The sequence below is a fragment of the Geotrypetes seraphini genome, chromosome 2 (genome assembly GCF_902459505.1).
Source record: "Geotrypetes seraphini chromosome 2, aGeoSer1.1, whole genome shotgun sequence".
NCBI lineage: Eukaryota > Metazoa > Chordata > Amphibia > Gymnophiona > Dermophiidae > Geotrypetes > Geotrypetes seraphini.
In genome coordinates, this window is record NC_047085.1 from 160,585,742 (window position 1) to 160,729,920 (window position 144,179).

The 144,179-nt window shown below is 41.5% G+C and overlaps 1 long non-coding RNA gene across 2 annotated transcripts; it reads right to left on the reverse strand.

The window, feature by feature from the left end:
* Positions 1–48,534: 48,534 nt before the first annotated feature.
* LOC117353711 lies at positions 48,535–112,940 on the reverse strand. 2 transcript variants are annotated; one of them, XR_004538002.1, is made up of 4 exons: positions 112,686–112,940; positions 96,301–96,357; positions 49,942–50,082; positions 48,535–49,759 (listed from the first exon to the last, which is right to left on the reverse strand). It is a non-coding gene; the product is annotated as an uncharacterized LOC117353711 (long non-coding RNA). The 2 variants fall into 2 exon arrangements; XR_004538003.1 differs by lacking the exon at positions 112,686–112,940 and adding an exon at positions 112,340–112,676.
* Positions 112,941–144,179: the final 31,239 nt, after the last annotated feature.

A 144,179-nucleotide genomic window follows, 5' to 3' on the forward strand; every position in this document is an offset into this window, starting at 1 on the left:
GACGTTCGATGACTGCCCTTGTAAAGAAAGCCTATCATCTGTATTTTGGCTGCAAAATAGGTGATCAAGACAAGCAATGGGCGCCTCACATTTGCTGTGCGACATGTGCTGTTAGTCTGAGAGCCTGGCTCAGAGGTACTCGAAAGACGATGCCATTTGCTGTTCCGATGATATGGCGAGAACAGAAAGACCATGTGACGGACTGTTATTTCTGTTTGACTAATGTGTCTGGTTTCTCTGCCAAAAACAAGAAGTCAATTGAATATCCTAATCTGCCTTCAGCAATGAGACCCATGCCACATGATGACAGTCTTCCAGTTCCGAAACCACCAGAGGATTGGACCTTAGACGAACCAGATGAAGAAACTGCAGTGCAGGGTTCTAACAGTGACATTGACCCGGATTTTGAACCATCCTCATCAGGCGATCCACATCTGATAACACAGTCCGAATTGAACGATTTGGTCAGAGATTTGGGTCTGTCAAAAGCAAAAGCTGAGCTGCTAGGTTCGAGACTGCAGGAATGGTGTTTGCTATCACCAGGTACGAAAATTTCTGTGTTTCGAGACCGGCATCATGATATAACCAAATTTTTTGCACAAGTCGACAGTCTCTGTTTCTGTTGTGACATTGAAGGATTGTTCTCGGTCTTTGGTTGTGATCACAACCCGGAAGAGTGGCGTCTTTTCATTGATTCGTCAATGTTAAGCCTGAAAGCTGTTCTGTTGCACAATGGCAACGTTTATCCTTCAGTACCTGTTGGCTATGCAGCACATATGAAAGAAACATATGAGAATATGGAAATGTTACTAAAGTATGTCCAGTATACCAGGTATAACTGGAATATCTGTGGAGACCTCAAAGTCGTTGCTCTGTTACTAGGACTGCAGCTTGGCTATACAAAGTACTGCTGTTTCATCTGCGAATGGGACAGCCGAGACAGAGAGTCGCACTATTCTAGAAAGAACTGGCCACTCCGTAAAAAGTTAGTTCCAGGACAGAAAAATGTAGCACATGAATCGCTTGTTGACCCGACAAAGATATTTTTGCCTCCTCTTCACATTAAACTGGGACTCATGAAGAATTTTGTGAAAGCAATGAACAAGGAAGGGGAAGGTTTTCGTTATTTAAGACAGATGTTCCCAAGAATAACTGATGCCAAGATCAAAGAGGGTATTTTTGTTGGCCCCCAGATCAGACATGTTATGAGTGACAAGCGATTTGAAGATCTGTTAGTTGGGCCGGAAAAAATTGGCTGGAAAGCCTTGAAAGACGTTGTTGACAATTTTCTGGGCAATTACAGAGCCCCAAACTACATTCAGCTGGTAGACAAACTTCTCAAAGCATACAAGAGAATGAAGTGCAATATGTCACTCAAGATTCATTTCCTCCATTCACACTTGGACTTCTTCCCCGCAAATCTCGGTGCTGTGAGTGACGAGCACGGTGAAAGGTTTCATCAAGACATAGCTACGATGGAGAAACGATACCAGGGCAATTGGAATCCGTCAATGCTTGCCGACTATTGTTGGATGCTACAACGTGATGCACCAGACACTGAATATAAAAGAAACTCGGGAGCAAAACACTTTTAATTCTGTTTCATTTAGTCGCTTGTGCGAAACGTAAACTTGACTATATATTTTATTGTCAGTAAACATAAAAATGTCTATTTCTCATAGTTCTTACGTGATGCAGTAAAACCAAAACCATATTTGAGCATACCAAGTTGGTACCTGTCATAATCACCAAAAACTTTTCAGGAATCAAGACTTAACCAAAAAATTGTTGTGCAGTGTTACTGCAATCTACTTCTAACTGGTCTCCCGCAGTGTTGCCTCTTCCCCTTGCAATCTGCAAATCTCTGCTGCATGACTCATCTTCTACTAACATCGCTACACTCATGCCACCGTTCTCCTTAAATTACTTCAGTGTCTCCCTATCTGCCTTCACATACAGTTCAAGCTCCTATTGCTGACCTACAAGTGTGTTCATTCTGCTGCCCCTCAGTCTCTCTCCTCTCTCCTTATACACCTCCCAGAGAACTCCGTTCCTTAGATAAATTGCTCTTAGCTGTACCCTTCTTCTTCATTGCCAATTCTAGATTTTATTCCTTTCATCTAGCTGCCCCTTATGCCTAGAATAAATTACCTGCCAAGCCTCTTCCCTTACCTCATTTAAAAGCAGATTGAAAACCCACCTTTTTGATATAGCCTTCAATCCACAACCCTACTCCCCACTGTCCACCAACCTAGTCAGTGGATTAACCATTCCCCTTAACTGCATCCAAGACACTCTGTTTGTCTGTCTTGTCTGTTTAGATTGTAAGCTCTTTAGAGAAGGGACTGTCTTTGTGATTCTGTATAGCGCTGCATATGTCTGGTAGCGCTATAGAAATAATTAGTAGTAGTGATGATGTCAGAGGATCTCAAAGTGACAAGGTGATGGTTGTAGTCAAAAGAATGCTAATCTGCACAGAGAGAGGCATAAACAGAAGAAGAAAGGAAGAGTAGATGTTCCTGTATAAGACATTGGTGAGACCCCTGTATAAGTCATTGGAGTTTTCTCCAATGAAATAAAAAGACGAGATAATCTAGAGGAAGATGTCAAAAATGGTATGAGGTTTGCACCATAAGACATATGAGAAGAGACCAGAAGGCCTGAATAGGTAAACACTAGTGGAAAGAAGAGAGAGAAGATATATGATAGAGACATTTGGTGAGGAGGAATTCATCAATGTGTGCTACAGTTAAGATGGATAATTTTACCACACGGTCTCTTTAGATAAAATGAGACCCTATGCTAAAATAGCATGACTTGTGGGGGGCAGTCCGGCAGGGAGTGGGGGTGATGTCCGGCAGGAGTAATTGGGCATTTCTCCTGCCGGTGAAGATCATGCAGGTTCGGAGGTTCCAGCAGGAGAGATTGGGCCTGCCACAATCGTTGCGGGGGTGGGGGTGGTGGTGAGGTGGTTCCACGATTCTCTAACTGACATTTTTTATGAAGACGCCAGTTAGAAAATCAGGCTTTTAGGCAAAGGACTGGCCCCTCCTTCGCCTAAAAGGTCTTGTTTTGGGCGTTTGGGACTTGGGCAATTTTTTGGTCGGGAATGTGTTCTAAACATACATGTAGTGGCGGTCTGGGCAATTAAACTGATGAAAGTACAGGTAGGCCATTTGGGGCTTTTTTTTTTTTAGAATGGACATTTCCCTGCTGCCTACTTTGTGCGCCTAGGGCCTTAGGCCATAAGGGGAGTTAGACGTTATTTTTTGATTTTGCCCCTCCACATATATTGGTATTAGATGTATGTGTCGAATTATGATAAAACTTGTATATAAAAAAACTTATACTATAACTATGGCAAGTTGCAATCTGTTAACTATATATTATGTATTTCAACCTATAGCCCATTCTGAGCTCTTTGGTGAGAACGGGATGGAAAATGAATTAAATAAATATGATTGGAGATTGCAGGGAAGTAGACTTTAGGGTAAATTATATCTACAGCACAGCTCAGTACGCACAGCTTCTGCAAACTTAATACAAGAATGTTCCTGAAATGATACAATCAGCTTTAAAGGTAATTATTTCTTCCACTAGAACTAGCAGCCTTAAGCTGTATCTAATTTTGAACAACATCTCTCTGTTTTACTTAAAATCTGTTCTACAATCTCAGACACTTTTTTTTAAAAAAATTTACTTTATACCTCAATTTAATTTTCTAGTCACAACAGAAGCTTCTCAGGATTTTTCCTGTCCAACCTTTCCTAGGCTACTTAAATCTCTGCTCTCCATTTTCAAACCCTTCCTAAACTTTTTTACTCTCTGAAAATCTTCTGTATATTAGAAGTTTATGTCTCTTCCAGTTTCCAGATCCCAGCATGTTCTGGTTTTGAAGTCCAACATCCATTGCCCTGTGGAGCTCAGCATCTGACTGACAGGGTTTTGTGTATTTGTCAAGCATTTCAGATGAATAGCCCCACAGTGCCCTGAAAGTCTGGATTTCTTTTTTCTTATATATAATATTTTAAATGTTTATCTAGTTTAGCCCTGGAATACCTGCATTTCACTCAACTCATTACTGGCAGATGCCACAATTACTTCCAAATGAATTTAATTTTCCCCCCTTATAAGGTTTTCTTACCCACCCTTTATGTTTGTAAGAGTCCTGAGGAAAATGGTAATTGGAAGAAATGTGGAGACAGAGGTCCAGCATCTCCAAACACAATGCTGTGATTCCTGGATATTCTAATTGCTATAGGGGTGGGATATACTGAGAAAGGCTAGCTCAACTCAGAAGATAATGGTACAGGTTCAGATATATGTATATTTGGGCAGCAGCCAAGCTCCTAGGATTAATGCAGAACGTAAGAACATAAGAATTGCCATACAGGAACAGACTGAAGGTCCATCAAGTCCAGTATCCTGTTTTGAAAAGTGGCCAACCCAGGTCCTAAGTATCTAGCTAGATCCTCAGTAATAAAACAGATTTTACACTGCTTTTCCTAGAAATAAACAGTGGATTTCCCCAAGACTGTGGACTTCTCTTTTAAGAAATTAACCAAATCTTTTTTAAACCCCGCTAAGTTAACTGATTTTACCACATTCTGTGGCAAAGAATTCCAGAGTTTAATGACACATGTGAAAAATATTTTCTCCAGTTTGTTTAAAATCTACTACTTAGTAGCTTCATTGCATGCCCCCTAGTCCTAGTATTTTGGGAAAGAGTGAACAAGCAATTCACATTTACCCTTTCCACTCCACTCATTATGTTATAGACCTCTATCATATCACCCATGAGCCATCTCTTCTCTAAGCTGAAGAGCCCTAGCCGCTTTAGCCTTTCCTCTTAGGGAAGTCGTCCCATCCCTTTTATCACCCTTCTCTGTACCTTTTCTAATTCTGCTATATTTTTGTTGAGATACAGCAACCAGAACTGCATACAATATTAAAGTTGTGGCCATACCATAGAGCAGTGTTTTTCAACCGCTGTTCCGCGGCACACTAGTGTGCCGCGAGATGTTGCCTGGTGTGCCGTACGGTCAGGGCCGCCATCAGGGCAGTACCACCAGTCTAGGGAGAGGGGCGGTCCGCCCCACGTGGACAGGAGAGAGCTGGACGGGGGACCCACGGAGTTCAATACATCTCGAGCCGCGAGGCTCGTCTTCTGTTCTTGCCTGCCCTGCAGCTAACATATAGCCGATCGCAAGCGTTCCCCGATGTCAGTGCTGACGTCGGAGGGAGGGCTTAAGCAAAGCCTGCCCTCCGACGTCAGCGCTGACGTCGGAGAATACTTCCGTTCGGCTATTTGTGCGCGGCAGGGCAGGCAGGAAGCAGAAGACAAGCCTCGCGGCTTGAGCTTCGTTTTGCTGAGAAAGTTGCAAAGATGGGCTGGGAGGCAAACACGGAACACAAAAGGGGGGAGGGAGTGCGTTTTGGACACAAGGCATGAACTTGGGAGAGAGGAAGGGAGGGAAAGAGATGCTGAAGTGGGGGAGGGAATGCGTTTTTGGACACAGAAGAAATGGACTTGGGAGAGAGGAAGGGAGGGAAAGAGATGCTGAGGTGGGGGAGGGAATGGGTTTTTGGACACAGAAGGCATGGACTTGGGAAAGAGGAAGGGAGGGAAAGAGATGCTGAGGTGGGGGAGGGAATGCGTTTTTGGACACAGAAGAAATGGACTTGGGAGAGAGGAAGGGAGGGAAAGAGATGCTGAGGTGGGGGAGGGAATGAGTGTTTGGACACAGAAGGCATGGACTTTGGGGAGAGGAAGGGAGGGAAAGAGATGGTTGTGTACATGGGGAATAGAAGAAAGGAGAATTTTTGGTCATAGGGAGGGAGTGAGGTACAGATAGTGGCATACCAGGGTGGGGGGGGGGGGGCGGTCTGTCCCACCCCGGGTTTACGTCCCAAGGGGGTACACAGCTGGCCACCCTCCAGTGTTGTCCCTAGGCCGGCAAACTGCGGCTCTTTAGCCACTTGAGTGCCACCGCCGCCATCGGGAACAGGCCGGCGCCAAGTTCTCCCTGCTTTTCCCTGTGGGGCCGGCCAACTCTCGCCACTTGCGTCAATTCTGACGTCGGAGAGGACGTTCTGGGCCAGCCAATCGCTGCCTGGCTGGCCTAGAACGTCCTCTCTGACGTTAGAATTGACGACGGGTGGCGAGAGTTGGTCGGCCCTGCGGGGAAGAGAAGCAGGGAGAACTCGGTGCCGGCCTGTTCCCGATGGCGGCAGTGGCAGCCTATTCCCCAGTGGCGGTGGCAGCATTATAAAATACTTTTTTTGTGTTTATTTGATTCCTATATATTTATATATAGTCAATATAGGCACAGTTAAATTTTTTAACTTTTTCTAATGGTGGTGTGCCTCGTGATTTTTTTCATGAAACAAGTGTGCCTTTGCCCAAAAAAGGTTGAAAAACACTGCCATAGAGCAATACAAGGACATTATAACATTTTCTTCTTTGCTTTCCATTCTTTTCCTGATAATTCCTAACATTTTATTTCTTAGCCACCGCCCATGTAATACTCCTAACCAGTTAATCTACAGCTAGAAGCCAGGAAGAGAAAAAAAACAGTACTAAGCATGGAGGAGCCTGTTTTCCAGGAAGTTGTGTCATGGCAGGTTATTTTTTTTTTTTTTTTTTTTTTTAGAACTCCAGACCAGTATAACAGTGTCATTTGTGCCCAAGGTAATTCATAGGTCCAGAGCCTAAAGGACCTAGAAGAAAGTTTTCTCCATTACTGAATGAGCCCTGGCATTCCATGGAGTATCAGATTGCATCACAACTAGCTGCTCCTAGGGAAAATTAGAACAAAGGTTCACAAAGACAAATATTGTATATTAATGTGTTTAAAAAAGGATTTAAAAAAACATCTGATAAATTATCTCGTGTTTTTCATTTTTATGTGCACTTTTATTGTCCCTTTTATGACTCTGTTCAAGTTTAGGGCTGGATTTACTAATGTGTTAAAATGTTAATGCACATTAATATGCATTAATGCAATTTAGCACATGATATTTAGCACTAGACCTATTATTGTCAATGAGATCTATCTACTAATGTCATAATTTGCATTAGCATGTTAATGTGTATTAATGCATATCACATTAAAGCAGATTAGTAAATCTGACCCTTTGTTTATGTCACAAGTCATCTTCAGCCTTTTATCTTTTCTTGCTATTTCTGTGTTATTTTGTCGTCATTGAATCTTCTACTTATTGCCTTATTCTCTTTATTAACTATGCCCTGGTTCTCTTCCTTTCATCGAACACCATTTTTGTGCTTACTTAACCTCCATTCTTATCTTTGCATTTATTTTCACTATTCCTTGTCATATCCACCTAATACAAGCACGATTGTCAGTTCTTGCTTTTAGGATACCTCAATCTAGTTCTTTCTCTCTGGAATCATATAGTACTGACCTGTGACCAGTAAGGGGGCGGACATCGCCAGGCACCATCTTGGAGGGAGACACTAGCATCTCTCTGCCCCCATACGCCGCACTCACGCCCGCCCTTCCTCTCCCCATACCTCTTTAAATCTTCACCAGCATGAACAACTTCTCTGGCCTGCTGCTTGCGCCGGCCTGGCTCCCCTCTTAAATCACTTCCAGTCACGGGGCCAGGAAGTGACATCAGAGGGAAAGTCAACACCGGCACGAGTAGGAGGCTTTGAGAACCTGCTTGTGCTGGTGAAGATTTAAAGAGGTATGGGGGAAGGGAGATTGCGAGTATGACATGGGGAAGGAGCGGGAAGGGGTGGGGGGCACAGAAGGAGTTGGGGAAGGAACGGGAAGGGGTGGGGGGTACAGAAGGAGTAGGGGAGTAGAGAAGAGGGTGCATGGGAATGCTACCGCCCAGGATGCCTCCTACCCTCAATATGTCACTGCCTGTCACCAACCCTTCTGCCAGAGTAAAATGATGCCTATTTTCTTCCCTCTTATGGCAATAAGCCATCCCGTTACAGTTACAGTTATGCCTTTTATATTCCGCTAATTCCTAAGTGGATTGCAAATCAGAAGACCAGATTATATATCTACACAAAGATGTACACTTTGCTCGAGTCATGAATACTTGCTGTAAATACCATCTTTCAAAGACATCAAATGCAAAAGTATCAGGAAAAGAATGTTCTCAGTGGTGGTTCTAATGTGGCGGAACTCCCTACCAAAGGAATTAAAACTAGAGAAAGAGACCAAAAATTTCAAGAAAGGAATGAAGAACTTCCTTGTCTCAGACTACTTTTAATTAATATAAGAATCATCCGGTGTGGGGTGGGGGTAATTAATATGGTGGAATTAGCTCACTACTTCACAGTTCATACATGAAAGAATGAAGCAAGATATACAAAGGAAGTTTAAAATATGATACATTTAAATGGCAGCTCAAAGTTTGAATATGTATATTTATAGAGGCTAATTATATAAATAAGTATAATGAAGGGATATAGGGTTATAGTATTCTTTATTGTTGAGTCAATCAAAAGATAGCAATCTAATTCTGTATGTAACACCATTACTAGGCTATTTTAGCATAACTCCAGCAGGGTTGTGTTACTCTTTGACTAGAGTCCATATATTGTAGCTTGTGTACGAGGGCTGTTCAAAAAGTATCAGACCTTAATTTTTCTTGCGTAAACAAATAAAGCTAGGGAGGCATGGTTTGGTGCACATATGTAGGCGACCCTAATGCACATGCTTGAATTTTTTCCTGCCTACAGAAGCTGTCAGTTGCCAGCAGAACGCCAATGAGTGAGGAAGTGTAAGTGAGTGCCGTCCGATTTTTCATTTTTGACAAAATGACAGAGAAAGTTGAAAAATGCTACTGCATTAAATTTTGTGTAAAGCTTGGCAATTCCCAAGTGGAAACGATTCACAAGATTTAACAGGTCTTTGGGGATGAAGCAATGGGCACCACATAGATAAAGGAGTGGTACAACCGCTTCAGAGATGGCTGCACATCAGTGGAGAGTGAAGCATGTTCTGGTACGCCCTCAACATCCAGAAATGATGGTGATGCAGGATTATCAAATCACCAAGGGATACTACCAAAAAGTTCTGCATCACCTTTGTAATGCTGTGAGAAGCAAATGGCTGGACCTGTGGGCAGCGGGTAATTGACAGCTCCATCACGATAATACACCTACCCATTCTTCACAATTGATGAGGAGTTTCCTGGTCAAACACAACACACCTGTGATTTCTCAGGCTCCCAACTCTCCCGACATGTCTCTGTGTGACTTCTGGCTTTTCTCCAAGCTGAAAATGCCCCTGAAAAGGACCAGATTTGGATGATTCAAGATGGCTGCTGACTAGATACTTTTGGTAACATGCATCTGGATCGTGCTGTGATCCGCTATTTTCTTACCTTCTCTAGGTGGCTTGTGGTGCCGGGGAGAAAAATTTTCCTTTTTGCTGCAATGCCGAAAAGGAGAGGCAGGAACGCTGCTGATGCCTCGTCGCGCTCTGGAGTACCGATTTTTGACAACATTGAGGAGCTGGTTCGGCAGATGCAGGGAGCTTCAGCGATACCATTGGAGACATGCCCACTGAGGATGCCAGATATTGGCGAGACCGAAGGGATTCCTCTTGGGCCTGACATCACCTTGAGTCCCTAGGTTAGATCGCCACCTCCACAGCCCCAGACTGCCAGTTCTCCCAGGGGTGAGAAAACCCAGGAGGACGGGGCGGCCCTCTCTCCATAAGCAAGCAGTGTAACATTAGAGAGTCTGATAGGCGAGTTTCCTGTACAGGGAAACTCTGAAGAGAAGTCTGGGGCAATTCCAGCTTTAGGAGGTGGTTCAATTCAGAGGGAACAAGGCCAAGAAACTTCAACAGATGGTTAGCACCTCTGTCCTCAAATATAAGCTTCCTTTTGGGAAAGGCCTCCTGATGTGACTTTAGAGTCCCCATGGGACTTGGTAGCTAATTTTGGCAAGGCAATTAGTCCTTAATTTCCAGTGAATAGAAAAAAAAATTATCCCAGCATTCAGAAGAGTTGGAAATAATAAAATCCAATATGACTGTCTCTAAAATCTCAGTTCAAAAAATTGAACAAGACATGAAGTCCGCTAAACAATTACAGGAGTCTTTAATTAAGGACAATTTGAATCTTAGAAGGAAAGTAGAGAAACTTGAAAAATATTCTCGTAATAATAATCCGAGACAAATAAATTTTCCAAGAGTAAAAATGGTGACCCCTAAAGAAATGCTTCGGAGATATTTGATGGAAATTTTGGAAGTCTCAGAGGAAAATTTGCCTCCATTTTCTCAGGTGTACTACTTACCTACTAAATCTTTACCTCAACAACAAGTAAAATCCACTGAACAACAAGTATTGAATATCTCAGAGATTTTGGAGACATCAGATGCAGAAGTAGCAACTCCTGCAACATTGATCCTAACACTAGCTCTTCCTATAGACAAAGCGTGGATATTGAGACATTTCTTTAAAAATAAACATAAAGAATTTCTTGCTTGTAAAATTCAAATGTTTCCTGATCTTTCAAGAGAAACACAAAAACTCTGACGTGAGTTTCTTCTTTTAAGACCAGGGGTCATCTCATTAGGGGCTACATTTTACTTAAGGCACCTTTGTAAATGTATAATTTGCTACCATTCTATTAAGTGTGTTTTCTTTGAGCCTCAGCAATTAACTACTTTCTTGGCTTATCTCATTTGGATGGAAATAACTCTTGAGCTCTATAGCATGAAAGTGCAACTCCAGTTCCAGCTGTATAGTCTATAGCATATCCTATGTTGTATAGAATTATACTTTTCCTTTTGACTCGCTTGTAAGAACCTCTTGGATCTAAATGGAGGACATGAGCTAATTTGACCGTTATGGTATCTCTTTTGTTTTCTTTCTAAGTTTTGTTAAAGTGTGGCTATTCCACACCTTAATACTGTAAAAGTTATTGGTTAAATATGCTTTCTGTACAAGTTATACTTGGTATTAAATTTGAAAAATCAATCAAGAAATTTTTTTAAAAAGGGACCAGATTTCAGTCAAGAGAAGACATCATTCAGAATGCGATGGACCAGTTGCGAGCAATCTCAAAAGGGGCGTTCCAGCGCTGCTTTCGACAATGGCAGAACCGTTGGAAGAAGTGTATGGCAGCCCAAGGGACTACTTTGAAGGAGATTAGTATAAGATTGTTGTATCTGAATATAAATATTTTTTATAAATAAAGGTCTGATACTTTTTGAACAGCCCTCGTATTTGTGGGGGCTCCTTTGTGAAAGGGCTCCTTTCACAAAGCCGCGTTAGCAGTTTAACGTGCATAATAACATGCGCTAAATTGCTGGCCGCACTAGACACTAACGCCAGCATTGAGCTGGCGTTAGTTCTAGCCGTGTAGTGTGGGTTTAGCGCGCCAAAAAGCTGCGTGAGCTAAAACCGCTAACGCGGCTTCATAAAAGGAGCCCTAAGTTGAAGCATTTACTTTAGCACCATGCCGTAAAGGATCTAAATATCAGACAGTAAAGATTATAAAGAACTGAGTTCAAAGGGGAGCCAATGCAGTAAAACAAAATAGGGGTTATCTTATCATATTTTTTAAGAGAAAAGATTAATGGGCTCTTTATGAAAACAGAAAAATGTCCAAAATGTGGCACAAAGCAGCAGATAGACTTTTATTTTTTACTCAAAACATCCAAATTGCTATTTTCAAAGCCCATTTTTAAATGGTTTTCTATACAGTTTCTATACAATATGTATGAGATTGCATTTGTATATTGTACTTTGTTTTAATATTGTAACTTGCTTCAGTTTTTTTTTTTTTGGGGGGGGGAAAGAGAAATCATATTTAGGTACATAAATAAAAAAAATAATATACAAATCTTTTGTATCTACCTTTAATAATATAGGGATCCTTTTAATAAGGCGTGCTAGCCATTTTAGCACGCCTTAGTAAAAGGACCCCATAATCAGTGCTGTAGGAATTGAATAAACATCAGAGTATTTACTTCACTGGCCCGTGGGAAAAAGCTCTACCACAGTTTGATAAAAGGGGCCCTAAATCTTATTATTATTATTTTTTTCTGTAATAGATTCTCCATTAGAAAGAAATATCATCTTATGAGGGGTCGTTGAAAAGTTTTCAGCCCAACCAAGAGCATGAAATTTACAAGTTATTTCACACTTTTCTTGATACTTTTCATTTCATTAGATATCACTGAAATGGTAAGTGTCAAGAAAAGTGTGGAATAATTTGTAAGTTTCATGGCTTCACATCATTCTCTTCTTGGTTGGGCTGAGAACTTTTCAGCGGCCCCTTGTAGATTAGCTCACTATAAATGAAAGTAAGAAAGTAGGCTGAAAATTAGAAGAAGAGTTGATTTCACTCCATGTTTATGTTAATAGGGTATTTGACTTTTGAATGCTTCATAAACCTTGTTATGTTCAGTGCTATTTGAGGTAGTAAAACAGCTGGAATGCTGCCAGAAGCCTTAATTGGAATCAGCTTAGCAGGAGCTGACAAGGTTTCCTAGTGTTTAGTTTCAGACATTTTATAAAAATGCAAAATGATGTGCTATTTATTTTCCATTTTCTTTTTTGTTCGGGATCATAAAGGTGAGGTATGGTGGTGTTAGACATCAAAATTACTGACATTGAGTGTACCTCTGGCCATTATATTCAATGAGGTATCCGGAGAAGTGCCTCTTATAATTAGACATCTTTCCACTTTATATGTTGTAAAGAGTGTTCTGAATTCATTTTAAAGGCTGAGTCTTCATTGTTGACCATGTTGCCGGGTCAGATGCGCATATTTCAGCTGTAGAAAATGGGTCATTCTGAATCCTAATCAAACTGCTATCATATGACAAAAATACAGTACTGTACAAAATGTGAATGTAGCAGAATCAGAATTTATATGAATATAAGGTAAAGGACAAAATAAAAATGTTATATATTCCACAGTATAAATATTTAGTTGAGGAACATAATGGAATTTTCTAGAAGCAAACTACACTTCATCTGTACTCAAACTAAAATATTCAGTCAACTGTCAATACTTTAAATCATTGCTTGTTGCTATTATTATTAGTATAGCCCCATTTATCAAGCCACGTTAGGGTTTTTATTTTTTATCACCAGCTGCCGCAGTAAAAGCTCCGACATTCATAGAATTCCTATGAGTGTCAGAGCTTTTCCACAGTGACCGGTGATAAAAGAAAAAAACAACCCTAAAGCGTCTTGATAAAACGGGGGCCTATGTCCTTGTGTGTGATACAGCTAATGTTGGCTGATTTTAGCTCCATTAATTCAGGTCCCACGCAAAGACCTGGGAATCATAGAGACAGGCCCAGATTTTATAAACAGCGCCTGAAGTTAGGCCCTAGATTGACAAACCTAGAAGTTCTAGCTGCCTAACATTTTTTTTAATTGGCTTAATTGGTGCTGTTAACTTAGTAACATAGTAAATGACGGCAGATAAAGACCTGAATGGCCTATCCAGTCTGCCCATTAGTTATACCCATTACAAATACATGAATAAAAAAAAATTGTCTCTTCTTTGATATTTTAGGGTCATAGACTGTAAAGTCCACCTGCTATTTTCCTAGGTTCCAAATGCTGAAGTTGCCATCCAAGATCACTCCAGCCTATTCAACCATCCTGTTTGCAGGATATCTACCATAAAGTCTGGCTAGTAACTGTAAGCCTAGCTATCGCTACCATTCAGCATTTTTAGTTGGCATTACTTATGTCAGCGAAGGCCTATGGGAAATTATATCAATCTGACTCTGGCATGGGAATGCAGATAGACCCTGAGGGCAGGGAAACTGATTTAAGTATCCCTGATATGTTTTAAGTAGCCCTGATTGAATCATGACTAGCTAAAAGGTGTTAATGTCTGATTAAGAGGGTGCTTAGGACAATGGGTCCAGGTGCACAGATCAAGCAGATAGGCTGCATGAATGGGACAAAGAAGCCAGAGACTAATCCCATCTTCCATGCTTGCAAGTATCACACCCTCCTTTATCAATTAAATTAACCATTGTTTCAAACAGTTTACAAATTCTAAACAGAAAGATACTGGGACATACAATAGTTTCTATATTCAGCCAAGTTATAAAAGCCTGCTCTCTGCAAAACACATCTATCTATCAATCTATCTTTCTATCTCTGGAGGAGAGGGGTCTTGACTCTCTTTCTCTCTCTGGCTCTTCCTAGAACTTCTGACTCTCTGTCTCTTTGTTTCTGGACTCTGTAAGGCAGGGAAACTGCTTTGCTCTCTGCTTAATTGTAATGCTTAATTTTAATGCTTATAAATATTGCTTTTCTATAAGCCTATTTCTAGAATATATTCTTTATGCAACCACCTCTGGCTGTGCCTATTATTTGATTCTACTTCCTGGTGAAACTTCAGTGAGGGAACTGAACCTGGGACTGGCGTTTCAGAGCGCGTCTCACTTAACCCCTACCACCTAATTTTGGGGGGGCCACTAGCAAACCTGACAGTAACATCCTCATTTTCCAAGTTACTGGAGTTCCCATTGATGCCCTCCCCAGCCCATTCTATACCAAATCACCACATATGGGACAGAAACCGTGCAAATCTGTCCACTATTGACTTTAGTTTTTTAATTTACATCTTTTGTTTTTTAATTAGAGATCCTCTATATTTATCCCAAGCTTTTTTGTAAATTGAAAGCACCATTAAAAATAAATTAAAATGATTAACAAAAATAATTAGTCTGTAGGCGCCTAACCTAATAGGTGTCTATTACTTTGAGGTAAGTGTAATTAAGGTAGGTGTGGTTAAGGGCAGATTCTGGGTAGATTTCAGTTGTCCTAATCCTGTGAAAACATAAATGTTGCAATAAGAGTTGGGTAGATGTAAAATTTTTTCAATGTATTTATGTAAGACTTCTCCAGCAGACATAATAGGATGGTTTGGAAATTTTTTAAAAATGCACATTTAAATAAGAACATAAGAATAGCCTTACTAAATCAGACCAGTGGTCCATCCAGCCCTGTATCCCATCTTCACGGAGGCCAATCCAAGTTACAAGTGCCTGGCAAAAACCCAAATAGTAGTAGCATTCCATGCCACCAATCCAGGGCAAACAGTGGCTTCTCTCATGTCTGTCTGAACAGCAGTTTATGGACTTTTCCTCCAGGAACTTGTCCAAACCCTTTTTAAAACCATCTACATTGACTGATAGCTTGCTCCTTACTAACACAACCCTCTGAAAATTGATCAGGGACTATTAATCCTCTATCCTTAGTCACATTTGTCTTCTGTGGTCCCGCTCCCAGCGCTTCAGCCGTGAACGCAGAACAGAAATATCTGTTAAGCAATTCGGTCTTTTCTTTATCAGCTTCTACATATTCCTCCCCTTCACCTTTGAGTCTCACAATGCCACTTTTACACTTCTTCCTATCACTAATATATCTAAAAAATGTCTTGTCTCCCCATTTTACTGTGTCAGCTATTTTTTCTTCCATTAGCATCTTTGCTTTCCTTACTACAAGAGCAGCCTCTCTTAACTTTTCCAGATATTTTTGCCTTTCTTCTTCTTTCTGCGATCTTTTGTAGTTTATGAAAGCTAACCTCGTATTCCTCACCTTCTTAGCTACTACTTTTGAGAAACAAAGTAGCCTTCTTTTGCTCTTACTTTTACTTACTTGCCTCACAAAAAGGTTTGTCACCCTTACAATCACTCCTTTCAGTTTTGCACACTGCATTTCCACTCCTTCTAGATGTTCCCATCCAGACAATAATTTCTTGACATAAACCCCCATCCGAACAAAGTTAGTTTTTTAAAAGTCTAGAATCTTTGCTTTTGAATGAGACCTCTCTATACTCATCTTAATATTAAACTGTACCATGCAGTGATCACTGGATGCCAGATGATCACCCACTGTAACAGAAACATTTTCCTCGTTTGTAAGCACTAAGTCCAGTATGACCCCATCCAGTGTGGGTTCCATTATCAACTGCTGGAACAGTTCTCCTTATTAAGAATCCAGAATCTCCCTGCTTCTAGAAGACCCAGCAATAGGGATACCCCAATCAACATCTGGCATGTTAAAATCACCTATTAGCAAGCTTTCCCCTTTATTAGATATATTCTGAATGTCCACTATTAAATCTCTATTTACTTCTTCCATCTGTGAAGGAGGCCCGTATAACATACCAATGTAAATATCTTCACCATTTAATCTTTTGCACAAATGGCCTAAGGAAAAAAAAATCTACAAATTTAAACAAGGGTTCAAGAATTGACCCATTACCAGTGAATATTGGTATGCCTGGGGGATCAATAATGTGTATTTTGCATTAAGGGTGGGGATAGTGGGTACCTTGACAGTGAGAAAATATCTTTCTGTTGAAATAATAGCGCCAGCATTGGATGCAAATGTACCAGTTCTTGGATTTCAGTCTGCAGGGATGGTATAGGATCTTCATCTAGCACTACATAATATATAGGATCAAAAATGCATCTTTTAATCTCAACACTCATTTGCAAACAATTATTTCTACTGTAGTGAAAGATAATTTAAACATACATAAGCATATAGAACATATATGAAGAACACACAATGTTAAGGTAAGGAAGAGGCACTGTGGTGAATCTGGAAAGAGGGAATTGAAAATGTATTTACATTGATGTGATGTATAGGCCTCCTTCACAGATAGAAGATATGGACAGAGATTTAATTGAAGAGAGTGGTTGACACCTGGAATGCTATCCCAGAGGAGGTTATTGCGGAATCGACCGTCCTAGGATTCAAAAGCAAACTAGATACACATCTCCAAATGAGAGGCATAGAAGGATATGGGTGACTAAAATTTACGCCAGGTGTACACCTGGCAGGGCCTCCGCGTGTGCAAATCGCCAGACTTGATGGACCGAAGGTCTGATCCGGAGATAGCGCTTCTTATGTTCTTATGTAAGACATTTAAAATATAGTTGTAAAAGGGAAATAATTACTAATAAGTGATTTTAATATGACAGATATTGATTGGGGTGTCCCTATTGCAGGGTCTCTTGGAAGTAGGGAGATCCTAGATCCTCTCTAGGTAGAACTGTTCCAGCAGTTGGTAATAGAACTCTTGTGGGATAGTGCCATATAGGACTTATCCCCTTTTACAAAACTGTGAAAGTGGTTTATAGTGCAGACCGGTGCGCTGTATTGTCTGTGCTGCTCCCGACGTTCATAGGAACTTTATGAGTATTGGGAGCAGCGCAGAGAATTGAGTGCGCTGGCCTGCGCTAAAAACCACTTTCACGGTTTTGTAAAAGGGGGAGCGGGGCTAGTGCAGAATCATTTGTGCCAATATGGATACTAATTATTGATGTCAAGCAGAACATAAAATAAGAGCACATCCAAAATTGTGCTCTGTGTAAAATTATATGGATGTATATGCATTGCTCATGGCATCAAGAGCACATGTAGTTATACATAGACCATATGTAAGAATTTTGAATGTGAAACTGATAGAGCCTTGTGAGATACACCTGTACTTTATCCAAAAATGTGCAATTTGCACTAAGTATACCAAGAAAATTTAAACCAAATTTAATTTTGTGCGAGAGCATTTGTGAACCTGTTTTACAAAGGAATACATATGTACACATTTGTTGCCTTATATGAAGTATTCAATCAAAGCATTTGAAAAATAATTAAAATATTTTTCTTAGCCCTTTTTCTTATGATAGGGTTTTTTTTAATTAAAAATTTTTTTATAGATGTCTTTTTATAAAAATTGTCCTAAAGTCATATTTTTTTAAATTTACTTTTTTTTTTTTCAATAAATGCCTTTGATCCTATTTGTCAGACATAAAAAGTCATTTGTTTTCTAACCTTGTTTTAATTTATGCAACAGATTTTCCCTTGAACAAATACTAGCTCTTGTAAAAACACTCCAATGCTGTGAAAAGTCACACCTTGTACTTTATTAACTGGTACAACAAAAGCTGTAATAAGCAGCAATTATCATCTTTTCAAGGCAAATTTGCATTGTTTGGTGCCAGATCTATTTGAGGAATGAAAACTTGTATCTCTTTGTTATTGTATGTTAAAAGTTGAGCATTCATTAACCCCACCCCCAAAAAAAAAACCAAAAAAAACACTACCCTGAATAATTCCTTCATATTAATTTTTACTTAAAAGCATTAAGTCCTTAATGTGGTTTAAACGCAGCAAAACAGGCTACCATAAAATGCATTATTTTCTGGTATTTTGTACTAAGCGAGCATTATTAAATAATAAAAAAATTAGTGGTAGCATGACATGGGTAGAGAGTAGTATTCCTGTCTTATCCAAACTGATGTGTTAGGATTTCCAGGTGCTAACTGAACAACACAGGGTTAATGTCAGAGCATTTAGCACTTCCTATATAGGAGGCGGTAAGTGCTCTCACATTATTTTATTTGCAGGTGCCATGCTTTAACGGGAACATTCATACATGACCTGCTAAATATAAATAAAGAAAAAAGAAAATGCCTAATGCTATGATAAATCTGGGATTAGTGCTCATGAAAATTCTGTTTTAGAATGCACTAAGCACAGATTTCACTGCACCTTAATAAAGGGTCCCTTGGGGTCTCTTTTACATAGCCACAGTAGAAATGCTGCTGTGGTAAATGCACCAAAGCACATTCAATTCCTATGGGCTTTGGTGCATTTACCACAGCAGCTCAATTCCTATGGGCTTCGGTGCATTTACCGCAGCAGCTCAATTCCTATGAGCTTTGGTGCATTTACCGCAGCAGCTCAATTCCTAATCTAATCTAATCTAATCCTTAGGTTTGTATACCGCATCATCTCCACGTTCGTAGAGCTCGACGCGGTTTACAGTAGGAGAAATAGGAAGGAACTACAACAGAGGGTTAGAGAAGAAGTTTGAAGAAAATTTAGAGGACTTGGGATGCCAAAATAAGAGTTTCCTTGATTCCTAAGTTGGAGGGAGACTTACATTTTTGAGAAAAGCCAGGTTTTCAGATGTTTGCGGAAAACTTGGAGAGAGCTCAAGTTCCGAAGAGGGAAGGTAAGGTTGTTCCAGAGCTCAGTGATTTTGAAGTGGAGGGAGGTCCCTAGCTTTCCTGTGTGGGAAATGCCTTTTAGCGAGGGGAAGGATAGTTTTAATTTGTGGGAGGATCTGGTGGTATTAGGGTTTGAGGAATTCCAAGAAAGAGGGATAAAGGGAGGGAGAATACCATATAGGATTTTGAAAGCTAAACAGGCGCATTTATAGTGGACCCTGGCGATTATTGGAAGCATTTACCGCAGCAGCATTGCTACCTCAACTTTGTAAAATGTTTTATTGCATTGGCCTAGAGCTGTATTTAGATTTCTGATCAAGATCACTACCAAAGCAATGTTTCATTTTAGTATACAGTAAAGCATTAAAGAGTGTGTCTAGATATTAGGAAATTCAAATGTAAAGTCAAGTAAATTTTTGAGATGGTCACTATGCAACCTTTACTTTTAAATATTGAATTTGACTTTTTCAGCCTCTTTTACAAAGCCGGACTAGTGGCTGGCGTGCGGCAACAGCCCCGAAGCCCTTTAAATCTCTGTGGGCTTCGGGGCCGTTTGCGCAGCGCAGCTGCTAGTGCGGCTTTGTAAAAGAGGCTGTTTGTTTTTGGAGAAAATGGTGGAGACAATGCATTCTGTGACCTGAAATGCAACATATCACTAAAAATTTGTTTTCTCCACTCGCATCTGGATTTTTTTTCTTCGATAATCTTGATAGTGTTAGTGATGAGCATGGGAAATGGTTTCACCAGGACATTGCTACAATGGAAAAATTATATCAGGGCAGATGGAATTCATCAATGCTGACTAACTATTGTTAGACATTAATTAGAGATGCTCCTAATCTCATTTATAAAATCCACTTCAACAGCAAAACGATTCTAGAAAATAATATTTATAGGAACTCTTAAAATTGAAACATTATGACTTCTCTTGCTATAAATATTTGCGATTTGCTCAAAAAACTATGGGCTCCTTTTACAAAGGTGTGTTAAGGCCTTAATGCACGGAATAGCGCAAGTTAAATTGCCGCGCGCATTAGATCTTAAGGCCAGCATTGAGCTGACGCTAGTTCTAGAAGCGTAGCGTGGGTTTAGCATGCGCTAAAATGCTGTGTGCGCTAAAAACGCTAGCGTACCTTAGTAAAAGGAGCCCCATATGTGATAGGAGAAAACTGAGGCTATTTTCATACAGAGGAGGTCAAATTCTATAAAGTAAACCTCATTTTCTTCTTGCCCCAGAAAATGTTAAAATCTGTTGCGCAGTGTAATACATACTATAAATTACACTGGTCAACACTCACCTTGGTGCCTCAAATGTTAAACCTGTTTCTGGGTATATTTGACCTGCTGATTCCAAAAATGGCATCAGCTTTCTTGTATCAGCTCTAGTCTTTGAGACATATGTGCCATATACCACTCTTCTCTCAGCTCGCCCATTAACAAATCAGGATATTTTAGTGCAGTGTTTAAATTAATATCTTTTAAGCATGAAGGAAACGTACAACTTGAAAAATCTATGTATTTCATACCGCTAATCATACAAAAGTGGTGCTGAATGATATGTATTAGAGCAGGGCTGCCCAAGTCCGATCCTTGAGATCTACTGACAGGCCAGGTTTTCAAGATATCCACAATGAATATGCGTGAGAGAGATTTGCATACCAAGAAGGCAGTGCAGGCAAATCTTTCTCATGCATATTCATTGTGGATATCCTGAAAACCTGGCCTGCAAATAGGACTTGGGCAGCCCTGTATTAGAGTAACTCCTGGTACCAGCACTTAACTTAAAACAGTGACTGCACTGACTAAACCAGGGGTGTCCAATGTCGGTTCTCGAGGGCCGCAGTCCAGTCGGGTTTTCAGGATTTCCCCAATGAATATGCATGAGATCTATTAGCATACAATGAAAGCAGTGCATGCAAATAGATCTCATGAATATTCATTGGGGAAATCTTGAAAACCCGACTGGACTGCGGCCCTCGAGGACCGACATTGGACACCCCTGGACTAAACATTTACCCCAGAATGAATTTACATACACAAATTGTTGTTGTGTTTTTTTAAAAAATATTTGAATTGTATCATCAAAATATTGCTTCATACTTTATGTTCATAACCATCAGTTTTCATATTTAGTTTTTGTCTTGGCTCAGTATAAATGGATTGAGAGTGATTTAACTGGCCAGAAATGGCTACTGGCTGGTTAAATCACTTGTTCAGGGTTAATAGCTAATTTTCAGCTACACTTAACCAGTTGATACCACTGAAAATAACCGGTTAGCACTAAATTCAAAACCAGCTGTTTGTGGGCTTTCCGAGGGCAGAGCAGGCACTTGGCTGTTTAAATGCTGATATTGAGTATTTAACAGGCTACATTAACTGCATCAAGTCAGTCCTATTTGTGGTGTGGCATAATGATTAGAGCAGCTGCTCTAGCACCCTAGGGCTGTGAGTTTGATTCCCATTGTATCTCCTTGTGACTCTGGGCAAGTCATTCGACATTTTATTGCCCCAGGTACAAAACAAGTACCTGTCTAAAATATGAAAACAAAGAGTTACCAGACCTCTGGGAAAACCCAAACATGTCCTTGTTTCCTGGATGGACTTTCCTAAAACCTGGCAGTTTGTCTGGGTTTTGGAAAGCCCCAAACTCTGGAAGGCCTTCAACAAGCATGCACAGATGACATCGTACGCATCCGCGCATGCTAGAAGCCTCATGAATATCGGACCAATGTTCATGACTTAACATAAGGTGAATTCATTATGTTTATTAAAAACTTTATATACCGTATATATAGCCAAAAAGGATCCCAGCGGTTTACAGTATAATACAAAACAAATTTGAAAAGAACTCTATTCAAAATAGAAAAGGAAAGAATAAAAGAAAAATATTTTTTTAAAATACATAATATTCTATACAATAAAATTATCAATAATAAAAACTAACTACTTAATATAAACTTAAATTAAAAAAAAAAAAAAATAACTGAAGAAATACAGATTGCAGTCCCAAGCTTGTTTCTTCAATTTAAAAAAGCCAATTGAAAAATAAAAAAAGTGCTTTTAGATGTCTTTTAAAATTTATACACAATTCTTCTTTTCTCAGTTCTATAGGCAAATTGTTCCATAACTGTGGAACCAAATAAAAAAAATGCACAATCTCTAGTTGAGGCAAGATGGACCTTCGAAATATGGGGAACGGCTACCCTATTGTCATTCAAAGGTTGTAGTAAATGTCTCGGTGCATAAAATAACACCAAGTTAGAAAGATATAATGGTTGTAACTCATCCATGACACAATCTTTGGGCTCCTTTTACAAAGACGCGCTAGAGCCTTAATGCGCCGAATAGCACGCGCTAAATTGCCATGCGCGCTAGCCGCTACTGCCTCCTTTTGAGCAGGCAGTAGATTTTCAGCTAACCTGGTGCGTGTGCTAAAACGCTTAGCGCACCTTCGTAAAAGGAGCCCTATGTGTTATCCAAGTTGTTAAGGTTTTTTTTTTACATTTTGAGAATAATAAACATTTGGACCAGAAGCTACCTGAGCTTCCAGGAACTTTTGTTCCACCTTTGTGTTTTTGGATTCATCCCTATGTAAACAACTTTGATTGTGTAAACCACACAGAAAAAGCAGTATACGAGTCCCATCCCCCTTATGCAGTAACCCTTAGCCCGGGGGTCGGCAACCTGCGGCTCCAGAGCCGCATGCGGCTCTTTTCCACCTTTGCTGCGGCTCCGGTAGTGTGTCACGCAGGCATGCAGTTACAAGTCCGGCGTCGCGGCGGGAAATAGCCATGCTGAGCAGTGAGCTCAGCACATACACAGATGAAAGCCTTGCTTGTTGATTGGTCCGACGGCCCCGCCCCGCCGTGCCGCCGGACCAATCAGCAAGCAAGGCTTTCATCTGTGTAGTGCTGAGCTCCATGCTCAGCATGGCTATTTCCCGCCGCGACGCCGGACTTGTAAGGTGCACGTCTGAAAAAGAAATCATCCTGGCCGGGGTCGGTGTCATGCTCCGGAGATCTACAGCCTTCCTATCTCCCTCTCCCTTCTACCTGCGGCTCTCTTCGGCAACTCAGCAGCAACGATCGACACAAGCTTCTGACGTCGGGGCCTACCCTCTGCGAGTCCCGCTTGTTTCAACTTCCTTTTTCCACAAAGGCGGGACTCGTAGAGGGAAGGCCCCGACGTCAGAAGCTTGTGTCGATCACCGCTGCTGACAAGTTGCTGAAGAGAGCCGCGGAGCAGGGGGGTGTTGCCAGGTGCAGGTAGAAGGGAGAGGGCCAGATGCAGGACTCGTGGGTGAGGGAGCAGAAGAGAGAGAGAAAGAGAGAGGGGAGGGAAACAAAAGGAAATATTTCATACTGGGCTGGGCCGGAGTGGAGGGAGGGTGGAAAGATTCTAGCTACAGGGTGCAGTAACAAAGGAAAAGGGGGGAAAGCTGAAAATGGAGATAGTGACACAAAGAAGAGAAAGGGTAAGCAGGACCTACTGAATAAGGATAGAGATACAGAGGGGACATGAAGAGGAGGTGAAATAGAGACATAGAAGTAATGCTGAAAAAGTGTGTGGAGGGAGATAAAGACATTGAAAGGGCAAATGGTGAACATGGCGTAAAGATAAGGACAGAGACAAATGAAGATTCTGAAAAAGTGGTGAGATAGGGATATAGGTGAGATGGACACAAAGAAGGGTGATGCTGGAAAATAGGTGAAATGGTAATTCTGACAGACACAGAAGGGAAATGCTGGATCAAGGAGAGATGGGGCTCAGGCTGGATGGAATGAGGAGAAATGCCTTGTTGGCCCGGAACTTCCTCTCCTACGTCAGAATTGACGTCAGGGAGCGGAATGCTGGTCAGCGCAACACTTCTGCAGGGAAAGCTTGGGACGGTGGTGGCTTGGGGGCTGTTCCCCGATTGCGGTGGCAGCAAACCGAGTGGCTTGGGGGACGGCACGGAGACAGAAAGAAGGGGGAACAGGGAGACAGAAAAAAAAAGTTGGGGGAGAGAATGAGGTCTGGAGGAGAGGAAACATACAGGAGGCTGAAAGAAAGGAAGAAAGATTGGATGCACAGTCAGAAGAAGAAAGTGCAACCAGAGACTCATGAAATCACCAAATAGCAAAGGTAGGAAAAATGATTTTATTTTCAATTTAGTGATCCTGTATATAGCATTAAGATAAGAAACAATATATGCAGTGTTAGATTTGTTTTATAATGGTTTTGCGGCTCCAAGTTTTTTTTTTCTTTTCGAAAACGGGTCCAAGTGGCTCTTTATGTCTTAAAGGTTGCAGACCCCTGCCTTAGCCAGTTAAAAGCTCAATATTGCACTTAATGGGCTCCAGAAGTTCAATGCTCGTGCCCAGACGTGGCTCAGCATTGAATTTCAGAGTTTTTGATTGGCAACTGGTGACAGTCAGCAAAATGCTGACCATAGCCTAGTAAATATTAATAATAATAATAATTTATTTCTTATATACCGCTATACCGTGAAGTTTGAAGCGGTTTACAATAAAGATACATTTGACAGTACATGGGATAGAAACAGTTACAATAAAGATACGTTTAGTCAGTACATGGGATGCAAGTGGGTTACAGTAAAGATATATTTTGTCAGTACATGGGATGCAAGTGGTTTACAATACAAGTGGTTTACTATCAAGGTGCATTTTGTCAGTGTAAGGGATACAGGTGGGTTACCATAAAGATACATTTAGTCAGTACATGGGTTACAATAAAGATACGTTTTGTCAGTACATGGGGTGCAGGTGGGTTACAATAAAGATACGTTATGTCAGTACATGAGATTCAAGGTGGAAAGTATAATTAGTTTCGGGCCTTGGAATTAGGGGACGAGGTGGAAGGGTCATGGCGAGGAAGAGTTGGGTATGGGAATTTAGAATTAGGCCCAAAGATAAAAGATTATGTAAATCATTGAATCCAAGTTTAGAGTCAAACTAAGGGCTCCTTTTACGAAGGTGCACTAGCGTTTTTAGCGCGCGCTACAATGCCACGCGCGCTAACCCTGCGCTACACGGAAAATACTAACGCCAGCTCTATGGAGGCGTTAGCGTCTAGCACGTGTGGCATTGTAGCATGCGGTAAGTGTGCACTAAATCCGCTAGCGCACCTTCATAAAAGGAGCCCTAAGATCCAGGTGTTCAGCACTGAGTGAGTATATTCCTATATTTCTCAGAATATATGACTCTCCATCATAATTTCTAAGTCATTGTAAGTTTATTCTCTTAAATTAATAATAAAGTCCCTGGTCAGAATTTCTGTCACGTCTAAAAGACATATTTACATTTGGAATAGGATGATTTTCATTAACGTTTTTCAGTTCTTCATGTTCTACTTTGCCTGATGTTTTATATCCTCTGGTAAACAATTCATCAAAATAATATACTAGTACGAGAATTGGTTTTTATTATCATCAGTGTTGGATTGTCTGTGCTATATTTATTCATTAGTTTTAAAGCAATATAGACCATGGCATGGAATATCTGTCATTTTGGCACCAGTGATACAAAAGATAAGTCACTGTTATATCATTTGTAACTTTTAAATTGCTGCTATGCTCATGGGCCCGGATTCTCAAAATGGTGCCATTCAGAAGGCACCAGTAGGCACCCGAACAGCACCTAAGTTGTGTTTTAATTGGTCATTAATGGTGCAGTAATTGACTGTGGCATTTAATAAAATGAAAAACTAATTAAGAAAAAAAAGTAGGTGTTGCAAGGCACCTACAAAAAAAAAGGCACCTGAATTGTGTCTACGCCAGGGGTGTCAAACTCATTCACATAAGGGGCCGAAATCTAAAACAAAGCCGCGTTAATGGCCCCAAAGCCCATAGAGATTTAAAGGGCTTCGGGGCTGTTGCTGCATGGCAGGTGCTAGCGCGGCTTTGTAAAAGAGGAAGATAGTCTAAGTCAGTGTTCTTCAACCACCGGTCCATGGACCAGTGCCGGTCCACAGAAATTTCCTGCCGGTACACAGGGCCAGCACGTGTATCAGGCCCAAAACAGTGTTCTTCAACTGCCAGTTCACGGTGTGATCGATGCGGCGTTATCTTCGAGCCAGCTCCCTCCTCCTAACTGATTCAGTACACAAAGTCCTGGGCAGTGGCTCCTATGGGCATCCTGCGCCTGAACCGGAAGCCTTAGAAACATAGAATATGACGGCAGAAAAGGGCCTACGGCCCAACAAGTCTGCCCACTCAAATAACCCTCCCCTCTAAGTTCCTCTTTGAAGTGAGCCCACGTGTTGATCCCATTTGATCTTAAAATCAGTCACGTTACTGGCCTCAACTACCTGAAGTGGAAGATTATTCCAACGGTCGACCACTCTTTCGGTGAAGAAGTACTTCCTAGTGTCACCATGGAATCTCCCTCCCCTGATTTTCAGCGGATGCCCCCTTATCGCCGTAGGGCCTGTTAGGAAGAAGATATCTTCTTCCACCTCAATGCGGCCAGTAACGTATTTGAACGTCTCTATCATGTCACCCCTCTCTCTGCGTTCCTCGAGAGAGTAAAGGTGCAACCTAACTAGTCGTTCTTCATAAGGGACATCCTTGAGCCCTGAGACCATCTTGGTGGCCAATCGTTGAACCGATTCCATTCTTAGCACATCCTTCCGATAGTGTGGCCTCCAAAACTGTACACAGTACTCCAGGTGTGGTCTCACCATGGACCTGTACAGCGGCATCACCACCTCGGGCCTTCGGCTGACAAAGCTTCTCCGGATGCAACCCAGCATTTGTCTAGCTTTAGATGAGGCTTTCTCCACCTGATTGGCTGCCTTCATATCTTCACTAATGATTACTCCCAGGTCTCGTTCTGCCACAGTTCTGGTTAAGGTCTCACCATTCAGAGGGAAGGCTTCCAGATGAGGCACGGGACGTGCAAGATGCAAATAGTACTATTATGGGGGCGGGGTCTGGGGTGGAGATTGGGTAGAGATGGGCGGGGTCTGGCCCACAACTTAGCCCAGTGTTCTTCAACCACCGGTCCACGGACCGATACCGGTCCATATTATAATTCTTTTATTTCTGCCGGTCCATAGGTGTAAAAACACCTGGTCTAAGTCACGGGCCAAATTTTTTATTAAGATACTTAGGGGTCCTTTTATTAGGGTACGCTAACTGATTTAGCGCTCCCTAAATGCACACCTTAATAAAAGCACCCCTTAGTCTTAGTAGAAGTATAGGGTCACAACCTCTCCAATCCCACGCCGGCTCTGTGATAGGCCAGAATTAAAATCCAGGCTTCAGCATTTACACCACCTCATGGCTCCACAACATTGCCCATATATAATTAGATTCTCACAATCACAAAGCCACAAAAAGGTGGTATACAAGTCCCCATTCCCCTTCCCTTTTGAATGTAGCCACAGAAATGCACTTTATTACAACTTCATTTACCGTGGGAGTTAGCAACTTGCAGTATCTCAATACCAGCAAGACAACCTGTGTTAGAGCCTTTTAAGTCACATTAAGGAGCTAATAATGCAGATTGATACCCTAGCACAGCTTGAAAACTCCCCCCCCCCAATTAAATTACAATTTTACCAAGTACATCTGAAATGCAAATACATGCATATGGAAAGGGGACACGATCTGGGTGTGTTTTAGTAGGATGGTGGAAGGGGATGTACATCAATATCAAACAGATCGATGTCCTGATTTACACCTACTACCTGTTAAGAAGTCGTTTCAGAAAGGTGCTCATATAATCCTCCAGTGGTTTATGTCTCCCCACACCCCCAAAAGCCAAACTGAAAGGGATACTGAGTTCTGGTACAGCTTCCAGAAAAATACAGTCATGTGTTAGATAAAAAGAACACAATGTCACCAGTTAAATAAATACCTGGGATATCAGCTTATCAACGCAATTCAGAAGAGGCAGCCAGATTTACACCATAGACAAGTTCAACAAGTATGGTCCAACAGAGCGTAGGTGGGAGCACAGCATCAGAAAGCGTGGCTGCCGCGAGGCGCACAAATCTACAGCTGATGCCTTCTGGTGGGCCAGCTTTATTGCAAATTGTGAATTGTGTGGCAGGCCAAATTCTATTACACCACGGGCCAGATTTGGCCCATGGGCCAGAGTTTGACACGTCTGGTCTACGCGGATGCTTACCGGCACCAAACGTCAAGAGACATGGTCAGAGATTTTACAGCAGCGGCCAGCAATAATAAAAAAAACTCTAGCACATCTCGATAAAAGCTGATCTAAATGTTGACCACTGCTGGACTGCCCCAAAAATAACTGATTTGAGCTGTGGCAGTAACCAAGCATTTTCAGTGGCATTATCCAGTTAGCCCCAGACAATTTAAATGGCCAGAAGCCTCTCCTTGCCATTTAAATCATTTTGAATTTTATGCTCTTTGAGTAAAAATGTTTGCCCTCAGCCTTAGTAAATTTTCAAAGACCCCAATTCATAACTTACAACTCAAAAATCCCTTGAATATCAGGCCCCATATTTCTGTTGCTTCAGTATTTTCTAGTGATCTTTTCTTTTCCTCTCTAATTCCAGCTCTGCATTTATAGTCCTCTCTGCTTAGCAGCTCTTTGTAGTCTTTTATTTACATTTCTCTTCTTGTTATTCTATAATCTGATTTATCCTTGCTATAAAGCTTCTTGTCCTCTTTTTTGCTTGCTGTTTATGGAAACAGATACCTAGGTCAAGGTTTAATTCAAATCTTTCTTCTTACTGTCCCCCTGTTATTGTAACTATCACTTGGGTTTTATGGACCTTAACTTCTAACTAGAGGGTAATCATTGGTTATAGTTTCACAATGCCATGATAGCAGTTTTATGGTTCTGACCTGTTATGGATCTATCTCCGACATGCTACAGCTTCTGTTATTTAGGGCACTTGAAATCAATATAAACCCTGAAGAAAACAGCCCCTGCATTCTGTAACTCAAATGCTTCCCCTATATTATTCTAATGTCTTTGCATTATGCAGCAAAGACATTAGAATAATATAGGAGAAGCATGTGAGTTACAGAATACAGAGGCTGTTTTCTTCATGGATTATATTGATTTCAAGTGCCCTAAATAACAGAAGCTGTAGCATGTCGGAGATAGAATTTTAAAAAAAGTCAGGCTAAAAAAAAACCCCCACATTTTCCATTCGGTCTTGTGCTTTCGTACCTTCTTTGTTTCCTATTTTGTTCCCCTTTTTCCTTTGCAGCACGTTTGAATTAGAGAATGACACGGTGAAAAAATTGGTCCCCGTCACCGCCCCGTCCCCGTCTCACCATCCCCGTCACCGCCCCGTCCCCGTCTCACCATCCCCGTCACCGCCCCGTCTCACCATCCTCTTCACCGCCCCGTCACCGCCACTGCCATCCCATTCACCGCCCCGTCACCGCCACTGCAATCCCATTCACTTTTCTTTATTTACGTATAAAGGAAACATTCTTTAAAACTTTAAAACTTTAAAACTTAGTTAAATATTAGTTAATAACTATACAAAAACAAAACACGCAGAGAAAAAATTAATTAATATAAATTCTCAAAACTGACACATTTTGATCACTAAATTTAAAATAGTTATTTTTCATACAGTTTTTCAATCACTAATCTTCCACCACCCCTGGGGCTAGCAATGCAAAAACAAACACGACATGTACTTTAAATGTACCTAATCGCGGCAAAGATCTCCCTGCCGTGATTAGCATAGTGACCGCGGCTACGGCTGCAAGTCTCCCCTCCCCCCAGCGATCACGGCAGGAGGGCACCCAACCCCTCCTGTAGACCCCCCCCACGGCCCTCCCGACAATCGCAGCAGAAGGGTACCCAACCCCTCCTGCCGGTCCTCCCAATGGCCTCCCCTAAGATCGCCGGCAGGAGGGTACCCAACCCCTCCTGCTGGACCCCCCCCCAACGAACCCTCCCACCCCGGAACCCCCTTAGTCTTACTTTCCAAGTTGGACCGGACGGCTCCTCACACGTATGGCCAGCAGGCTTGCCTCCGTCCAAATGAGGCGGGCCCGCCCCTACCCTGCCCAACCCACAGGATCCTAGGGCCTGATTGGTCTAGGCACCTAAAGCCACTCCCGCTATAGGAGGGGCCTTAGGTGCTTGGGCCAATCAGGCCCTAGGATCCTGTGGGTTAGGCAGGGGAGGGGAGGGGCGGGCCCGCCTCATTTGGACGGAGGCAGGCCTGCTGGCCAGACGAGCGAGGAGCTGTCCGGTCCAACTTGGAAAGTAAGACTAAGGGGGTTCCGGGGTGGGAGGGTTCGTTGGGGGGGGGGTCCAGCAGGAGGGGTTGGGTACCCTCCTGCCGGCGATCTTAGGGGAGGCCATTGGGAGGCAGGGGAGGGGAGGGGCGGGCCCGCCTCATTTGGACGGAGGCAGGCCTGCTGGCCAGACGAGCGAGGAGCTGTCCGGTCCAACTTGGAAAGTAAGACTAAGGGGGTTCCGGGGTGGGAGGGTTCGTTGGGGGGGGGTCCAGCAGGAGGGGTTGGGTACCCTCCTGCCGGCGATCTTAGGGGAGGCCATTGGGAGGACCGGCAGGAGGGGTTGGGTACCCTTCTGCTGCGATTGGCAGGAAGGGTTGATCTGACAAATGAGGAGCACGGTGAAACACAGGTAAATAGCGGTTCCTAGAAGGGGGTACATTGGCCCGCGGGGACAAACCTGTTCACCGTTTCCGCGGTCGGTGAATGGCCTTGTCCCCGTCACCGCAGCGACTGCTAGTTTTCTTCCCCGTTTTCGGCGGTGACCCGCGGCTTAAATGCGGTGGCCGCGGGTAAACCGTCACCGTGTCATTCTCTAGTTTGAATCTTAACCCCCCCCCTCCCCAAGCACTGGAACTCATTGCCAGAGCATATGATAACAGCACCTATTTCAAATCTTCAGGCAAAGGCAACGAGTGTGCTTGATGCCGTCAGCTTGCTCTAGAAGTCTTCATTCTGCAGCATCCAGTTGCTGTAGAATGAAGACTTTCAGGGAAGGACAACAGCAGCAGGCTCACTCGTTACCACTGCTGGAAGATTTAAAATGAGTGTGGCCAGGGAGGAGGTAGATGGGGGAGTTGGGAGAGGGAGAGAGAGGTCTAGGGCGGAGCTTTTAGGCTCCTCCCCCAAACTAAAAGTGTTCTGCTGCTTATGCCTCATATAAAAATAGTGGCGAAGGCCAGAGCCTTTGCCAACTGTACTTCTACTTCACAGCAACAGAATATTGAAAGATTTACTTAGTGCCACAATCCCTGCCTTTGAATTTGGAGTTTGAGAGCCCACAAATATCTCAGGAGGAAGTGTGATTGAAGTTATGGGCTTTGATGTCTTTCTATCTCCTCTGGTTTGTACAACACCCCCCACCCTCACCCCCCATCCAGCAGAATTGAAGGGAGCTGCTGTGGTGATGTCAACTATGTCAGATAAAACTCCTCTTCTTGCTTCCAGCTTTGCCATGAACCCACTCATTTGAGGTGTTGGAACGTCTTCCCCCTCTTTTACAAAGGCATGTTAGCTGTTTTAGCACGTACTAAACGCTAACGCATCCATAGACTTATAATGAGCACATTAGCATTTAGCGCGCATGTATATTTGGCGTGCGCTAAAACGCATAGCGCACCTTAGTAAAAGGAGCCTAAGTTTCTGAGTAGAGTAACCCTTGAAGGGATTTGGAGGATGTTGATAAGAATGGAGGCTTCAAGGACCATAACTACAGCTGATGTGTCATTGCTTGTAAATAAAATTAACTTATTAACAAAGAATGCAGAGACTAAAAAAAGATCACATGCTACAAATTCCACAAGTTAAGGAAGAGGTAAAAGCTGTTTGTGAAGTTACATCCACATTGATAAAATATAATTTGGCGATTCATAAAAAATTTAAATTCTTTGAGAACTTTAATCAAAGATTACAACTGTATTTAATATATTTTTTCCATGTTTGTGCATCTTACACCTGGAGATGTCTTTAAAAAATATTTAGTAGAAATTTTGAAATATTCTCCTGATCATATTCCACCATTAAAAATAATTTATTATATTACCTTTTCTTCAAAAAAGACCCTATAAATAGGGAAGGAAATCTTGATATGCAAGTGGAAGCACAGAATAATCGATCATTAGAGGAAGTAGTTTTTCCACATTTAAACAATTTGACTGATTTTTTTGAGAGTTCTCAGTGTGAGGTGGTATTGAGATCAACTCAATTGGTGATATTTGTCTTTGAGCAGAATTTGAACAATCTTTTAAGACAATATTTCATGAAATCTATGGAACTTTTTTATGATAGAAGATCTGGAATTTTCCTGATGTAAAGAAAAAGAATCAGGAGAGATTTTAAAAAAAATATATATATATCTTATAGAGAAGTCTAAAATCTTGGTGGTACTTCTTTGTTATCATATCCCTTCAAATGTTAGGGATTAAGTATATTTTTCTATGAGCCAGATCAGCTGAAGGATTTTTTAGACATGAAGATCTCCACAAGTACATGTAATGCCCCCTTCAGAGAGACTGTGGGTCTGTGGCCCAACCTGGCTGGAGTCCCCAAAGGCAGTTTTCATTGGTCCCTCACTTGGTTAGCGCTCAGTGCCTCCACCTGAGGAAAAAAGTTTTAGCGGGAGGTTCACCCTCTCCACCCCACCTTGGAAAAATTTTTAAAAAACTGTGAACAAGGTTAGCTAATAAATTACACTGATTTTTTTTCAAACTATGTACATAGGCCTAATTATAAAACAAATTGTCAAGAATAGCTTTTAACAATTCCAATACTTCCACACTTAAACCAATACTTGTGCAGTTAATTCAACAGCATTTATATACTATTCAGATATTCAAGTCTCTTGAACCTTTAACTCTCCGATCAAATTCAGCATTTTTTTTTTAAACCCTTTTGTACCACTCTCAGTTCTGACTGTCAACATTAAGTTTCTTAACTTACCCCCTCTTTTACTAAGATGTGCTAACCGATTAGCACGCACTAATCAAATTAACGCACGTTAAATGCTAACGCGTCCATAGACTAACATGCATGCATTAGCGTTTAGTGCGCACTAATCGGTTAGCACGCCTCAGTATAAGAGGGCCTTAGTCACTAGGTGGGCATGGCTTTGTACCTAGATCCATCATTTCCTTTCTAATCCACCCTCGCCGTGTTTCCAAGTTCTCACCCAATCCATGGAAGCTCTTAAGATGCTTGCTATTTCACATTTATACACTTCCACTCGCTGTTTATGCAACATCTCTTTTATTTAATCACTCATATATAGTATTATTTTAGTCAGTCTATGAATTTCATTCTGCCCATTTCATTCTTCACTTAGTAGCATAAACTTGTCACTCAGATACAGGCACAGCTTACACTTGTGGTTCGGTAACCCCACATTTTTTGACACCAACTCACACTCATTCATGTCTATCTCCAATATCAATAAAGCACCATCTATGCACATTACCTAACATGTTCATTATTCAGGGAATATTCACATATGTATTCATATTTATAAGACCCCTGAGGAAGACCATTTTGGTTGAAACACAGATCTTGTTGGATCCTCTTCATCAACCATGATTGTGGATATACTTCAGGGTTGTTAAAATTGAGAATTTTTCATTCTAATGAAAGCCTACATCAGCAACATTGAATTACAAAGTCTTTTTTGTTTTGGGTTTTCTATATTTCCGATGCCTACCTTTCATGAAGCTGTGATTCTATAAATAGTGCCATTGTATGACTGACATATGATCAGTGACCATTTTTTAGGTGACCGACGATGATGGTACTGCTTATAGAATCCTTAGTAGATAAAAAAATCCATTTATACAATTAGGGCCTGATTCTATAAATGATGCCTAAGCACACCTACATTGTAAGTATCACTCGGCATGGTTGGAAATCAACCGCTAGGTGCCACTTATAGTATTCTAAGCATCGCTAGGCATTCTAGAGGTAGGTGCCCATATAGTAGGCCAGATTTTACTTGGCTTAATTTACCAGTGTCTAACATGGACACCTATCAATGTCTAAGTCAAAGACGCCTATTCTCCGCCCCAGACCATGCTCACTTTTCAGATAGATATCTTTAGGTGTTGGAGTGTGCCTCCATTTAGTTGTTGCTAGGCATCCTAAGACTTCAGCACAGATCTCTTAGGAGAATATTTTATAAATGGCACTTAAAAGTTAGGTATCATTTAGGTATCCAGTACTACAATGCTCTGCGTGATTTTATTATGCATAGATGCATAATAGAGAATCGTGCTCAGTGACGATCAGCAAATCTAAGTGCGCCTATATTGTTAGGTGTCTTTTACAAAATTGGGTGGGTTTTTTATGCATGCTTTGGAGAATTACAATCTCTCCCTCAATGTTCATACCAATATAATGCTAAGGGGCTCATAACAATAAAAAAAAGTCCAAAAATCAACCTAAGTTGGTACTTAGATGATCAAAAGCACAGGTCATCCAAGTACCAAAAATCTAATGGCAAGGAATTCCATACATAGGGTACAGAAGCTAAAAAAGGCAGAATTATGTGTAAAGGTTAATCTCACTAGATGGACCAAAAACAAGGACAATTGATGATTATTAGAAGAATGCAAGTTTCCAGCAAGCCTAAACAGGATCCAAAGCTTAGCTAAATATTCTGGTTGTCCTGTCCATAATGCTTTAAAAGTAAGGTCAAAGCTTTATGCATCAATCAAGATTTTATCTGGAGCCAATGAGAATCTTTCAAAAGCAGAGTAATGTGGCCATATCTATGAGCATTGGTCAACATCATAATGGCAGTATTTTGTACAGTCTGTAATTTTTTGAGAGCTATTTTCGTAAGCACTGGGGAGAAGTGTCCTATTGGCATGGATACACTTTTGTAGACTCTTTTGAAGCAGTTTATCTGTGTTATTGCAATTTGACTATGATGGAGGGTGATTGTACAAGAAATTTTGATTGAGTCCTTCAAGTACATCTCATTCTGAGAAAATGAGTGACTGGAAAGTTTAATTTGAGATGCCAAAAATGACAAATTGTACAATTAAGGAAAGTATTTCTGTTGCATATTTCTCAAAGATTCATTGTTTGAATGTCATCATATCTTGGCACTTTTTCATTTACAAATGGTCTAGCTTTTTTTCACATGGTTTTGTTCTTTGTTTATGATCTTGTAATCATTTTTCACACCATGAATTCTGAAAAGTCTTTTGAATTTTGTTTTTGCTCTTATCCTTGTTTTTTTTTAGTTCAATTTTTTTATTTTATTACTAGCTGATGCCCCGGCGTTGCACGGGTATTTAATTATAGCAATAACACTGTAAATGGATTCAAATAAAGATACTTTATAGTGGTGAATGAAATTATTTTTTAACAGCTTTATAAAAAGCACAAATCCGTGCAGTCTATGCTGTTTGCCCATTTTTCATTCTTGTATATGTACAATTCTTATGAAAAATTATTTCTTAGTAAATGTTTTATTTTGGGGAAGAAATGTATCTTGTGTTGCTGGCTGTCTTCTGAACCACCTTCATTCTGGTACTGGAGGAATCGCCTCCATGAACTTATGGGTTGGGAGGCCCGTTTGGCTCGTTCTTCTAGACGCCGGAGCAGAGACTTTGTTCACACTTGGACTCCATATTTGAACATTTTGACTCCTGAGAGTCGTAGCCGGGTCTTGAATAGACTCCACCTCTGAAACTGTGCTTCTAGGTGTCTCTGCTGTTCCCTGCTTACGAGTTTTTCTGTATCTGTGGGGGGATGGGGAGGGGTGGGTGGGAAGTAGGGGCTTCTTTGTCGGGGGGTGAGGGTATGGTGGGTCCGGGGAGGACATAAGAGTCCAGTCCTCCGCGGGTGTTTGATGAAAATGCATACCATGGATGTTATTGCTGTTGTATTTACTGTTGCTTAATAAAATAGATTTAAACATAAAAAGTACAATATTCAAATTATAATGTGAAATATTTGACAAAATGAATACAATACAACTAACACAAAACTTGATTATAAACAACATTTTTAGTTTCACCTCCAGGAGCAAGAACATATAAATTCTTGGGTGAACCCACCCTTGAGCAAGCAACATAGAGTTGTCCATGGGAAAAACAGGGGGATCTTAAATCCACTCCACAGTATGTAATAGTCTGTCCCTGTGATTTGTTGATTGTGATAGAGAATGCAAGTCTCACTGGAATTTGCAATCTCTTAAACTGAAAAGGAAGATATGTTGGAATAAGTGGCATCCAAAAGTTTCAGTATTGATTTAAACAACTCAATATGTGGAAACTCAGGTTGAAAAGAAACAACATGCAGTTTTTTCCCGGTTCAGAATGGAACCTGTGTTCCTAGTTCAGCATATGTGAGAACTCATGTAATGTAATAACATTATGAACTGGGGTGCATGAAGGAAACAGTTACAAACACAGTTAGAACATACAAACTCTATATGTATGGTGTCCGTGGTAGAATAGAAACGATGTCCCTAGTGGTTATAGTGTCATAGAAAGTGTTTTATAGTTGGAATTGCTGTGAGAATGGCAGCTTTTTACATCCTTTCCATTGACATGAATGGGTGAAATCTCATTTTCTGTTTGTAGCTCCGCCCATGTGTGCAGGTGGGCCGCGAGACCCCCAGAACATATCACCCCAGGTAGTGAGGGATCTGCATACCAAGTTTCGTTCAATTCGGTCAAGCCGTTTTTGAATTACTGTGAGAATGGCAGCTTTTTACATTTTTTCCATTGACATGAATGGGTGAAATCTGATGTTCTGTTTGTAGCTCCGCCCACGTGTGCAGGTGGGCCGTGAGACCCCCAGAACATATCACCCCAGGTAGTTGGAATTACTGTGAGAATGGCAGATTTTTACATTTTTTCCACTGACATGAATGGGTGAAATATGATTTTATGTTTGTAGCTCCGCCCACGTGAGCAGGTTGGCCGCGAGACCCCCAGAACATATCACCCCAGGTAGTTGGAATTACTGTGAGAATGGCAGCTTTTTACATTTTTTCCATTGACATGAATGGGTGAAATCTGATTTTCTGTTTGTAGCTCCGCCCACGTGTGCAGGTGGGCCATGAGACCCCCAGAACATATCATCCCAGGTAGTGAGGGATCAGCATACCAAGTTTCGTTCAAATCGGTCAAGCCGTTTTTGCGTGATCGCGGCACATACATACATACACACATACATACCTCCTATTTTATATATATAGATATATCAAAGAAACAAGAAAAAATAAATCAATCAAATACAGCAGCAAGAGCAAACAATCTTACTGTTATGGATCAACAAAATATACTAATCATCAAAATGAAGTAACACGTCCTGTAGGTTAGCACATTAACAACTGTACTAGAAGGAGAGAGCATTAATAAGAAAAAGTGTAAAGGGGAAAAGTATAAACAGTCATAAATCCATGTTCCTCATATTTTACATTAATGTAGAACTCTGGACCATACTTTATCATAGGTAGATAGTGAGTTCGTTTTTTCAGCAATATATTTTTCATATTTAGAGTATAAACAAACCATGTTCCACCATGGATTATAGTGGAGTGCTGAAAAATCCTTCCAACAAGACAAAATGACTTAACGCAATTAAAAGCAAACATCTTAATAACTTGGCTTCATATTTGTCCAAAGTGGATGTGATAGCGTGCTCACCAAATATTAATATAGCATATGATAAATTGTCTTTGATGGGCAAAAACTTGCAAATGGTGCGCCAAATCTCTGACCAAAATAGTTGTAATTGGGAACGATGAAAAATCATATGATCAAATGTACCAATTTGCTGTTGACAAGACCAGCACCTATTAGAAAGTGATGTTCCAAATTTGGACAATTTATGTGGTGTCCAATAGGCTTTGTGATAAAGAACAAGTACTAGCTATTGAAATGCAGAAGATTTTAGGGTCTTAAACGAAGACATCCAGTTGGTCGTCCAGGTCTGTACCTTTATCTCTGCCTTAGTGTCATGGGTTCCACACATCATACAGTGCTATTGGAGGAGTAAATTTCTTCTGTTTCAGAAGCTTATACCATGCAGATGCTTCGCCAGGAGACGATTGAAAAACTGCACAGCACTGTAGTATGGTAGGGGAAACATCTAACAATACAGTTTACTTTAAATAAGTTGCTAAACAATGTCTCAATTGTAGCCATTGGTAGTACTGAGATGAGTCGAGATTGTAATTGGAAGCCAATGTGGAGAAGCCCTGAAAAGTGCCGTTTGAGAGCAATTGAGAGATAGACCAAATGCCCTTTCTTCTCTAAGACTTCCATTCCATGTATTGTCCCTGGATTTTCTGTTTCGGGTTACGCCAAAGTGATGTCAGTAATGTAGTGTTCCATAGAACTTCAGTAATGTTGTCTACTTCCAAGAGAGCAATTTTAGTAGAAGACAGTACAAGGTTCTTTTTGATCACTTCATCTGAGATTGTAAAAGAGGAGCATTGCAAGTAGTGCTTACCATATACTTTGTATTCTAGCTGTAACCAAGTAGGAATATTCAAAAAATTAGAGTCAAATAACCATCGTGACCCCTGTCTGCACAGAAAGGCTAGGTGGTAGTCATAAATACTAGGGAAGTTAACTCTTCCGTTTTCTTTAGTACATTTTAACTTTTTAAGAGCTATGCGAGGAACTTTATTATTCCATAGATAGTAGACCATTAAGGTTTCAATTTTACGATATGAGGACACAGGTAGTAAAAAGGGAATCATTGAAAGAATACATTTTATTTTTGGAACCAGTACCATTTTCAGTGAATCCAATCTCCCCCACCATGAAAGTTTGAGGGGGGATCAATGCGTGGTGATGGATTTAATAATCTGAAGTATATATTCAGTATTAATGTCCCTGGTCTTTTCCATAGATGTCCCAAAATACACCCCCAAATATTTTAATTTAGTTATTGTATATATCAGTTTCAAACTGGAAATGATATTTCTACAGGGTACATTATTGATGGGCATGACTTCTGTTTTCATGATATTGAGCTTATACCCAGATACTGCAGCATATGAGCGGATCGTCTTCAAGATATGATGTAGTGATTCTAAATACGTGTACAGCAAGATATCATCCGCATATGCAGATAATTTGATTGACAAGTCCGCTATCTGAAGTCCCTTGATGTCTGGGTTAGATCTGATGGCCAGTAGAAGAGGCTCCAATGCCATATAAAGAGTAACGGTGACAATGGACACCCTTGCCTCATGCCTTTTGATGGGGTAAATGCTTCAGAGAGTACATCATTTATTCGTAGCCTAGTAGTACAAAACCTTAACCATTTGGATGAATCGATCATGTATACCAAACCAAGACATGACTTTAAATAAAAATGTCCATTCCACATGATTGAAAGCCTTTTCCACATCCAAAGTCATAGCAAGGAATGGTTCCTTTATAGTTTGTGCATGAAGAATTACTTGGGAAAAAAGCCTGGTGTTATCACTTGATAATCGACCTTTCATAAAGCCAGACTGATCAGTATGTATGATTTTAGGCAAAATTGTTTGTAAACGTAAAGCCAAGAGTTATGAATAGAGTATAGCGTCTACATTTATAAGAGACAGCGGTCGATAGTTCGATACCTGAAGTGGGTCTTTGTCAGGTTTGGGTAGTACAATTATAATTGCCTCAGTGAACGAGCCTCTTGCAGATCCTTCTGTTACAAGATGATTAAAAAAACTCACCAAAAATGGAAGAAGTAGAGATCGAAAAGCTAAATAAAATTCTACAGTGAGACCATCCGGTCCCAGTGATTTTCCCTTGGCCATAGAAAGTAAAGCCTCTTCCAAATGGATTTGTTGTATTGAAGCAATAAGAGACTTATTATCCTCTTCTGTGATGGTTGGTCTCTGTAGGTCCCACAAAAAGGAATCAGAGTCAGCAGAATCTGGAGAGTTGGTAGAATAAAATTCCTTATAAAAGGACTGAAACTGATTACATATGTCAATGCCATTCAGATGGGTAGTCTCCGATTCATCTATGATGGCTGGAACAGATGTTTTTTCCGAACAGATCTTCAAATAAGAGGCCAGCTGATGTCCACACTTATTTTCTGTGGAGTAGTAATGCGCTGATTGAATAAATATCTCCTTGGAAGCATTAGTACTAAGTAACAGATTATATTCATACCGCAGGTTGCGGATTGACTCTAAAAGTGACATATTTGTCTAATCGTTGAAGTGAAGCTTTTCCTTAGCAGCAATCTGTTGTTCTAGAGTTGCTAATAGCAGGTTATTATCCTTCTTCTTTTTCGATGTATAGGAAATGTTGATGCCCCTGATATATGATTTAAATGCATCCCAAGTATTATGTCATGATGTGTCTGAAACTTGATTAAATTCAAAAAAGTTATTCGCATATTTTGTAATGTGCTCAATAAAGGTAGGATCTGACAACAAAGCTGTATTGAATCTCCAAAGCCCTTTATTTCTAGGTGTACCTATGTTTTTAAAGGTTACTAAAATGGATGCATGATCAGAGACAGTAATTTGATGAATCTCAGAATTCTCTAATTTATCCACCAATGAATAACTAGATAGAAAAAAATCAATCTGGGAATAGGATGAGTGCGGAGGAGAAAAGAACGTATATGCCGACTCATCTGGGTGCATTAGTCTCCATAGGTCAGTCATCTTCATTTGGTACAATAGGTCCTGCAAGTAATGGCAAGAATTTGATTTTTTGTAGCTTGCTAAAGATTTCCTATCTTTGTCTGGATTAAGAACCAGGTTGAAATCACCCCCTAATAAATAGGGCGTATCGCCAACAGTTAGAATGTCATTAGCAAAGTGTTCAAAAAATATTGGTGAATCATGATTAGGTGCATAGATGTTATACAGTCGAAAGGGAGTATCAGCAATGGTTAAATCAACTCTTACCCATTGGCCTTCCACATCAGTAGTAGAAGAGATTATTTTAATATCAGCACGTTTTCTGATCAAGGTGAGAACGCCATTTTTTCTCACAATGGCTGGTGAAATGATGGGAGGATAGGCCCAGGCGGGAGCAACTTTTGTGGGAGATACGTCTCATGAAAAATAACTATGTCAGGATTGTATTGTTCAGCATAACGTAGAAGTTTATGCCTTCACAGGGTTATTAAACCCCATTACATTTAGGGGAAAGCATATTAGAGACATAGGTTAAAGACATACCAGATTTTCAGCACTACAATGTAAAGCATCCAATTATATATCATACTGGTACATATAAGCTGATGAAAAGCTAACCTAGTAGAAACATTATTAATGTAAATGTATAAAAAAACCATGTGTATCAGAACAAGTAAGAAAACTAGTAGCCACCGTAAATAAGCCAATAGACCCTCGGGTCAGCAGGAAACTGTAGTCATAGAAACATAGAAACATAGAAAGATGACGGCAGAAAAGGGCTATAGCCCATCAAGTCTGCCCACTCTACTGACCCACCCCATTAAGTCTGAGTACTAATGACCTAGTTCCTTAACTTGACCCTCGTAAGGATCCTACTAGGGCATCCCATTTATTCTTAAAGTCAATAACGCTGGTGGCCTTGATCACCTGCTCTGGAAGTTTGTTCCAGTGATCTACCACCCTTTCTGTGAAGAAATACTTCCTTATGTCACTATCGAATTTCCCTCCTCTGAGTTTGAATGGATGCCCCCTTGTGACCGAGGGTCCCCTGAGAAAGAAGATGTCTTCTTCCACCTCGACACGTCCCGTGATGTATTTAAATGTCTCAATCATGTCCCCCCTCTCCCTGCGCTCCTCTAGAGTGTAGAGCTGCAATTTGTTCAGTCTTTCTTCGTACGAGAGACCCTTGAGCCCCGAGATCATCCTGGTGGCCATCCGCTGAACCGACTCAATTCTAAGCACGTCTTTACGGTAATGTGGCCTCCAGAATTGCACACAGTACTCCAGATGAGGTCTCACCATGGTTCTGTACAGTGGCATTATGACTTCAGATTTGCGGCTAACGAAGCTTCTATTGATACATCCCATAAGTTGCCTTGCTTTGGATGAGGCCTTCTCCACTTGTTTGGCGGCCTTCATGTCTGCACTGATGATTATTCCCAAGTCTCTTTCTTCTGAAGTCCTAGCTAGTGTTTCTCCATTTAAGGTGTAAGGTTTGCATGGATTTCTGCTACCGAGATGCATAACCTTACATTTCTTAGCGTTGAAGCCCAGCTGCCATGTCGAGGACCAGTTTTCCAACGTAAGCAGATCCTGCGTCATACTATCCTGCAGATTGCTTTCACTTACTATATTACATAGTTTGGCATCATCAGCGAACAGAGTTACTTTACCCTGAAGCCCTTGGGTCAAGTCTCTTATGAATATGTTAAAAAGGAGTGGACCCAGGACCGAGCCCTGTGGCACTCCGCTGGTCACCTCCGATGTCTCAGAGAGGGTGCCGTTGACCACCACCCTCTGATGTCTTCCACTCAGCCAATCCTTGACCCATGCAATTAGTATCTCACCTAACCCCATTGATTTCATCTTGTTTAATAGTCTACGGTGTGGGACGCTGTCGAAAGCTTTACTGAAGTCCAAGTACACTATGTCCAGAGACTCTCCCGAGTCCAGCTTTCCTGTTACCCAATCAAAGAAGCTGATAAGATTGGATTGGCATGACCTACCCCTAGTGAATCCATGTTGACTAGGATCTCTTAGATTCCCCTCATCCAAAATCGTGTCTAATTTACATTTAAGTAGTGTTTCCATGAGTTTACACACTATTGATGTGAGACTTATTGGTCTGTAATTTGCAGCCTCTGCTCTGCAACCCTTTTTGTGCAGTGGAACGACGTTAGCTGTTTTCCAGTCCAGGGGGACTCTCCCTGTACTTAGGGAGAGATTGAAGAGCATGGTTAATGGTTCCGCCAGGACATCGCACAGCTCCCTGAGTACTCGTGGGTGCAATTTGTCTGGTCCCATGGCTTTGTTTACCTTGAGTCTTGACAGTTCGCTGTAAACATCAGCTGGTGAGAATCCAAAATTCTGAAATGGATCTTCCTTGCTTGGCTTTGCTTCCAGCTGTGGCCCGTGTCCAGGTGCCTCGCAGGTAAAGACTGAGCAGAAGTAATCGTTCAGTAGTTTGGCTTTTTCGGAATCTGTTTCCACATAAATCCCATCTGCTGTTCTAAGACGTACTATCCCGTTTGTGTTCTTCTGCCTGTCACTAATATACCTGAAGAAGGATTTGTCCCCTTTCTTAATGTTCTTTGCTAGAGTTTCTTCCACTCGAAGTTTGGCCTCCCTGACTGCTGTTTTGACCACTGCAGACCATGTCTTGTATTCAATTTTAGCTTCTTTCTCCCCGGTGCGTTTGTATGAAAGAAATGCTCTTTTCTTGTCCTTGACTAGGTGTGAGATCTCATCAGTGAACCAACGGGGTTTCTTCTTTCTTTGTTGTTTATTTACCGATTTTATGTAGCGGATAGTTGCTTCGTGTAGTGTCCTTTTCAGTGTTGACCACATAGCTTCCACATCATCCGTTGTTTCTTGAGCCTGTAGCGTCTGATGGACGAAATCACCCATGCTTGCGAAGTCAGTGCCCCGGAAATTGAGTACCTTCGTTTTTGTTTGTGATCTAGGGAAGCCCTTTCTAAGGTTGAACCATACCATGTTATGGTCACTGGTTGCCAGCGTTTCTCCCACCAAGACTTCCGTGACGCTTTCCCCGTTCGTAAGTATCAGGTCCAGGATGGCCTGGGCCCTAGTGGGCTCCAGTACCATTTGTTTGAGCTGTACTCCCTTCATGGATGTTAATATCCTCTTGCTACTACAAGTTATTGCTGAGAATGTGTTCCAGTCTACATCAGGCATGTTGAAGTCCCCCAACAGGACAACGTCCCCCCGTAAGGTGATATTCTCAATGTCTTCAATTAATTCTTTGTCTTTGTCCTCCGATTGTCTTGGAGGTCTGTATACCACACCGAGGTATAGGCATTTCTCTCCGCCTCTGGCCAGATTTACCCAGATGGATTCCCCAGTGTACTTGACATCTGTGATCCTAGTTGTCTTGATGTTCTCTTTGATGTAAAGTGCTACCCCACCTCCCAACTTACCCTCCCTATCTTGGCGAAGCAGGTTATATCCTGGTATAGTTATATCCCACCCATGAGAGTCAGTGAACCATGTTTCGGATATTGCCACCACGTCCAGGTCTGCATTTACTATTTCTGTTTCTAGTTCTAGAAATTTATTCCCTAGGCTGTGTGCATTTACATACATAGCTCTCCACTCTTTGTGTCTAAACTCTTTTAGAGAGTTACCCATCTGAATTAGAGTGTCTCCTAGCGAATCTTTTGCAGCAAGGGTACTTACCTCTGACCTAGAAGTGGAGTTTTGGTTCGCCTTATCAGGATTGTTACTTACTGCTCCGGTATATAAATGGGTACCCTCCCCCAACTTACCTAGTTTAAAGCCCTTCGAAGCAGGCGGGCTACTCGGTGTCCGAAGACGTTCTTACCTCTGTTGGTCAGGTGGAGTCCGTCCGATCCCTGGAGTCCCTGTAGTGCCTCCCCGTGATTCAGGAATCCGAAGTTCATTTCCCAGCACCATCGTTGTAGCCACTCATTTGTCTTCAGAATACGGTCGTCCCTGTGTTAACCAGTGAAAGAAAGAAGATTAAACATTGGAGAGAGAAAACATCATTAGTAATAACAAGGGAAAGTCTATCACACATTTTCTAAGCAATGTTGTGATCTTGCAAGTAGTAGACTTTATAGACACAGTATGATAAATCATCACTATAATACTTACAAAGTGATAACCTGCAAATATAATGATCAGTTCAAGTTTTGTCAATGTTAGTAGGTTGAATAGTTTCAATAAATTCAGCCAATTCTGCAGGGTTAGTAAAGTCCTTTGTAGAATTATTGATTGTGACTCGCATACGAACTGGATACAGCATGCCAAATTTGGTGCCAATAGATTTCAACTTGGGCCTGTACGAAAGCAGCAATTTCCTCTTTTTAGCCGTTTCCTTTGAAATATCTGGAACAATGAGTAATTTGTTCCCTTCAAATGTAATTGGAGCATGTAGTTTGGCATGTTGCATTATCTTTAGCACTTGATGGAATAGTAGCAACGTGACGATGATAGGTCTGGGATACTTCTTTTGAAAAACAGTCTGCTGCGAGATCCGATAAGCGCTGTCAAAATCTAATTTGGTATCATCATTCATTTTCAGGATTTGCGGCAGTAATACTGTAAGAAAATCAATCAAATCGCAAGCCTCCCTCCCTTCCGGCAGCCCTAAAAGGCGAAAGCTGTTTCTCCGAGCGTAATTACCGGAATCCTCAAGGGCGCGTTCTAGTAAGGAGATTCGCGTGGCCTGCCTTTATAGCTGTTTGATCGATGTATCAGCAGTTTGCATCTGAACTTCCAAAATGTCCGTTCTTGATTTGATTGTGCCAAGTTCGCCTTTGATGTTAGCAAGATCTTCTTTTATGTCAGCAATATCCTGTTTGCTGTCTACTAATAATTCTCTAATCGATCGAAGCTCCTCCAAGATGGCGGCGATAGCCGGGTCATCAGAATTAGCGGAGCTATTCTTCAATGGTGAAGAAGGCTCAATGCTTTTTCTCTTGTTAGATTTTGCCATGGCCATATGAGCAATAGAAAATCCACCTTTATTAGAATTACTGTGGCGGTTAAAGATGTTATTCTCGGTTGTTGATTGATTCCCTCACCGGAGCACACACACCAAGCGTCTTATCCCATCAGTGCTCACTAGCGCCCCCCTTGCTCTTATCCTTGTTAATTTGGCTGTTCTTTTTTGTTTCTGGAACCTGTAACACCACTGTATTAATTTCATAGGATAGAGATTTATTGGGGGGAAAATATGAGATTCATATTAAGAAGTACAGAAATTGAGCTTTGATTAACTTCTAGAGTTTCATTTTCTGTGTATGATTTTCTATTAATTATTTAAAGCCCTGTTTTTACAAAACCGTAGCACAGTTTTTAGTACTGGCCATGGCGGTAACAGCTATCGCGACGCAGTGCTGCACTGTACTTTGGAGCCGGAACGGAATTTGTTTGATTTGGTCAATGCGGTTTGTATATACTTTATCCACCACGGACCCCTGAGGAAGGTGTCTGAAACACGGACCGTGTTGGGTCCACTGGTTTGTAATAAGGTGGTATATTTACCATACTGCATTAATATTGTAATAAACAGTGCCTACATCTTGCACATGGTCTGCAGTTTTTGTTTTTGTTTTTGCTTGCTGTTTGTTTACTGCAGATTCCGTTGGATTTTCTTTTCATGTCCATCTTTTAGTCCACAATATGAAGAAACTTTTTAAACATTTAAACTATTTTTATAAACCCAATAAACATATGGTAAATATTACCAACCTACTTTGAAAAACTTCTGTAAGAAAATCTTCATGATTTAAAAATAAATATATTTCACAATATGTTCCTAAGTGTTAAAATAGCGAATCTTGAGAAATTCTGTCATCAGCAACTTATAGTTTTGTATGCACTGTTCAAAGATTATGATGAAAGCCTAGACTCCTCAATCTGCTACATTGACAAGGAAGTCTCTAGAACACGGGTGTCAAAGTCCCTCTTCGAAGGCCGCAATCCAGTCGGGTTTTCAGGATTTCCCCAATGAATATGCATGAGATCTATTTGCATGCACTGCTTTCATGGTATGCTAATAGATCTCATGCATATTCATTGGGGGAAATCCTGAAAGCCAGCAAATCTAAAGCCTATCAACATAAAAAAGAGAGCATTTTATTACAGTACCACTAAATACCACTGTTCATATGGCCAAAAGGAAGATGCTTGACTGGAGAGCTAGGGCTGACTGGGACCCAAATGTTACAGCATTAGCACGTAATACTAAAAATACCTAATCTGCTTAATATATGAATTGCATTATATTTGATCTGTAATGTTTTTATTTTTTGGCACATAATTTCTTGGAGTATATTCAGTGCAAATGATACCATTGGTACAGAGGCACTAGGGGAATACAGCTGGTGCAGTTACACCTGAGATACAGTGAAAAAATCCTTCTCTGCTCTGTTTATTTGTTCATTGATTTATATTCCGCCTTTATCCACGATGGATAACAAAGTTTACATACATAATAAAAAAAATCATACAAAAACACAATATATAAACCAGCAAGATATAAAGAAGTCCAAGTGCTGAAGCCTCAACGGGCTGCTGTCATCAGACAACAAAGGTGTCATTTTAACAGTTTCTTAAATACATTCAAGTCCTAATGGAGCCTCTGGTTAAAAAATCATCTATTGTCCCTTTATTGCTACCATAGACTTTTCTTTCACACTGTACCCTAGCATCACCCCTCTTAGCCATACCTACTCTAGCCTCCTCCATCTTAACCTCCTTAAGGGCAAGATTCACTAACCTGGAGATCCATGTCCGATCCGTGGGTGATTGCAGGCAGGCCAACAAATTTACTAAAGGCCTGCATACAAATGGGGGCGATCGTTGGCACGCCTCCTGCTGACCGCAGAGATCGATGGAGAGCGATCCTTGAGCATACACAGATCATCTTCCTTGACTGTAGATGGTCTGCGCATGCGCTGGCCCTTCGTGCCCAGCAGAGCTTTTTTTTTTACTTTTTTTACTTAGTTGACTGTAAATTTATGGTAAATTTTATGTGATGATTTCACATTATATTACATTGTTGCATCATATTGAATTTCACTGTATTGTATTCCACTGAATTCTAGTGTATTTTGTGTCTTCGCTGATATGTCTCAGTTCTCTTGCTGTGAACCGCCTGGAACTTCCGGTTGGGCGGTATATAAGAAAATAAATTATTATTATTATTACTTCGCAAGCCCTTGGTTTTAAACCGCTTTAAACCCATGGGTTAAAACCACAGGCTCGCACTGCGGGGAAGGGCAGGCGAGTCAGGGCTGAGCAGGGCAGGCAAGTTGGGGCTGAACAGGGCAGGCGAGTCAGGACAGAAAGGCAGGAGAAGTCGGCAGAGAGCAGGAAAGGTCGTGAGCGACTGGTCCCCACCATTTGCTGCTTTTTGGATCTACCAGCCAGTCGGTGTTCCTGGAAAAGCTTAGTGAATTGCGTCCTTCCTGCTTTGCATGCCGTTTACCCTCATTTGCACGCACAGATTGGAATTGGGTCGGGGGTGCAAACCTATCGGTACACAATCGGTTTGCTTAGTGAATCTAGCCCTAAGTCACGGAACCCTTTTAGCCATAGACAGTTAGGGCTCCTTTTACAGGCGGTAGTTTATCGGGTAGCGCGTGCTAATCCGGTGTGTGCGCTAAAAACACTAGCGCACCTTTGTAAAAGGAGCCCTTAGTTGTAGGGGGCAGGATAGGGAAAGTGTACCGCAATAGGTGTGGCGAGTGACTTAGAGTGGGGCATGAGGGTGAAATTAGGGAGTAGTATGGATCAGGGCAAGCATCAGGTTTTCTCTGTCAAAATGTTGGCAATTCTATTATGCATATTTATTTATTTTAAAACATCTATTCCACTTAAAACCTAAGCAGGTTGCATTAGAACATGTCTCTCTGTCTCCATCTCCCTCTTCCCATTCGAAGCTTTATTGATCACACCCCAATCTATATGCTTCTTCTCTTTTGACTTTTGACTTTTTTCATGGTGTTTTTTTTTTTTTTTTACCTCCATATGTCATCTCTTTTCTTTCTTACTGTTATGGGTTTTTTTTAAGCTTCTTACATAAAACTTATTTTCTGCTACCAAAACTGTCTACTTTTGCCTGATTAAACTATCTAAATAATTTTTAAACCTCTGAGACACATTTTCCCCCACCTGGAGCAGCCTGAAGAGATCTGCCACAGTTTGTCTCTAAAACTCACAAGCTGCTATTTTTTTTTTTTTCTTAATTAGGAATAAGTAACAGCTGTATTCCCCCTTTGCCTGCCTGTACACAGGTAAATTAATGTCCTCTGCTCAACAAATTGATTTAACTATTCCCCCTTTTTGTAGGCTGCCTCATTAATGCATTTACAATCTTTGCCACAAGGTTTAATAATTTCTTTAGAAATGCAAATGAGTGCTTAATTTTCTGAGCTACCTTTATATTTGCTGAGTCAAATATAATCAAATTACAATAGGTTAAGTCTTTGTTCAGAAGGCTTACTTTAATATTAGTTTTGCAAGATGTATAGGAGGAATATGACAGAAGGATGAGGCAACCAAACAATAGAGTTGAAGAAAATAACCACAGACTTGACCGTTTTATTCTGAAAGTGGATTGTGAGTGAATAATTGTAAAGTACAGGCACATTAAGCAAAATAATAGAATAGCAAAACATGTTGGAGCTTTTAGAAGAGTTATGTCATTTGCATGTGCAAATAGTGAGTTTATACTTGTAAATGCCTGTATGCATTTAAGAATCAATTTTAGAAAATTTGTAACTTACACATATATATCCATGGCATGTTCCATTTTGAAGGTGGGGGGGGGGGGGAGAGGGCATGACTCAGATATGGACAGACTAGAAAATTATGCATGCATTATTTTTTTTATTATTTTCAATTGTAATACATGCATACTTGAAAAGAGAAACAAATGCTTGGCAGCATTTTTACCTGCCCCAACTAACATAAGTACACAGGAACAAGGTCAAACCAAGGGTTCAATCAAGCCTAGTACCCTGTTCAAACAGTGGCTAATGCAGGTCATAGGTACTTGTCAGAGTCCAAAAGGTAGCAAAAAGAGGCCATTTAACCTTTTCACTGTTCTTCTCTCTTTTGAGTAGAGGTAGAGGATACTGTATGCTCATATATGAAAACCAATATCAAAACGGCTGAAATGCAGGAAACCTGGGGAAAAAAATGTGATATGGAATTATGGATCATCTTGGAAAGAGAAGATGGAACCTGTGTCTACATGAGGGTTGTCTACAGACCCCAGCACAAATGGAGAAGTGAGACAAAGATCTGATCAAAGATATCCATGTTTGGAATGAAAGGGGAGTTACTGTTGCTGTGAAATTTCAACTTACCCGAAGTGGATTGGAAAGTCCCACCAGCAGAATCAGAAAGATTGTGGATGCCTGTCAAAGTGCTTTGCTCAGACAAATGGTGACACTGGATCTAGTGTTCACAAATGGAGGTAGTGTTCCAATATCTGGATGGGTGTCCACCTAGGCAATAGTATGGTTTGATACAACTATTTACCAATTTATAATCCACCTAGTTCCATTAAAAGATTCAAGTTGGCGTACAAATTAAGAAATTTACTATATACCAAAGAGATGTAACAGTATCCAACATAATACAAATTATTAATCATGAGAAAACAGGAAGTCAATTTGGTTCTCCAAACAAGTGGCTGAAAAAATAAGGGCAAATGAGGCTGTGTTCAAAAAATATAGAAGAACTTGACAAGAGGACCATGGAAAAGATTACCAAATTAAATTCAAAGAATAGAGGGAAATATGAGGAGCAAAGGTACAGGTGGAAGAAAAAATGGCTAAAGATGCTGAAAGTGATTGCATTTCCATCAGACTGAATGGTTTTCTCTTCAATTTCAATCCCTCAGAATATGTCTTTAAAAGCCATTTTGGAAGTTGTAAGTAAGATGAAATTTCTTCTGTGGGGGACTGTAAAGCAGAGATATATATTTTTTAAACCAACAAAGCTGTGGCAAAATTTGCTAACATGTGCAGCTTATTTTGTATGTTAATTGTAAATTGCAACTTTTTAGGTCTGACCCAGCAGCAGCAATTCTTATGTTCTTATGTGACATGAATATTTTGGTATCAACTGGGATAGAAGATTTAACAGATTTTTTTTTTTTTTACAGTTTATAGTTTTATCTAAGCTTGATATATCACTTGATCATCATAGCAATCTAAGCAGTTTCCAATATAAAACCAGAAATCAGAAAAGGAAGTACAGCATAAATAAGGCAAGTGCAAATGCACCATACATTAAGGGCCTGATTCTCTAAAAGTGTGTCCCGATTTTAGGCAGCTGTAGGCGTCCTACATCCTGTCTCTTGGAATGTTAGACTCACACTGAGCCACAACTGTGCATGAGTAACCTTGAGATGTGTCACAACATGAACAGATTTGTTTCAACAAGCATGCTCTCACAAATGCTGGAGTGGGGGGAGGGAAAAAGAGAGGGAGAATGAGACTGAGGAGAGGAAGAGAGGTGGGAAAGTCATTGGACCCAAGAGGGAAAGAGGGGGCAGGACTGGGCAGGGTAGGGTGAGGAAGAGAGAAGCAGAGAGATAATGGCCCCAGGGTAGGGATATGAGTTGTGAGAGGAAGGGAAAAGAGAAAGAAGAGACAAGGAGACAGAGAAGCGATAATGGACATAGAGGGAACAAAGGGACAAGGACACAGAAGAGCAACACTATAGAGAGGAAACAGGGTTATGCAGGGACAATGGAGGATTGTTTAGAGCAGTGATTCCCAACCCTGTCCTGGAGGACCACCAGGCCAGTCGGGTTTTCAGGCTAGCCCTAATGAATATGCATGAGAGAGATTTGCATATAATGGAAGTGAGAGACATGCAAATTTGCTCATGCATATTCATTAAGGCTAGCCTGAAAACCCGATTGGCCTGGTGGTCCTCCAGGACAGGGTTGGGAACCACTGGTTTAGAGATTACGGTGATTTCTTGTTCAAAAGGTTTGCTTAATATGGTTATTTATTATTCCATTGTAGAGCGGGGAAAGGAGCTCTAAAAGTTAAAGCTATTCAGCTAATATGAGAGTGATGATTTGTGATTTGATAATGGTAGATCATGCAGGACTTTGTATGCATGATGGGGTCCATCACTCTGATATTGGTTCAGACATATTTTAAGTAGATTTCAGGATCTTTTAAAGTTAGATAGGCAGTATATTAAGGCCACAGCTGTTTGTAGGAACTAAAGATATATGAGTTGCTGTCTTCACTTTTGGTGGTTGGTGATTATGAGCCCATTTGAGTTCTAGTTGAATAAGAATTGGATTTGGAATACTAAACATGCATGGCCTAGGCTCTCAGATGTTATCACAAGAGACCTGTAAAGAAAGCAACTTGAAAAAGAGAAACTATTAACATCTTGGTTTTGGTCTGAAATTGCTAGCTTGAAAAGATAGCAAAGCAGACTGTGCATTGTTGGAGGAACTTCAAAATGGTTATTAAATAATTATCTTTTATATCCTTGCTATAAGTGCCTAGATGTGCAATTAATGCTGTGGATGTTTCTTGGCCAGAAAATTCAGACATCCTTGAACTGCTCTTGTGGGTTATTTGCAATAGCCAAAGGTCTATTATCTAGGCCTTCTTTAAGAGCATTTGAAAGTGAGCCTGATTAAGAGGAAATAGCTGATGTTTTGGAACTAAAATTCAGGCCATCTGTAACACTTTGAAGTTGATTGAATTAGTTAAGAAAGTTAATTAAATGGCCTATAGGGAATTAATTTGACTAAAATAAGGTTAGTAAACAATTCTGTAGTATGCAATCAGCTACTTTGGTCACTTGTCTATCATGGAATATAAAAGCATTTACTGTACAGAGCTAAAGGTAAACAAATTAATACAAACATATAAGGGAAATTAATTTTTTGGATTCACTTAAAACATTTTCAACTAGATTCTGAGAACTAATGCTCTTTTATTTCAGATCAGAAGAAAATAAGGAGGAAATGGCATTACCAGAAAATATATGTGATTTATAACAAAGTATTGCCATGATACCTGGAAGGGGAAAGATATTTAGGTGTAGGGAGGAGGTGATATGTGCTCAGAAGGTAAGATGCAGTAGACTTTTATACTGATTCTCATAATTAATTAAAAAGCCCATATAACTCTTGGGTCTTTTAGAATCAGAAACATAGAAAAATGACGGCAGATAAGGGCCATAGCCCATCAAGTCTGCCCACTCCACAGACCCACCCCCCTAGTCTGCTCTCCTGGAGATCCCGCTCCTAATGACCCATCCTTAACTCTTCCCTCTTAGGGATCCCACATGGGCATCCCATTTACCCTTAAAATCTTCACTGTTCCAAAGCATCTAATCATTTTCAGTTCACATCAAAAATCTTATATTTCAGGACTGAGCAAAATATTCTGAACATTTCATGATCTTGTGTCATTAATGCATAGGTCTAGTCCTAAAAAGTGCTTCCCATGAAGGGGTTACCTTGGTCAGCTTTGTAAAACATCTAATTTTGGGGATCTTTTACTAAGGCGCGCTAAATGCTAACATCTCCATGGAATATAATGGGCGTGTTAGCATTTAGCACATGCTAATATTTAGCGTATACTAAATCAGCTAGCATGCCTTAGTAAAAGACCCCTTATGTGCATGTGAGTTAATATTTGCCTTTTTAACATCTTATTTATCTTCCCAGTGAAACCTTCTACTTAGCAATTTCTTGATCGAATAATGAATATTCCATTAGTGGAAGAATTTGAGAAGTATTTCTTGTTAAATGTTTTTCCAATTGCATGATACATGGGTAAAGTTTGCAGCCTCATTTTTTTTTTTTCTTTCTTTCTTGGTTTCTGTAAGAATTTTGCCAGAACCAGTTGAGTAGAGAATATCTCTCTCAGGAATTTATCATCTAGAAGTAATGACTATAGGGTTTTAAATTATTTTTCAGCTTTCCCAGCACTGTATTTTATACAATACAAAGTAGGAGTATCCGACTGCAAAACATGAACATCAATACATGCAGAGTAATTGAAAAATGCAAAACAATGTAAAAGCAATCAAACATAATAATCCTTTTATTCACATTGGTCATATAAAACATAAATTAACATATAGAAATAAATGATATGGCGGGTTGCCAAAATTCCAGATAAGTGCTGCCATAAGAGAAGTCATTATTGTAAATTCTATGGGCCCGATATTCAGCCAACAGTGATTAGCATTTTGCTGCCAGTCAATGGTGTTAGACCCGGAAATTGAATTCTCAGCTATGTCCAGGCTCTGGCATTGAATTTCTGGCTTTCTGGAACCAGCTAATATTCAGCACTTAACTGGTTATGGGTTACCATATCAAAATAGGAACAACTTTTATGGGGTTCTGTTTATGGAGTTAACCTGGCTGGTTAAGTGCTGATTATCATCATGTAACTGGCCAAATGATGACTCTGCCCCAGTTTTAAAATTACACTCGTATTAATACAAATTCTTGAGATAAGCTGTAATACAACATGTCCTTTCTAGCAAAATTAAATGGATGTCTAAGCTGGAAAGGACATGCATCGCATCTTATCTCAAGAATTTGTATTAATATAATTTTAAAGCTATACGCTGGTTTTCAGTTTGGCAATAAACGGTTATTTTTAGCAGCACTAATCAGTTAAGTCCTGCTAAAAATTAATGGTTAGCATTGAACATGAAATTTAACTGACCAGCAGCCATTTCTGGACATTGATTGTTTTGAATATGGACTTCCTTATTGTTAACATTCCATACAATAAGGCCCATATTCTATAAATGGTGCCTTAATCCTACTGGTGCCTAACTTAAGTTGAAAATGCTGTTTAAACCCCCCCCCCCCAAATTTAAATCAAAATATGTAGGCGTCTACTGGTACGTTAAGAAACAGTGCCTGCATTACACCTACAGAGGTGCTTTACGATACCTAATGCCACTATAGGTATAGCTTTCACCAGAAGTGGCATTAGGTGTCATAAAGCGCCTTCGTAGGTACAATTCATGTGAAAGGCGCAATACTCAGCTGTAGCTGTGAGATTACTTCTAGAGGTCTTAGCAGCTTTTTCTCACCCCATCATCCCACTGGGCTACTAGGGCCTAAGGTAGGCCCACGGGGTCTGTTATAACAAGAGGAGGTCAGAGATTGTGTTAGGGAATGGGTTGAGTGATCGGAGTGTTTCAGGGGTGATGGTGGGGGTGACCAGAAATTGTCAGGTGGGAGAGAGAAAGGGAGATCTTTGTACTTTGCAGACTTGAGACCTGGAAGTTATATACGTGCTGGCCAATATTGAATGTTGCATCCACATAACTAACCAGGCATAGCTAGGACTGCTTTTAATATGGTCCTGCTTGCCTGGTTATCTATATGGGCACTGACACTGAATATTACTGGCACCCAAATTACTCCCAACTCTTCCCCGGCTCTACCTCTTGTACCATCGCTCATCTCCACACTTCCAAAATGGCCGATGAGTGATGACATTTATCAGCAACCAGGCAGGCACACACAATTTAAACAGGCAGGAGGCTCACCTACCCATTTAAATCATTTTGAATATTGACACAATATTACTATTAACTGCAAATCAACTGATTGGTTATATTGTCAATAATACAGATGACCTTCTGAACTGCAAATCCCATGATTGTCACTGAGCTGCTTTTATTTACAGGATACATTTTTAATTATAAGTCCTAACACAATAGGAAGGCATGACATGAAGGACAGAGCCTTGGAAAATATCATACATTAGCTGGTACTGTGATTAATCTAGGTATTATTTACTGCCCAAAACACTTTATTTGAAGCTAATAAGGAAATGTGCTTATTTATGCTTTGTGTCCTGTGCTTACCAATAACTATAAAATGTTTTCTATCTCCATAGCAACTACACTGATAATACAAGTCTACTGATAATTCAAGTCTACCCCTTGTATTTATTTTTGCTCCAAACTCATTTTGTTTTACGAAGACTAAGTGGCACAAAATGGTATGCATTGAAAATTTCAGCATTCTAGAATTATAAAGGGGTTGTGATATACAAATCATATCAACATAATTACAATTTCTGATGATCTTTACAAAGTCAATTTGCTTTGTTCCATAGCTAGTACGTTTGGGGAATTATCTGTCAACATTCTCATAAAAGAATGCTACTGTGGACTAAAACATAGTGAATTTTTTATGTACTTATCTAGACTTGATATCATTATTTTCTACTGATATTTATGATCTATGAATGGCTCGTTGGCCTCAGAGCTGCTCTTATACCCCACTCAATTAACTTTAAATAACCTTTTACGCAGCCCCACACCCGAAATATTGATAAACAAACCAATTATATTAAATCACACAAACATTCTATAAAAACGCAGATTGAAATATAAGCTGATGCTTCTTTGAGTTCATTTGACTGTCAGGTGTGATCCTGAAGTGCTCTCACCAGGCTGCCAGTAGTGGGGAAGACCCCACCCATGCCTTCTGCACCCCCCCCTCCCCAACCAAATCTGAAAGTCCATACTTCCTTTTCCATATATCGCTCAGGTAGGCAGCTTAACAAGCATATATCGCCTTCTGTCCTTATAGGGTCTTCACTTTCCCTAGACTACTTCTTTCAGCAGTCTAGGGACTGTGCATGCTAGGATCACCTTTCTTTCCCAGGTGTATCCCTATCCCCCTTGGTTCAGCTGCAGACTTCCAGCAATACCTGTCTCTCCCAAACAGACAGTTAACAGGATTTCCCAGCACAGCATCATAAAGGCTGGTGCATATTGTTTCTTTCACCTCTTTGGGTGTTGGGATCATCTGGTGACTTTGGGAACCGTTTTGATACTTATTCAAAATTGAAACAGGTCTAGCTTAAAACATCCAATTTTTGCACTGTACATGTTCTATAATGTTCCATTATTGCAGAAAAATGTCCAAGTCATAAGCCCGCACTAGTCCGACCCAAACCATGCCACCAACATGCTCCCTTAAGATTTAGATGCACTGCAAATGAACTGCATATAAAAGTATTTAAAAGATGGGTTTCAAAAATAGTGTTTTTGAAAGTTTTAGCAAGAAAAACATCCAAATGTCACTTTATGCCATAGCAAAATTAGAAAAGGTTCAAAGAAGAACAATCTAAATGATAAAGGGGATGGAACTCCTCTCATATAAGAAAAGGCCAAAATGTTTAGGGCCCTTCACCTTGGAAAAGAGACAGCTGGGGGCGGTAGGTGATATGATTGAGATCTACAAAATCTCTAGTGGTATAGAATGGGTAAAAGTGAATCATTTTTTACTCTTTCAAAATGTATAAAGACTAAGGGTCTCTTCTATCAAACTGCGCTAGCAGTTTGGAGTGTGGTGAGCCATGTTGAATGGCCCATGCTGCTCCCAACGCTCATAGAGTTTCTATGAGTGTCTGGAGCAGCGCGGGCCATTCAGTGCTGCTCTCTGTGCTAAAAACTGTTAGTGCAGTTTGATAGAAGAGGCCCTAAGGGACAATCATTGAAATTACATGGAAATAGAACAAAAAACCCTATTTTTTCACTTTTCCACTCAAAGAATAGTTAAGCCAGGGGTCTCAAAGTCCCTCCTTGAGGGCCGTAATCAAGTTGGGTTTTCAGGATTTCCCCAATGAATATGCAATGAAAGCAGTGCATGCACATTGATCTCATGCATATTCATTGAGAAAATCCTGAAAACCTGACTGGATTGCGGCCCTCAAGGAGGGACTTTGAGATCCCTGAGTTAAGCTCTAGAACTCATTGCTAGAGTATGTAGTAACAGTGGTTAGTATATCTGGGTTTAAAAAAGGTTTAAAGAAAACAGAGAATTAAATTATTAATAAAGTAGTCTTTTATTCACATCTTTTAAATCAGGGCTGCCCAAGTCCGGTCCTCGAGATCTACTGGCAGGCCAGATTTTCAGGATATCCACAATGAATATGCATGAGAGAGAGAGATTTGCATACCAAGAAGGCGGTGCAGGCAAATCTCTCTTATGCATATTTATTGTGGATATCCTGAAAACCTGGCCTGCCAGTAGATCTCAAGGACTGGACTTGGGCAGCCCTGTTTTAAATACTCTGATCAACTGCCTTCTTGTTTTCTTTGCCCAGCTTTTAAAAAGGGGTCGGACAAGTTCCCAGAGGAAAATTCCATAGACTGCTATTGAAATAGATAAGGGGAATGCCACTGCTTGTCCTGGGATTGGTAACATGGAATGTTGCAACTATTTGGGTTTTTGCCAGGTACTTGTGACCTGGATTGGCCACTGCTGGAAGCAGGATACTGGGCTAGATTGGCTACTGGTCTGACCTAATATGGCTAGTCTTATTTAGCATTCGTATGCAAGATGGACATCTTTATCCTGCGTTCTGCTCCTTCATATTGGTTCTACTTATTAGTTCCACATGGTCCTTATAAATGCAAACTTTGCAGACTGAAGAACATCAGAGTAAGATTCTGAAGCTCTATATTCTGATTCTCTTCCTTGCCTTGGCAAAGATCATTCTGCTCGGTTGTGAATAAAGCAACTAATCTTGTAAATTTTTGAGACTCGTTCTTTTTTTTTTTATATATATTATTTTTATTGAAAATGGCACGACGGCCCAGACAGGCAAATACAATCAATAAAGTAACAGTAACATGACAGAGATCCGCTCTTATGCTAACCCTCATAGACAGGACACGAGGCATCATATTGCTCTATGGGAGGGCCTGTTGGATCTCTTAGCTCCCTAATTAGCCCCCTCCTTACTTTCTGAGTACCTCCTCTCACCTGGGTTTTTTTAGGTCTCTGAGTGTCGGCCTCCTCGCTAGCTCTACCTGCACTCCAGGGGTGGGCGGGGGGAGGCGGGGCTGGTTTTGGTAGGGATGGTGTAAATGGACTGTTTGCTGTGCTGGCCGGGGTACGATTGTTGTGTGTTCTGGCATGTCTGGTTTTTGGTTGCCTCATTCTTTTCACTGCATCCCTACTCTACAGTTGTGCACAGCATAGCACTTCATTACAAAGTTAATTGTGAAAACTGTGCTAATGATAAACTGCTCTTCAAAGAGATTTGTTGGCAATAACTCATTATTTACCCCCTCTTTTACAAAGGTACGCTATGCTTTTTAGTGCGCAGTAAATAGCACATGCTAAACGCTAACGCATGCATGTTATCCTATGGACACGTTAGCGGTTAGCACATGTGTTGATTTAGCGTGCGCTAAAACGCTTAGCGCGCTTTTGTAAGAGGGCCTTAAAGTTAAGCATATAATCAATCAGATGCAAAATACTGAATTTTCTAAAATTTGAAATGTGCCAGAAAATTAGCTTGCTTTTCAAAGTATTTAATATACAGCCTTTTATGGGCCAACAGTCAAACCCACAATGTTGTTGTAATGCCTTCTCTTGTATTATCCTGGATCATCCCAGATAGAAAATCTTGGAGCCAGGCTATAAAAGCAATTCCAGACTCATACTGCTTGGCTTTGAATGGCTAAAAATGATTTCTACCTGCTATAAATTATCATGCTTAATAACAGCTCTTATTGCCTTCTCTACCTTCTGCTGCTAAAATTGCAACAATTAGAAAAGGCTGAATGCCAAGAAAATATGAATCATGTGAGTTATGATAAGGAGCTGCACCATTTCTGGAAACTTCTTTTTTCCAAATTTCCAAGCATATCTGTCAACCCATTTACTGTGCTTGTTTTTATCAGCAACTGATTTATCACAAAATGAAAGAGTGACATTTTGTTCCTTTTTATTATCTTGCAATTTTAGTTCCCCTTTTACAAAGCCGCGTTGGAGCATTTACCACATCGGCCCACACTGCCAGCTTTTGTAAAAGAGGGAGTTCAATTCCAAGTATTGCCACTTGAACAGAAAAATCTGTAAATAATACAAAGACGTCTAACTAAATATAAAGAAAAGAATAATTAGAAATTAAAGTTCCCAACATGGGTAGAAGAATCAACTCAATGATCAAAGAAGTATTGGAAAAAACAAAAAGAAGGAGAAAAGCAACGATACAAGATTATTCCAAACCATACTTTCTAAACAAAGAGGATTAACACAATTTAACTAAGTGAGATACGGAGGGGTGCGGAAACGTCCCCAGCCCAATCAACCTACTTCCTAAATTCTGAGGGTTATTTTGTCACTGTAGCTGAAAAGAGTATTATCTTACGCTGGGTTTTACTAAACTGCAGAAGAGCTTCTTACTGCCGGCTGGTAAGGTCAATGCTCCAATACTAATAGGAATTGAATGAGCTTCAGAGCATTTTCCCTTGCTGGCCCACGGTAAGAAGCTCTTCCACAGTTTAGTAAAAGGAGCCCTTATTTCATTAAGTGTCAATTTGCTGAAACAAAATTCTCTGTTTTGACATTGATTCAGATCATTGATTGAACCGTATCCACGTTATTCTCTTGGTTGAGCTGAGAACTTTTCAGCACCCCCTTGTATATGGAGACGAGGTTCTACCATTTCCCTTTGCAGCTTCTCAACCATAGATAAGAGCTTATAACTGCGTTAAAATTAAAAACAAAACAAAACACGTGATTAACAGATTTTTAATTTTACAATGCAGTTGCAGAGAAATTTAAAAAGAACATAAGAAGAGCTTTACTAGGTCCATCTAGCCCAGTATCCCCTCTTCGCGGAGACCAATCCAAATCACAAGTACCTGGCAAAAACCCAGATAGTAGCAGCATTTCATGTCTGTCTCAACAGCAGACTATGGACTTTTCCTCCAGAAATTTGTTCAAACCTTTTTTAAAACCAGTTACGCTATCCGCTCTTACCAAATCCAGAGCTTAACTATGTTCTAAGGGCTCCTTTTACAAAGCCACGCTGGTGGTTTAATGCGCATAATAGCGTGCGCTAAACCGCCGGCCTCTAAACCGCGCGCTATCGCCTCCTCTTTTTTTTATATATCTTTATTCAGTTTAAAACTTATAAGTGTGATAATAAGTAAACACATTTTAACATTGAATATATCACTTAGTATTCAGCAATAATACAATCATATCATCTTATCTCCCTCCCTTCCCACCCTTTTATAACAAGTAATTAAATACTTTATATAAGATGTTATGCTAACCCCCTCCCTGAAAATTGAACTTGTAAAATTCAAGGGAAAAATGCCATCTATTCATTACAATATTTTGTTAATGGCTCCCAGACATCTTGAAATGTCTTTAAATACCCTCGCTGTGCTGCTATTACTCTCTCCATTTTATAAACATGACATAATGAATTCTACCTCTTGAGCAGGCGGTAGTTTTTAGGCCAGCGCGGGGGTTAGTGCGTGATGAAAAGTCACGCGCATTAACCCCGCTAGCGCGGCTTTGTAAAAGGAGCCCTAAGTGAAAAAATATTTCCTCCTATTGGTTTTAAAAGTTGAGTGTCCTCTAGTCTTTATAAATCTTGATGCAGTAAAAAATCGATCCACTTGTACCTGTTCTACACCACTCAGGATTTTATACACTTCAATCATATCTCCCCTTAGCCATCTCTTTCCAAGCTGATGAGCCCTAACCTTAATAGCACTGAATAGCCCTAATTTTAATGGCACTGAAAAATCTGTGTCAACAAAAAACATGCCATGCAATATTCTATAAATGGCACTCAAAGTTAGGTGCCATTTATAGAATAGGGCTTAGCATCTCCCTTGTTGGTAAACTTGGCTCTTCCCTCCCTTTCAGAATCACTCAGCTCTGGAACAGTCTCCCTTCCCCTCTCCGCAATTTGAGCCCCCTTCTACCATTCCGTAAGCATCTGAAGACCTGGCTCTTCTCCAGAACGTAACCCCGTCCCGCTCCTGGCACTCTCACACCAACCTCTCTTCTCTCATACTTATATAATTCCACTGTAGTTCCGTTCCTTCCCTAACCATGTAAACCGTGTCGAGCTCCATCTGCGGAGATGATGCGGTATATAAACCCAAGATTTAGATTAGATTAGATTAGATTAGCATCAGGATCCGCAACTAACTATAGACATGAGGATTTACTCAAACTAAACTCAGGTATAAATCATTTTGCCTAAATTAGGCATAGGTCTCCCTTACTCTATAACAGTGCACATAAATTGAAGGAGTACCCTTGATCCACCCATGACTCTCCAATGGCCGCACCCCATTTTGGGAACTACACATAAAATTTATACATAAATCCCTGCAACTACAAATGCTTGTGTAATTTTAATTAATGTCAATTAGCATACATAATTGATTATTAGAACCCTTCAGCGTGTAAATCTCTACACTGACCAAGGGCTAAATTCATTAACCTTCTGATCCGTGTCCGATCCGTGGGCGATTGGAGGCAGGCCGACCGATTCACCAATCATCTTCATGCAAACGGGGGAAATCTGAGGCACACCCCCAACCGACTGCACGGATCACTAGAGCCCTGAAGTAGTGACAGGAGAAGCAGCCTTCTGTAACTGCTGTCAGGGCTTCTGCCGGCTTTTTAAAAAATTTTTTTAAATCGGGCAGATATTTTGTGTGTTTTACACATGCAAAATAGCCCAATTTTTAAAAAAGATCAACCCCCTCCCTCTCCCAACAAGTGCCCCTTACCCCTCCCTCCCCGAACTAAAAAATAATTTGTGCCCCCCATCGCCAATGCCTGACGTTGCTTTTAAAATTATGGCAGAAGGGTTCCCACTCCCTCCTACTATCTCTACTATTTCTCCCACCCCCAAAAACAAATGGCAAGAGGGATGCCAATGCCCTCCTGCCACCCAAGGGACGCCCTCTCCTGCTTCCCGGCCAGACCCACAACCACTCCCCGTACCTTTAAAAACGTTGGGAGCAGGAGGGGTGCCCAGTCCCTCCTGCTCCTTAGGCCTCCAGTGATCTTCGGGAGCAGGATGAAGCACAAAGTCCTCCTGCTGCTCTGCTGGCCGAGACGCAATACCGACCTTAGGCCTGACCCGGTGCATCATGTGATGCACGGGGAGGGGCTTAAGACCCTGATTGGGTGAGGTACCTCAGGCTCTTCCCTTGGTAGGGGCCTGGGGCACCTCAGCCAATCAGGGACTTCCTGCCCAATCGGTTTTGTAGTGAATCGCTGCCTTCCAAAATTTGCATGCCATTTCCCTCATTTGCATGTGCTGATCAGATTGGATGCTGATTGGATCAGGAGGAAGGTTAGTGAATCGGGTCGGGGAACAATCAGGTTGCAAAGGGATCGCAAACTGATTGGTACACGGTTTGCTTAGTGAATCTAGCCCCAAGTCTTCTTTCTTGGCATTTCAACCCCAAATTCTGTTAGATTGCTCTTTGATGTAAGTGATGCTCATGTGGTAATCCATATGTTGGTCACTAGTCAAAGTTATTATAGCACACTTTACCGTGGCTTCCTTGATATTTCCTTAAAATTACTATAACTCAGTCAGAGCATGGCAGTCATGCTTCTATTTGTAGTTCAACATTTTTTATATTTATCTGAAAACAAAGTACGTTTTACAAACAGTACACTTGCTAAAGGAATAGAGAATGAATCCAAGAATAGAAACTACAAAAACAAAAAAACAACCATGAAATAGCTAAAGGAAATGAAATATAGCAGAGTCTTCAGTATTGTAGAACATTATAATACTTCACAACTAGAGGAGATTGGATGTATACTCACATTCCAACACAATATCCAATCTTAACAGACTCATCCACTACACACACTGACAGTGGGGGGAAAAAAGCCTCAGATTTAAAGAGCTGAAAACCTGTTGAACCCTAAGTGGAGTATGTAAAACATGTCAGCTCACCTTTAATCATTGGCTGAAAAAACTCCACTGGACAGCAGACTGACTTGCACGCTCCTATTAAATGTCAAACACTCTGAATAGAGAAAATGAAGAAAAATGTCTAAACCAGATATAATTAGAGTGCTTTACCCATCCCTTAAGTATAAAGTCAGTCCTTTAGAGTTCTAGTAGCACGGTTCTTGAAATCCAAATGGTTGGTCTTGAAGGCTCAGGGCAGAACATTCAAACAATGACAAAGCCTTCAGAAAAATCCACTAGAAGTCACAACACATTTATCAAAACTCAGAATAAGTCATCACATATCCAAAATAAACAGAATTTATCATTCAAATGGCATTTCTATCTAGCTGTAACTGCTGCTCAAAACTCATTGTATATCATTGAAACAAAAAGCGTCAAGAAAAGTGTGGAATGACTTGTAAATTTCATGTCTCCACATCATTCTCTTCTTGGTTAGGCTGAGAACTTTTCAGCAGACCCTCCTATTGTGATGTCATAATGCCTCATTCCACAAATGCCTAAGAGCCAACCTCATCAGTGATGTCACAATGGCTTGGTTTCCCTGTTTCTCTATGCTTGTGCCAATTACTAGATGCATTTGCTTCATTGAAATGAAAAAGTGTCAAGAGAAGTGTGGAATAACTTGTAAGATTCATGGCTACTAATCTTTCTCTTCTTAGTTGGGCTGAGACCTTTTCAGCGGCCCCTCGTTCGTTACACACAATCTAATTAGCTTTAATTATATTTAATTTATAAATTTAAATAGAGGATATAGTACAGTGGTCTCAAACTCGCGGCCCAGGGGCCAGATGCGGCCCGCCAGGTCCTATTTTGAGGCCCTTGGTATGTTTCTCATAATCACAATGGATCATATGTTGGAGCTACAGCCTCAGCACCTGGGGGTTGTGGGTTCAAACCCCATGCTGCTCCTTGTGACCCTGGGCAAGTCACTCAGTCCTCCATAGCCCCAGGTACGTTAGACAGATTGTGAGTCCACCGGGACCTAGGGAAAAATACTCAAATACCTGATTGTAAAACCACTTAGATAACCTTGATAGGCGGTATATAAAAACATAATAAACTTGAAACTTGAAACTTTAGCTATAAATTACAGTATTATTATTAAAACTTAGCCAAAAGGAAAGATTTATCAAGAGTTTTACCTCATGCAAAATTGTCATTTCTTTAATAAGACATAACTATTTTTTTTTAGGCCCTCCAAGTACCAACAAATCCAAAATGTGGCCCTGCAAATGAGTTTGAGACCACTGGTATAGTATTTGGATTTTGTGTATATTTGATACATATTTGATATAGTTTTATATATTATACTCCTGGAAGTTAATAATTAGTAGGACATATTAAGTGCAAAAACATTACATGCTTTAGTAAAAGCCCCCCTAATTTTCAAAGAGAATCTGCACCCATAATTTATTGGGGGGTTGAATCTACATACTAAAAGTACCCCTGTAATTTAAAAATGTGTGAGCTTTTCAATATTGTTCCTAAAGGTTTACAGTCATGCAAAGGTGTATTTTTTGAAGCATGAAATCAAGGAAAAGTAAGTCTTTAGTTACAGCAATGTACAGAAGCCTTAAAATGGATTTGCGTTTAAAACAGGAAAGTTGATCATGAAATGAACAAAAAGGCACACAATTATAAACTAGACAATAATGATTTAAGGTTAAAAAAATCTTGGAAACATTTCTTTAAAAAAACTAAACCTTTTGTTGCCATATTCATGTCAAAATTAATGCAAACTAATACAGCTTTGGAAATGAGAAATATTTAAATTACAAAGACCACAAAGGGGGACAAATAGGAAATTTAAAAAACCCTAAACAGAGAACTAATGAAACAAATCTTCTGGAAACATTCCCCCTTTTACAAAGCCGTGTTAGGCTTTTTTATCACCAACCGTGGCGGTATTAACTCCGATGTTCATACGAATTCTATGAGCGTCAGAGCTAATACTACTGCGGCTGGTGATAAATTAAACTAAACTAAACCTTAGGTTTGTATACCGCATCCTCTCCACGAACGTAGAGCTTGGCACGGTTTACAGGAATTGGGATAGAAAGGAACTACAATGAAGGTTAAAGGTCAGAGTAAGAAGAATATTTAAAGGGCTTAGTATGCCTGAGATGGAGTAAGTATCACATTTTTGAGCATAACCAGGTTTTCAGATGCTTGCGGAAAAGTTGGAGAGAGCTCAGGTTCCGAAGAGGGGAGGTAAGGTTGTTTCAGAGCTCAGTGATTCTGAAGGGGAGGGAGGTCCCAAGTTTTCCTGCATGTGAAATGCCTTTTAATGAGGAGAAGGATAGTTTTAATTTGTGGGTGGGTCTGGTGGTAATAGGGTTTGGGGAGTTCCAAGAGAGTGGGATTAAGGGAGGGAGGATGCATGAAGGATTTTGAAAGCTAGATAGGCGCATTTAAAGTGGACCCTGGTGATTATCGGAAGCCAGTGAAGTTTGGACAAGAGCGGAGAGACATGGTCGAATTTGCTTTTTATGAAGATAAGCTTAGCCGCGGCATTCTGGATCCGCTGAAGTCTGTGAAGGTTTTTCTTAGTTAGGCTTAAGTAGATAGAGTTGCAATATTCCAATCTGGAAAGGATGATGGATTGGACAAGGATGGAAAAGTGTTTTTGATGGAAACAGGATCTTACTTTCCACAGTATGTGGAGGCTGAAAAAGCATTTTTTTTTACTAAGGAATTGAGGTGGTCGTTGAAGGACAATGTAGAGTCAATGATGATGCCCAGGACCTTGCTTGAGAACTCAAGCTGCAGAGTGGAGCCAGAGGGCAGTGGGATGGAGGTGGGTAGTTGGTCAAGTTTTGGGCCAAGCCAAAATAGTTTTGTTTTGGACTCGTTCAGTTTCATTTGCACAATGTGGACCCAGGATTGGAGGTTCATTATACAGGATTTTAAAAAAAGCCAAACGTGGCTTTGTAAAAGGAGCCCATTTTATTTACCATCCCTTTTCCTGAAAATGACAAATTCACAAAAAATAGGACTGGTTAAACACTGTAAAGGAGGTTTTAATTCAGAGAATCTTTCAATAAATTTGATCCTAGTTTGCATACTCTTTGAAAACTGTGAGGTTTGTTAAGCTGAATAATATTCTAGAAAGGACATAATTAAAGGTCCTTAAGTTTTAAAAAAATCTATACGAGAATGTTGCAACTTTTAAAGTATTTCTTTTTTCAGTTTTTCATTTTAATATATTAGTTGTGAATAGCACTAAGCAATTATCTTTGGTAAAGGACAGTGCTGGTCTGTTTCCCTAAGAATGTGAATTGCATTTGTAACTGACTCAGCTGCAGTTAATTAGTAATACAAGTTGTACCCATGGCTGTACTTCTCTGATGGGCATTAAACGATGCAAATGAAGACTGGAGCACCTTAGCTATTAACAATTAAGGTAGAAGATCTGAGTAGGAGGCAGTCATCTAACTATATTTCAATAAGACTGCAGCACACTAAATATGATTAATTCATTATTTTAATATTTTTTTTTTAAGAAAAAGGAAGAATTAACAAGTCTAGAGATGCATGGCAATTTCAAGTAACAGGATTTATGGTCTATAAGCAGCATGTACTCCTTGTGGTTGCTTATGTGAAAAGGGAGATTGCTGAAGGGAATCTATGTATATGAGAGTGGAGAAGTTGTGGATGTGGCAGGAGTGAGGGGAAATGTCTGGGTCATAGAATATATTTCAGGGTAGAGACAGAGGATGTCCAACATTCTCTTCCAGTCTTTCCCACTGACTCCAATTAATAACCTTCACTCCTTTCTTTCTTCCTCCCCAGCCTTTTTCACAGTTCCTGTAGAGCAAGACCTGGGTATGACTCAGTGGCGTGCGGTGACATTTATAGCAGGGGATTCAGTGGATGAGCTAAACCAGGCATGACCAACCTCGGCTCTCACCGTCAGGTTTTAAGGATTTCCACAATAAATATACATAAGATCTGTTTGCATACATTGGAGGCAATGCATGCAAACAAATCTCATGCATAGTAATTGGAGAAATCCTGAAAACCCAACTAGACCAAGACTTTTGAGGCCGAGGTTGGACAGTCCTGTGCTAAACATTAGCGCAATATGTACCCTTAACCGAGGTTTATGTTTTCACCGATTGTGCTAAACAATGTCACGTCATGGTCTCTGAGAGTCACCTATAACATTTGCTACTTCTCCAAGTTTATTAAAACTTTTTAGCCCGCAACAAGGGTCATAGCCTTCTGGGTGGCTTACAGTCCAAAAGGCCAAATATTAGCTTTACATAAAACAATAAAAGAAAATAGTACAATCAAATTTAAATCAGTGTAAAAGATACATAAAGCATATCAATCTATATTTCTAATGTCTCCAGGGCTCTCTCCATATCAAACCGTTTTTAACCGTTCTCATACGCATCAGAGAGAAGGAATGCTTTTAGGTCTGATTTAAATTTGTCGTGATTCTCTAATAGTCTGATTTGTAGTGGTAAACCATTCCAAAGTTGGGGGACCTTCTCCTTTCGACTTCTGTATTGATGTGGAAAAGCAAGCTCTGTATCTCTACCACCTTCCTAAAATCTATCCTTCAGAGCTACACACAGACTGACATTATGGGCTCCTTTTACTAAGCTGCGCTAGCGGTTTTAGCGCACATCTAGTGTGCGCTGCATTGCCGCACGTGCTAGACGCTAATGGCAGCATTGATATCCTAACCCTCCTTTTGCAAGAGGTTTTTAGCACCGGCCAGTGTTCTGAATGCTCTGCGCTGCTCCACAGTAATAGAGTTCCTATGAGCTTCGGAGCAGTGCTGAGCATTGTGCGCATTGGCAAGCACTAAAAACCTCTTACGTAGTTTTGTAAAAAAGGTGTGTGTGTGTGTTTAAATTTGTTGCTGAAGTCTAGATTGAAAAGGGAAGGGGTCAAAGAAGAAACTTGTGGGACTCCATGTATCATATGCTAAGGGTTTGAGAAGGTTTTCTGCCGTGATCTATTTTCTTAGAATCTGGAACTCTATCAGACAGAAAAAAAAGATTTCACTGCATCACAAATACTTACGGCCTTTTTTAGAAAGCCATGCAGCAACAGCCCTGAAGCCCTTTAAATCTCTATGGGCTTCGGACCCGTTAGCGCAGCACAGCCGCTAGTGCGGCTTTGTAAAAGAGGCCGTTAGTATCTGCCAAGACTGTCTCTACTGTATATTAAAGGTCAGGAAAGTGTTGCCAGAGCTTGTGCTACGAGTGGTTAACGTAGCTGGTTTTCAGAAAGGTTTGGCCAATTTCCTGGAGAAAGTTCATAGTCTGTTATTGAGATTGACATGAGGGAAGCCACTGCTTGCCTTAGATCGATAGCAAAGGTTTTTGCTAGGTACTAGTGACCTGGATTGGCCACTCTGAAGACAAGCTTCTGGTCTAGATGTACCATTGATCTGACCCAGTAAGGCTATTATGTTCTTATGAAAACCCAACTGTATAGAATCTAGAATTTGATGACTGTCTACACAATTATGAAATTGAGTAGTAGCTTCTGCTTCCATTATTTTTTTAATGTATAGAGATTATCTATTGACCAATAATTATTACAGAATTTATTATCACAGTTTTCTCCTTTCAGTAAAGAGGATATATTTAAAAGATGTGATTATTATTGTATGTACTGTATTTTAAACCACATAGGAATTATAAGATATAGGGTATTTATCTGTACGAAGTGAAATGTAATGCTTTTGAGGAAAATTTAATGATCTGGATCTAATTGGAGAATAGTTGTACATTGCTTTCAATTACCATATTATGTAAATACTTGTTAAACTATTTACGCTTACTGGTCTAATAGGCAAATTAAAAATGATTACATCTTGCTGTCATGTTTCTTAAGAAACAGCTTATGTCTTCTGATGTTTATAGAGCAGTGATTTCTAAATCTAGTCCTGGAAGCATCCCAGACAGTCAGATTTTCAGGATATCCACAATGAATATTCATGAGAGATATTTGCAGGGATCTGTACATGATCTGTCAACTGGTCATGTTGGACACCTTTGAGGCACTCAGATTCTTCTAAAACAGGTCTAGTTTCAAACGTGTAAGTTCCATCTAGGATATGTTGTAAAACATTTGATTATCACTGCAAGATGTCCAAGACTAACCCGCCTTAAGACACACCCAAAGCCCGCCTATAACATGGCTCCACCATGCCCATCTTGGGACATCTCGCTAGAAGCTGGGACATCTCGCTAGACTTCCAGAAAGGCATTCAATTATTGGCACTTGGATGCCCTGGTGATTAAGATGTCCTAGTGCAAATTTAGGATGCGTTTTGAACATCTGTGTTTTTTGATTATGAGCCCGAAAGCATACAAATACACATAGAGCAAACCTCATTTTTATGTAAAACAGTTTTCTTTCTTTCAAGTCAAATGTTACTATTACTGTTAAAGAATGTCCCTTATACCTGCAATTATTCCAGCTATTCTAGACTGGTTCTCCTCACTTTTCCTTGGCATGTATGCCCATTTAAAAGTCGCACTTACCATATAGATTTCTTCTTCACCGCAGAATGTGAATATAGCTGAATAGTTTTGGAGTTCTAGTATGCCATTGGAAATTCTTAAATTCCAAAAAATGGACAAAAATATACAACTGGGTGAGGATTCAGCTAATTCCCCTGTGAGAAAATAAATAAGAGAAACTCACCCACTCCTAAAACTCAGTATAAAAGTGAAAATATATGCATTTTGTGTGAAAAGACAGTAGGCTTCTTCCCACTGAGAAAAGGAAGATGTGACGAAACATCTAGAGCAGTGATCATCACTAATTTTTAAGTTGGGGCCATTTTAGATTCTAACAAGCTGTAGTAGAGCCACCATATAGATCCATGACAGTGCCGACTAGTATGCATCAATGACATCCATCCCCACCATCTCATGTTCAGACTTTTTTAATTGAGGGTATCCTCAGGGAGATATGAATTAGACAATGACATGGGGAAAAAATTTATCACCGTTCCCACCCCGTCCCTATCCCTGCCCTGTCCCCGTGAGCTTAGTCCCCATCCCCGCCCGCAAACTGTCAGATCCCATCTGCACAAGCCTTGAATAGTTATAATTTTATACTAAACTTATTTTATTAAAGTATAAAAAGAGACAATATTCTGTACAATTGTCATTTTATAAACACAAATAATACAGGGCAGCAAGGATCAACCAACCCCTGTCTCCCCTCCCTTTCACAAATATCCCCTCCACTAAAACTGAACAAACCAAATTACTACAGAATGCTACATAGAAAAATCAAGCTAACAGAATACTTCAGTCACACATGGCAGGAATAGTGTTAGGGGAGGGCAACTGCCCCCTGGTCAGAGAGAGAGCCCTAAGCCAGCTGGAAGATAAAGAAGCACAGCTTGGGCTTTGCGTTTACCAGTTATGTCTAATACCAGCTCTAGCAGGATACATATTTCAAATCTGAAATATTCTAATCACAAAATATAAAATAAATTTATTTTTTTCTACCTTTTGTTGTCTTGTAATTTTATTCTTCAAATCACATTGGTCTCGGGCTTTGGTTTGGAGTTCCTTCTGTCTTCATCGTGGCATACTTGGCGCTTGAAGATAAAATAGGTGCAAGAGGAACTGGGGAGGAGATGCCGAGTCTGACACGGGCGCAATTTTTTTAACCACAGGAGCAAGACTTTTCACTGCTCCCACAGGGCGGTGAAAGGTCTTGTCCCCATTCCTGCGGTAAACCAGTTGCAAATGTCTCCATTCCTGCAGATTTACTGCAGTGACCACGGTTTACTGCGGTAAACGGTCCCCGTGTCATTCTCTAATATGAATTTCCAAATGAATTTTCTTCATCAATTGGGAAATTCCTTGTCCTTCAAGTAAGTGACTCTCCCTTCTCATCCACTTCCCCCTTTCTATCCTGATCTTGTGTACAGAAACAGAAAGTAGCAGAAGAAAAACCATAAAGATGATGGGGGGCTACCAAAGAGCTCTCTGGGGACTGCCATTGGCCCCCTAACCTTACATTGAAGAACACTGATCTAGAGAGAGGTCAGAACTTTTGCTGTTTCTCCTAGATTTTCTGCAGCCTTCCAGAATAACAGTTTCTGAGAAGGCTGCTCTAAAACTCCTTTTATATTCCCCACTGGACCTTTTTTTCTTATTGAGTGAAGAAACAACTCTCTCACAAGGATGGATTAGTTAAACAAACCCTTACATACCCCAAACAAACTCCAACATCCACTAAAATTGCCTAGAACCTGATGGATCTTTCAAACATATTGGGGTCCTTTTACTAAGGCGCGCTAGCCGATTTAGGATATAATGGACACGTTAGCGTTTAGCGCGCGCTAATATTTAGCATGTGTTAAAACGGCTAGCGCACCTTAGTAAAAGGACCTCAATTGTTATTTAATTGTTATTGCACAGCCCTTTTTAGTTCTCATATACTCCAACTTCTACAATGGTGGTAATAGGATGATTTTCTTGTAAGTACCGTATTTTCACGCATATAACGCGCGCGTTATACGCGTTTTTACCTACCGCGCATACCCCTCGCGCGTTATATGCGTGAGCGCGGTATACCAAAGTTTTAAAACATAGTTCCCACCCCGCCCGACGCCTGATTCACCCCCCCAGCAGGACCGCTCGCACCCCCACCCCGAACGACCGCTCGCACGCGCTCCCATCCGCACCCGCATCCACGATCGGAGCAAGAGGGAGCCCAAGCCCTCTTGCCCGGCCGACTCCCCGACGTCCGATACATCCCCCCCCCCGGCAGGACCACTCGCACCCCCACCCCGAACGACCGCTCGCACGCGCTCCCACCCACACCCGCATCCACGATCGGAGCAAGAGGGAGCCCAAGCCCTCTTGCCCGGCCGACTCCCCGACGTCCGATACATCCCCCCCCCCCGGCAGGACCACTCGCACCCCCACCCCGAACGACCGCCGACTTCCCGACAATATCGGGCCAGAAGGGAGCCCAAACCCTCCTGGCCACGGCGACCCCCTAACCCCACACCGCACTACATTACGGGCAGGAGGGATCCCAGGCCCTCCTGCCCTCGACGCAAACCCCCCTCCCCCCCAAGAACCTCCGACCGCCTCCCAGCCGACCCGCGATCCCCCTGGCGACCCCCACGACCCCCCCACCCCCCTTCCCCGTACCTTTGGTAGTTGGGCCAGAAGGGAGCCCAAACCCTCCTGGCCACGGCGACCCCCTAACCCCACCCCGCACTACATTATGGGCAGGAGGGATCCCAGGCCCTCCTGCCCTCGACGCAAACCCCCCTCCCCCCCAAGAACCTCCGACCGCCCCCCAGCCGACCCGCGATCCCCCTGGCGACCCCCACGACCCCCCCACCCCCCTTCCCCGTACCTTTAGTAGTTGGCCGGACAGACGGGAGCCAAACCCGCCTGTCCGGCAGGCAGCCAACGAAGGAATGAGGCCGGATTGGCCCATCCATCCTAAAGCTCCGCCTACTGGTGGGGCCTAAGGCGCGTGGGCCAATCAGAATAGGCCCTGGAGCCTTAGGTCCCACCTGGGGGCGCGGCCTGAGGCACATGGTCGGGTTGGGCCCATGTGCCTCAGGCCGCGCCCCCAGGTGGGACCTAAGGCTCCAGGGCCTATTCTGATTGGCCCACGCGCCTTAGGCCCCACCAGTAGGCGGAGCTTTAGGATGGATGGGCCAATCCGGCCTCATTCCTTCGTTGGCTGCCTGCCGGACAGGCGGGTTTGGCTCCCGTCTGTCCGGCCAACTACTAAAGGTACGGGGAAGGGGGGTGGGGGGGTCGTGGGGGTCGCCAGGGGGATCGCGGGTCGGCTGGGGGGCGGTCGGAGGTTCTTGGGGGGGAGGGGGGTTTGCGTCGAGGGCAGGAGGGCCTGGGATCCCTCCTGCCCGTAATGTAGTGCGGGGTGGGGTTAGGGGGTCGCCGTGGCCAGGAGGGTTTGGGCTCCCTTCTGGCCCAACTACCAAAGGTACGGGGAAGGGGGGTGGGGGGGGTCGTGGGGGTCGCCAGGGGGATCGCGGGTCGGCTGGGAGGCGGTCGGAGGTTCTTGGGGGGGAGGGGGGTTTGCGTCGAGGGCAGGAGGGCCTGGGATCCCTCCTGCCCGTAATGTAGTGCGGTGTGGGGTTAGGGGGTCGCCGTGGCCAGGAGGGTTTGGGCTCCCTTCTGGCCCGATATTGTCGGGAAGTCGGCGGTGTTGTCGGGAAGTCGGGAAGTCGGCGGTGTAAGGGGGGTGGGGGGGTCGTGGGGGTCGCCAGGGGGATCGCGGGTCGGCTGGGGGGCGGTCGGAGGTTCTTGGGGGGGAGGGGGGTTTGCGTCGAGGGCAGGAGGGCCTGGGATCCCTCCTGCCCGTAATGTAGTGCGGGGTGGGGTTAGGGGGTCGCCGTGGCCAGGAGGATTTGGGCTCCCTCCTGGCCCGATATTGTTGGGGAGTCGGCGGTCCTTCGGGGGGGGGGAGGGATGTATCGGACGTCGGGGGGGGGCATCAGGCTTTCAGGATGGGGACAGACCGTCAAGGGGGGACAGTGCACGGAAGTCAGGGGGGGTGAACTGGAGAGTCGGGACAGCGCACGGAAAGTCAGGGCGGGCGAAAGGAGCGTCGGGCAGCATGCGCGGTATACCCGTGAGCGCGGTATATCAAAGTTTTTGTGCAAATCATCGTGATTTCTGCGCGCTATATTCGTGTGCGCGTTTTATACGGGTGCGTGTTATTTGCGTGAAAATACGGTAATAAGTAATATCTAATTTTTGAACTTGACCTTTTGAACCATTTTCAAATGAGATATTCGCTTTTCTGTTCTGTCAGCGGTATTTTTGAGATTCCCAGAAATAAATACATTTCTATAAAGTGTATCATGTTTAGTTAGAAGGTAGATAGATTCAAAGCACTAAATCAAAATCTTTGAGACATCTAGAATAACTTGGATAATTGATCACAAGTTTTTTCTTTTTAACAGAAATGCTATCTAAATCTCATTCTTTTGATGCGAATTTCTCCAGGTGCTAAACAACTGAATGTTCCGTCACACTGATATAGAGGTTAGACAATAAAATAGATTGACATGTCCATCAAATCATCTAGAAATAAATTTTTGAGACTATTAAGGTAGGAATGACACACACACACAAAAAATGGAGCAAAGGCCATTTGGAATTTGAGAAGTTCAAGCATCAATTATTTTTAAAAAATCTGATATACCAGATGAAAGTGATGCTTTCCTTTAGTGTAAAAATAACTTGCCCTATAAAAGGTAGAGAATGGAGAGGAGGGATTTGTGAATTACATGCCCTTGCAAGTTCTTTGGTTATTGTTTGATCTCAAATCACAAATACACAGTAATAAAAATGATCAGTGAAAATGTAATAGCATTGTTAATTAATTCTTGGCTTTTAGCCTTTAGGAAAATGATATTAAATCTTTTATATAAAAAAAAAAGATCTGCATTCTGTTTCTATAAGGTTTATAGCAATTTTGATTTATTAATTTAATGTACTGCTTGCCATAAATGCATTAGAGCAGTTTACAATAACAGTTTAGCTTGGAACTAGGCTACACTGTCAAAAATAAAAATAAGTACCAACCCAGTAGTTCTGCAGTAGTACCGAGCATAAAGGAAAAGGGTTCAATTCCCATGTGAGATCTTCCATTTTCCAGAAGGCTGAGGATGCTAAGGGATGAATTCACAGTTGCTGGAGTGGCAGGGAGGGGGAAGAGAGGCAATCATTATGTAATCCTGACATTCAGTAGTCCAATTTACATATCAGGAATGAAGAATTCCAGATGATACACACTTGTCACTGCAGTGACCAGACTAAGTACCATATTTTCACGTATATAACGAGCGCGTTATACATGATTTTTACAAACTGAGTATAACCATGCGCGTTATATTCGTGAGCGCGTTATCCCCTTTTTTTATTACATAGTTCCTCCCCCCGACTGCCCTTCTCCAGTTCTCTAGTACCACTGGTCTACATTGTAAGTAGACGCGGCCGCTATACTTATCGCGACAAGGGATCTCTCTGCCGCTATAAGTATAGCGGGCCGCGGCCTGTCCGATCGCAGGCAGGAGGGTGCCCAATCCCTCCTGCCCGAAGACGCACCCTCCCCCCCCCCGACAATATTGATCGCTGGCAGGAGGGTGCCCAATCCCTCCTGCCTGAAGACGCACCCTCCCCCCCGGCGCTAACAACCCCCAAACCTCCACCCCACCAAAATAACCTGTTCTTATGGCCAGATGGGTCTTGCCCGTCCAGCCGGCAGGCACGTCGGGTCGAAATGAGGTGGGCCCGCCCCTTCCCGGCCCATCCCGCCGAAGTCTAAGGCCTGATTGGCCCAGGCTCTAGAAGCCTGGACCAATCAGGCCTTAGGCATAGCGGGTCCGCCCATCCCCACTTAATCTAAGGTCTGATTGGCCAATCACCATTCACATACCCTCCAATCAGAGACATCAAATGGAAAAATCTGTACGATGGCCTTCTAGCCACATAGACAGCAAAACTAGACCACCAACTCTCCAATCTACTAATCGCGACCCCAGACTACAAAACTTTCAGAAAAGAAATATAAACCTTGCTATTCAAGAACTCCATGAAGACTAACATCGAATGAAACATTTCAATCCTCTGAAGCAACCCGCTCTACTCTGTAACACCTCTGGACATGTCCAGAAATCCTCTTCTGTAATCCGCCTTGAACCGCAAGGTAATGGCGGAATAAAAATCACTAATGTAATGTAATCTAATAACTGATTCAATCTTAAGGTAAGCCACATGATTCTTTGTAGAAAATTGCAGGATATAAGAAACTATATGGTATGGTATGGCAAGAGCATCTTCAAAAAAATAGACTTTTAGCCTGGATTTGAATACTGCTAGGGATAGGACGTGACATACTGAATCAGGCAATCTTTTCCAAACAAACATCTAGGCTGCAATTCAGTTTGCTTTTACAGTCTAAAAATGAGTCTTCTGGATTTCTATGAAATGAAAATAATACATAAAAAATGTAAGCAAAAGTTCTGCAAAAAATACAGTAAAACATTTTCTAGATTTTTTTTCTTTAATTCGGTAATTAAATTTGTCCCTGGGAATTTGAAAACCAGGCGACAGATTGAGTGATAAAATGCTCCATCTTCAAACTGTCTTTAGTTTAACAAAAATCATCCTCCATGCTTCCTTCAAGCTGGAGTTTCTCACATGTCTCACTGAGTGCAAATTGTACACAACTATTTCTGTATTACTGTTCTACACATTGCATTCGATGAGTGAGTCACTTTAGATGGCCACTCCTAGAAGCCAGGACTGGAGATATCAATTGTATGTGATATGTGCTTATAGATGCAAATTAAAAGAACTGTGTAAAAAAAAAAATGTTCTTAAAAATATACTTGCCTTGTGTAACTCTCCATTGGTGTATTTGTAACAAGGTGGGTGATTAGTATAAACCCATTTGAGAAGGGACAAGGGCATATGATCACATGTCTTGGTTGAGGGTCAAGGCCAGGACTGGTTTGTACTAGGTGGCTGAATAAGCAGATCTGACTTTTACAGCTATTCACACAAATATCTCACCACATATCTGAACCAAAACTCTTTACTATCTTCTTCAATCAATAATAACAGTAGCACAGCATATAACAAGTGGTCAACTATTTCCAGAGTCTCTCCTTCACTCCAGTTCAAGATTTGCATATTTCTTTCCCCTTCTTTACTCCTAAACCTCACCACCTAGGCAGGATATTAATTTTTCTCTTCTCATTTAATTCATATCAATACTGTTTATAGATTGTTAACCAAAAAAAACTCTGTGGAGTGACGATGTTCCTAAATGGACTTTATATGAAAGTATCAAAGTATCAAAGTTGCTTTTCCATTGCAAATGCAAGCAGTGTCTCACTTCCGGTTCACCACTCAATTGTTTCCCACGTACATACCTTTATAGGACCCCCAGGGACCCCTGAAGAAGACTTTTTGTCAAAACGCGGACCGTGTTGGGTCCTGTATCCCTAGCGGACTAGGTCCTTTAAGGCTTTTATGTGGATGATTTACTTTTATGTGGATGGAATTATTTTATGTGGATGATTTCAGTGTACCTTTGGAACTTTGATACTTTCATATAAAGTCCATTTAGGAACATCATCACTCCACAGAGTTTTTTTTTGGTTTTCTCTGGATTTTCTTCTTTGTGGATATTTTGGGGTCAATTCCTTTTGTTTTTTGTTTATAGATTGTTATCATGTCATTAGCAGACATCTGGCTAGAAATGTAGTGACTCTGCTGGAAGTTGTTAGAGGTCCTGTTTGTACCTGAAACTCTGGAAATCTTGCTGGCAATCAGTGTTTTTTTTCTTCTGCTCTAGATGGTACCTGTATCAGAAATTTTATGGACAGAGCACCTGGTTGTTACAACAAATTGGATCAAGAAACTCCTTCTCCTTTCCTGTGACTTGAGGGCTGCAGTGGATTCCCCAGTTCCTCCAAAATAAACAAGCCAGCAACTATCTAGATGCTGATGCTTGCCCTCTATCACTTTATTCCCTTATTGGTGCTAGTCAGGGTGACATACAAGGCTATCTACTTTTTCCTGAGTCTTATATTTGCCACGGGCTTGGCAAAATGGTTTCCCTATGGACTATGGATCAGCGGCAAGAGAGATGACCTAAAACATTGTCTCTGGGCAGAGGGTTAATTTTGTATGCATAAAAAGATCTTTGCTGCCACCAGATCCATCTTACTCATTTTAATGGGCACTCCTATCTTTCTACAAATTTCCTGAATGCCCTGAAACTTTCCTGACCTTTCCATCCTTCTCCAGAAAGACAGGAATTCAGAAAGGTGACCTAATGGGCACTACATTGCCTGACTGCTGATGATGTCGGAGATAGATTTATGCTATTGGTGGATTACCTTAGCAGCAATGAACATTATAGTGACAGCAGGGAAGACACTGACACACTGATGAAAATGAAAACAGCATTGAGGATTCAAGCAGGTTCATTACTGCTGAATTCTTGGTGCTACATATGTATACCTAGATTTCTGTGTGTGGGTGTATGTGAATGTTGCTATAGAGCTGTAATCAGCTTGTTCAGAATGTGCAAGAAAATCACTTACTGGCATTAAAAAAAATATGAGAAACGTACATATGCTTATAGTGCATTGTGATCCATAAATCATTAAGAAGAATGATCAAAGTGAGGCACTTAACATCATTCATAACTGCCAGTGACAGCAAAATTAAATGCTATCTGGACAAACTTAATTTAAACCCCGCATAATCTCTACTACTTTTAAAATGGAACTTTTTTTCTATATTTGTCCATAAAGCAAATCAAGAAGAGGTCATATGTGTCAGTGATGGCTCCTGCATACTGTATAATCCAGTTATATGTTAAAAGAAGGTAAAGAGAGTAATTTGTTTTCATAATGGCTCCATCACAGCAGTTCATGGCATCACCAAGAAATGGCCATGCATTGCAAGTGTTACGCTGCAATGATTTTTAGCAAAAGAAATTGACCTGCTCTTATTGTGGAGAAGTTACTATACTAGTACACTTAAGAGTCAGCGCTGTAATATTTTTCACTGAATTTAATTAACTAAATTCAAACAAGGATTTATTTATTATTGTAAAAGTGAGCCCAGAGTTTCATATACGGTGAGAAACCCATTGCACATTACAGAAATATTTCTAAATCATTGCAATCTTCACTACTGCTAAATGATTTTATCCATTATATTAATTTCCTTTCCTATAAGGAGATTTATATATTTTTATCTTCCATAAATACTAGTTTATAAGATTAGATAATCCTTCTTTCCTTGACTGGTCTATCATAGAAATGATAGAAGGGGAACATGATGGCTTTGTTGAAGGCAACAAATAAAGAACTGCAGACATAACCTTTTTCAGGTCCAAAATAGTGTAGAAATGCAAAATGTAATCAAAATTTCCTACTGCTTGATTATTACACCTAGGGCTTTTTTTACTAAGCTGCGCTAGTGGTTTTAGCGCAAACTTAGTGCACGCGGCAATGCTGCGTGCACTAGACGCTAACGCCTCCATTGACCTGTCATTAGTTTTTAGTGCGTAGCGCAGGGTTAGCGCACACGGCAATTTAGCGCGTGCTAAAAACGCTAGCACACCTTAGTAAAAGGAGCCCCTAATGTCTGATTCTGGAGGGTAAATATCTTATTTACTTCAGATAATCACTGAGGCCCCTGTTAACAAAATCATATTAAGCTGTTGCAGTTAAGATTTGTGCAAAAAAAACTACACAATAATTTTGGAGGACATTCCTGGATCTTTGGGAAAGTAGCTCAAAATGATGACAAAACTTTTTTTAAAATTTTGTAAATTTCCAATAAAAAATTTTAATTCACAGGATCTAAACTGAACACTTATCTTTAATAACACTATGGGGCTCATAATCAAAACTTAAATATGTCTAAAAACCCACCCAAGTCAGCATTTGGATGATCTAAAAGACAGGCCACCCAAGTTTAATAATCAAAACAGCTTTTTTGGAAGTATCCAGGGACATTGTAGGCCTCTGAAGTCCACTGTGTGTCCAGAGCTGAAAGGGGCATTTTTGGAGGAGTAGTTAGGGCAGAACATAGGTGGGATGTGGGCTGACCTAGACTTAGGGCTCCTTTTACTAAGCAGCGATAGCATTTTTAGCGCGCACAGAATTTTAGCGCATACTAAACTCTCGCTACGCGGCTAGAACTAACACCAGCTCAATGCTGGCATTATCATCTAGTACACGCTAAGCATGCGCTAAAACCGCTATTGCAGCTTAGTAAAAGGAGCCCTTAGTCGTCCTGCAGGGATAATCATATGTTTGACGAAACTGACTAAGCAAAACTTATATGTTGTGTTAGACGATGTAAAGACAGATATAAGTGCCCAAAAGTATCAAAATTAACCAGATAACCATTGCAGAGACAAAGTAAAGACACCCCCCCCACACTCCCCCATGTTCACTGACCCCCATTGCACCCCTACAAAGTTCTTTATGTGGCACCCTTTTTTGTGAAGTTAACAGCAGTGCCCTTTATGGTGCCCCATCTATGTCATGACATTAACAAATAAAAAATAAAGCTACATTTGCATATTTTATTTTCTACAAGGCTCAGTCAGTCATTTTCCAGATACCTCATGTGAACTGCAAAACCAACTGCTGAAAAATAACATATTGCAAACATGTTTCCCTGAGTAATATTTTTCCCCCCCAATTATTCTGCTCTCAGATTCTTTTGAAAATAAGCTAACTTCTAACCAACTAAAAGAGTTGCCACACACACAACTAAAAAAAAATAAGACCCTGCCAAAATTGAGTTCTGTAATATCATCCATTGTAGTTTATATTTGATATAATTTATCAGAAGGATTTTTCCCCCTTAGAATAGCATCCTGCTCTTACCAGAAATTTGATTTAATTTTCTTTTCAGCAAAGTAATTCATATCTAAACTAATTCAGAATTCATTTAAGCGATCAGCTTCTTAAAACTCACTTGTCACTGTTCCATGTAGATTGTTCTTTCTGTGACTGACACTGTACTTGTGTCAGCACAAGCATTCTGTCAGTTCAAGATCAGAGATAGATTTTTTTTTCTTCTGTCTTTGTTAATTCAGAGCCAAACTTTAATTTCAGCAAAGATAAAATCAGCTCACTTCAGCTTTTGTATACAAAGAGTATTTTCACTCATACACCTACTTCACACTGCCTCTGCAGTTATTTCACAGGATTTCTTGTTTCAAAAGAATAAGCTGACAACACATTTTAGTTTGATTCTTCCACCCCAAATTTTCTGTCACTCAGGCCAATAATTAAAACAACTAATCAGTGACAGTTTATTTCTCTGCAGTCAATATTCTGAAGTTTCACTCAATTTTTACTCACTCAACATTGCAGAAGAATACATTAAAAAATTCACTTATGCTCAAAGCTCACTGTGTCTTTAATGATCAACGCTAAACCAGTTTTAACTGATTTAGTGTTTAAGTATTTCAGTTATCATTGCCCAAAATGGCAAATTGTGGTCTTTCCGGTGGTTTGAAGCAGCCTCTTATTCTAATGAATTACAACAAGCTCATCAATATTAAAATGAGCACTCTGATTGATGCCCAAATAATGCACAAAATGAAGCGCTAGTATTTAATGCTCAAAAATCTCTGACAGATCTGGAGGTGCCAGTAGTGTTAAAAAAGCACAATATCTGTCCCCATTAAAAATAATAATTAGAAAAAGGTGTACCAGGACCCCCCCAATGATGAACCCCCCACCCCATCCCTGAACTTAAAAAAAAAAAATTGGCAGAGCAGAAGGGAGTGGGCATTCCTCCTGCCAATCTTCATGATGGAGGGGGGTATCTGGGTATCCAAGGCAGGAGGGAGTTGGCATCCCTTCTGCCCTGTTGATTTTTTAAGTTTGGGGTGGGAGGCCGAAGCAGGAGGGAGTGGGCATCCCTCCTGATTTTTTTAAAGTATTGGTGGGGGAGAGAGGCTGTCATCAGGAGGGGGGCGGGGGTCCTGACACAACGTCTTCTTTTTTTGAATGGGTACAAATGTTGTGCATATGTTACACATACATAACATCTGTGCCCATTTTAAAAAAAACAAAAACAAACTACTCTTCCTGCCCTGAACAGCTGAGTGGCTGCCGAAAATCTGTTCGGGCTTCCCCTGCCAGCTCTGCACATGTGGTAGCTTCCCCTGCTGGGGCTCTGTGCATGTGTCAGTTGCTTTCACCAATGACAGAATGGAAGGAATTATGGCAGACCTCTGCAAAATTCATTTGCATACAAAATTGTTCAATATTTATTCTCTCAGGGTTTCTACAGCTGGCATTGTGCTTGTTGCAGGTTTCCGATTCTCGCTACATCTTGTCAGGTAGACACCGACATTTCATCCACTATGCTGTGGATTTCTTCAGGGTATGCTGTGAGGTCTGCAGTTTGTCTTTGTTTGCCTCGCATAACGGACGCCTCGCACAGCGAACGCTGCGCACAACGAACTTTATGTCTTGATCCGTACAACGAACTTCGTTTCACACAACGAAGTCGCCCGAGCTGTATCCTTCCGCGCAGGCACTGCGCTTAACTGCCCTCTCTCCGCCTGGCTCCCTCTTGCCGCCCCGACTCCCCGACACGATCGGGGCAAAAAGGAGCCCAAGCCCTCTTGCCCCGCCGATTCCCCAACTCCCCACACAATATCGGGCCAGGAGGGAGCCCAAGTCCTCCTGGCCACGGCGACCCCCTAACCCCACCCTGCACTACATTACGGGCAGGAGGGATCCCAGGCCCTCCTGCCCTCGACGCAAACCCCCCTCCCCCCCAACGACCGCCCCCCCCAAGAACCTCCGACCGCCCCCCCAGCTGACCCGCGACCCCCCTGGCCGACCCCCACGACACCCCCAACCCCCTTCCCCGTACCTTTCTGTAGTTGGCCGGACAGACGGGAGCCAAACCCGCCTGTCCGGCAGGCAGCCAACGACGGAATGAGGCCGGATTGGCCCATCCGTCCCAAAGCTCCGCCTACTGGTGGGGCCTAAGGCGCCTGGGCCAATCAGAATAGGCCCGGGAGCCTTAGGTCCCTCCTGGGGGCGGGGCCTGAGGCACATGGGCCCAACCCGACCATGTGCCTCAGGCCCTGCCCCCAGGAGGGACCTAAGGCTCCCGGGCCTATTCTGATTGGCCCAGGCGCCTTAGGCCCCACCAGTAGGCGGAGCTTTGGGACGGATGGGCCAATCCGGCCTCATTCCGTCGATGGCTGCCTGCCGGACAGGCGGGTTTGGCTCCCGTCTGTCCGGCCAACTACAGAAAGGTACGGGGAAGGGGGTTGGGGGTGTCGTGGGGGTCGGCCAGGGGGGTCGCGGGTCGGCTGGGAGGGCGGTCGGAGGTTCTTGGGGGGGCGGTCGTTGGGGGGAGGGGGGTTTGCGTCGAGGGCAGGAGGGCCTGGGATCCCTCCTGCCCGTAATGTAGTGCAGGGTGGGGTTAGGGGGTCGCCGTGGCCAGGAGGACTTGGGCTCCCTCCTGGCCCGATATTGTGTGGGGAGTTGGGGAATCGGCGAGGCAAGAGGGCTTGGGCTCCCTTTTGCCCCGATCGTGTCGGGGAGTCGGGGGGCAAGAGGGCTTGAGCTCCCTCTTGCCCCGATCGTGTCGGGGAGTCGGGGGGGCAAGAGGGCTTGAGCTCCCTCTTGCCCCGATCGTGTCGGGGAGTCGGGGGGGCAAGAGGGCTTGAGCTCCCTCTTGCCCCGATCGTGTCGGGGGTGCCAGGGACCACACGGAGTCACCCACCGTACCACCCGATTCGGGTAAGCGCAGGTATCGGTGGGTGGCTTATTTGCGGGGGGGTGCCTTATTTTACATTTTTTTCTAAAAAGGGGGGGCTGTCTTATTTGATGGCCCTGCCTTATCATCGGGGAAACACGGTAGAAAAAAAAAAAAAAATGAACAGTTAAGTCCCAGTTTTTGCCGCTGAGACTCTGCCCTCTCTCACTGTAAAATTAGACTCTACTTAGTCTGTCTTTAAATTTAAAAAATGTGTGTTGTTTTAAAAAACAATTATGTTTTTAGATGTATCTAAATAAAAATAATAACCAAAAATTTATCTTTTTTTATGTCATCTTAGCATATTTTATGCTACAGAACGAATTATTTTTTTTTACATGTATTGTTATGGGAAAACGCGTTTCACATAACGAACTTTTCGCATAACAAACTTGCTCCTGGAACGAATTAAGTTCGTTGTGTGAGGCACCACTGTAGTGGGTTCACTGACCTGATTGGTAACAGGGCAGTCCACCAATTTGAATTTTAGTGGGACTGCCAGTTGGTCAGAAATTTGAATTTTGTTGTTAAAGTCAGTTGGTCTCTTTATCCACAGAATGGAAAAATGGTGGGTTTGAAGATATTCACCCTGTAAAGCTGGGTTACATGTTCTCTCAGGGTTTCCACTGCTGGCTTTGTGCTCATTGCAGGTTTATTGCATGTGTCCTGTCAGGTAGAAACCGTTTTCAAATCAGACAATTTACCAGCACCTCAACTACCCATAGGATTATAACAGCAGTTTTAGAGCATCCAGCCTTCAGTCCTTTCTTCTTATTTGGTATCATTTGGGACCATGAGAAATCTAAGACAAATCCGAAAATTCTTTGACAGGAAACAATTCCTACTTTTGGCACAATCTCTTATCCTTGGACTAATAGACTACTGCAACATACTATACCTCCCATGTACAGCGACTATGATAAAACAATTACAAACTATACAAAATACAGCCTTAAGACTCATCTACTCATTGAAAAAATATGACCACATCACAGAAGCAATATAAGCAAGAGTACACTTCAAATTCTACTGCCTACTATTCAAAGCTATTAACGGAGAAAGCCCAACCTACTGGAATAACCGACTAACTCAATCCTCCTCATCCAGGCACAGGAGAACCCACTCACTTTTCACACACCCACCATCCAAAATTGTCAAACAAAAAAAACTATATGACAACCTAATAGCCACCAAAGCAGCTAAACTGGACAGACAAATCACCACTCTGTTGTCATCGACCACAGACTACAAAACCTTCAAAAAAGATACTAAAACCCTACTCTTCAAAAAATACATAAAACCTATCTAATACGACCAGTTTCTACCTAAACCCCATCTACCCACTCTACAACCTTAATATACTCTAATATGCTTCTAACTACCCAACTAATACTATAATGCCTCCATTTACCCAACACTTAAGATCTCAACAACTCTTTGGCAATTCTTATGTAACTCTTATGACATCTCTTATGCTATTCCTGTAAACTTTTATGTAAACTTTTATGTAATCTCTGAAAACTTTTATGTAATCCGCCTTGAACCGCAAGGTATTGGCGGAATAGAAATCACTAATGTAATGTAATGTAATGTAATACTCTGTAAATGACAGCAAAAGATTGTGTCAACATATTCACTCACTTAACATAGCTCCCTGAGTTAATACGTTCCTCTTTGTTAGCCAATTCATTTAATATTGTGTACAATTCTGGAAACCACACCTTCAAAAAGATAAACTGTAATTGGTTGGAGTTGGTCGAGAGGAAGCCTACTAAAATGGTCAGTAGTCTACTCTACATCATAAGGTGTATGGGGGCAGACTTAAAGATCTCAATATTCTATATGTACATCAGATGAAAGGAGGGAGAGGGGAAATATGATAGAGATATTTAAATATCTTGGTACCACAGGATCCAGCTGAGAGGGGAGGGGTTGGGGGTTGAAAATGAGGGGAGGACAGATGCTGCACAGGCTGTGTGGAGGGGTAGTTGGGAAAGCATGAACAACAGAAATTGTACAAACTGGGAGGGGTTTGGGAAGGACAGATGCTGCATAGGTTGGGGGTTAGGAAGGGAGGGAAACAAAGATGCCGCCAGTAGGTAAGGGAAGAGAAAAGGAGAATTTTTAGACATAGAGGTGTGGAGTGAGAGGGAAAGAGAGATGGTATACATGGGAAAAGGAAGAAAGAGGGAAAATTGTTGGACATGATAGTGGTGGAGAGGAGGGAGGGAAAATGTTACACAGGGAGAGAGGAGAGATAACTTAAAGGAGGGACAGATTTTTTATTTTTTTATTTAAAAACTTAATATACCACCTGGAGTCACAGCGGTTTCCAATTAAACATGCACAAAGCATGAAAATCAAAGCCGATTCCAGAGAAGGGTGATGGAAGGAGGGAAGAGAGAGAGATGTCAGACCACTGGAATGGGAAAGAGAGAGAGATGCCAGACCACAGAATGGAAGGGAAGGAGCGGAGAGAGATACCAGACTTCAGGAAGGAGAGGTGAGAAGGAGAGAGATGTTAGACCACAGGAAGACGAAGGGAAGGGAAGGGGAGAGAGAGATATGTCATACCATGGGAGAGATGAGAGATTCCAGGCTATGGGAAGGAGAGGAGAAAGGTGCCAGACCATAGGAAGGAGAAAGGGAGAAGACATAGATGTCTGACCATGGGAGAGGGAGAGAGAGAGGGGATGAGTTGGTGTACAGGGATGGAGGGGAAGGGGAGAGGGAGGAGATGGTACACAGTATTGGGTGTGGTAGGGAAGAGACTCTTGCTCAAGGCGGGGGCCCTTGCTGTCTGCTTATACTTCACTTTGGCAATGGTTTAGAGCCTTGCCTCGTGAGCACTCCACAGCTTTAGGGGGACGGGAGGGGGGGGAGGATGGCTAGGTGGGGTGGAAGGGGGATACATCGGGGGGGGGTCAAGGGTGGAAAATTGGTCAATCTGGAATGGATACCTTTGGCATTGTACTCATTTCTGATTCTACCAATGTTTGGTTAACACCTGCTGGTGATGCTGTTGCTTTGATTGTACTTTGATTGTTGTTCTTTGCTTGTATTCTGTTTCACATTGACCTAAATAAAGTAAAAAAAAAACCCAAAAACAACCCATCAGAAACACTTTTCCCATTTGTAAGCACTAAGGCCCAAACTCTCAAAACTGTGCGAAAGTTAGGTGGTGGTATGTGCCCAACCGCTGCCTAACTTATTTGGTGATAAACAGCATAGTAATTGACCATGCCATTTAAACTAACTAAAAAGCAATTAAAAGAAAAAAAAATAGTTGTCTACAGACACTTACTAAAAGTGCCACTGAATTACATCTATAGAGGCACCAAAGGATGCCCACATCTAAAGTATATGTGCTTTACACTGGAAGTTGTCATAGGTGTCCTTCAGCTCCTCTATTGACGTAATTTTCATGTAAAGTAGGTGCTGGAAATATCATCAGTAAAACCCTGGCCTACATTTCTGATACCTACTTTAGACATGGCCATGATTCTGAAAATGTCACTGTTGCATGATGGACATGTAAACAACACCACTTTTGCGGGTGGCCATAGCTAAGAGCGCCATCCAGGCCTAAGTCCAGTATTGCCTCATTCCGTGTGGGTTCCATTATTTATTTATTTAAAAAACTTATAGCCAGCTTCAGGGCAGGATTAATTCTTCGAGGGCCCCTAGGCACCCAAGTACACTGGGCCCCCCTGGCCCTGCTCCGCCCCTACCCCGCCCATGTCCTGCCCATGTCCCACCCCATTTATCTGTTTTCTTATTTACTTCTTTATTTCCACTTGTATTTCTTTTTTTTTTTTTTAATTCAAAACAAACAAAGATTAGCATACCAGTGCACAGTTTTTTTTCTATGAAAACCCCAAACATCTCTGAACATTGCAGCCAGGACCCAGCCATCAACCACCTATCCTATGACTACTTTTACTTTTTAAAATTCAAAGGTTTCAGCAATTATAATTGTACAATCCACAGTGCACTCTATAATCTACAGCTGGCAGAGAATAGCTCCAAGCACGAGTTAGTATTATGAGTGAATCACTTTGCTCTAAGTGACATGGGGTTCCTAAGTAAGTCATTGCTGTTGGGTACATCAGGTGTTTAATAGTGGTTAATCAAAAACCTCTCAGTATTATTCACATTCAGAGAAAGTCTGTTGGAGGCTATCTAGGAAGCAATGTTCATGAAGTATAGTTGAAGTTTATTTATCATGTTAGAAATAAGACAATCAAAAGGGGAAAAGAATTGCATGTCATCAGCATATATGCTGTATAGTACATTTGCTTCCCTGAATTTATGACAAATAGGAACCAGATATAAATTGAATGAAACCACTGACAAAGTGGAGTCATGAGGGACTCTGGCTTTTAGAGAATCTAATTGTTGTGAAAGAACTGCTCAATCAACATATTGCATATAATCAGTCAAGTAAAAAGAAAAACAATGCAACACAGTATCAGAAATCCTAAATGATTCTAATCTAATTAAATGTAATGATTAAAGGTGGAATAATTATCTAGAAAAGCCTGAAAAAAAAACCCACCACCAATGATCCAAGCCTTGGCATAACACATCAACTGTGGAAAAAAAGAGGGTATTGGAACTTTCCACCTTTCTGAAAACAGACTAATAGGGATCCAATATTTCACATTTCTCTACATCATTCAATTGAGATAAAAAAAATCTTCTCAATAACTTTAGACCATGGTCAGTAAGGAAGAAATATGTTGATAATAAACTAGTCAAGCAGTTAAGATGAAGTGGGAACCAAGACAGGTACTCAAAAGGGATAGTATCCAGTCAGTTGAACTGGCTCTTTATTAAAAAAGAAACGCACACAGGACTCAATTCACAAAATAGGGCTCAACACAAGTTGTGTTTCAGCAAAAGCCTTCAACAGGAGTCTATCAAATATCTTGAGCTACTACTGAGAAAGGTAGGAGACAAATAAGGAAATATATCTGCTAGTACTGTTCCTGGGATCACAATTTTAATTTTTCCACATAAACGTGAATGAATATTTCTTCACTCATGGGTAAATAGTGGTTATTTTCAGTTTCTATAATTTTCCAATTCAGGAAGCATTCACTAAAATACATAAACCTCTGAACTGCACATGCAAATTTGTGTGCACACTCAATTTGCATGTGCAGTTTAATTGAATAATGAGTTAATTAGCACGAATTGGCTTCTTAACAAGCAATTATTAGTGATAATTGTTTTAAGCAGTTTCTTAAACTGTAAGACATTTTCACAAATCACATTACACCAGGTATCTGCAACTGAGAAACAAGTTTCCTCGTATTTGCATATTTCACTACATCTCTTTTCTGTACATCCATTTACATATCATTTTCTGATCTTAACGACCTACCTGGTCTGTACATTATCAAGCATTTTCTCAAATAATCAGGTATAATTTTGTATACCCCTCTCCTAAAGTCACTTCATTGGCTTCCCATCTGTTTCCAAATACAATTCAAGCTCCTCTTACTGACCTACAAATGCACTCACTCAGCTGCCCTTCACTGGCAGTGTTCAAGACCCAGTTAAAAGCTCACTTCTTTGAGAGTGCTTTCAACTCCTAACTCCTCTCACCTTGGGTTCTCATCCCCAACCCTATATGTCATGTCTGTCTGTCCAAGTTAGATTATAAGCTCTTATGAACAGGGACCATTTATAAATGTCAAAATGGACAGTGCTGCGTATGCCTTTCAGTGCTATATAAGTGATAAGTAGTAGTAGTAGTCAGTAATCTGTAGTACTGAACTACTGCTATTTTTTAACTCTCTCAGGGGTCCTTTTACTAAGCTGCAGTAAGCACTAATCCACTGGACCAGGAGGCCCAGAAAAGCTGTTCAGGGTGTCAAAGGGGAAATTCTCATGGGCTAACGATTGGGGTGTCTGCGGGGGTAGGGATCTTTGAAAGGGTTTCTCTTGTAAGTTCCTTGATTGGGGATCCTTAATTTAGAGTTTCATGATTAAGGGCCTTACTGCAGCAAAAAAGACCTTATTGAAGGGTGTGTATAGGCATAGAAACATGACAACAGATGAAGGCCAAATGGCCCATCTAGTCTGCCTATCTGCTGTATCTACTATCTCTTCCTCTCCCTAAGAGATCCCATGTGCATGTTGTGGTATTCAGCCTATGCCTGCTAGGCATGTCCCCAGAGCAGTACACAGCTCAAGAGTAGACACTCCACAAACAGCTCAATTTAAACCTGAAACTGAACATTTTGAAGACTTTCCTTCTTTGACCCCTAGAGGGAGCGGGAGAGTAGAGTTGCAAGTTTCCCAATCCCCACAAAGCTCTAGGTTAGTTCCCAGCAGTCACATGCACAGTAGAAGGAGCCTGTGGCGATTTGCGACTCATGCGGCGGTTTCCCCAGCTGAAAGAGGAGCCCGCTGAATAAGGAGCCTGCGGCGGGTCCTGGCAGAGCTGCTTCAGAAAACACGGGAGACTTATCAGATAATAATAATAATAATAATAATAATTAATTTTTATATGCCGCCATACCGGGAAGATTCTAAGCGGCTAACAGGAAAGCAATACATATAATTCTAATAAATACATCAAGATAAAATAAACATGTGAATAAAATGAATAAAATTGGAAAGATATGTTAAAAAAAGCAAAGAACGTTAAGATACCAGCCTGTTAAATGGTTGTGTCTTTAGCAATGTTCTAAAATCTAAATAAGAAGAAGCTTCTAACATCATTTTGCCAAGCCATGTATTCTAGTTGGCGGCCTGAAATAAAAACATTCTCTCGAGGAACTTCTTGTAGTGACAAGATTTTATGGAAGGGTATGTAAACACATGTACTCTCCGTGTATTCTTGTTAAAGTGACTCAAAGAAAAATGAGGGAGCAAGTAGTCTGGTGACATACCAAAAACTACTTTGCAACAAATACATGAAGAATGCTGATGTAGAAGGACTGAGGTTGAAATAGACACTCGAAAATGATATGGGATTATTTCCCGCGGTTATCCGCGCGGACGGGAACGGTGATGAATTTTGTCACCGTGTCATTTTCTACCCTTAACCTGTGTCTACACCAGAAGAACAAGGGTTATCATATGGCTCCAGAAAAAGGAGGATGAATTGAGACATCCAGGTTTTATTTCCATTTTATTCAATGGAAGTAAAACCCATATATATCAATCTGTCCTCTTTTTTAATCTGGTGCCATATGGTAACCCTAAGAAGAACCAGCCACCACCCCAACAGTCAATCTCTTAGTAGCCAAAAATGCTGAAAACCATGAGGGAACAAAAAAAAAAAAAATGTATACAGTATTTCTGAGAATTAAGTTCAACTTTAATGGTGACTTTGGCTTTGACCTCAGAGACTGTTTGCTAATAAAGCTGAACAATCATAACCTCTTTTTGCTTCATCAGCACAGAGCAATACTGCAGCCTCAAATACAGCTTCACAGCCTTTGGCACACAGTTTCATGGAGAGCCTAAAATAATTCCCAGTAGTGCCCTGCTCAGAGACTCCAGTTAACTCTGTTGAAAGTTTTCCCCCTTCAAGGCGGGCTTCAGACAGCACTACAGTCAAAGCGGCACTGTAGCCTCCCCCTCTCTCTCTCTCTCTCTGAGAATTCCACAAGCTGTTTCTGCTTTTAAAACTTCCAGCCCACTTTCAGGACAGCAGAACTCAGGAAAATATAAAAATCCTGGGTTCCAGACTCAATTCCACGAAATCCTTGACCAATAAATTGATTCAGGGTTATCCCAACCTTTGCAGCCTTCAGAGAAAATAGTTTAACATCTCTAAATCTGAAACCCAGGAAGACCATTCAATCTTAGGAAAATCTTTTTTTTTTTTTTAAATAACCTACTATGTAATAGTCTGGGTTTTATCCAGAACCCTTACCTTTCCCACCAAGCCTCGGCTCTTTCAACTAACAAAGTTGACCTCAAGGAAAAAATATTTTTCTTAGAAACAGTTTTTCAGTTTTCACCAGCACACAGTTTCTATCTCCTCTGATCTAATCTAATCTAATCTAAATCTTGGGTTTATATACCGCATCATCTCCGCAGATAACTAGATCACCCAAATTTTTCAAAATAACCTTTCACTTTTTCCAGATTCACTCAAAATCCAGACACTTTACCCACACACATCCAACCATCACCTAAGCCCAGCTTCATCTGTCTCAACTATATTTTCTAATGACCTAACTCCCAGAAGCATTGTAAACCCTGCATATGCTAGCCGCATGCAGAATTCCATCCAGCACTTCCAACAAACTTCTCCAGTTCAGACTGAAATGACTGGTTTTTTTCAGAAGCCTTAAGTCACCCTGTGGCCACAAATTCTCCTGCCACTCACCAGTTCCTCCCAGCCTCATGAATTCAGATTTGTACCTCCTTACGTACACTTCATTGACTATTCAACAGAATCAGTAGGCTTAACATGTGGCAGGGAATGTGATGCATGAAGTGCAAAAAGATCATTGATAAACCTAACCTGAGACAAGTATAACAGTTAGCAAGTATTACAAAAATCAATGAAAAATATTTCACTGGCATGCAGCAGATTTGACAGCAACACACCGCATGATAGGCGAAGAACAAGATGCAGTCTACAGTATGTGAAAAAAGTGTATTGAAAGCAGCTTCTTTGAAGAAGGATATAAAACAGAGCTTTCCAAACCCCTCCTGGGAACCTGACAGCCACTCAAGTTTTCAAGATACCCGCAGTGAATGCACATGAGATGATTTTGCAGGCAATGGCAGCAGTGTACGATAATTTAGATCTCTCTCATGCATATTCATTGTGGATATCCAGAAAACGTAGCTGGTTGTGGGATCCTCAGGACAGCTTTGGGAAACCTTGTAAAGACTGAAAGCAGTTTAAAAAATTTCCATTCTTATCTTTCTTTCTTCCATGGCATTTGAGCCTGTATTTATATCACCTGCTCCCTATTCATCTTACAGCAATTACTGAATAATAACGAACTGGTAGAGTAAAAATTATGACTTTCACTAAATCAGAGAACACATGCTTTTACATTTTAACATTTTGGATTGAATACAAATTAGTCATTCTTTCCAATTAACCTTTATTATCTAGAGACTGAAAGAAGAGAAAGAGAACAAACATGTGATTTGTTCAGTATTCATTGGCTCTAAGTATATAAAGGGAGTTTAACTGAATCAGTCACATAGAAAGTTAGACCTAATCTGCTGTCAAACAGTGTTAGACTGATTTTAAACTAAGTGGATTTGGAAATGCAGCTGCACTATTTAAAAGGTCTCTTTTCTCATTTGAATGTTTGAGTCCGGACTGCAGGTTCAGAGCCATAATTCTGGGCAAACCTGGATAATAAGCAATGGGAATTAGGGATAGGGTGTCATTTGTGATGAAATGTCATTTGTTGCTAATAGTGTGTACTGTTCTTAAAGCGTGAGCAGTATATACAAACATGCTCATTAAAACTTGTGTGCTGTGTGCAAAGAGAGTACACTGTCTTCTGATAGTGCAAGTATTTACTAGAATGCAATGTAATAATGTATACAATAGTATTGAAAAAAGAGACTGGGGGTAATAATACCATACAAACAGAACAAAAAATTCCCACCAGAAATGTTTAGAACTACCAAACACTCAGTGGCGTACCTAGCATATGTGACCCATCATTTTTTGCCCCCCCCAATCTATACAAAAAAACATGATTTTTAGTAACAAGCCACATATCACACATGAGTACCTAGGAAAAGGCAGCATCTTACATATTGCAGTGAGCAGTACAACATCAATACACCCATTGTAAAACTAAACAAGCCAGACTAGTACAGATCAATCCTGCAGTCAAGCCTAACAAAAAACCATGTCTTTCGAACACACAGAACACAGAAAACACCTTTTACAAAACTGTAGTGTGGATTTTAGCCACAGTGGTAACAGCTCTGATGCTCATAGAATTCTGAGCATCAGAGCTACTACCACCACGGCTGGCGCTAAAAAATGCTCCACAGTTTTGTAAAAGGGGGGATAAAATAGAAATGCATAGACAAAGGTTAAATTGAACCAGCAAGAAGCTGGACTCTGCATACAATGCAACACCACAGAAACAGTGACACATGTCTTCTAAAGCAATAAATAAATAGAAAATTTTTGTTCTACCTTTGTCTTCTCTGGTTTCTGCTTTCCTCATCTTCTTGTTATTCTCTTCCTTCCATCCACTGTCTCTCTTCTCTGTGCATCTTCCATTTGCTCTGTTACTGTGCATCTTCCATTTGCTCTGTTACTGTGCCTCTCCCTTTCTCCCTCCTTCCAAATTGGTCTGGCACCCATCTTCTTCCCTCCGCTCCTCCCATAGGCTGGCATCTCTGTCTTCTTCCCTGCCAACGTCTTCTCCCAACTCTCTGTTCCCCATTTCCCTTCAGCGTCTTCTCCCCACTCTCTCTTCCCCATTTTCCTTCAGCATCTTCTCCCCACTCTCTGTTCCTCATTTCCCTTCAGCATCTTCTCCCCACTCTCTGTTTCCCATTTCCCTTCAGCATCTTCTCCCCACTCTGTCTTCCCCATGTGCTTTCAGTGTCCTTCTCCCCCCTCTGTCTTCCCCATGTGCTTTCAGCATCCTTCTCCCTCCTCTGTTTTACTCTGTTTTCCACTCCACCCCACCTTTTCTCCATTTCTCCCTCCCTGCCCCTTACCTTTATGGCGCTTTCTCCCCCCCCTCCGGCCCGGACAACAGGCCCGGTCTGACAAATCTCCATGCCCTGTGGCCGGCGATGTCTAAACTGCCTTCTTACAGCAGCCGGAGCGTTGTAGTTGCATATGGCTGCCATAAAGGTCGTCTCTGATGACCTTTATGGCAGAAACACGCAGCTTCAACACTCTAGTTCAGGGGTGCCCACACTTTTGGGGCTTACGAGCTACTTTTAAAATGACCAAGTCAAAATAATCTATCAACAATAAAATTAAAAAAAACCCACAAAGCACACTGTACGCTGAGAAAATGTTAATTATCATTCCTATTCTGGTTTTTTTTCAAAGAGGTCAAGGCAGATTACTCTATGCACTGTCACCTCAGTAACAACCATACAAAAATAGACAAATAACCCCCCCTCCCTTTTTACTAAAGCACAATAGCAGTTTTTAGTGCACGGAGCTGCGCTGAATGCCCAGGGCTGCTCTCGACGCTCATAGGCTCCCTGCGCTAAAAAATTCTATTGTGGTTTAGTAAAAGGGGGGCCATAGTGCAAAATATAGACAGCAGATATAAATTCAGACACATTTTGATCACTAAATTTAAAATAAAATCATTTTTTCTACCTTGTTGTCTGGTGATTTCATGAGTCTCTGGTTGCACTTTCTTCTTCTGACTGTGCATCTAATCTTTCTTCCCTTCTTTCAGCCTGTATGCTTCCTCTCCTCCAGACCTCATTCCCTCCCCCAACTTTTTCTTCCTCTCTCCCTGCCCTTTCTTTATCCCTGCCTCCCTTTCTTTTTTTCTCTCTTCATGCCTTCTTTCTTTTTCTCTGTTTCCCTTCTTTCCTTCTGTCTCCCTGCCTGCCCCCTTTCTTTCTTTCTCCCTGCCCTCCCCTAAGCCATTGCCGCCGCCATCGGGGAACAGCCCCCCAAGTCACCGCCATCAGGGAACATGCCCCAAAGCCACTGCCGCCCCAACGCCCCAAGCTCTCCTTCCCTGTGTCGGGCCAACCAGCATTCCTCTCCCCGACGTCAATTCTGCCGTCGGAGAGGAAGTTCCACCCAGCTAGGCAGCGATTGGCTGGCCCAAACTTCCTCTCCGATGGCAGAATTGACGTCGGGGAGAGGCAGGCTGATCGGCCCAGTAGAATTTTCCGGACTTGGCCGGCTGTGCAGCCCCCCTAAGGCTGCACCTGGGGTGGACCGCCCCCTGCCCCCCCCCTTGGTACGCCACTGCAAACACGCCAGCTGCTAGAGCAGTGCTGCTTTCATAGCAAAACGAAAAAAAAAGCCTCAGTTATATAGGCTGGATAACCCTCATCCATCCATTATAGGCAGAAAAATGTTTTGTTGCTATAAGTAGGCACCCTCTGCAAAATATATTTATGTTTAGTTTCAAAATAAGAGGAACAACGTGTTTCTAATCCACACAGAAAAAAGTAGCACATGAAATTATCTGTCACAAGTCAGCCTATGATCGTTTCATAGCCTAGGGCTACTTCCTCAGGGCCATCCTTGTGCAAATAGCACCATAACAGTTTAATGTGCAAAACCTCTGTTTGTATGTAATAATATATTACATATTACATTTCTGGAATGCAATGCTGGAATAATGTTGGAATGCAATATAATAATGGCAAGTAATAATGCAATATATTTTATTTTTATTTATTTTAAAAATTTCAATACCGTTTAAACCTAAACGGTTTACATAATTTTACATACACAAAGCTGTATAAAAAAATAAAATCAGACAAATATAAACAAATAATCCTCAGAGAACCAACTATAAAAATGAAAGCCAAAGGCTTATACAAATAATCATAACAAGTCCTTCAACCAACAACAGTCATAAAGTATCATTATCTAAAAAAAGGCATTTACAAATAACTGTGGGCTAGATTCACTAACCTGAGATCCGTGTTCCTTCAGACAACTTGTTATGAAATGCGAATTTATGTCAGAACCCTGAATAGTATTAAAGACAAGATAAGTGATTTTTGATATACAATAGAAGATGTTGATTAATATTGATGCATACTAACTATGACCGATCAGGAGGCTTGCTACATAAAACTCAAACTGTAATGAAATAGAGGTTTGAGTAGGGTCATTTTTTTAATTTATTGCCAAATATACGAACATATGAATACTTGGTGAAAAAAAAGATGAACTGAGCAAGTTATAGAAATGAAGGTGTTTGAAGATTGTAACTTTGAGTATCATTGCTATTAAATTATTATTAAAGTTTTATTAAGTTATTATTAAAATTTGATTCCATCGCTTATCAGAGCTTCTAAGCAAGTATGAGCATTACACCTGCCAGCTGGTACCATTGTTTAGGTGCAAATGATAGCAGTTAAGTGTGGAAATACTGGTATTCCAGAACATTACACCCAATTTCAGGGAATGCCCCTGACCTAACCATACTCTTCCCATGGTTGTACTCTATGAAATGTAGCCATGCATGTTTTAGATTGGGGCATAGAACAGATTTAATTTATTAATTTGATAAACCACATAAAGTTGACAAACTTACATAATGCTTAATTACTGCTAATTAAGTGTTGATTAACTTACTTGATTGTTAGTGCTTGATTGATTAATTAGATTATGTGCAGATCTGGGATCTGTGCCTAAATTTGGTCAACCTAAACAGAATCTGAGTGATAGTGTTAGGTTTTAATAAGAATATGCCCTCTGTGCACATCATGTATACTCTTTAAGAAGAGTGTGCAGTTATAGCCACATTCATATTGGAACAACAACAACATAACAATGGAAGTCGCTCGAAGGAAGGAAAGGTGAGTAGTGGAGTCCCTCAGGGATCAGTGCTGGGCCAATCCTGTTCAATATGTTTATGAGTGACATTGCTGAAGGGATAGAAGGAAAAGTGTGCCTTTTTGCAGATAATACCAAGATTTGTAACAGAGTAGACACCGAAGAGGGAGTGGAAAATATGAAAAAGGATCTGCAAAAGTTAGAGGAATGGTCTAATGCCTGGCAACTAAAATTCAATGCAAAGAAATGCAGAGTAATGCATTTAGGGATTAATAATAGGAAGGAATCGTATATGCTGGGAGGAGAGAAGCTGATATGAACGGACGGGGAGAGGGACCTTGGGGTGATAGTGTCCGAAGATCTAAAGGTGAAAATAAGTGTGACAAGGCAGTGGCTGCTGCCAGAAGGATGCTGGGCTGTATAAAGAGAGGCATAGTCAGTAGAAGGAAGAAGGTGTTGATGCCCCTGTACAGGTCATTGGTAAGGCCCCACTTGGAGTATTGTGTTCAATTTTGGAGACCGTATCTGGCGAAGGACGTAAGAAGACTTGAGGCGGTCCAGAGGAGGGTGATGAAAATGATAGGAGGCTTACGCCAGAAGACGTATGAGGAGAGACTGGAAGCCCTGAATATGTATACCCTAGAGGAAAGGAGAGACAGGGGAGATATGATTCAGACGTTCAAATACTTGAAGGGTATTAACGTAGAACAAAATCTTTTTCAGAGAAAGGAAAATGGTAAAACCAGAGGACATAATTTGAGGTTGAGGGGTGGTAGATTCAAAGGCAATGTTAGGAAATTCTACTTTACGGAGAGGGTGGTGGATACCTGGAATGTGCTCTCGAGAGAGGTGGTGGAGAGTAAAACTGTGACTGAGTTCAAAGAAGCGTGGGATGAACACAAAGGATCTAGAATCAGAAAATAAGATTAAATATTGAACTAAGGCCAGTACTGGGCAGACTTGCACGGTCTGTGTCTGTATATGGCCGTTTGGTGGAGGATTTGCTGGGGAGGGCTTCAATGGCTGGGAGGGTGTAGATGGGCTAGAGTAAGTCTTAACAGAGATTTCGGCAGTTGGAACCCAAGCACAGTACAGGGTAAAGCTTTGGATTCTTGCCCAGAAATAGCTAAGAAGAAAAAATTAAAAAATTTAAATTGAATCAGGTTGGGCAGACTGGATGGACCATTCGGGTCTTTATCTGCCGTCATCTACTATGTTACTATGTTACTATAACAAACCTGAGAAAAACAATGACATGAAAATTTTCTGTCTGCCCATCTGTAATGGAAATACCACAGATGAATCGTAAATACATACAGAATTAGCAAGGGAGTGTGGAAAAAAGTGTCTAGTACAATCAATACTGAACTGAAATGTCTGAAAGTTTAAAGGTTTATTTCACTCCTTCTTGGGCATTTTATCTTATGCTTATTTATTTAGATTTATTGACCAGCTTCATGAAAATATTCACCCAAGCTGGTATACAAGAGGTATAGCTCCATAAATACAATTTATATTGTATTATCAGCATAACAATAGTAAAAAGACCAAATGTAAACATAAGCACTATATGATCAATTAGCTAAATTTGGAAAGAGGCAAATTAAATCCTAGTAATTGAAGTAATATGACACAGTATCATAAATATAGATGACCTTTTAACAGAAAAAAATATTGAAAATTAATATAACAGAAATATGAATGCAATTCATTCTTCACTATATTCTTACTTAACTTACCCCCCCCCCCCACCTTTTTACAAAACTGTAACTCAATTTTTAGCACCAGCCATGGTGGTAAGAGCTCTGAAGCTCATAGGAATTCTATGAGTGTCGGTGGCCGGCACTAAAAACCATGCTACAGTTTTGTAAAAAAATACATGCTACTAAAACCATGCTACTAAAACCAAGTTACTAAAACCGTGCTACTAAAACCGTGCTACTAAAACCGTACTACTAAAACCATACTACTAAAACCATGCTACTAAACCGTGCTACTAAACCGTGCCACTAAAACCATGCTACTAAAACATGCTACAGTTTTGTAAAAAAAAAAAAAAAAAGGGGTGGTGGTTAATGCTTTGTTCTCAATGATCTAATCCACAGGCGTCAAACTCAAGGCTCACGGGCCAAATCCAGCCCGCCGGGCCGTTTTATGCAGCTTGCGGTGCGATGCGGCATTTTCATTGCCAACCTTCTGGCCAGCTCCTTCCTCCTCAATGACGCAGGGCGCACAAATCTGTGGGTGACAGCTCCTACGCACGTCCTGAGCCTGAACTGGAAGCCTTCTCTCTGATGTCGTAAAATCAGAGGAAATGCTTCCGGATGAGGCATGGGAAGGAGCTTTGTGCACACTGCGGCAGTGAGGAGAAGGTAGCCAGCTAGAAGATAACACCAGGGCGGCAATGATAACTTTGCATTGCACCGCGGGCCACATAAAACAGCCAGGCGAGAGCTGGCCAGAAGGTAAGACACCCACCGGAGGGAGGGACCTAGTTTAGGGAAACAACAAATGTAGGGAGAATTATTTCATTTTCAATTTAGTGATTTAACTATGTCAATTTTGAGAATTTATATCTGCTGTCTATATTTTGCATTGCTCAGGAAGTAATACATTTGTTTCTTTTTCTCTGGGGTTGTACTGCATGCAGAGTCTTGAATCTTAGGATTTTGTTTGTATATATTAGTACTTTTAGTTTTTGGTCCCATATTTGCATAGGGATTATCTGTGCTCTGGTAGGAATGAATGTTGAGAAGCATACAGTGTGCTTTGTGTAGTTTAATTTTGTGGTTAACTATTATGTGTTGTTAATAAGATTATATTGTGTGTGTATATATGAAAAATGAATGGAAAAAAATGGTTTTACAATTAGTACTATTATGGGGGAGGGGTCTGGGGCAAAGATAGGGCGGGGCCTGGCTCACAACTTAGCCTGTGTTTTGGATTTTGGCCCCTTAATGTGATTGAGTTTGACACCTCTGATCTAAATAATCATTGTCCACTTCTGGATCTTGAAAAAAGGGTTCATTTGGTAACAGTTCTTGTAAGACTTTATCATTGCATCTCAGATGTTTATGTGTTTTGTAGGTTTTTATAGTGTTTCTGAATGATGACAAATATATATTTGAGTGTAAATTCTTAACACTCAATTCAGTGGTATGTAAGTAGTGATATGATCCTCTTAAGGCATGTTGCACTTTTGACTGCTCACAATTTCACATCAGTCACTTTTACACAATATGTTTTTATCTATGCATATTATTATCAAATGTTTGGATCACTTATTTGTGTTTTTGAGGTATTTTTAGACCCTAAAGGAATGGTGAAGATGAAAAGTGAGGGAAATTGGAAACTCCCACAATGAATAAAAAATCTCACTATTTAGGGTTCAATTACAAAATGGCGTATGAGCCCTCAAAATATCCACGTCTGTGTTTGTTCTTTCTTGGGCTCATATCATAGCCATCTGATTGTATATAGCTTGTATGCTTACTGCTGTTTTAACTTTTGTATTTCTTCAAAATATATAAATAAAGACTGAAAACAGCACATATTTTATTTTATACTTATCCTTTAATGTAGTGTCTCTAGCATGCCTCGATGGGACCCATTTCGCCCACAAGGGCTTTTTCAAGGGTTCATGCCCCAGAACTAAGAGGACGCTAAGAATAGAGCTCCTCCACGAACCCTTGAAAAAGCCCTTGTGGGCAAAATGGGTCCCATCGGGGCATGCTAGAGACACTGCCTTAAAGGATAAGAAAAAATGAAATATGTGCTGTTTTCAGTCTTTATTTATATATTTTGAGGAAATACAAAAGTTAAAACAGCAGTAAGCATACAAGCTATATACAATCAGATGGCTATGATATGAGCCCAAGAAAGAACAAAATCAGACGTGGATATTTTGAGGGCTCATACGCCATTTTGTAATTGAACCCTAAATAGTGAGGTTTTTTATTCGTTTTATGTTTTAGACCAGTGATTCCCATACCTGTCCTGGAGGACCCCCAGGCCAGTCGGGTTTTCAAGATAGCCCTGATGAATATGCATGACAGAGATTTGCATATAAAGGAGATGCCAGGAATGCAGATCTGCTTCATGCATATTCATTAGGGCTATCTTGAAAACCCGACTGGCCTGGGGGTCCTTCAGGACAGGTTTGGAAACCACTGTTTTAGACCCTCCTGACGTAGCCCTTTATGGGGGCAAAACATGGCCCATGTTGGTTATTTTGATTCAATAAAGTGTGTACTTGATTTCATCTGGGATCCACTCTGTTTTCCATACACCTGCATTGTTGTGGATGTACTGTTGATTCCTCTTTTTGGCCCAAAAAAACGCATTAGGTCTTTTTTTGGGGGAAACAATGCCCAATCACAAACCCACAGCATCTTTATATCCCCCCACTGCTGACCCTTCCATCTCTCATTTCTCCTGCCGATCGCGAGACCAACATACCATTGCCTTCTTCCAATTGGCAGTGTCGCAGTAGCAATCTAAATGGGTTGCTTCGGGCCTTTTCCCACCAGGGCATTCCATGTGCCGCATTGCTAATGACATCATCAATGATGCGGCAGAGGAATGCCCCAGCAGGAGAAGACCCGAAGCAGCCCATTTAGATTGCTGCCACAACGCTGCCATTTGGAAGAAGGTAATGGTATGTCGGTCTTGCGATCGGCGTGAGGAGGGAGAGATGGAAGGGTCAGCGGGGGGGGGGGGGAGGGTGTGCGAGGGGGGGAGGGGAAGCACTGCTGCCAGTGAATCCAGTGATTCAACTAGGGCTTATTTTCGGGGTAGGTCTTATTTTTGGGGAAACATGGTACTTAAGAAATACCTTAATAGGCACTGAATAGAAGATATGATGCTTACGTCATAATAAAATGAAACATCTTAATAGGCAGCAAAGGGTACACCCTCAGCTCGCTATAGGGTCCTATTACTAAAGCGCGCTAACTGATTTAGCACATGCTAAATGCTAAGGCGCCCATTATATTCTATGTGCACCTTAGTATTTAGTGCGTGCTAAATTGGTTAGCATACCTTAGTAAAAGGACCCCTAAGTTAGGCACTGAAAGATTTTTACTTTTATTTATAAATACTTTTATATATACTTTTCAGTCACTCACAAATGTAATTTTTCTTTTAGAATTACATTTCAATTGCCCAGTCAGTCACGGCAGTTCTGTCAGTATTCAACTTTGTCTGACAGATTGTTTCTTAAATGCTTTAGACCACAGGTGTCAAAGTCGGTCCTCGAGGGCCAGAATCCAGTCGGGTTTTCAGGATTTCCCCAATGAATCTGCATGAGATCTATTTGCATGCACTGCTTTCAATGCATATTCATTGGGGAAATCCAGAAAACCCGACTGGATTCCAGCCCTCGAGGAGGGACTTTGACACCCCTGCTTTAGACTTTTGACTGACAGGATAAATAAGTATTTAGTCAAGATCCCCATTCTTTAAAAATATTTGAATATCCACATCAGTTCATCTCATCACTTCTTCTCTCTTTCATTCATACAATTAACAACCTGTAGTTAGCTCTGGCTTGATAATGTAAATAACTTTTCTCTCAACTTCCATTTATAAAAGCTCATGAAATTTATAATATTTTTCAAAATAAGTCATCTACAGAACCTCACTTCCATCACCCACACTTCATATATTACAGTTTTTTACAATTAACATTTTTTCTTAAAATTTATATTCAAATTGCAGCACACTTTAAAAATCCATTCCTTATCAAAAACTAACCCAAAATGAATAACTGTGTCGTTTTAGAATCTGACTGTTGCAAGGTAGAATGAGTCTCTTTGCTTTGCAGGCAAGCACTTCCCTTTTACCCTGCAACTTAGCCTCAATCAAAATCCTTTTAAGCAGCAGAAATCAACATAAAAGTTATTCCTCAGTTCTCTTATGCCTTGTCTGGGTCTCTTGATGCTACTCATCACTTCTATCCGGCCACAGCATTCTGCTACATAGCTCTGCTCTCTGAGCTGGCCTTGGGGTATGCTGGCTATCCTGTGCATACTTGGGAAAGTATGTGCACTTCTGGATTTAGAAGAAGGTTTTGTTTTGGCTTGAGACAATCCTGCCTCTAGGGCTAAACTGCACTTTGTATAGGCCATTGCCTCATCTGAAAGCCTGGACTACCAACTTCACTATATTAGCACCATCATTCACCTCAGGACCCCACATAAGCCCTGGGTGAGCAAATAATTGTTAACTCTGTGTGTGCGTGTATGTGCTGCACAATCAGGGAATAAAACACAATATGAAATCATCAGTACTTACATACAAAGTGAAAATAAAAACAGTAAAACCTTAACTTACAAATCATTTAAATAATTTTGTTTTTACTAATTTTCTAAAACTGAAGTAGGATGAGGAATGCATAGTGATATTACTCAACCATTCATTCAATTTACCTGCCTGGAAAGCAAGAGTTCTATCTAAGAATCTTTTATATCGACAGGCCTTTATTGTAGGATAAGTAAACATGTTAATTCCATGAGTAGGCCTGTTAATAATAATAATAATAATAATTTTATTCTTATATACCGCCAAAGCTGTGGTAGTTCGAGGTGGTTTACAACAAAGAAGAGCTGGACAATCAGCGAATATAGGTACAGTGTAAGATCATCAAAATACAGGAGAGAATGATACAGAGGTGAGGCAAGAGAGATCTTGGGAACACTTCGGTTGGAGATGGAGAGGTAGGGCTTAAGAGGACTTGGTTACAAATTGGTTGAACAAGTTTGTTTTTACAAGTTTTCTGAAACTTAGGTAGGAAGAGGAGTGCGTGATAATGTTACCCAACCAATCGTAGGGGCCAACCCAAATATTGATTTAAAACAAAGACAAGAAAATTTGAACAGAACTCTTGCTTCCAGGGGTAACCAGTTCAATTTTTGATAATAAGGATTTATATGTTCCCATTTTTTCAACCCGAAGATCAATCTAACAGCCGAGTTTTGAATAACTCGAAGTCGTTGAAGGGTTTTCTTAAAAGTTCCCAAGTAAATGATATTACAGTAGTCAAACATACTTAGAATGGAAGATTGAACCAATAAACGGAATGATACAGCATCAAAATATTTTCTAGGCGCAGCAGCCCCTAGCACGGCTTTGTAAAACAGGCCATTAGTTTCCACAATACCGAGACGCATTTTCTAACCAATGCATCCGTATGTTCAACTAAAGTCACAGATTAATCCAATGTCACTCCCAAAATTTTTATGGAATAGTCAATTGGGAAGACCTGATTATTCAAAGAAATCGATAAATCTTTAATTTTGTCATTCAGGCTTGCCAGAAAGAATTTGGTTTTGTCAGAATTGAGTTTCAATTTAAATGCAGTCATCCACAATTCAATTTGCTTTAAAATAAAAGACAGATGATTTTTTATCTCAGAAGTCAGGTTAGTAAAAGGAATAACTATAGTGATATCATCTGCATAGATATACAATTTTACTTTCAAACTTTTCAATAAGTTCCCTAGAGAGGCAATGTAAATGTTAAACAAAGTAGAGGATAAAGGGGAACCCTGCGGAACTCCGCAAGAGTTTACCCAACTGCAGGATTGCTTATTATCACTATAGACTTGATACGATTGTTTACCCAAAAAACCCTGAAACCATTTCAACACATTACTGGAAATTCCAATTGACTGTAAGCAGTCAAGTAGAATAATATAATCAACTAGATCAAAGACACTACTTAAATCTAACTGCAAAACTAGAGTGCTTGTGCCTTGGCTGAACAGACTATGAAGAAAGTCTAATAATGATGCAATAATTGTTTATATATATATATGTCTAACCATGATGCTAAACATAGCATGGGTGATTTTAAAAGGACTCATTTTCTTGATATATGGAGATTTCATAGTTGATAAAGATAATTAAAATGGTTTTAAAAAGTTGCTTGAGTTTGTGGAATCATAGTAAATGAAAAGCCTTGCAGTATCCCAAAATTTTTGAACTGTAATTTTAGAGGAAGTTCATACCTCCCAAATAATATATTTGAAATAAGGTCCATTTGTGTTAAAAACCCACAAAATCTCTGTTTTACTTGGGTTCAAGCAGTTTGTTGGTTTTCGCCTATTCCTGAGTTGCTTTTAGACATGCAATAAATTTACTCAAAGTTGTGGGTAGATCTGGCTCAGTGACTATAAATAGTTGTAGATCATTGGCTTAGTTTTAGAATTTTGTGTCTATAAGCCAAAGTAGCATAGCTTGAGGCTTGAGGTAGATGTTAAATAAAATAAGAAATGGTAAAGATTCATCGTCCCTCACAGTCCAGTGCCCATGGTAATAACTGAACAGAACTGATTTTTGTCTGCCTGACAGACAGGTTTTGATCTATACAAATACTTTGCCATCATTACCTCTTTTTTGCCAGTCATGCAAGCAGTGTGAATGGCTGAAGAAAAATCCTGCCCTATTAGCTTCATGAAGAATCACCTGTCACAGTTCCACCTATCCAAAACCTCCACTCTGATCCTGTTCTCCCACTGACCTTTGATCAAGATGATGTAACTTCCTTATTGTTACTTAACCCACTCTGTCTTAAGGTGCTTGTACCATGGGCATGTGCTGAAGGAATGCTCCCTGTGCACTTCTTTGGGCATCTTCTTTGGTACTCTATAGGTGATCTCTTCTCTTGCCCTTTGCTTTTTTTCTCCCTCCTCTTCTGTTGCAACATATTCGCCCTCAATCCCTGGCCCTTATCAGCCCACCATTCCTGTCCATACCAACTCTGACCCTTGCCCACCCTACAACTCTGGCCTTCCTTCTGCTACCTATCTGCCATTCCTCTCTCTTCCCCCTCAATATCCAAGACCTCATGCATTTATATCAGCGTACTCAATATGACTTCAATTGACAAAAACACTTCTTTGTCACTGACCTTTTTTTTTTTTTTTTTTTTTACATAGAAACATATAAAAATAAAGGCAGATAAAGACAATCTCTTCCTCCCCTCCCCCCCCCCATATTCAGACTGTGGAAGATTGCTGATGATCTTCTGCAGTCCACGGTGAACCCAAAACTTCGCCAGCACTGTAAATTACAAGGTGATGGCTGTATCCAGAAGGATGCTAAGCTACCATAGAGAGAGGCTCATCCATAAGTCATTGGTGAGGCCTCATTTGAAGTATTGTGTTTAATTATGGATACCATATCTCATTAAAAACATAAAAAAAAAAACTTGACATGGTCAGAGGATGATGACAAAAATGATTTGAGGCTTGTGCCAAAAGACATATAAGAAGATACTTGAAGACCTCAATATGTATAACCTAGAGAAAAGGAGGGATAAGGAGGTTATGATACAGACATTTAAGGGTTTTTTTTTACTAAGGCGCGCTAGCCGATTTAGCGTGCGCTAAATGCTAATGTGCCCATTATATTCTATGGACGCATTAGCATTTAGCACACGCTAAGTCAGCTAGCACCAGAGCCGGATTAACCAATAGGCCAAGTAGGCATGTGCCTAGGGCCCGAAGTTGTCAGGGGGGCCCGATGAAACAGAGGGCTTGGTTTGTTTGTTTTTTTCCCTTGGCAACGCGGGCCCCCCGGGAAATATCGGCAGTGCTGGGACCCCACCCCTGAAATATTGGCAGCGCTGCCCCCTCCCCTGGGAGATCGACAACACCGCCCTCCCCCGGCATCGCCATCAACCAACCTGAATAAGTGACGTCGGAGGGGGTGGACCGGCAGAGTTGCTGCAAGGTCCAGCGATGACTACGTCTGCTGGGCTCTGCTCAGGGAAGAGGTAAGTGACGTCAGAGGGGTTGGACAGGCAGACGCAGTCATCACGGGACCTTGCAGCAACTTTTTGCATCTGCCGGTCCACCCCTTCCAACGTCACTTATTCAGGTTGGTTGATGGCGATGTCAGGGGAGGACAGTGTTGTCGATCTCCCGGGGGGGGGGGGAACCAGTGCTGCTGATCTTTCTGGGGGGGCCCAGCGCTGCCGATCTTTCCCAGGGGGAGGCAATGCTGCCGATATTTCCCGGGGGCCCACGTTGCCAAGGGAAAAAAACAAAAAAATTGAGTCCTCTGTTTCATCGGGACACCTTGATGGGCATACTGGATGGACTATGCAGATCTTTAACTGCAAACATTTACTATGTTAACTTCCAACTATCACCTTATTTCAAATATGCCCTTCTTCTCCAAACTACTTAAAAAATGTTGTTGTTTTTTTTTAGCTGAAACTTGTCTCTTTTCTTGAGAAGACCTACATTCTCCATCAGAATCAAGCCATCAGAGTCTCTCGATCAACACACTTATGTAGTTGTCATCTCTTTTAACCTTTCCTCTGATCTTGTGCAAAACTCCCTTCTTCTTCATCAACTGGTATCTTTGTTCCCCTATCTTGGAATGCTCACAGATCTTTTCTCGCGAGAAGTACCCAAAGATTCAAACTTTCTTTTCCCTCAGTTAAGGGAATAAAAGCTGTCAGGAAATTTAGCTAATCTTTTATTTTTAAATTGACAGAATTATGGAATGAAATAACTTTTACTTTAAGGGGTCCAGGCTCCTTTCAATCCTTTCGCAAAACTTTAAAAACAATTCTGTTTGAAAATCATTTTGTAAATCACTCATTAATTTTTTTGTCTTTTGATTTATGGTCCCTTTTTTGTTTTATTACCTTATGTTTTTCTTTCTAATTATTGTTAACCAAGTCTAGCTCCTCTTTTGGTGATGACCCAGTCTACAAATCCAAGTTTTAGTTTAGTTTAACTATAATTCATTGGTATAACTTACACTGTCCTTTCATGGCTTTGTAGTTACCACTCTGACCATTCTTTCTATCTTAGTCACTTTCAGCCCCACTCTCCTATCTACCCTCTTACCTCTGGTGTTCCTCAGTGCTCTATGCTTGCTCCCCCCTCCCCCACCTTGTTTAATAATTCCCTCTATCCCTACTCACCATTATCCAAAATCAGGTTGTTTCATTCTGCTATGCTGATCTGAGGAAAAAGGGTTTACTTTCCAAAGCTAATCATAAACTACATTAAGTTAGTCCAATAAAAAAGGTATTTTTTTCCTTTATGTTTTTGTTTTATTTCTATATATTACCTTGAAGAGTGGACTAACATGGCCACCACACCATTTCACCATTATGCTGATAATATTCAAATTCTATTTTATGTTTTCTCTGTCATTTTTCTTGTCCTCCTTAAACACCTGCTTTCCTCCCTGGTCTCCTCCTGGCTAAAAGGCAATCTCTCCAAGTGTGAAACCATTCACTCCCCAAACCCACACTTCCCTGCCCTCTCTGATGGTCACAATTTCTCCTGAAGTGACTTTTTGAGAATCTTTGGTGTTCAATTAAACTTCAGATTCTCATTTCACCAACACAGTGATACTGTGAGCCAATCCTCTTTCTTTGCACTACAAGTGTTCTGTGCCCCTTCACCACTTTCTTCCCTTTAGCCATATCAGTAGACTGATTCTGGGCCAAGCCATTTCCCTAATTGACTACTGTAACTCTCTTTTTGCAGGCTTACTCCTACATTTCTTGAAGCACCTAGAACTCATTCAGTCTACTGCTGTTAAGCGCTTTCACTGGGCCCACTGTTTGTATCATGTGATTCCCCTGTTATGGTCTGAACACTGGCTTTTTCTTTTATGGCACTAATTCCAAATCCTCCTATTTGTCTTTATTTATTTAAACCATTCTACCAGGGGAGCTGAGAATGGTTTACATGAATTTATTCAGGCACTCAAGTATTTTTCCCTGTCTGTCCCGGCGGGCTCACAATCTATCTAATGTACCAGGGGCAATGGAGAGCAAGGAATAGCATGGGTTTGAACCCACAACTTCAGGGTGCTTAGGCTGTAGCTTTAAACATTGTGCCACACTCCACCCTTCTGTTCTAGCCTACATCAACATTTCCTTATCCCCTTTGCACTTCACTGCCTTCTGTTCTTCCAGTAGCAGATTTCTCCACCTTCCCTAACCCTTGTCCCTCTGCCTGAACATTTCCTGGAAAACTGTCTTCAGCTATCTTAGACCAAAGCTCTATAATATAGTGCTTCCCCATATCTTTGGCCTTCATCCTTTGCCTATGTGTTTTTCACATTGTAAACTGCATACAGTACATATATGCCACATCTGTGGCCCTTGGTGATATATCAAGAATTTGTAAATAAATACAAGAACTGTTTCTGATCTATACCACAATTTGAAGCCAGGTTGACTTGGATCTAGCTAGTTTTTCTTATTTAGATGCCCCATCAATAAGGCCCCTGTTTGCTAGATGAACTGTTTTTTTTCTAGTGAGGAATCAACTGATTAAGCCTTTCAAGTTATTTTCAAGAGCTTCCTCTGTAAACCCTCTTGAATGAGTCCCAAGGGGCTGGGCTTCAGGAAGTTGGAGGGTGGTGAGCAAATGTTTAATTCATTACCTGGTGGAAAGTTTAATGAAACTCCCTTTAGGTCTTGATGGAGTCCTTTAATTTTGTTTGCAAAGTATGCAAGAAAATCATTGCTGGTCAGTTATGTTTGAGAAGACTAGTTCTATTGTGTGATTTCAGCAGACTGTTTAGTATTTTAAATAACTGCTTGGTTGATTTACAGCCTGTTCATTTCATTGAGATAAATATTGCATTTTGCCTGCTGTTAAGGCCTGGTGGTGCAATGCCACATGTTCTTACAGCTGAACCTGTCTTCTTCTAGACAAAAATTACACAATTTTCTTTACAGTTTACATCCTTTATACTTACGGCTATGTAGTACTGGGGAAAACCAAGGAGAGCATTTACTTATAGGACATAGGACCTTCTTTTGTGGGGCCATTATTTCTAAAGCCATTGATAGGTGTGCATTCAAGATGTCAACCTACACTGACACTATCCCCATGTTTTCATCCACATGTGGGTAGAAAAAGACCTCCAGGAAACTCCCAGAAGTAATATTTCTCATATCACAATTTTTTTTTCCAAATTCTGGTCTTGCTTTTCTGTGTTAGATTGCCATGGCATTGAATTTCCGGGTATATGGAGCAGGTGAAAACAAAGCCAGTCAAGTGCTACATTTGACATTTAATCAGCTATGTGCATGCGCCTTCAATTCCCCACCACCAAACCTCTAGGTCTTGCTGGCACCAGCACAGCTCAACCTGCTGCTCGCGCCAACCTTGGAATTGCCCTCTAACACTACTTCTGGGTTCCACGACTAGGAAGTGATGTCAGAGGGAGAGCCAATGCTGGCACAGGCAGCACATTAGAGATGCTGCTCGCTAAACAGGTATAGGGGAAGGGAAGGGAAGAGGGCTTGGCAGGAGGGGTGGTAAAAGAACGAGAGAGGCATAGAAGAGAGTGAAGGGGTATGCCACCACCTTGGGTGCCTCTCACCCTCACTATGCCACTGATTAGGATTATTATTTATAGCAATTAACCAGCTCAATATCCATTCTGCACCCGGAACACCCCCAAAATAACAGATTTTGGCTTTGCTGCTAACTGGGAATTATCAGAGGCACTATCTTGTGAAGTGCTGCTGAAAATGACTGGCTAGCCCTGGATAGGCAATTTAAATAGCCAAGAGCCTTCCCTGGGCATTAAAATTATTTTGAATATTGGGTCTAGTATTAAAAAGTATCTATCTTTGATAGGACCATTATCTGGATACCATCATCCTTGTGTTCTAAGATGTTGACTCTGTTTTAGAATACCAAGTCTAGCATATGGGTTGGATTATAGAGATACTATCATATCAAGAAAAGCAGTAGTATTGATGGAGACTGAGAGACAAGATCTTGCCTACTGCCTTACTGGTACCCAACCAGTGCCATGCTTGACACACTGGTGCCCACCTATTATTATCACTAGAACCTTGCTGCTATTTTCCAAGAAGGTAAATGTAAAGATGCCAAAGTCGAACCATCCCAAATTGTGAGATTTACAACTTAAAAGAATAAAACTGAAGGTTTCTATCTAGGAGTGAGATTTTCTAGATGGTCTATTCAGGGTATTAGTGTGATCACTGGGATATTGCTCTTCACTTGTAAAAAAAATAGCATCAATTTTTTACTTTTCTTTGGAGCCTCTGAAAGGATACTTGGTGAAGACAATATTGAAAAGGTTAAAATTCTCTAGGCTGAACATTGCCCTGAACTGAGTGGCTAAAATTATGTTGGGTGTATAGATGGAATCACAACATGTATAATTATATAGCATGTATGAGTCAGGGAAACGTAATAGGGGAGGGATGTCAAAGGACTCAGTAAGGTTGGCTTTTATATCTTCCTTTTGTTAGGTCTCATATTTGCTTCTTTATAGGTTCCCCTCTCATAAAAGCAGTGATCAGCATCAGTATATTGGCACTGAGGCTCTAATGAGTGAGAGAAAGGGATCGAAGAGTTAGTGAGAAAACATTCAAATGAAAGTGACACAGTTCTCTAATGAGTGTTACAAGTAGCTCAAACTACAGCACAAGAGTGAGAAAGCTTTCAAATAAATGTGACACATTTCTAATGAGCAAAAGAAGGGGCTCAAAGTACATGACAGTGATAAAGCCTTAAAAAAACAAGAGAGGCTAAAAGAACAGGAGTCAGAAAAGGATCTCAATGACCGCAAGAGTGAGAAAGCCTTCAAATGAGTATAAGGCATCTGAATCCATTCAGAATCTTTAATGAATACAGTATACCCCTAATCCGACTGAGCAACATGATTGTAGAGTCCAATGGTGATATCAAAAGCATAAACTATAATCATTGAGGTTGAGCAACATGAGATTGTGGTAACAATTTGCAATACAGCAAGAGAACGTATGATAATTTTTAAAACAGGACAATGTGGTTTTGAAAGGAACTGAAACAGAAAAGACTTTGTTCCGGTACAGGTTTTCTGGCCCAATGGGGTATTCCCGTTGAGCTATTTTATAAAGAAAACAGTTGTGTAATATGATTTGTTCACAGAGAGTGTGGTTTCATAATATGTTATTTAAATCAGTTTGATATAAATATATTTGTTTATGTGGTAATAAAAAATAAAAAATGATAAATGCAATAGAAGGCTTCTTAAAGTTAGTAGTTATTTATTGTTGAGTTAGCTGAAGCTATTTTAAGTGATTTAAAGCCCTATTTGTATTAATTGGTATGCTTAACCCACTATTGAGACATCGTAAAATTAGAGTAAGTGAATGCATGTACCTTTAGAATCCCTTTTAGAATCGCCCTTTGACCCTCACTTGCACTGTATTTGAGGGGACCAATTAATATCATTTTCTTTCTTGATAGATTAATTCAGGAAGGGTATGTGTTGTGTTCATCTGAACTCCATATATTGGGCTTTTTTTCCAGATAGATTATTATATAAGGGGAAAGGATTGGTCCAAGAATAACTACTTCTCAGTCGGAACCGCCGGCCGCCTGAGGCCGTCCCAGTGAGTGCCTGGCCGCGATACCTCTACACACGCGCGCTTCCCGCAAATAGCGGCAGCAAACAGCAGATGGACAGTGCTGGTCTGAAGCCGCCACCCCAGGCCGATCTACCTACCCGCTGCCTTCCGGTCAGACTAGGCGCTGCTTAAGCGGGTTAAGGATGGCTCGACGCTACATTCTAGGCAGTGCAGGCTTAATCGGATTGAGGACGCTCCGACGCTGCGTCCGAAGCAGTGCACGCTGGTCTCTTTAGATTGCAAGGCGCCCGATGCAGGGGATAAGGATGGCCGCTGCGTGATTATGAGAAAATAAGTCGCGCCTGCCTCCTCAGCTCTCCGATTCAAAAGGGGGGCGACCTCCCTTCCGCCCAGCTAAACTATCTCCCCTTCCCTGCCCCTACTCCTCCCTGATTGGCCGTGTTTTGTTGACCCTCCCCTATCCCTATCTCGGCCCTCTCTGCCCTAGCCCTTCCCCCCTCCTGTGCAACGGCTTTGGCCGATTTGGCCACGCTCCTCCCTAAATGGGATAGGAGCTTGTTCTATATATTGGGCTTTTTTTCCAGATAGAATATTATATAAGGGGAAAGGATTGGTCCAAGAAGCACTACTTCTCCAAAGACGATGTAGACTTCCTAGCTTATCTGTCCTTGCCAGAAGAGAAGATATTTCTATCTAAGAGTTCTTCAGCCTTTGGTGTAGGCTTCAAAGTGACTGGCTGGGAAGCTGGTTGAGTGGAAGGCAAGAGAAGACAGGTGAATGGAGTTCATTCTGAGGAAAGGGATGTAACTAGTAATGTGAAGTAGGATTGATTCTTGGCCTATTTCTTTTTAATATGTTTGTGAGCTATATTGCTGAAGGGCTGTCAAGTAAGGTTCGCCACTTTAAGGATGATAGTAAAATCTTCAATAAGGTAGTAGACTGAAAAATTGCAGTTATGTAATATACACAAATGCTTTAATGCTGGTAACTTTTTTTTGTTGAGAAATAATGATCTCTTATTTACATAAGATCATAATACGAAGCCTTACTGGGTCAGACCAATGATCCATCTAGCCTAGTTTACATGGTAGCCAATCCAGGTCACTAGTACCTGGCAAAAACCCAAATTCCATGGTAACGATCCAAGGCAAGCAGTGGCTTCCCCCATATCTGTCTCAATAGCAGACTATGGACTTTTCCTCCAGGAACTTGTCAAAACCTTTTCTTTTAAACCAGCTACATTAACTGCTCTTACTACATCCTCTGGCAATGGGTTCCAGAACTTAACTATTCACTGAGTGAAAAAAAATATTTCTTCCTATTGATTTTAAAAGTATCTCCTTAAGTGTTCCCTAGTCTTTGTAATTTTTGATGGAGTAAAAAATGTATCAACTTGCACTCAATCTACACCACTCGGGATTTTGTAGACTTCAATCATATCTCCCCTCAGACATCTCTTTTCCAACCTGAAGAGCCATAGCTTCTTTAGTTTTCCCTCATATGAGAGGAGTTCCATCCCTGTTATCATCTTGGTCTCTCTTTGATCCTTTTCTAGTTCCACTATATCTTTTTTGAGATACAGTGAGCAAAACTGAACACAATACTCAAGGTAAGGTCGCATCATTGGACTTTTTTTTTTTCCTCTCTCTCTCTCTATATATAGGTTTTATTTTTAGGGGACTGCTACAAATAGACCCTTTTGGCTAGATCCACTAAAAATAGTGACTCAATTGCTGTTGACCGATTCTCTGGCCAACAGCAATTGATTCACTATCAAGTTTGCATGCAAATCCACCGACTCAATCGCTCAGTGAGCGATTGACACAATGCAGACACCTAACAGTAGTGACAGGGGAAGCAGCCTACTGTCACTGCTGTCAGGGCTTCTCTTTTCTTTTTTTTAATGAAACAGATGTTCTGTGGGCCATCTGTCCCATTAAAAAAGCTCCCCCAGCACTAGCACTCCTGAGCCACCATCCCCCGGAACCCCAAAAAGATGGCAAGAGGGATGTCCACTCCCTCCTGCCCCAAAGGTGCCCGCCCACTCGCTCCCTCCCTCCCCCCCAAAAAAAGCAGGAGGGATGCCCACTCCGTCCTGCCACCAGACGCCCCCTCCTCGTACCTTGAAGTTGGGAGCAGAAGGTACTGAAAACACCTCCTGTGCCTGCACCTCCCACAATGACACTGGGCCTTAGGCCCCTCCACAGTGTATCATGTGATACACGGGGAGGGGCCTAAGGCCCTGATTGGCTCAGATGCCTCGGGCTCCTCCCTTAGACGGCGCCTGAGGCATCTGAGCCAATCATGGACTTCCTTCAGAAGGGGCCTAAGGAAGTCCCTGATTGACCAAAACAAATGGCCAATCAAGGATTTCAATAGGCTCCTTCCTAAGGAAGTCCCTGATTGGCTCAGGTGCCTCATGCCCCACCCATGGGAGGGGCCTTAAGCATCTGAGCCAATCAGGACCTTAGACCCCTCCCCATTCATCACATGATGCACTGGGGAGGGGCCTAAGTCCCAGTGTCATTGAGGAAGTAGCCTAAGGAAGTTTACAGCAATCAGGTTTTAGGATCGGTAAAACCCGATGCTATATAGCCAAGCAATGCAAGTGAATCAATCGCTTGACTATTTTGCATGGGGTTTTACTGATTTGCATGGCCGATTAGAAAATGGGCGATCAAGGGGAAAAACATGCGTTGTGCTATTTTGTGAATTGGGTTGGCTAGCAGCGATCGTTGCTAAATCTGTGTTCGATGACTTGAGTGATTCTAGCCCTTTGAGGCTAACACAGTAATCAGATTACCTAGTGACCTTTACGGCTATTTAACCTTCCTCACAGAACCAAAATTAATACCTAATTCAGGTTAGAAGTACACTTCTCCCTCCAAATCCGAGGTTTCAGTATTCACGGATTGCGGTTATTTGTAATTTTTTTTAAAAAATAAAGCTGCATTCCGGACCTTACCTAGTGGTCTAGCGGCTTTCGGGGCAGGGGCAATCTTCCTATGCTCCTGCTCCGTGCAGATCACTCATAGGAAATGGCTGCCATGAGCTCCCGTCGTAGTCTCAAAAGACTACGGGAACTCACGGCAGCCATTTCCTATGAGTGATCTGCATGTGGATGCATGGAATAGCCTCCCATTGCAGGTGGTGAAGACAAGGACTGGGTCTGAATTCAAGAAAGCAGGGGACAGGCATGTGGGAGAAGAGTAGATAGTGGATGCTGTGAATGGACAGATTGGATGGATCATTTGACCTTTATCTGCAGTCAGGTTTCTATGTTTTTATATGAGAAATGAGAGGTCAGACTGTCAGACTCCTGCTACTGGATGGTATTGGTTTTCTAATTGTGAAAGTATAATATGCTGTGCTTAATGCCACACCTTAAGGATTGACTTTTTGACAACACAGACTACAAACCACTAATTGTCCATTCAATAAGTATATTGCAAACAGTCTTATGGGCTGAACATTGATGGTACCCAGCTAAATCCCAACAGCTGTCTATGATCCAGATACTCAGTGCAGGCACCATCATTAAGATAGCATGAGAGAAGGTTTTGATTCCTCTATTCCTTATCATTGTGCAATTTTGTCCCTAATGTTTTTCCCTTTCTATGTATTTACTTGATAAATTGTAGGTCTACCTTTTTTACTCACCCTCAAGTATGTCGAGTGGCTTCTTTTACGAAGGTGCGCTAGCGTTTTTAGCGCATGCACAAGATTAGCGTGCGCTATAGCACGCGCTAGTCAAAAAACTACCACCTGCTTAAAAGGAGGCTGTAGCAGCTAGCGTGCACGATAAAACCACTAGCGCACCTTTGTAAAAGGAGCCCTAGGTGTGTATCTGTCATTTAATGGTCCTAAAAGTATATTTGATATTGTAAATCACTTAGAAATATGTTTATATAAGCGTTTTAATCAAATTTTAAATGAAACTTGAAACTTAATTATTTTTATATACTGTTTTTCTGTTGACTGGTGAGAGCTAATGGACATGCCAGAGGCATTTCTTATGCCCATATGCTTAACCATCTGATGATCTAAGTTTTGGTTTTATTTATTTGTTTGCTTGCTTGTTTTCTTATTTATGATTCCTTAGCAGTCACGTTTGAATCTGGATTTTTGAGAGAGTGATTAAAATTACTGCCAAGATCTAGTGCTGTCTCCAGCACATCATGGTCCAGTTATTGATTGCATCTTTATATAGCATAGTCATTGTAGAAAATAGAAAGATGGATTTTATTTCCTGCAAACTATTATTTTACATCCACCTTAACTGTGAGAATGTCATCACTTTAATACTGGTGATAAGAATCAATTTTCCTCTTTTAAATTATTCCATTTATCTTTACTTCCCTTGCTGTTGTCTGACATTTTGAAGAGCCAAATCAACCTTGATGTTCATTATTTACTGTCCCTTTTCTACCTTCTGTTTAAGAGCTAATCCTTAGTTCTTCGCCAAAAAGAAGGATATATTTTTTCTATGACTTGTAAGTTCTTATCAGAGATATTAACTTTAGCGCAAGTATTATAAATTAGGGCATGCATTTTACGTGTTTATAAATTACAAATGATACATTTAGGGGTTTATGTTCTAGCTAATTAGTTTCTTAGAGAGTACACAAAATATTACTGTTTTATAACACATGTAATATTCCCCCTCCTTTACTAATGCGTAGTGCGGGTTTTAGCGTCGGCAGCTAAAACCCCCGCTACGTGTTAGTAAAGGAGAAGGATTATTAGAAAACAGGCTAAGCACATTAGAAATTAAATCAGTAGAGACTGCACAAGTTTCAAATAGAGGAGAAAAAAAAATGTCTTTTCTGTTTTGAGCCGTTTGGTGCAATACCATAGTGAGGGTGAAGAGTTTTGTGTTAGGCAAAGACTGCTGATGGAGGATTAATGTTGCAGCCCTTGATAAAGCTGGAAGCTTCCACTGTTGGGCATTTTTTGTGAATGTGGGATAAAGAATACAGTTGGACTTTGCTTTTTTTTTTTCCCCAATCATTTTGGTTGTAAGCTGTAAGCTGTAAGTGGTTGTTGGGGGTGGCAGTAGTAGGGCGTGGGCATCCATCCTGCTGCCACGGTTGCTCAGCTGATCGCGGCAATGAGATTTCTTTGCCATGATCAGTTTAGCAGCCACGTCTATTTGAAATTCAGACCAACATTTTGTTGGTCTACATTTCAGGTGCCTATTGTGGCCCTAGGGAGATGCATAGTAGAGAATGACACGGGGAAAAAATCTGTCCCCTTCACTGCACCGTCCCCGGCCCACCATCCTCTGCACCGCCCCGTCACCGCCGTTCCTTTCACCGCCCCGTCACCGTCACCGCCATCCCTTTCACCGCCCCGTCACCGCCACTGCCATCCCATTCACCGCCCCGTCACCGTCCCCGTCTAGCACCCATTTTCTTCCCTCCGCTCCCCCATAGTCTGGCATCTGTCTTCTTCCCTTCCAGCGTCTTCTCCCCACTCTGCCTTCCACATTTCCTTTCAGGGTCTGTTCCTCTCTACCCTCTTTCAATGTCTGTTCTATTCCTTTCCACCACCACCCTTCCCTCCCTCCTTTACCATCTGTTCCTTTCTACCACCCTTCTTTCATATCTTCTATCAGTCCCCCCACCATCACTAGCAGTCTCTCTTCTCCCTTACCATGAGCAAATAGAACTTCTGAAAATTGTATTGCTGAGGCATTATTTCTAGTACGCCTTTTTTCCAGATGGATAATGACATCAATTTTATAATTCTTACTGTCTGCTCTGATTTCATTCACAATTTGGTTTGTGTTTTGTACCTGAGGATTCCATGAGGCATTTAACCTTTTCCTGTCTCTTCTGTGATTTCAAGTTGATTCCTTCAATAATGGAGTCTCAAGGCAGTAGCAGTTTTCTATTTTGGGCTCTTTTGACATTGTTTAAGGGATTTCTTGTACATTTAGTGCTGGTCTTCTTTGATGAGGTCACTTCAGAATCTATTTCCAAGGAAGAGAAACTTTTTCCCTTTCACCCCCTCCTTCCTTGTGTGAGCCGGAACACGCGGTCCCCGCAAGCAAGTAATTTTATATCATTTTCATTCTATTCATTCATAGAAATTAAAGTCTAGATAATGCCAGTCACATAACAAAACATTTTACAAATATAATTCCCTGCACAATCAAGCCTGCAAGGATTACTAGATGTCTTTCAGCAGCTCCCCTCCCTCCCTCCCCCCTTACCTTTGTGGCCAAGTTAAAATGATCTACCAACAATAAAATTTTAAAAACACAAAGCACGCTGTACGCAGAGAAAATGTTAATTATCATTTATATTCCGAGGGTTTTCAAAGAGGTCAAGGCAGATGACTTTATGCAATGTCACCTCAGTAACAACTATACAAAAATAGACAAATATTCCCCCTCCCTTTTTACTAAACTGCGATAGCGGTTTTTAGCGCAGGGAGCTGCGCTGAATGCCCCACGCTGCTCTCGACGCTCATAGGCTCCCTGCGCTAAAAACCGCTATTGCGTTTTAGTAAAAGGGGGCCATAGTGCAAAATATAGACAGCAGATATAAATTCTCAAAACGGACACATTTTGATCACTAAGTTGAAAATAAAATCATTTTTCCTACCTTTTTGTCTGGTGATTTCATGAATCTCTGGTCCTTCTTCTGATCCTTCTTCTTTCTTCTCCTGCCCCCCCCCCTCTTTCTTTCTCTCTTCCCCTGGCTCCCCTCTTTCTTTCTGCCTTTCTTTCTCTCCCTCTTGACCCCCTCTTTATTTCTGCCTTTCTTTCTCTCTCCCCCGCCCCTGTTTATTTTTTCCTTTCTTTCTCTCTCCCCCTAGCCCCCACAAAGCCATCGTGCCAATTTCTCCACTTCCACGATTCTTTCCCTACCCTCACCCCCAAGCCAGCAGCCGATTTCACCCTGCTCCTTCCTCGATGTCCTGATGTCCTGAACTTCATCGGGCAGCAGCAGCATTCACAATTCGCTGATGTTGCCCGCTTCAGGCCTTCCTCTCTGTCGGGTCCTGTCTTCATGAAAACAGGAAGTAGGCAGGACCCGGCAGAGAACAAGGCCTGAAGCCGGCAACAGCAGCGAATTGTAAACGCTGCTGCTGCCCAAAGAAGGTAATGGAGCACCGAGGCAGACCGCTTCTCCCCCCTCCCAGCCGAATCCCCGCTGACCCTCCTATCTCCCCCCCCCGTGAACCTTTCCGACCCTCCCAGCGAGAGCAGCAAACCTCCTTCGCGGCTTTCTCCTCCCTCTGCCGCGTCACTGATGACGTCATCAGTGATGCGGCAGAGGGAGGAGAAAGTCGACGCTACTGGAGGGAGGTTTGCTGCTTTCGCTGGGAGGGTCGGAAAGGTTCACTTGGGGGGGAGATAGGAGGGTCAGCGGGGGTTCGGCTGGGAGGGGGGAGAAGCGGTCTGCCTCGGTGCTCCAAGGCCTGGCGCCATTACCTTTTTCGCCCCTCCCGCCCCCCCTTGGTACGCTACTGCTCTCCAGCTCTCCTTAGTTTGCCGGTTTTCTTTTTCGGCGACCGGCACGCTTTCAAAGAGCCGCGCACGCGCGGCAGCTCAAAGTTCAATCTTCTGCTCTGCTGCAACTTCCTGTTTCTGGTTGGGTCAGAGCAGAAGATTGAATACTGAGCAGCCGCGCGTGCGCGGCTCTTTTGAAAGCGTTCCGGTCGCTGAAAAAGAAAGCCGGCAAACTAAGGTGAGGTGGAGAGAGGAAGCTGGTTAAACGATCGAGCTGGCGTGCGGGTGGGCGGATGCGGGTGCGGGGACCGCACGATCCTTTATGCCTCACTGCGGTGACAAGACCATTCACTGCTCCATGGGGCGGTGATGGCCTTGTCCCCGTCCCCGCAGAGGCTGCTAATTTTCATTCCCCGGGGGTAATGAAAATGGTAATGAAAATGGTAATGGTAATTTTCCCCCTATTTTACTAAGGTGCGCTAAGCATTTTAGCACGTGTTAAAAACATATTCGTAAGCAGAGTGCACCTTAATAAAAGAAGCCCTTGGTTTGCTTTATAGGGAACCAACTGAAGAGAAACCAGACATTTCCCACCCTTTGCAGGTTAAATTAGTCAGACATGGTAGCCACTTAGGGGTAAATTCTCTATTAGTACGTCTAACATAGGCGTGCTTTAGACGTCCGGCAAACGCAAGTGTCAATCAAACGCTACTTAGGCGGGCGGTAGACGTCTCGAGAACCGCGTGGCGCAAGATAGACACAGGTTTCTGAAACGTCATTAAGACGTCTCCAATGGACCCGTGATAGACGTGGGTATGGTTTTTTTTGTTTTTTTTTTAGATTATACTTTATTTATACTCTTTATTATCACTCATTCAGCATTGTAAGTATAGGATGATGAAAAAGATAACCAAAACAAAGTATACCATTTTGTAAACTATATATTAGTTGATCTAGCAATATCAGTGAGGTAGGGAATGGCAGATAGAGAACACTGCTGTGTTGTATCTTTTTCCTCTAGGATATCAGAATTGTACAGTTTACCATTAATACAAGAAAAAAAAATATGTTATGTTTCAAAGGAGAACTAGAAGATGAAACGTACCGAGTGGGTGTTGAACTTACATCATCAGTATGGAAGGTGGGAACCGGTAGATGTATGCTACACAGAAAGCTGTACAGAACTGTCATACTCACCTCCTATTAGAAGTGGAAAGGATAGGACTTTGAACACCATATAAACTTCGTTTAAGTTCCACAAAGACTGGCAGGAAAGGCACCCTAAGTCATCCAATAAGCTTTCTCTTGATTTCCCAGAGACATTATTTCAGAGAGGATAGTTTAGAAGTGATATCTTGCTCGAAAGAACACTCTCCTGGTCTTAAAACATTGCAACAATCAGCTCATTCTTCAGAACAAAGGTAAATCCCATAACTTACACTGGCCCAACTTAGAAACAGAATCAAAACACAGATTAGACCTGAATGTGGCTTCTAGTTCACAGGAAGAGGAAGTAGCAAGCAGCACAATGCTGATCTCATTGTGACATCATCAAGGTGCACCTGGAAGGTAGATATGCCACAAGTAAAAGACAAACCAGGAGTTGAACTCACAACCTACAGATGATCGATATAGTGCTTTTACTCACTGACCTACACCTGTGTCTCTGGTTCCCCTGTCATAGCATACCTTAGTGATGTGCTAAAGTATACTCTACTTAGCTATCATATCACAGTCAGTTGAGGCAAAAGACTGGTAGCTCAATGGTGTAAAGCACCGTTGTCATGGATGCAACACCCATATTCTTAAGTATGGTTCAATAAATATAATACAGAGTCAAAATTATGCTGTTTATTTTATCAAACCCAAGCTCAACTTTGTAATGTATTGTGTATAGTCTCGCTAATGTGTTTGTGATGAAAATGAGATGCGATAGGTGTATATCCTATATAATAAAACCCTAGCCGTTCATGCGCACATACCTGCGTGCTTCTGTGATCTCTGCTCTGTGATCACTAGGTCTGTGGCCAGCAGGAGTGCAGATGCAGCAGCCAGGCGACTCCCCCCTCCCGCCCTCACTCACCACCAAAACCACCACCGCCAAAGCCTCCTCCTTCTGCCCAGCCGGGAGGAGGGCTCCGAGTCGCTGAAGACTGTCCCAGATCAGCTTACACAGTCCCTAAAAAATTAACCTTTTCATCTGAGGCGCGAGGCTGCGGTGACCTTCCTCCCCCGGCTCACTAAGGTTTCATCTTAAGAAATTCAAATGCATTGTTGAAAATGCAACTGACTATTTTCTGTCATCCTAGACACCCCTGCAACACCCCAACAACACACTCCTGAAGCATAAACCCCTCATGTTATAATCAAGTAAAAGACAAGCCGGGAGTTGAACTCACGACCTATGGATGATTGGTACAGTGCGTTTACTCACTGAGCTACCGAGCTACTTAACTGTAGCCTTAACCCTAACCATAAAGTAGCATCTGATGTCATAGAAGCCGTTAGAATTTTGAAATCGTTTTGGACGTTCATTGGGTGTTCTCAGATCAAATACACCTGTAGATACTTGCAATGATTACCCCTTGTCAAAGCTTGTACCTAAAGCCATTTCTGGAGACTCCCATTCACAAGTCCCCAACATAGCTCAGTGCTTAAAAGCACTGCATGTATCTTCCAAAGGTCAGGGGTTCAAGTCCTGACTAAGGTTATCAAAGACATAATATTTTTTTTTTCCACCCACCCAAACATGCATAGCTAAGCATGTGAACCTCACTTCCCAATCTTCATGTATTTAATTTATAACTTGTCATTGTGTTTGGGGGAGGTGAAGTTTCATTAGGTTTACATGGTAAGCTTCTAAGCGTTGTGCTATACTTTTTTGTATAACAGCGATATCGGCGTGCTTTAAGATGTAATCAACAGTGTTGATGTAGCGCGGAGCGGCCGCTGCAAGCACGCACAAGCGGCACAAAAACGTCATCGCGTTTTTTTGCGTTGTGACGTCATAGAATCGCCCGTTCTTCATACGTAGTTATTTCTCATAAAATGGCTGCAAGAAGACAGCCAAACTTTTCCACCCAGGACTCCAGGCTGCTGGCCAGGCTGTTTCTCTCCCGGGAGCATCACTATTTTGTAGTGCCTGGCCATCGCAGGTCATACCTGCAATTCAGGGACTCATGGACCCGCCTGACCCGGCGGTACAATCGTAGAGCCTCCTGTCCCAGGGAAGTAAGTATTCCAAGTCAGGCCCTCACAATTAATCATGTAAAAAGTAATTATGATGGAAACCTGTCTCGATCAAATTGGTCATGTTTTTTGTGATTCCTTTTTAAAACTACAATTGTGCATAATAAATCTTTTACATTGAATACTAAAATTAAAGCACATCCCAAAGGAGCAGTAGTAGGATTTCAAAGACAAATTCAGCTCCTACAAGGCATCTATTCCATTCACAACATGCACACAACTAATTTTTGTGTCACGAGCATCGCATTTGTAATAGAAACATCTTGAAATCAACTTTGCCAAAGGAAAACAAATATATTAAAGTGCTGCTATGTCATTTCAAGTACCTTCAACTTTCCTGTATCAATCTGCTGGTCTAAGGAGATAGTGGCATGACGTTTAAAGTGACAGCCACGCTGCTCCTTCTGACCAAACTATTTTATTGCCCCTGCTGCATGATTGTAAGCTCACCAGGACATGCTGTAATGTGGGGCAGTGCTGATAGGCTGCAGCCTCAGTACCCTGGGGTTGTGAGTTCAATCCCACACTCCTCCTTGTGATGCTGGCCATGTCACCTCACCCCCCCCCCCCCACTGTCCCAGGTACAGTAGAGAGATAGCGATGCCTCCAGCACAGAAAAGGGAAAATGCTGGAGTACGTGAATACATTCATGTAAAACATGTGGCAGAAGGGGGTGGAGGCAGGCAGCAAAGCGGATAGGGACTCTTGGAGGGCAGCGTACTCCATTTTTATGTGCTTATAGAGGTCAATACTTAAGTAAACATGTTATGCCACAGTGCTAGATGGCACTCATCATATCCCTCCCTCTCTGTTCTTTCTCTCTCTCTCTATTATCCAGGTTGAGGATCTCAGGAAAAGGGGGCGGCTGCTGAGGCGCCAGGAGCGGGCCTTCCTTGAGGGGGTGAGGGAGGAATTGCGCGCTGAAGCCGGTGAGTAATGAGTCCAGCGTGTGTTTCTTTGTGATCAGCCTACCAGAATAAATAGATGAAAATGCTTGAGTAGCTGTAAACCATTCTTAATCATAAAATCTGCAGTAAAGCTGCTATTGTGATATCATGTCACAATGGCGTTATGGTGTTCTACTTGCCTCACTTACTTACGCTACATTTTGATGTTTACAGTGGAGTAGGTGCTTTGCATCCTGTTATTAGCATTTGAAGAAAATAACGTAGTAAAGAATGTCATGTTCAAAAGTGTTGTGGACATATCTGACTGTATCCTATTTCTCTCTTGTCAAGCAGCAGCGCAGGCACCCCCTCAGGAGGCCCCGCAAATAATGGAGGGAGCCCCACCCTGGTCCTCAGCGGAGGAGGAGGAGGAGGAGGAGGAGGAGGAAGAGGCCTGGCAGCCCTCAGGACCACCCACACCGCCTGCCCCACCACTGCCCCCTGGACCTCCACCGCCTGCCCCACCACTGCCCCCTGGACTGCCTGCCCCACCACTGCCCCCTGGACCCCCACCGCCTGCCCCACCACTACCTCCAGGACCACCACCACCATCCCCTGTTGGACCTTCCCCTTCCCCCACCCATAGCCCTTCCCCTCACTCTCCTGCCCTTCCTGTTTCCATCCCACCCCCTTTCCTTGCTGTTCCCCCCCAGGAGCAGCCCGACCAGCCTCAGGAGGGGGTGGTCAGGGAGATAGAGCCCTACTCTGCCCTCTTGGAAGAGGTGCAGGTATTGAGAGGGTGTGTTGAGAGGATGGAACATGCCCTCTTGCGGCTGGTAGCCGAAAGAGGGCATGGTGCAGCAGCCATACACCCTCTCAATAACTGCACCTCTTCTGCCCCCCTCGCCTGAGGTAGCTCAAGCTGCTCTTGGGGGGCACCCACCCTCTTTCCCTGCGTTATGTGTTATGTAAATAGTTATTTTGTTCAAAAGTTTAAATTTAAAAAAAAAGTTTTATATTTGAATAAAAAAATTGTTCAAACTTTCCTGTGTGGTTTTAACCTTGTAGCATCAGCAGTTTAGTGGACAGAGTCCAAGGTAGATAGGGGTTCAGGAGGGACTGCTGAATGGGCCCTTTTCAATATAACAACAAGGTGACATATAGAAAGTTTGACAATCTTTATTGGGGTCTGTCATTCATTCTATTACCTGCTAGCCACTCTGATGTCAAATCATTGCAGAATCTAGGAAAGCAGCAAGTGAATGCAAGGGTATATGCAACTGTAGGTAGATGACGACATCTCAGCTATGATGTGCAAAGTAAGCCAGTCCCTGTTCCAAAGTAAATGGCTACATAAGGAAGAGAATATAAGTCACTGTGGTAGATTTGTTGTTGAGGAATAGGGTTACTGCTAGTAAGAGTTGGCTCCACCCCAGGAGAATCCAAATGAGACATATGGGTTTTTCTTCCTTTCACGGAAGGTGATGGAAGTAAAGGCCAGATACCTCAATCTATCCTCCTGGTTCTTGAGCTGCACTATTTTGGTTAAGCAGGTGTGGAAACCACAAAGATGCTCACAGCTGCACTGCTCTCAGTAATACAAAACCCCATCTGACAATACTGCAGGAACAACTACAGTTGCCTGAAAACAGAAAAGAGAAGAAGCTGGTTTACACAAGGTTCACAAACAGGGGGTTCAACCCCCAAGGTCCATATCTGTCCTCCTTTCCCTGAAGCAAAGTGTTAACCTCATTTATGTTGAGCTGCTTAGATGTCACTGTGGTATAGTTGTTAAAGCAATAGCCTTAACTCGCTGATGGTGTGGGTTAATATCACCTGTAATCCTCCACTGCTACTGTTTAGAACTCATGTGAGGGAATAGACTAACTGAAAACAAAAAGTTTGTGTGCATATAACAGCAGGAATGCGTGCCATGGTGTTCTATGAGGCCAACATTATCAATTTACTATTGTTCCTGAAAGTCATCAAGGATACCTGTGTGAAGAGAACAATAGAAGTGTGAAACATTTATTTCACTCATCAGAAGAGTGACTCAAGTGAAGAATAGTAGAGTAAGCAAATAAAGGTTACCATATATCATTCTCACCTACAACTGTTTGGCTAGGTGCAAGCTGGTGTGCTGAGCTGCTCGTCTGGTTTCTCTCTGGCAAACACATAGGGGATGAGCAGAGTTAACCTGAAATGAAGAATAGAGAGAAACTGTTAACAAAGACCTATGTCTCCAAAATTAAACACTGAAGTTGTGGCAGAACACACACCTAGAAGTAACAGAGCTGCTAACATACCTTTAGACTCCTTATTAAAAATGGCAGCCATTAGGCACTCATTAGGAGTTTTCCACCTGAACCATGTACACTGATTGGATGTCCACTGAATGGCAGTGTTTCCCCCCCCCCCCCAACACACCCGACCTATTCTTATCAATGAGTTAGTACACAGAACCATTCCTCACCTGATTTTAACTTGCCTGTAATTTGATTCTACAAAGAATTAACTTTAGCTCTATGAGTAAACCCTGGTTAAAAGCACTGCTTTCACTGAGCCCCAAACCCATATTCCCAAGTGTGCTTGAATGCATGTGAGGTGGAGCTCCATTTTTCTCACACGCTAATCTTCATTCTAAGCACTATACTAATGGATATATGACTGTAAGTAATCTGTTCCGTTTAGGCGTCATACTGGAAAAGTGGTGTTTTTTTGCCCTTACCGATCAGCGTCATTTGTGCTGCAATTCTTTAATACATATTTGATATTTGTTTTCTACTTGAAAACCTTCTAAATCTTTAGGCATTCCTTTGCTTAAACTTATTTGAGTTCATCCTGATATGATAGCTAATGAAGCATAGACAGCTGTCAAGTATGATATGAAAGGGTGGTGAGATGGACCTAAGTAGAAGCAGCTGTAGCTCTATGTGTTAGGAGCCAGCCTGTGCTCCTAACATCCAGAGGTTGTGAGTTCTACACCCAGCACATCTTTTAATTGTGGCATACTACTTTGAAGGTGCAGATTGATGAGGTCACAATGAGGTCAGTTTTGTGCAACTGAAGACCTCCATTTTGCAATGAGGGAAGCTTGAATGTTAAGGTGTGTATCTGTTTATTCTCTTTTTAAGTGCTGATAATGTGTGCTGGTTTTTCTTTGCTTTCAAAAGAGAGCCGATTGCAGTGCTGTTTGTTGAGAAAAAAAAGGGGGTTGTAAAAGCCATGTGTAAATTATATTATTGTTTGGGCAGAAATGTAGTTTGTTATCCATGCAATATAATGTGTTCCATTGACATTATATTTATTAGGACAGAGAAAAGATGAAAATTACCTATTCAAACTCACTATTGGAATTATTGATGAAAAACACAGCAAATGTCTGCCTCGCGTCTAACAAAGAGCCGCAATTACGAAAGTTGAAACGGCATTGAAATCCAAGTTAGACCAGGGTTTCTTACGTCTACATAATACACGATATTTAGATGCAGGCGTTCGCTCAGGTAGCGCCTATCTAGCGTACCCATTTGGCACGCCCACGGAACGCCCACGTCCAGAGCTGGAGACGGGACTATGCTTTCTGTAGACATCAGTCCGTCAACTACCTCTTAGGGACGTCTATGTGTCGTTTATTTCCCAATTAACATTAATTAAGACCCTTAACTCCGTAATTATTCACTTACATCGGACGTCCAAAGCACGCCTAAGTTAAACGCAGTAATAGAGAATTTACCCCTTACTGTATATTCATGGCTCTCCATGGGGTAAGAGCATAGGAAGATTGCCCTGCTCCACTTCACAGCTAGGCCACCAGGCTTTAAAATGTAAGTTATAGAGGAGTCTGTGAAGTGGGAGGAAGGTGGGGTGGGTCTGAGTTGGCCCTAAGTAAGTTGTGGAGGTGTCCAGGAGCCAGAAGTTAAGTGGGATGGGTCAGAGTCAGCCCTAAAGTTATTCATGATTTTTTTTTTTTTTTGTATTCATGGGCCGGCTTTGCCCTAACCAGCACTAATATGGAGTGTAGAATCCTTCAGCCTGACATGGTTCCCTACACTGCGGCTGACTGACCTCTAGGCCCAAGAAGCCATGAGCTGACCCAGAACTCCAGATACCCATGCTCCATATATATCATTTAATCCTATCGGGGTTACACTACTGCAAAGCAATTTGGGCTTGTGAAAATTCAATTTATTCCATTCTGAGTATATAAAAAAATCAAGGTCAGTATGTCTATGCCTGCTGTGTCCTGGATGAAACCAATGTCAAAACTTCCATCTATATCTACCGAAGAAGGTAGATGTGGCAACTAGGTTTTGCCTTTATTTTCAGTAAGTTTAGCTTCCGTTAAATGGCACCATCTTCCACAAAAGGCTGTACATGTATAGCTATTTAATATATTATTCCTAGGCCATAAGGTTAGACAGATAAATTATCAATGCTTAAACATGTATTCAGTGAGTCGGAAAGTCTGATATTTTGGTTCTGGTATCATGGGTGATTTATAAGTTGTTAGGAACAAGTCTACAGATAAGAGGACATTTCTGGATTTGCCTTATTTGCTGTCTACCAAGTCTGTAATAAATCTTTGCTTGTAAGGAATTTTCCTGTCAATATGCTTTTGCCAGCATAAAAGAAAGTGAATTCTGGACCAGAAGTTTGTTTGCATAATACCTCAGGCACTTCAGATTCAGAATTTTATCTCAGCTATAGTATATCTTCTTACTGTGGTGATTAGTCAACTACAGGAGGTAGGAAGTGATATTGCTGGGGCCAAGCACATAGTTGACTATGAGCAATAACCTTGTGCTTTCACTTACTGATACAGTGTTTGCACCAGGTCTATTAGAAGTCGCAGTTCCAAAGATACCGAGAGGGAATTCTTCCAAAAACTAGAGATGCAGAGGCACTTTACAGAATTTGAGAATCAGCATCTTGCCGAATGCATTTACTGTCAGAAGGCCATCTGCAGAGGAAAGCTTCTGAGCCATATTTCCAACCGTTGCATGCAAAGGACATACAACTGAATAGCTTTCAGGGAATATTGTTAATAAGAACATAAGAACATAAGAACTGCCATCTCCGGATCAGACCTTCGGTCCATCAAGTCCGGCGATCCGCACACGCGGAGGCCCCGCCAGGTGTACACCTGGCGTAATTTATAGTCCACCATATCTTTATATGCCTCTCTTAAGGAGATATGCATCTAGTTTGCTCTTGAAGCCTAGGACGGTCGATTCCGCAATAATCTCCTCTGGGAGAACTCCAACCTGAGAACTCCAACCTGCACTCAAAATCACAGCAGCAGTAATTAAAGCAATTAATGAACCAGATGCACAAAACCACTGATGTGGTCAGCAGCAGTAGGACTAGTCACATAAATGGCTTCTTAAAAAAAAAGAAAGATATTCACAGTGGTTCGAAGGGTAAATTTACGGTATATGTGCCAGCATTGATTCATATTAAAATGGACAGGTTTAGGGGCAAGTCAGGAGCTGGTACAAGTGGACTAAAATTTTATTCTGTCAAAAATTACAAAGACTAAGGGCTCCTTTTACGAAGGCGCGTTAGGGCCCTAACGCGCGGAATAGCGCACGCTAAAATGCCACGCATGCTAACCGCTACCGCCTCCTCTTGAACAGGCGGTAGTTTTCGGCTAGCGTGCACTAAAAACGCTAGCACACCGTTGTAAAAGGAGCCCTGGGGGGGACACAATGAAATTATTTATTTATTTTTAAAATGTATAAACCACTTAAATCTAAGCAGTGTACATATATCATACATATACAAATTATAAAAAGTCATAACAAATAATAAATAAATAATAAATGAAACATTATAAAATACAACATAAATTCAAATCATTCTTCCTTAATCTTCCCTTAAAATAGAGGACCACCCAAACCTGGAATATACAAACCCCACACAAGTTACAAAAAGGCATCTACAAACAATTGTGTTTTCAATAACTTATTGAATGACATATGATTCTTATATACTCTCATCACTCTTGGAATGGAGTTAAATAGTAGAGAATGACACAAGGACAAATTGTTCCCCATCCCTGCATTAACTCAATTTTCCCTCCCCATTCCCATGAGTTTTGTCGCTGTTGCTGCCCCTGCCCATTCCTGTAAGCTCTGCCTTAACTACACAAGCCTCAAACACTTATGATTTTAAATTGTTTGAAGCTTGGGCAGATGAGAAAAGAGCTTGCAGGAATGGGGCAGGGACAGGAAAAGAACTCACGGGGACGGGACAGGAAAATGAGTTCCTGAGGGGATGAGGAAAATTTGTACCCATGTCATTCTCTATGCCATAGTTTTTTTCAAGCAATGCTTTTAAAACCAATAGGGGGAAATTGTTTTTTTTTTCACTCAGAGAATAGTTAAGCTCTGGATCATATTGGCAGACTGGCAGAGGATGTATTAAGAGTGGTTAAAGTAGCTGGTTTAAAAAAAAGTTTGGACAAGTATCTGGAGGAATATTGAGACAGACAGGGGGGGAATCCACTGCTTGCCCTGGACTGGTAGCATGGGATGTTGCTACTATTTGTTGTTTTTTTTTGCCAGGTACTTGTGACCTGGATTGACCTACATGAAGACAGGATACTGGGCTAGAAGGACCATTGATCTGACCCAGTAAGGCTATTCTTATGTTCTTATATCCAAAAAGTGGTAAAATTCTGCATTTCTCTGAATAATGTATTTACATAAGAGGTCAGAGAGGTGCTACATTTCACCATTTTTTATATATCCTTTGTGCTGGTTACTGACCCATTCCTAAACCTGCTCATGTACTCTATGGATAAATGCTGGCAATCTATAGATTTATGCAGAGACATTTATCTATATGGATAAGTTAGAATAAACAAAAAGCTGGCCCAACCTATGCATTGAAATGGTGAAAACCATCAATACTTACACTCAGTGACTCAACTTAAATGTACAGTGTAACTGAAAACATGAGTAATATAAGGCACCAGGCATACAGTATTTCTATCTGATTTGTAATTTTTTTAGGGAAATGATTTTATGGCCTTGGTTTCTACTTTGCATCTTATGGTTTACGGATGTGATTATGATCTTGTATTGAATTGACATTGTACCATTAGATAGATCCCTCTAACTCCACACCTTGATTGCAAAGCCATGACACCACGCACTGCTAAACAGTAACCCTATGAGTGTTAATGGTAACCCAATGCAATGTAATATTGTAACACTGTGAATGTTAATTGAGCTCTCTGGGGAGGACAGGATATAAAACAAAATACAGTGGAATCTTGGTTTACGAGCATAATTTGTTCCAGAAGCATGCTCGTAAACCAAGTTACTCGTATATCAAAGCGAGTTTCCCCATAGGAATGCATGGAAACTCACTTTGATTCGTTCTACCTCCTCCTCCACCCCCCCCCCCCGAGGCTACCGGCGCTGCTCCATCACCCCCTCCCCCCGCTCTAACCAGCATCGCACCCCCCTGAACCAGTTTCGAACCCCCCTCATAAATACCCCCCCCCGCGAGAACCGCATCGCACTCCCGAGGTAGAAGTGGCATCCGCCCGCCCTCCCAGACATGCTCCTTCTTACCCCCATCTGCTACTTGTGCAAGTGAAGGAAAGCTCCCGCCTCTTGCCCGGGCTGGCCCTTGAGCATCTACGCATGCTCAAGGCCTTCTGGCTCTCATTCTCTCGGAGAGAACGAGATCTCGGAGAGAACGAGATCCAGAAGGCCTTGAGCATGCGCAGATGCTCAAGGCCCAGCCCAGGCAAGAGGTGGGAGCTTTTTTTCATTCGCACAAGCAGCAGATGGGGTAAGGAGCATGTTTGGGAGGGAGGACGGACGGATGCCGCTTTCAGCACGGGGGTGCGATGCGGTTCTCGTGAGGGGGTTGGGGGGGTTGTGATGCCGGTTCGGGGGGTGCGATGCCGGTTAGAGCGAGGGGAGGTGCTCGTGTATCGGAACATGCTCGGTTTGTGAGACGAAAGTTTGCTAAGTGGTTTGCTTGTCTTGCAAAACACTCGCAAACCGAGGTTCCACTGTAAATAAATTGGAATTCACTGTTATTATACGCTTCTCCTATCTTGTTACCCGCATCAAACTGGAAAGTATTGCGGGATACAAATGAAGATTTATGCTATGTTATATCAGCCATGGTTTCTGGTTATAATTAGTGCAAATACAGCATATTCTTGATTCAGGGTGTACTGTATGTATTTCATGCACTTCAGTTCCAAGTACTGGCACACTAACAGGCAGAAGTATCTTCATTCTTACTATATGCTTGACCTTGAACTTGTGCCGTTAGCTGAGGAAAAAAGAAAATTAGTTGTTCATCCATGCATAGAGTTAGAGTAATACAACACAAGGAATAGCAGAAGACATAATCAGTATTGCTGAGACATTATAAATCCAGTGAAAATGAAAACTGATATAAGGTTAATAATACACACTGGAAAACAGAGTCGCCCAGAGGGGTCTAACTTATGACCCACACTCTGTCCCTGGAAGTTGCAAGCGGGAAATGTTCTATTACTGCTATTGCTAGATCAGAAATGACTTCTGTGCCTTTTTCACCTGCTGTTGCAAATGACCTACCCATGCAATTACGTTCCTTTGTCTTCCCAGAACTCAGGATAAATTATTTCAACCTCTTTACAGAGGGGATTTAAAACGAAAGATATGTCAGGAAGAAATGAATTCTTTCATGCAAGATGCAGTAGCTGTGGCCCCTTCAGGCAGCAGAGGAAAATGAAAGGCACTTCACAATTTTTTAAAAAGCTGGGCTCCAATATTTAGCTGCGGATCAAACAGAAAGAGGCAAGCTGAGTTTCTTGCCAGCTAATAGAGTGTACAGTGTGTGCAGGCTTTGAATTGTCAAACATTACATTCCTGATCTTTGAACTCTATTTTTTTTTAAATATTTTGTAGAGAAAAGATGAATCTCTTCAAAGTTTTCCTCACTGCAAAGCTAATAAGCAATAAGTTGGACTTCAAATATATTGTTCTGACTAATCAAAAGATAATATGTTATCTACACCGTGGATTGATTCTTTTTTCAAATTGAAGGAAACGTGTTATGATTAAAAGTATCCACATTGTAAAATGGTGTTTCCCAGTTTCTTCAACCCTTTCTGTAATTGTTTTAGATATTATATTAGAATTGATTATGTCTGTTTTTTTGCCATCTGAGTACACTCATACCTTTAAACAAAATGTTTATTGATTTTTTTTTTTTGTTGTTATTTATTTTTATTTTTACTTTTCAAATTTAATGTAGCTCAGAGCAAAAGGTTATTTTTTCATGGAGGCATTTTAGGTGTAACTTAGACTTTGATTAACCTGATATATTGTATAACACGTTACCACAGAGTATTATTAAGAAAGTGAGAGATTGATAAAAGACTTTAGTATGCAGGCTTCATCTCCTTAATCAAGTTCCCATGATCATGAGAACATAAAACCATAAGAGTTGCCCTAATGGGTCAGACTACAGGTCTATCTAGCCCAGTATTTTGTTTCTAACAGTGGCCCGTCCAAATCGCAAATACGAGTTCATGGTTCTTAATCACAAAGATAAGCAGGTGCTTTCCCCAGGTCTACTTTAACAATAGCTTATGAGTTTTTCCTCCAGAACTTTGCTCAAATCTTTTTTTTTTAACGCAGATACATTAACTGTTGTTGCCACTTGTTCCAGCAATGAGTTCCAGAACTTACTGCATTTTTAGAACCATAAGACACATTTTTTTTCCACCCAAAAGTGTATGGAAATGTAGGTACTTCTTATGGAGTGAATAGCAATTTTTTACCCCCCCCCCTGCCACCCAGGCTCCTCGATGACCGCTCGTAGCTTGTCCAGCACCAGCACCACCTGCTGCTGCCTTTCCTGGATCAACCAGCCCTGAGACATGGAGAGGTCCAGCAGCTTGTCCTTCTCCATGCTCAGCCGCACCAGCTGACCACGCAGATCCTCTGTCTCTGGCCCACCGCTGTTGCTTTTCGAGCTCCCCGGTCCACTGTTCCTCGCCTTCTGCCGAGAGCCGTCATAGTTTCTCCAGCTTCCTGATGCATTCTTGTCGCTTGCGCAGGACCATGTACCAGTCCTCACTCACATCCTTCAGCTACCTGAAGAGGTCGTCGACGTTCCGCAGGGCTCGGGCCAATTCCTTACTCTCCTCCTGCAGCTGACTGAACAGCTCCTCCCGCTCACGCAAAGTCTCACCATCCAGCTCCCGCCGCAGTCGGAGGCACTCCTCCCACAGCTCGGCACTCTGCCGCTTGTAGTCATTCTTGAAGCGGATCATCATCTGGTGATTGTTTGCCAAGTCCTCGAAGCACTCCTCCAGCTGGCGGGCCCAAGGGTAAGTTCTGGTATCCTCTTCTGCTTTACAGTGCTGGACCACTGGAAAAAAAAATGTATGGGGTGGACTGCCTGCCTACCAGTAAACTTGCCTTGTACCCTGTCCTGACCTACCACTAGATCACCAGATTGGGGATGGGGTACAGGATAGGGCAGTGGGCAGAATTTTTTTTACTTGGGTTTTCCTCCTCTACAGTGGGGGGGAGGGGTGTCTTATGGTTAAGTGCTTCTAATGAAATGAAAAATACGGTAGCTATATGCTGAGTGAAAAAAATATCTTTTTTACTACTTGTTTTAAATGTCCTACAATGGAACTTCATGGAGTGTGCCCTAGTCATTGTACTTTTTGAAAGAGTAAACAATCAAGTAACATTTACTTGTTCCACTCCATTCAGGGTTTTATGGGTTTTGGACATATATCATCTCTTCTCAGCTATCTTTTCTCCAAGCTGAAGAGCCCTAATGTCTTAAATGTTACCTAATATGCAAGTTGTTCTATCCCCCTAGATCATTTTGATCACCCTTCTCTCTATCCTTTCCAGTACCATTATGGGGCTCATTTTCAAAAAAGAAAAATGTCCAAAATGTGGCATAAAGGGGCATATGGACGTTTTTCACACCAAACCCTTCAAATTTGCTAATTTTAAAACCTAGTTTCTAGACATATTTTTATGCTGTTCTTAAGGGGGCATATTAGAGGCATGGTTTGGGCGAGACTAGGGGAGGCTTATGACCTGGACATTTTTCTGCCATAATTGAGTATTTTAGAATATATCAAGGGCACCATTTGGACTTTTGGAGCTAGACCTGTTTTAACAATGAATAAGTACCAAAAAGTTAACCATACTTACCTGATGACCACTGGAGGATGTAAGAATGATCCCCTACACTCTCCCAGTGATCACTGCCCCTTTCCACCCGCGCTTAAAAATGTGAATGATGCAGTACATATCTGCCTGTCTGACAGCTTCAGATGTTATGGCCAGTCCTATTAGAGCAGCAAGCTGGTCTTTGGAGTAGCCTGGTAGTTGGTGCAGTGGACTGCAGAGAAGGAGACCCAAGCCGATATCCCAATCTAACTACTACACTTGTGGTAGAACATGTGAGCCTACCAAAACCCAACACAAACTTATAGGTGATACCTGCAGGCATAAGGGTTATTGGGGAGATACAAAGTTGGGTACATTATGTTATGGGTGTATGTATGGCCACTCTTCTATAAATGCTAGCCTCTCCTACATCCCAGTTTTGAAAATGGGCATGTTTGGTATAGGATTTTAATAAGTCTTCTGCAAAACATTCAAACCTGGATTTAGACGTCATATTGAAAATGGTTCTGTGCATCTTTTTTTGAGATGCAACAACTGGACTTGCACACAATAATCAAGGTGAGGTCTCACCATGGATTGATACAGAGACAGTAATATGTTCTTTGTTTTATTCTGTATTCTTCCTGATGCATCCTGGGATGTACTGGGAAGGGGCCTAAAGCTCTGATTGGCCATGTGCCTAAGGCCCCTTCTATAGGAGTTGCTTTAGGCACTTGGGCCAACCAGTCTTAGGCCTCCTTCCAAGTGCATTCTGGGATGCACTGGGAGTGGCCTGAGACTCTGATTGGCCCAAGCACTAAGGCCGGCCTTCAAGAAAAATGTATGGGGTGGGGGTGTTTGGAGGGCTGCTGGCTAGAAGAAGTGGGCATCCCTCTGGCTGGCCTTTAAGAAAAAGGTATGGGGTGGATTTTGGGGGATGGGGTTATCAAGGGAGTGCTGGCAGGAAGGATTGGGCATCCTTCCTGCTGGGAATATTAAGGGGTGGGAATCCCTCTGGCTGGCCTTCAAGAAAAAGGTATGGGGTGGGTTTTGAGGGGGGTGTTCTGGGGGTGCTGGCAAGAGTGAGTGGGCATCTGCTGCAGATAGTGGGGTGGGGTCTGGGGTTCCTTGCTGCAGCCACTCAGTCAATCGCAGTAGGGGAATTCCCCCTCCCCCATCAGCTGAGTGGCAGGGACTCCCCAAAGCTGCAAGTCTGTAATTGGCACCCTAAATGATTGACAGGTAATCTGACTAGGGTGCCGGTTACAGAATCATGGTTTTGGGGAGTTCCTGCCACTCAGCTGATGGGGGAGGGGAGGAATTCAACTGTTGTGATTGACTGCTGTGGTCTAGCAGCAAAGATAAGTGGCTGAAATGTAGGCCAGGGTTTTCTATGCCTACATGTCAGCCACCTATTTTGATGTGATTTGCGACTAGGTAGCCACTTTAGCCCGCCTAACACTACTTCCAGTGTTTGCCACGTCGAAATGGTCTTATTCTGGGAGTTTGGGATTTGGATGGAATTTTGGTCAAAAATGTGGTATAAAGATAGATGCCCTGGCGGTCTGGGCATCCCAATGACCTGGATGTCTAGCTAGATGATTTTCAAAATAAAAATATTTCTAGACATTAGTGGTTTGCCTTTCAAAAATAGGCATTTTCTTACTGCCGACTTTGGATTTCTAGTGCCATACGTCCAAATCAGACTTAGACATATGTTTTGAAAATGCCCCTCTTATTTACCCACAGAGAATCTCTTTACAATTGCTTCCTTAGTGGTGGTAAAATAAAAGAACCAAGCAAAAAACTAAACAAAACACACAATAAATAGATGTGATGAGGGTAGCCATATTTTTGATCAGATTTTTGTCAATAGCTCCTCCTCTGCTTTAATAATTGGAACTTGCAAAATTTACCCCCTTCTGTGGTCTGATCACTTTTTGATTTCTGTTTCCTTTAAGTTGAAGACTTTCTGTATTAGTTCTAACATTTCCACATTTCAGTGTCTTGGGAAGTATACTTTGGAGGATCTTAAACTGTTTTGTCACCTAAGTTTGTTGATATTGATTTCTTGGATATATTTGAGGCTACCAATTTGTGGCACAATTCAATTTCTAATGTATTAAATGGAGACTTACTGTCCTTGGATCTCTTTTGATCTAAAGAAAATTAAAAATTTTATGAGAAAGAGTGAAAGAAATTGGCATAAGAACCCCTCAAGGAAAACTTTAGATAGTTAAAATCTGAATGCTCAGCATTATCGTTCAACCACCTTAATGGCAAAGAAGGAATATTATAACAAATCAGCTGAGTTAGCTGCAGTTGATTGTCAGAAAATTAACTGATGATAATGACCATCAGAAAGGTTTGCCCCTTACAATTTCCTGTGATGACTCTGCATTAAGGCTTTTACAAAGCCGCAGTAGTGAGTACTGGCACAACAAATGTGGCACAGTCCAAAGAAATTGAATGGGCTGTGTCGCATTTGCCGTGTGGGAATCACTACCATGGCTTTGCTCAGATGTCCACACTTTCCGACCCCATCTTGGCTTCTTCTTACCACACCATTTAACCAATTAAATAAACAATTTAGTTGCACGTGGATTATAGAATGGCATTGCTATGGTCCTAGTAGCACCTAACCTAGGCATCTTTTAAAGAATCAGGCCCTAACTGGCTAAATTGATTCTCTACCCTAACTTCACCCCTGGCTCTCCTCTAACCTATCCAATTAGGGGATGACCAGTTAGTGGACATATTCAGTGGCACTAGCCAGTTAAATGCTTCTAAATATCAGCTGCTGGCTCACACAACAGGGTTTAACTGGGCAGGAGCATCTCTTGAATATCAGCCCCTTAATTTAGTCTAGCTTACTGGTTCTCAACCCAGCCAGTCAGATTTTCATGCATGCATGAGATAGATCTGCAAATTTAACTGATGCATAGTCATTATGGATATCATGAAAACCTGACGGGGTTTGTCCTGAAGACTGGGTTGAGAACCCATGGTATAACTAAATAGCAGTCCTAAATCTAAATAAATAGTAGTGGTGCAGCTTAGTTATGTTGATAGCAATACCGTACTTGAATATACAGTATGTATTAAGTTGATCTAGAACTAAACTTAATATGGTCACATCATCAGTTGAATATCAGACTATAAGTGCTTTAATGTTTCTGACAGAAGGTTCATACTTATTTGAGGTGCTCTATCCACTGACCATTCATATGGCCATTTTGGACTAGATTCTATAACACCTAACTTGGTAGGCACCTAGCAAAGCAATATCTACTGCTGTCAATCAAAGTTAGGCACTATTTATAAAATCATGCCTAAATCAACTTAGGCACCAACAGGCATCATAAAGTTAGGCACCAGTATATTAAGCCAGGGTTTTCTTGGCCTAATATAACAGTGCCTAAGATAGATGGCTGCCAGTGCCTAACTCAATCCACACTCAATCTCTACCCCTAAGCACACCTACTTTCCATGCAGGAACCTCGGTGCAGATGTCTAGCATGAGGTGGAAGGTGCCAACCGAGTTAGGTGCTTAGGTGCTAATTCTATAAACTGTGACTAAATTGGCCAGTGCTTAAAAATAGGTGCTGACCTTGTGTCAATCACACTTAGTACCATTTACAGAATAGCGGCTAACGGTGCCTATGTAAAAATGTAGGAGCCTGAAATGTAAGTGAGGGTTTTATAGACCTACATTTCAGGTGCCTAAGTTTTTAGAGAATCACGCTTAGCGGCACTTATGTCACATTCCACCCATAGATAAACCCACTTAGGCGTTAGGCACTGCTAAGCGCCATGCGATAGGCACCTATGTTTTATAGAATCAGATAGGCACCTATTGCCCAATTACATTTTTTTTTTAAGGCCACCCCCTTTTATGAAGCGGAATTTGGCTTTTTAACTGCCGGCTATGGCGGTATTAGCTCTGACGCTTATAGGAATTCTATGAGCATTGGAGCTTTTACCGCCACGGTCAGTGATAAAAAAGCCTAATGTGACTTCATAAAAGGGGATAAGTTAGGTACCTAAGAGGCACCTATCTTTAGACACCATTTATAAAATCAGCCCCTTACTGGCTAATTCAATATTTTAAATTGTTTTTTAATCAGTTTTTAATGGCACTTTCAATTATCAATGCCAATTAAGCCAGTTTAAAAAAATTAACCCCCCCCCCCCCATTTATGAAGCCTTATTAGGCTTTCTTAGCACTGGCTACAGTGGTAAAAATTCAGACGTTCATAGAATTCCTATAAGTATCAGAGTTTTTACTGTCACGGCCGACAATAAAAAAACCTAAAGCTGCTTCATAAAAGGGGATTTTAAGTTAGGCATCCTTATCTAGGCGCCTAACAGTGGGCACCTTTTATAGAATCAGGCTTTTGTGTTTGTTAGTTTGATTTATTTTGTTTTATGCTTGGAGTTTGATGGCTTGTATTCTCAGATTCATTTCATTCTTTTGTATTTGTTGCTTGTTTAAGCCTAACTAGTTATGTAAGATGCATTTTTTTATTTATTGTGTTAGAATTTGCAGTGAGCAACCCCATTTAACCGAATATCTCTATTTATCAAACATACCTCTACATAACTCTATGTATCAAACATATCTCTAGAGGAGTGTGTGGTGCAGTGGTTAGAGCCACAGCCTCAGCACCCTGAGGTTGTGGGTTCAAATCCCACACTGTTCCTTATGACCCTGGGCAAATCACTTAATCCCCCCATTGCCCCAGTGTGAGCCTGCCAGGACAGATAGGGAAAAATGCTTGAGTACCTGAATGAACACCACTTAGGTTATAAGTGGCATATAAATATGTAAATAAAATACATGGAATCCATTTCTGAACCTTCTTCAAGAAGGCATTCGAAATCAAAAGTCCCTAGCTGCAAAAGTTGATAGCAATGTGGGAAATAAAAACAACAAAAAGATTGAGGAACAGAAGATCGGATGTACCAGTTTGTAGTTTAATAAGAAGGGCCATGCAGTTAAACTGAGTGGCCAATAACAGTAGGCGAGTCAAAAACAGATGAAAGGAAAGGAAGCTGGAGGGTGTAAGAGAGAGATAGGGAATGGAAAAGAGTTAGGTTGGCAATGAGAAAAGAAGGACATGAATTGGTTGCTTTGGGAAAAAGCAGGGATTGGAGGAAAAGGTGGGAGGAGTGTGGGGAGGTAGAATGGTTATGTGAAAATTTGTCAGGCAAAGAATAATTTGGTGAGGTGGGAGAAAGGGGAAAAAGGTGGGAGGGATTAGCGTTCCCCTCCCGCCCCGTTTGGGGTGTGGGTGTGGTTGGTGTTTGCCTTGTGTGGGATGGGGATTGCTTAGTGGAGTAAGGAGACGGCGTAGAGGAGAGCAATTATCAGAGGCGCAATTGAAATTTAAACACACATGATATGTGAGGTTGAAATGGGTGCTCGTGGATGACACCGCCACAAGTTTAGGCAACTTGACGACACTGTAAGCCTCTGGGGACATAAGAAAAGTTTATGGTTTATTGGAGCTAGTTTCGACACCGAATGGCTCCGGGAGATAGATCTGTAAAAAGTTTGAAACATGTTGGGATTTGTTGTATTTATAAGAAGGTTTTAAAAATAATATTAAGATAATGTTCAATAAAGCTGTAGCCAGTGTTTTGCCCAAAATCAGATGTTTGAGTGTCATTATTTGAAAAGGATAAGAAAATAGTAGGAGAATGGCAGAAGTACAAGCCCCAATGTTAGCGCCCAAATAACTTTAAAACAAGAATCATAAAAACAATCCACAAAAGGTACATACAGGCACAAGTGACCCACAGGATAGAAACCGAATAATGTATACAATAAAAATGACCCAACACGGGCCATGTTTCGGCAAAATAAAAATGCCTTTCTCAGGGGTCTTAAAGGGTCCTTGGCTGTCTTAAATATAAAAACATAAAAGTCACAAAAACTCCAAGTAGTTAAGAGACTACAAATAAGCAGCACAGCTCATAAGACTACAAAGTTAATCAGTCCTACAGTTATGTTATTTTTGTTTCATTAGAAAAGAAGCAAAAATCATACAAGTTGAATACATAACATAGAGAAACTTTATAACAGGTAACCAGAGCGGCAATCTTGCCCTTGGCAGAATGGTAGAACATCTTATTAGTGATCATTTCGACATGTCACATTGTCACATCTAGCCATTCTTGTCTCTGGCATACTTAACCAGAATTTGAATTCTTATCCTATAATACCCATCACCATTCATTTTCTATTTCCCTGTACAAATAAGTCTTATCTCAAATTGACAGATATGATAGCAGCTAACTTGCTATCTTCTCCCTTTTCCAATAACTGTATATTTCACTTGTCATTACTAGCAGTGTCTAAGTTTTTTCCATTTCCCAAATTTTATGCAAGGTGATAATATAGATGTTGGCATGTAGAAAATTCTACAAAACTAATGAACGTTGGTGGAAAAAAAAAGGAATTTTCTTCCACTTCAGCAATGTCTGATGAATAAGTATTTTAAGAAAAGGCTCACAATCATAGCAAAAACTTTACTTGGATTTTTTAAAATATACATAAAACGGATAGGGGTTAATTATTAGCCTGTTTTAAAGGAATGGCATATGATACTTGCCTCTTAAAATGCATTAAATGAAAAATAAATATATATTATTATACCATAGTGCACATTAATTTAAGCTGCTGTGGTTACTTAATAATGAGATGGAAAGTATGCAAAGCAACGCAGAATGAAGACAAATAAGAATTTGCATTGTTCGATTGCAGGGAGCTGTTTGGAAGTAGACAGAGACACATTCAGGTACGAATCTATACGAGGCTTTTTTCTCTGTTGAGCTACAGATACACTCACCATTTTACAATATAAGAAGATTGCATATGTTTTACTCCATTTGTACCTTTTTGATAACCATGAACTCCTGATGCCAGCGATACTGCCCAAATGGCCCATATCAAGTGTACATGTACCTAGCTATCAGAAAGATTCTTGGGTGCATAGGGAGAGGAATGGCCAGTAGGAAAAAGGAGGTATTGATGCACCTGTATAAGACTGGTTAGACTTCATTTAGAATATTGTGTAGAATTATAGAGACTTCAAAAGGATATAGTCGGTCCAGAGGAAGGCTACTAAAATGGTTGCTAGCCTACGTCATAAGACTTACAATGACAGACTTAAAGGGCCAAATTCCGATTGTAGGTGGTGGTAGGCGTCCTACCACTGTCTAATCAGCCAATTGGGACACACATTTTCTAAAAAGAAAACAACCCGAGACAGGCCACCTACACTATAGGCTACATTTCAAATAGATGCATCCGCTAAACTTATCACGGCAAGAAATCTCCCTGCCATGATCAGCTGAGTGGCAATGTCAGGGAACCCCCAAACCCCACCATAAGCTAGCCAGCAGGAGGGATGCCCGCTCCCTCTGGCCATCACCCCTGAACCCCCCTCTTCGTGGCAAGAGGGATGCCTACTCCCTCCTGCTGGAACCCCCAACACAACCCCCGGCAGGAGGAATGCCTAATCTCTCCTGCCACAAATCCTGAAACAATCCCTGGCAGGAGGGATGCCCATTCCCTCCTACTGTAAACCCCAAAACAATCCCCAGCAAGAGAGATGCCCACTCCCTCCTGCCAGCATCCCCTAAACACATGACCCCACGAAACCCCTACCCCATGAAACTACTACCCCCAACCCCCCCAAAGCCCTTCCAGACCCCCATAATGCTTACTCCTTCTGACCAGCATGCCTGGTGCATCCTGGTATGCACCGGGTGGGGGGGGGGAGGGGGTCTAAGGCCCTGATTGGCACAATGCCTAAGGCTTCTCCCATAAGAAGGGCTTTAATCACCGGGGCCAACTAGAGTCTTTGGCCTCCTTTCCAGTGCATTCTGGGATGTTCTGGGAGTGACCTAAGATTCCGATTGGCCAGATACTTAAAGCCACTCCCAAGATCAAATTACATAAGTGCTCCCTCTCCCCTACTAAATAATTGGTATGGATCATTCGATAATGATACAATAGCAGTTTATGTGCTAAAAAGAGGGTGATATCCTGTTTGAGAATTATGTAATATATCATGTTGTTCCAAATAATTAAACAACTGGTGATACAAAAATCCTAGTAATTTTACAAAGAAAGGAATGGAGGCAATCAGTCAATTAGTAATCAAAGATATTGGCCTTACAATTCTTAATCAAAGATGTTATCATAATACGTTGATTATTTTTTGGAAAATACCAGTCTACAACTTTACATCTGCCCATTTAAATGATATACCTAAGGATGGATTAAAGCTACAGTGCATTATTTCACACAATAAATGCTTATTGCATTTTAGTAAAAGGGCCCCTTAGACAGTAAGGTAAATTCAAACTAAATATAACTCACCTTGAAAGACTTTTGAAAAAGTGTGAACTAAATCTAATAGGTGCTGATCCAAACGCACATTAGTTTGAAACAATATGGACCATGTCTTGTCACCTTAAACTTGAAGAATGACGGTTGTTCTTGTCACTCACTTAATGCACCCTAAGGCTCAATAATGCATACTATTTATTGATGAAGAGCTGCACTTTTGTGCATTAATATGTAAAATTGGTCACTATGGCGATCCACTCAGCCAGGGTCTACACTATTTGAGCAATAATGCACATTGATCACTTTTTTACAAAATTAGAAAAACAGAATAAAATGAGACAATAAACAACAAAAAAAATTGAACTATACAACCTTGTCCAATAAATGGTTAAAAGGATAACTTAAAATATACAAAATTTCAGAGTTGATACTTAACTCCCGCCCCCCCCCCCACCTCTCTTTTACAAAACCATAGCATGGTTTTTAGCACCAACTGTGGCGGTAACAGC